This window comes from Martes martes (assembly GCF_963455335.1).
Source record: "Martes martes genome assembly, chromosome: 1".
Classification (NCBI taxonomy): Eukaryota; Metazoa; Chordata; class Mammalia; order Carnivora; family Mustelidae; genus Martes; species Martes martes.
This window is the reverse complement of record NC_137888.1, coordinates 138125626-138269804: the sequence shown is the minus strand read 5'-3', so window position 1 is coordinate 138269804 and position 144179 is coordinate 138125626. Positions and strand designations below refer to the sequence as shown.

The 144179-nt window shown below is 39.9% G+C and overlaps 3 protein-coding genes and 1 pseudogene across 7 annotated transcripts; 2 read left to right on the top strand and 2 right to left on the bottom strand.

The window, feature by feature from the left end:
* Nucleotides 1-23222: 23222 nt before the first annotated feature.
* RPL15 (ribosomal protein L15) lies at nt 23223-27362 on the bottom strand. Of its 2 annotated transcripts, none has more exons than XM_080828343.1 (4): nt 27294-27362; nt 26444-26632; nt 25982-26118; nt 23223-25205 (listed from the first exon to the last, which is right to left on the bottom strand). In XM_080828343.1, the coding sequence occupies exons 2-4, from the start codon at nt 26613-26615 to the stop codon at nt 24900-24902; spliced, it is 615 nt and encodes a 204-aa protein (XP_080684469.1). In that variant the 5' UTR covers nt 26616-26632; nt 27294-27362; the 3' UTR covers nt 23223-24899. The 2 variants fall into 2 exon arrangements, with proteins under 2 accessions (XP_080684469.1, XP_080684470.1); XM_080828344.1 differs by having other exon boundaries at nt 27188-27302.
* Nucleotides 27363-27487: 125 nt separating this feature from the next.
* On the top strand, nt 27488-65419 carry NKIRAS1 (NFKB inhibitor interacting Ras like 1). Of its 2 annotated transcripts, XM_080822961.1 has the most exons (6): nt 27488-27691; nt 34094-34206; nt 50577-50818; nt 56176-56268; nt 60640-60715; nt 64642-65419. In XM_080822961.1, exons 2-6 carry the CDS (start codon nt 34113-34115, stop codon nt 64659-64661), a joined length of 525 nt encoding a protein of 174 aa, XP_080679087.1. In that variant the 5' UTR covers nt 27488-27691; nt 34094-34112; the 3' UTR covers nt 64662-65419. The 2 variants fall into 2 exon arrangements, with proteins under 2 accessions (XP_080679087.1, XP_080679086.1); XM_080822960.1 differs by lacking the exon at nt 64642-65419 and having other exon boundaries at nt 56176-56283; nt 60640-61263.
* On the bottom strand, nt 58172-141466 carry LOC308355060 (ubiquitin-conjugating enzyme E2 E1). Of its 2 annotated transcripts, XM_080823002.1 has the most exons (6): nt 141288-141466; nt 139968-140152; nt 135847-135897; nt 61317-61449; nt 60048-60195; nt 58172-58957 (listed from the first exon to the last, which is right to left on the bottom strand). In XM_080823002.1, exons 2-6 carry the CDS (start codon nt 140117-140119, stop codon nt 58860-58862), a joined length of 582 nt encoding a protein of 193 aa, XP_080679128.1. In that variant the 5' UTR covers nt 140120-140152; nt 141288-141466; the 3' UTR covers nt 58172-58859. The 2 variants fall into 2 exon arrangements, with proteins under 2 accessions (XP_080679128.1, XP_080679129.1); XM_080823003.1 differs by lacking the exon at nt 135847-135897 and having other exon boundaries at nt 58173-58957; nt 141288-141415.
* On the top strand, nt 123712-125360 carry LOC308355047 (cell division cycle-associated protein 3-like; annotated as a pseudogene). The gene has a single exon. The product of its transcript is annotated as a cell division cycle-associated protein 3-like (transcript).
* Nucleotides 141467-144179: the final 2713 nt, after the last annotated feature.

Genomic DNA, 144179 nt, shown 5'->3' with positions numbered 1-144179 from the left:
TTTCTTTTCCAACATTCCTCTGGCTATTTGGGATCTTTTCTGGTTCCATAAAACTTTTAGGATTATTTGTTTCTTATTTGAAAAAAAAAAAAAAAGGATGGTATTTTGATAGGGATTGCATTAAACATGTAGATTGCATTAGGTAACAGACATTTTCACAGTATTTGATCTTCCAATCCAGGAGCATGGAACATTTTTCCATTTCTTTGTGTCTTCCTCAATTTCTTTCATGAGTACTTTATAGTTTTCTGAGTATAGATTCTTTGCCTCTTTGGTTAGGTTTTTCCTAGGTATCTTATAGTTTTGGGTAAAACTGTAAATGGGATTGACTCCTTTATTTCTCTTCTGTCCTCTTGTTGGTGTAAAGAAATGCAACTGATTGTTGTGCATTGATTTTATATCCTGACACTTTACTGAATTCCTGTACAAGTTCTAGCAGTTTTGTAGTGGAGTCCTTTGGGTTTTCCACATATATTATCATCTCACCTGCAAAGAGTGATAGTTTGACTTCTTCTTTGCTGATTTGGATGCCTTTAATTTCTTTGTGTTGTCTGATTGCTGAGGCTAGGACTTCTAGTACTATGTTGAATAGCAGTGGTGATAATAGACATCCCTGCTGTGTTCCTGACCTTAGGGGAAAAGCTCTCAGTTTTTCTCCATTGAGAATGATATTTGCAGTGGACTTTTCACAGATGGCTTTGATGATATCGAGGTATATACCCTCTATCCCTACACTTTGAAGAGTTTTGATCAGGAAAGGATACTGTACTTTGTCAAATGCTTTTTCAGTATCTATTGAGGGTATCATATGGTTCTTATTCTTTCTTTTATTAATGTATCGTATCACATTGATTGATTTGCAGATGTTGAACCAACCTTGCAGCCCTGGAATAAATCCCACTTGGTCATGGTGAATAATCCTTTTAATGTACTGTTGGATCCTATTGGCTAGTATTTTGGTGAGAATTTTCGCATCTGTGTTCATCAAGGATATTGGTCTGTAATTCTCTTTTTTTATGGGATCCTTGTCTGGTTTTGGGATCAAGGTGATGCTGGCCTTATAAAATGAGTTTGGAAGTTTTCCTTCCATTTCTATTTTTTGGAACAGTTTCAGAAGAATAGGAATTAATTCTTCTTTAAATGTTTGGTAGACTTCCCCTGGGAAGCCGCCTGGCCCTGGGCTCTTGTCTGTTGGGAGATTTTTTTTTTTTTTTTTTAAATTGGTGGTTCCCAGAGGAAGGTGGGAAGGGGGTGATTTTTTTTTTTTTTAAGATTTTATTTATTTATTTGACAGACAGAGATCACAGGAGGCAGAGAGGCAGGCAGAGAGAGGAGGAAGCCAACTCCCTGATGAGCAGAGAGCCGGATGCGGGGCTTGATCCCAGGACCCCAGGATCATGACCTGAGCCGAAGGCAGAGGCTTTTTAACCCACTGAGCCGCCCAGGCGCCCCTGGTGGGAGATTTTTGATGACTGCTTCAATCTCCTTACTGCTTATGGGTCTGTTCAGGTTTTCTATTTCTTCCTGGTTCAGTTGTGGTGGTTTATATATCTCTAGGAATGCATCCTTTTCTTCCAGATTGCCAAATTTGCTGGTGTATAGTTGCTCATAATATGTTCTTAAAATTGTTTGTATTTCTTTGGTGTTGGTTGTGATCTCTCCTCTTTCATTCATGATTTTATTTATTTGGGTCCTTTCTGTTTTCTTTTTGGTAAGTCTGGCCAGGGATTTATCAATCTTATTAATTCTTTCAAAAAACCTGCTTGTAGTTGATTTGTTCTGTTGGGGTTTTTTGTTTCTATTTCATTGATTTCTGCTCTGATCTTTATTATTTCTCTTCTTCTGCTGGGTTTAGGCTTTCTTTGCTATTCTTTCTCCAGCTCCTTTAGGTGTAGGGTTAGGTTCTGTACTTGAGACCTTTCTTGTTTTTTTAAAAAGGCTTGTATTGCTGTATACTTTCCTCTCAGGACCGCTTTTGCTGTGTCCCAAAGATTTTGAACAGTTGTGTTTTCATTTTCATTTGTTTCCATAAATTTTTTAAATTCTTTTTTAATTTCCTGGTTGACCCATTCATTGTTTAGTAGAATGCTCTTTAGCCTCCATGTATTTGAGTTCTTTCCAACTTTCCTGTTATGGTTGAGTTCTAGTTTCAAAGCATTGTGGTCTGAAGATATGCAGAGAATGATCCCAATCCTTTGGTACTGGTTGAGACCTGCTTTGTGACCCAGGATGTGATCTATTCTGGAGCATGTTCCATGTGCACTAGAGAAAAATGTGTATTCTGTTGCTTTGGGATGAAATGTTCTGAATATATCTATGATGACTTCTGGTCCAGTATGTCCTTTAAAGCCTTTGTTTCCTTGTTGATCTTTTGCTTAGATTATCTGTCCATTTCAGTGAGGAGGGGTGTTAAAGTCTTCTATTATTATTGTATTATTGTCCACGTGGTTTTTTTATTTATTAATTGGTTTATATAATTGGCTGCTCCCATGTTAGGGGCATAGATATTTAAAATTGTTAGATCTTCTTGTTGGACAGACCCTTTGAGTATGATATAGTGTCCTTCCTCATCTCTTGTTATAGTCTTGGCTTAAAATCTAATTGATCTGATATAAGGATTGCCACACCAGCTTTCTTTTGATGTCCATTAAAATGGCAAATTATTTTCCACCCCCTCACTTTAAATCTAGATGTATCTTTAGGTCTAAAATTAGTTTCTTGCAGACAGTATATATGGGTCTTGTTTTGTTTTGTTTTGTTTTTATCCATCCTAATACCTTGTGCCTTTTGATTGGGGCATTTAGCCCATTTACATTCAGCATAACGATTGAAAGATATGAATTTAGTGCCATTGTATTGCCTGTAAGGTGACTCTTACTGTATATTGTCTCTGTTCCTTTCTGGTCTACTACTTTTAGGGTCTCTCTTTGCTTAGAGGACCCCTTTCAATATTTCCTGTAGAGCTGGTTTGGTGTTTGCAAATTCTTTTACTTTTTGTTTGTCCTGGAAGATTTTATCTCTCCTTCTATTTTCAATGACAGCCTAGCTGGATATAGTATTCTTGGCTGCATATTTTTCTCGTTTAGTGCTCTGAATACATCATGCCAGTCCTTTATGGTCTGCCAGGTCTCTGTAGATAGGTCTGCTGCCAATCTAATATTTATACCATTGTATGTTACAGACCTCTTGCCCTGAGCTGCTTTCAGGATTTTCTCTTTGTCACTGAGACTTCTAAGTTTTACTATTAGATGACAGGGTATAGACCTATTTTTATTGATTTTGAGAAGGGTTCTCTGTGCTTCCTGGACTTTGATGCTTGTTCCCTTTGCCATATTGGGAAAATTCTCTGTTATAATTTGTTCCAATATACTTTCTGCCCCCCTCTCTCTTTCTTCTTCTTCTTCTGGGATCCCAATTATTTTAATATTGTGTCATCTTATGGTATTACTTACCTCTTGAATTCTCCCCTCGTGGTCCAGTAGTTGTTTATCTTTCTTTTTTTCAGCTTCTTTATGCTCCAATATTTGGTCTTCTATATCACTAATTCCCTCTTCTGCCTCATTTATCCTAGCAGTAAGAGTCTCCATTTTTTATTGCACCTCATTAATAGCTTTTTAAAATTTCAACTTGGTTAGATTTTAGTTTTTCTATTTCTCCAAAATGGGATTTTATTTCTCCAGAAAGGGATTCTCTAGTACCTTCCAGGCTTTTTTTGAGCCCAGCTAGCACCTTGATTATTGTCATTCTGAACTCTAGTCTGACATCTTACTAATGTCCATATTGATTAGGTCCCTAGCTGTCGGTACTCCCTCTTCTCCTTTTTTTTCGAGCTGAGTTTTTCTGCCTTGTCATTTTATCCAGATAAGAATAGATGAATGAGATAATAAAATACTAAAAGGGTAGCAACAACCCCAGAAAAAAATACACTAACCAAATCGGAAGAAACCCAAAACCAGGGGTAGAAGAAAGGTGGAAAAAATTATATATATATGTGTGTGTGTATATATACATACACACACACACATATACACACACACACACACACACACACATATATATATGTGTGTGTGTGTGTGTATATATATATATATATATAATATTAGACTGGTGAACAGAACAGAGCCACACACTTGATTTTGGGTGTATTTTGCTCTGTTAGTAGAAACTGCCTCCCAAAATTTTAAAGAAAGAAAAACTTGTGTACATATATATATATACATATATATATATACAAAAATAAGGATAAACGTGATGAAGGGATGGAATATGACTGTAAAGATGAAAATTTTAAAAGATTCTAAAAAAGGAATTGATAAGATAAGACGTTGGTTGAAAAAGGAGAAAAAAAGAAAAGAGTAAAGAATGTGATTGAGCTGGAGACCAGAACAAAGTCATGTCCTAGATTTAGGTTATAGTTTGATCTGTTAGAAGAAACAGTATCCCAAAATTTTAATGAAAGAAAAACCTATATGTATACAAAAAATAAAGTTAAAAACAATGAAAAGTTAGAATATGACTATAACGATGAAAATTTAAAAAGATTTTTTAAAAAGGTATCGATAGAATAGAATGGTTTAAACGGTTAAAATAAGAAGGAGGAAAAATTTATAAAATCGAATGAGAAAAAAATTTTTAAAAATTTAACTTTGAAAGACTAAAGAATCATGGGGAAAAAAACCCATGAATTCTGTGTGCTGCATTCCCCTAGCTCTGGAGTTCCGCAGTTCTCATTGATCAGTGTAATTGGTCTTGGCTGGTTTTCTTGCTAATCTTCTGGGAGAGGGGCCCGTTGCAGTAGTTCTCAAATGTCTTCACCTGAGGTGGAATCTCACCGCCCTTGCCAGGGGCCAGGCTAAGCAATCTGCTTATGTTTGCTGTTGGGAGCTTTTGTTCCCTGAATGCTTTCTGTACAGCTTTGGAGGACGGGAATGAAAATGGCGGCCTCCCGGGGCTGTTGGGCGCTTTGCTCTGAGAGCGCACTGAGGAGCGGAACCCCAAGCTCTCGGCTCCTCCGGGCCGAGAGATTGGGAGGCCGCCATCTTCATTCCCGTCCTCTGGAACTCTACGGAAAGCGCTCAGGGAACAAAAGCTCCTGAAAGCAAACCCGAGCGGATTACTTAGCCCGGCCCCTGGCAAGGCGGTGCAATTCCGCCTGCGGCAAAGACACTTGAGAATCACTACAACAGGCCCCTCCCCCAGAAGATCAACAAGAAACCCATCCAAAACCAACTTCAGTCACCAAAAACAGCAGCAGAATTCCAGAGGAGAAAGCAAAGCACAGAACTCATGGCTTTCTCCCCATGATTCTTTAGTCTTGCGGTTAATTTAATTTTTTTTATTTTTTTTCTTCTGCTAAATTTTAACTTTTACCCTTTTCTTTTTTAACGTTTTTTAATTAGTTTATCTAATATATATATTTTTTTCTTTTTTATATTTTTTCTTTGTTTACTTTTTAAATTTTTTTTTCTGAACTTCTTTTTATCCCCTTTCTCCCCCCCCCCACAATTTGGGGTCTCTTCTGATTTGGTTAAAGTGCATTTTCCTGGGGTCTTTGCCACCCTTTCAGTATTTTATTTGCTCCTTCATATACTCTTATCTGGACAAAATGACAAGGCGGAAAAAGTCACTTCAAAAAAAAGAACAAGAGGCTGTACCGAAGGCTGGAGACCTAATCAATACGGACATAGGTAACATGACAGATCTAGAGTTCAGAATGACAATTCTCAAGGTTCTAGCCGGGCTCGAAAAAGGCATAGAAGATATTAGAGAAACCCTCTCCGGAGAAATAAAAGCCCTTTCTGGAGAAATAAAAGAACTAAAATCTAACCAAGTTGAAATCAAAAAAGCTATTCATGAGGTGCAATCAAAAATGGAAGCTCTCACTGCCAGGATAAATGAGGCAGAAGAAAGGATTAGTGACATAGAAGACCAAATGACAGAGAATAAAGAAGCTGAGCAAAAGAGAGACAAACAAATACTGGACCACGAGGAGAGAATTCGAGAGATAAGCGACACCATAAGACGACACAACATTAGAATAATTGGGATTCCAGAAGAGGAAGAAAGAGAGAGGGGAGCAGAAGGTATATTGGAGAAAATTATTGGAGAGAATTTCCCTAATATGGCAAAGGGAACAAACATCAAAATCCAGGAAATGTTAAGAACGCCCCTCAAAATCAATAAAAATAGGTCCACACCTCGTCACCTGATAGTAAAATTTACAAGTCTTAGCGACAGAGAAAATCCTGAAAGCAGCCCGGGAAAAGAAGTCTGTAACATACAAGGGTAAAAACATTAGATTGGCAGCAGACCTATCCACAGAGACCTGGCAGGCCAGAAAGAACTGGCATGATATATTCAGAGCACTAAACGAGAAAAACATGCAGCCAAGAATACTATATCCGGCTAGGCTATCATTGAAAATAGAAGGAGAGATAAAGAGCTTCCAGGACAAACAAAAACTGAAAGAATTTGCAAACACCAAACCAGCTCTACAGGAAATATTGAAAGGGGTCCTCTAAGCAAAGAAAGACCCTAAAAGTAGTAGATCAGAAAGAAACAGAGACAATATACAGTAACAGTCACCTTACAGGCAATACAATGGCACTAAATTCATATCTCTCAATAGTTACCCTGAATGTTAATGGGCTCAATGCCCCAATCAAAAGACACAGGATATCAGAATGGATAAAAAAACAAAACCCATCAATATGCTGCCTACAAGAAACTCATTTTAGACCTGAAGACACCTCCAGATTTAAAGTGAGGGGGTGGAAAACAATGTACCATGCTAATGGACATCAGAAGAAAGCTGGGGTGGCAATCCTTATATCAGATCAATTAGATTTTAAGCCAAAGACTATAATAAGAGATGAGGAAGGACACTATATCATACTCAAAGGGTCTGTCCAACCAGAAGATCTAACAATCTTAAATATCTATGCCCCTAACATGGGAGCAGCCAACTATATAAACCAATTAATAACAAAATCAAAGAAATACATTGACAGTAATACAATAAGAGCAGGGGACTTTAACACTCCCCTCACTGAAATGGACAGATCATCTAAGCAAAAGATCAACAAGGAAATAAAGGCCTTAAATGACACACTGGACTAGATGGACATCACAGATATATTCAGAACATTCCATCCCAAAGCAACAGAATATACATTGTTCTCTAGTGCACATGGAACATTCTCCAGAATAGACCACATCCTGGGTCATAAATCAGGTCTCAATCGGTACCAAAAGATTGAGATCATTCCCTGCATATTTTCAGACCACAATGCTCTGAAGCTAGAACTCAATCACAAGAGGAAATTTGGAAAGAATGCAAATACATGGAGACTAAACAGCATCCTTCTAAAAAATGAATGGGTCAACCAGGAAATTAAAGAAGAATTGAAAAAATTCATGGAAACAAATGATAATGAAAACACAACAGTTCAAAATCTGTGGGACACAACAAAGGCAGTCCTGAGAGGAAAATATATAGCGGTGCAAGCCTTTCTCAAGAAACAAGAAAGGTCTCAAATACACAACCTAACCCTACACCTAAAGGAGCTGGAGAGAGAACAAAAACAAAAGCCTAAACCCAGCAGGAGAAGAGAAATCATAAAGATCAGAGCAGAAATCAATGAAATAGAAACCAAAAAAACAATAGAACAAATCAACAAAACCAGGAGCTGGTTCTTTGAAAGAATTAATAAGATTGATAAGCCCCTGGCCAGACTTTTCAAAAAGGAAAGAGAAAGGACACAAATAAATAAAATCATGAATGAAAGAGGAGAGATCACAACCAACACCAAAGAAATACAAACAATTATAAGAACATACTACGAACAACTCTATGGCAACAAATTTGACAATCTGGAAGAAATGGATACATTTCTAGAGACATATAAACTACCACAACTGAACCAGGAAGAAATAGATAACCTGAACAGACCCATAACCAGTAAGGAGATTGAAACAGTCATCAAAAATCTCCAAACAAACAAAAGTCCAGGACCAGACGGCTTCCCAGGGGAAGTCTACCAAACATTTAAAGAAGAATTAATTCCTATTCTCCTGAAACTGTTCCAAAAAATAGAAATGGAAGGAAAACTTCCAAACTCATTCTATGAGGCCAGCATCACCTTGATCCCAAAACCAGACAAGGATCCCACCAAAAAAGAGAATTACAGACCAATATCCTTGATGAACACAGATGCGAAAATTCTCACCAAAATACTGGCCAATAGGATCCAACAGTACATTAAAAGGATTATTCACCACGACCAAGTGGGATTTATTCCAGGGCTGCAAGGTTGGTTCAACATCCACAAATCCATCAATGTGATACAATACATTAATAAAAGAAAGAGTAAGAACCATATGATACTCTCAATAGATGCTGAAAAAGCGTTTGACAAAGTGCAGCATCCCTTCCTGATTAAAACTCTTCAAAGTGTAGGGATAGAAGGCACATACCTCAATATTATCAAAGCCATCTATGAAAAACCCACCGCAAATATCATTCTCAATGGAGAAAAACTGAAAGCTTTTCCGCTAAGGTCAGGAACACGGCAGGGATGTCCGTTGTCACCACTGCTGTTCAATATAGTACTAGAAGTCCTAGCCTCAGCAATCAGACAACAAAAAGAAATTAAAGGCATCCAAATTGGCAAAGAAGAAGTCAAACTATCACTCTTTGCAGATGATATGATACTATATGTGGAAAACCCAAAAGGCTCCACTCCAAAACTGCTAGAACTTATACAGGAATTCAGTAAAGTGTCAGGATATAAAGTCAATGCACAGAAATCAGTCGCATTTCTTTACACTAACAACAAGACAGAAGAAAGAGAAATTGAGGAGTCAGTCCCATTTACAATCGTACCCAAAACCATAAGATACCTAGGAATAAATCTAACCAAAGAGGCAAAGAATCTATACTCAGAAAACTATAAAGTACTCATGAAAGAAATTGAGGAAGACACAAAGAAATGGAAAAATATTCCATGCTCATGGATTGGAAGAACAAATATTGTGAAAATGTCTATTCTACCTAAAGCAATCTACACATTTAGTGCAATCCCTATCAAAATCCCATCCATTTTTTTTTAAAGAAATAGAACAAATAATCCTAAAATTTATATGGAACCAGAAAAGACCTCGAATAGCCAAAGGAATATTGAAAAAGAAAGCCAAAGTCGGTGGCATCACAATTCCAGACTTCAAGCTCTATTACAAAGCTGTCATCATCAAGACAGTATGGTACTGGCACAAAAACAGACATATAGACCAATGGAACAGAATAGAGAGCCCAGAAATAGACCCTCAACTCTATGGTCAACTAATCTTCGACAAAGCAGGAAAGAATATCCAATGGAAAAAAGACAGCCTCTTCAACAAATGGTGCTGGGAAAATTGGACAGCCACATGCAGAAAAATGAAATTGGACCATTTCCTTACACCACACACGAAAATAGACTCAAAATGGATGAAGGACCTCAATGTGAGAAAGGAATCTATCAAAATCCTTGAGGAGAATGCAGGCAGCAACTTCTTTGACCTCAACTGCAGCAACTTCTTCCTAGGAACATCGCCAAAGGCAACAGAAGCAAGGGCAAAAATGAACTATTGGGATTTCATCAAGATCAAAAGCTTTTGCACAGCAAAGGAAACAGTGAACAAAACCAAAAGACAACTGACAGAATGGGAGAAGATATTTGCAAACGACATATCAGATAAAGGGCTAGTATCCAAAATCTATAAAGAGCTTATCAAACTCAATACCCAAAGAACAAATAATCCAGTCAAGAAATGGGCAGAGGACATGAACAGACATTTCTGCAAAGAAGACATCCAGATGGCCAACAGACATGAAAAAATGCTCCACATCACTCGGCATCAGGGAAATACAAATCAAAACCACAATGAGATACCACCTCACACCAGTCAGAATGGCTAAATTAACAAGTCAAGAAATGACAGATGCTGGCGAGGATGCGGAGAGAGGGGAACCCTCCCACACTGCTGGTGGGAATGCAAGCTGGTGCAACCACTCTGGAAAACAGTGTGGAGGTTCCTCAAAAAACTGAAAATAGAGCTACCCTACGACCCAGCAATTGCACTACTGGGTATATATCCTAAAGATACAAACGTGGTGCTCCGAAGGGGCACGTGCACCCGAATGTTTATAGCAGCAATGTCCACAATAGCCAAACTGTGGAAAGAGCCTAGATGTCCATCAACAGATGAATGGATAAAGAAGAGGTGGTATATATACACAATGGAATACTATGCAGCCATCAAAAGACCTGAAATCTTGCCATTTGCGATGACGTGGATGGAACTAGAGGGTATCATGCTTAGCAAAATAAGTCAATCGGAGAAAGACAACTATCATATGATCTCTTTGATATGAGGAAGTGGAGATGCAAGGCGGGGGGGGCTGGGGGGAGGTAGGAAAAGAAATAATGAAAAGATGGGATTGGGAGGGAGACAAACCATAAAAGACTCAATCTCAAGAAACAGACTGAGGGTTGCGGGGGGGAGGGGGGACGGGAGAGGGTGGTGGGGAAATGGACATTGGGGAGGGTATGGGCTATGATGAGTGCTGTGAAATGTGTAAACCTGGTGATTCACAGACCTGTACCCCTGGGGATAAAAATACATTATATGTTTATTAAAATAAAAAAATTAAAAAAGAAAAAAAGAAAAAAAAAAAAAGAAAATGGCGGCCTCCCAATCTCTGGCCTGTAGGAGCTGAAATCTCAGGGCCTCATTCCTCAGTGTGCCCTGAGAGAAAAGCAGTTAATCCCTCCCATCTCCCTGGTCTCTGGCCACACTCTATGCTCACCCGGCCTGGGACCAAACGTTTCTATCTCTGGTGCATGGCCCCGTTTATAGTCTCCAAACCCAGCAGATTCCTGCAGCACACTCCCATGCCACTCCTCCTGGATGTGGAATGTGAGTCTCCCCAGATCTGCCACCCATGGGGTTCCTGCTTGAAAAGCAGTGGCCTGACTGTACCTCAGATCATGGTTTAAGGTTACCCTGAGCTGAGAGCACCTCGTTGCCTCCGTCTCTGCCACCGGCTTCCCTGCTCCAATACCTGAGAGCTCTGCCACCCCTGGTCAGATCCCCATGGTCTTTTTGTGACCCTGTGGGTCCTGAGACCACACTGTCCCTGTGAGGGCTGCACCCCCCACTTAGCCTCTGGAGCGATGTCCCTCAGTGGAGCAGACTTCTAGAAGTTCCAATTTTGTGCTCTGCTGCTCTGCCACTTGCCAGGAGCCGGCCCCTCCCCCCACCATCTATCTTCCCGTATATCACCTCAGATTCACTTCTCCACATGTCCTACCTTCCAGAAACTGGTTGCTTTTCTGTTTCTAGAATTGCTGCTATTCTTCTCTTTGATCTCCTGTTGAGTTTGTAGGTGTTAAGAATGGTTTGATAACTATCTAGCTGAACTTCTGGGACCTGATGATATTTAGGTCTCCACTCCCCCACCATCTTGCCCCAGAATCTCGAAAATTGGCTTTTAAGAGAAATCTCAGGCAGCTATCATGACCTAAGTAGATCCCTTTGTTCCACTACAGAAATAATTCTCTCTAAGAGATCTGACCAATGGGTGCCTGGGTGGCTCAGTCATTAAGGATCTGCCTTTGGCTCAGGTCATTATCCCAGGGTTCCTGGGATCAAGCCCTGCATTGGGCTCCCTGCTCAGCAGGAAGTCTGCTTTTCCCTCTCCCACTACCCCAGCTTGTGTTCCCTCTCTTGCTGTGTCTCTCTCTATCAAATAAATAAATTAAATCTTAAAAAAATTTTTTTAAAAATATATGACCTAGACATCCAGACTCTCAGAATACTCTTTCTTCCAGGTGAAATTGGAAAATTACTGACAAACCTCGATTTATTGTTTTATCCACTTTACCCAAGAACTTGAAGCCATGTGCCCAAGATGATTTCTGCCAGGAATTGGGAGTACAGGAGTTTGAATTCCAGTGATCTGACTCCAGCCTCCTTGTCTTTAACTATCACCCTACTAACACAGAGCACTCTCTCTCATGTTTATAATGGGAGATAGAAGCACAAGAGAGACTAAGAAGCTTGCCTGAGGCATCACAGTGAGTCCCAAATGGTAAAAGTAGATTATCTTTTTAAAAAATCACATATATTTTTAAGTTTATTTATTTATTTATTTACTTACTTGCTTATTTCTAGTAATCTTTATATCCAATATGGGGGTCGACCTCACAACCTTGAGATCAAGGGTCACATGTTCAGGGTGCCTGGGTGGCTGACTTGGTTAAGTATCTGCTTTTGGGTCACATCATGATCCCAGGATCTTGGGATTGAGTCGGGTTCCTGGCTCAGGGAGGAGTCTGCTTGTCCCCCTGCTCATGCTCTCTCTCTCAAATATATAAATAAAATCTTTTTTTTTTTTTTAAGGGGCACATGCTCTTTGAACTGAGCCAGCCAAGTTCCCCCAAACTAGATTACCTAGTTGGATATGTGTGTAGGTCTTTCCTTCCTATTAACCTCTTGATTCTTCTAAAATTCTCTTTGAATAGTTTCTCCTGTTCCCAGCTACACTACAGAGTAGTAAGGGGAGGTCAGCGTGGTGACAGAGGTGACCACAAAGAACCCTGGAAGGTAAAGGGGATCTTGAATAGTCTGGCCACCCAATACCACTTGGAGACCATTCTCAATCTACAAGCCCTTGAGACTAAAGTTTTATTTTATTTAAAAAAGGAAGTGATTTTATTTTGTTTCTTTTTTGTTTTGTTTTTTAGTACTAACAACTATACTGTATATGAATATGATTCTAGGCAATATATAGTATTATGCCCAGGATTGGAATTTCTGTATTATATGATAATTCTATTTTTAATTTTTTGAGGAAACTCCATACTGTTTTCCACAGTGGCTACACCAATTTCATTCCCACCACCAGTGCATGAAGACTCCTTTTTCTCCACACTCTCTTGAATGCATCTTATTTCCTGCATGTGTGTGTGTGTGTGTGTGTGTGTGTGCATGTGTGTATGTTTAGCTATTCTGATAGATATGAGGTGATATCTCATTGTGGTTTTGACTTGCATTTACTTGATGACGAGTGATGTTGAGCATCTTTTCACGTGTCCACTGGCCAACTGTGTGTCTTCTTTGGAGAAATGTTTGTTCATGTGTTCTGCCCATTTTTAATTGCATTATTTGGGGTTTTGGTGTTGAGTTGTATTTCTTTGTATATTTTGGAATTTAACCCTTTATCAAGTATGTCATTTACAAATATCTTCTCCCATTTCACAGATTGTCTTTTAGTTTTGTTGATTGTTTCCTTTGCTGTGCAGAAGCTTTTTATTTTGATATAGTTCCAATAATTTATCTTTGCTTTTATTTCCCTTGCCTGAGGAGACATATCTAGAGAAATGCTGCTATGGCTGACGTCAGAGAAATTACTGCTTGTGCTCTCTTCTAGGATTTTCATGGTTTCAGTTCTCAAATTTAGGTCCTTAATCCATTTCGAGTTCATTTCTGTGTACATTATAAGAATGTGGTCCACTTTCATTCTTTTGGGTATTGCTGTCCAGTTTTCCCAACACCATTTGATGAAGAGACTGTCTTTTTCCCATTGCATGATCTTGCCTTCTTTGTCATAGATTAACTGACCACATAATCATGAGTTTATTTCTGAGTTCTCTATTCTGTTCTATTAATCTATGTGTCTGTTTTTGTGTTGGTACCATGCTGTTTTGATTACTATAGCTTTGTAGTATATCTTGAAATCTGGGATTGTGATATGTCCAGTATTGTTCTTCTTTTTCAAGATTGCTTTGGCTATTCAGGATCTTTTGTTCCATACAAATTTTAGGATTATCTGCTCTAGTTCTGTGAAAAAATGCTATTGGTATTTTGAGAGGGACTGCATTAATTCTGTAGATTGCTTTGGGTAGTATGGACATTTTAACAATATTTGTTCTTCCAATCTATGATCATGGCATATCTTTCCATTTGTTTGTGTCATCTTTAATTTCTTTCATTACTGTCTTATAGTTCTCAGAATATGGGTCTTTTACCTCCTTAAGTTTATTCCTAGGTATTTTATTATTTTTGGTACAATTATAAATGGGATTATTTCCTTAAATTCTTTTCCTACTACTCCATTATTAGCATATAGACATGCAACAGATTTGTGTATATTAATTTTATATACTGCAACTTTATTTAATTCATGTATCAGTTCTAATGGTTTTTTGGTAGAATCTTTAGGATTTTCTGTATATAGTATCATGTCACCTATAAATAGTGAAACACTTACTTCTTCCTAACCAATTTGGATACCTTTTATTTCTTTTTCTTGTCTGATTGCTGTGGCTAGGACTTCCAGTACTATGTCGAATAAAGGTAGCGAGAATGGATATCCTTGTCTTATTCCTGATCTTAGGGGAAAAGCACTTATTTTTCACCATTGAATATAATGTTAGCAGTGGATTTTTCATTTATGCCTTTTATTATGTATGTTCCCTCTAAACCTACTTGGTTGAGGGTTTTTTTTTAAATCATGAATGGATGTTGTACTTTATCAAATGCTTTCTCTGCATCTATCAAAATGATCATATAATTTTCATCCTTTCTCTTGATGTGATGTATCACGTTGACTGATTTGCAAAATTTTTTGAATAAATTTTTTATTCTATTTTTAAAGTTTTTTTTTTTTTTTAAGATTTTATTCATTTATTTGACAGAGAGAGAGCACAAGAAGGAGGAGTGGCACGGAGAGGGAGAAGCAGTCGCCCTCTGAGCAGAGAGCCTGACAGGGGGCTCAATCCAAGGACTCCAGGATCATGACCTGAACCAAACACAGACACTTAACCAACTGAGCCACCCAGGTGCCCCTGACTTGCAAATATTGAACTACACTTGCACCCCAGGAATAAATCTCACTTGATAGTGGTGAATGTTTCTTAAAACGTATTTTTGGATTCTATTTGCTAATATTTTGTTGAGGATTTTTACATCTATATTCATGAGAGATATTGGCCTGTGGTTCTCTTTTCTTGTGGTGTCTTTATCTGGTTTTGGTGTCAGGGTAATGCTAGCATCACAGAATGAATTTGGAACCTTCTCTTCCCTTCTATTTTTTGGAACAGTTAGTGAAAAATAGGTGTTTGCTCTTCTTTAAATGTCTGGTAGAATTCACCTGTGAAACTATCTGGTCCTGGACTTTTGTTTGGTGGTAGTTTTTTGAACACTGATTCAATTTCATTGCTGGTAATTGGTCTATTCAACTTTTTGATTTCTTCCTGATTTAGTTTTGGGAGGTTATATGTTCCTAGGACTTTATCCACTTCTTCTAGGTTGTCCAATTTTTTGTCATATAATTGTTCATAATATTTTCTTATAATCCTTTGCATTTTTGTGGTATCAGTTGTTATTTCTCCTCTATCATTTCTGATTTTATTTGACTTCTCTCTCTCTCTCTCTCTCTCTCTCTCTCTTATGAATCTAGCTAAAGGTTTATCAATTTTGCTGCTCTTTTCAAAGAACCAGCCCCTGGTTTCATTGATCTGTTCTATTGCTTTTTAGTTTCTACTTTGTTTATTTATGCTCTAATCTTTATTACTTCCTTTCTTCTACTGGTTTTGGGCTTTCTTTGTTCTTTTTCTAGGTCCGTTAGGTGTAAGGTTAGGCTGTTTATTTGAGAGTTTTCTTTCTTGAGATAGAAATAAAGGCAGTAGCTTTTGAAATATAATGACATTTATGAAGAATAATAATAAGAGCACCATACTGAAACAGTGGTAATGCTATTGCTCAAAGCATTTTCAAAACTTCAAAAGTATTTTGCACATCACATAAAAACAATCAGTGATATTGTAGCCTTACACATATTAATTTCTACCATTACATTGTAGGATGCATTACAGTAGGGAAACTTTTCAGTTGGCGGCTAACATCTTCAGTGGTGACATTGATCTTTGAGTTTGGCACTTCTCGAACTTGTTCTTAGGTTTTGTTACTGATCCTATACTAGGGGCTCCAAGTCTCTCTTCACTGACTAATTATAAGAAAGGGAAGAGCCAGGGTACGGTGAGGACATAGAGGAGCAAATCTATGAGCAGTCATTATACCAACATATACCATACAAAAATTACCCAGAATGAACAAATTAGAGAACTAAACTGGGAAGGGGTGGAACATTTAGCTATTTTTTTATCCTAATCACAATACTAATGTGGGTGTGTTAGCAGCAATAGATTCTAAAAGAATCCAACTACAGGCCAACAGACAGAATTCTTTAACGTGAGTGATCATATTTGGGATTTTCCTTTCTGGTAAGTGAAACTTCCTAGCTTAGTTAATAATCAGCCTCTGGGAGTGGCTGGCTGGTTCAGTTGGAAGAGCATGCTACTCTTGATCTCAGGGTTGGGAGTTTGAGCCCTATGTTGGGTGTGGAGATTACAAAAAAAAAAAAAAAAAACCCAACAAAACAAAACTTAAAAAAAATCAACCGGGGCGCCTCGTTGGCTCAGTGGGTTAAAGCCTCTGCCTTCAGCTCAGGTCATGATCTCAGGGTCCTGGGATTGCGCCCCACGGCGGGCTCTCTGCTCAGCAGGGAGCCTGCTTCCTCCTCTCTCTCTGTGCCTGCCTCTCTGCCTACTTGTGATCTCTGTCAAATAAATAAATAAAATCTTAAAAAAAAAATCAACCTCTGGAACTTAAATGGTCTGTTTATAGTCTCAGAGGAAGAAGTTTAGTGATTAGATGGCTGATAATTACATTACCTATCAATTACTATTTCTAAATCAACTAGGATTGCCAAATAATCAACCTCTCTTTAAATGACAATGAGAATTGCAAGCGAAAGAGTTCAGATGTTCATGGCATAACAATTAAATTAAATGGTTCAATCAATTTAGAGGGCGAGCCTTCCTTCACTAAGATTTGAGAGTGAGCTGTGAAGTATGAGTTACAGATGCTTCATTAAATTTGAATGCTTTAATTATGAGTTTTGAAGGTACAAGCTAACCATGCCACCTTTGCAGAGATTTTTTTAAGGTAACCTGATCAGTATTTCTTAATAAAGGCCTCTGTTTTATTTTTCCTATACAAAAATAGATTTAAAACTATATGTATAATGATGATGTTCACTGCAGCATTGATAACAATAGCTAAAATCTATGAATGAGCTAAATGTCCAGGCAGCATTCCCAAGACTGAACTAGAAGGTATTGATGGGGCTGTGGGGAGAGGGTTGCTGGGCAAAAACTGCCAATTTGGGTGAGTCTCTGTGGGGTGGTCAAGATATAGTTTGTGGCTGCATATCACCTCACAACTGGTATCTCAGCCCAGCTTAACCCTTCTAGGACAAATCCAATGACTGTTTTTATTCCAAATGATGAATATTTATAAACTTATTTTGAGTATCCGGCGCTTGAGGTGGGGTGGGGGGAGGGCGGGAATTGCAGGCTACATTGAAGCCTGTGGAAAACTAAACCCAAATATTCATTCTTAGTAAAGTTGTAGCAGTTCCTTCTTTTTTTTTTTTTTTTTTTTTTAAAGATTTTATTTATTTATTTGTCGGAGAGAGAGAGAGAGCGCGCGCGAGCGAGCATAGGCAGACAGAGTGGCAGAGGGAGAAGCAGGCTCCCTGCGGGGCAAGGAGCCTGATGTGGGACTCGATCCCAGGACGCTGGGATCATGACCTGAGCCGAAGGCAGCTGCTTAACCAACTGAGCCACCCAGGTGTCCCGTAGCAGTTCCTTCTTGTGTAGTTAATGCTGATGGGATAAAACTCTTTTTTTTTTTCTGGCTTTGTTTTTGTTTTGTTTTTAAAGTAAGCTCTACACCCAATGTGGGGCCTGAACTCACCATCCCCAAATCAAGCGTTGCATGCTCTGCTAACTGAGCCAGCCCAAATCCCCATGGGATAAAACTCTTGTCTAGAATTTCTATACACCCAATATCAACCCAACAAAGGAAATGGAATCATACACACCTTAAAAATCTGTGGCAATAAATATTATTCTGATATGAAATCTATGCATCAAACAGATTTTGTATGGCAAAACCAGACTTTAGATACCTCATTTTTACCTACTGGGAATTACCACAAAAAAGAAAAGAACGTCAAGGGTCTAAAGCAGCAGACATGTACAACAGAACTTTCTTTGATGGTTGAAATATTTTCTGTGCTTTCCAAAGTGATAAACAGTGTAGCCGTTGAGCACCTGAAATGTGGCTAGTAGGACTGAAGAATTGACCTTTGTTTTTTTTTTTTTAAGGTAGGCTCCACGCCCAGCATGGAGCCCAATGTGGGGCTTGAACTTCTGACCCTGAGATCAAGACCTGAGTTGAGATCAAGAGTTGAATGCTTAGTCAACTGAGCCCTTAGGTGCCCCTGAAGAACTGACTTTTAAAATTATTAAAAAAATTTTTTAAAGATTGTATTTATTTTTTAGAGAGAGAGAGCACACACATGAGAGAGAATGAGAGCACAAGAGAGCAGGAGCAGGGGCAGGAGTCCGGGCAGGGGGAGAGGGAGAAGCAGGCTCCCGGCTAAGCAGGGAATCATATATGGGGCTAGATCCCAGGACGCTGGGATCATGACCTGAGCGGAAGGCAGATGCTTAACTGACTGAGCCACCCAGGCACCCCCTAAAATTGTATTTAATTTAAATATAGTCACAGCTGACTAGAGGCTACCATAATGGATGGCACAATTCTAAAGTATTTTTCAGTAAATATTTGTGTGGTTTCGAGAAAGAAGCCATGTCACATAATAAAGTGGCAGGCAGGGGCGCCTGGGTGGCTCAGTGGTTTAAGCCTCTGCCTTCTGCTCAGGTCATGATCTCAGGGTCCTGGGATCGAGCCCCATGTCCGGCTCTCTGCTCAGCAGGGAGCCTGCTTCCCCCTCTCTGCCTGCTTCTCTGCCTACTTGTGATCTCCCTCTCTGTGAAATAAATAAATAAAATCTTAAAAAAAAATAAAGTGGCAGGCAAATTGTTTGCTGAGTTGTATGTAGATAACCTTAATTTGTAAAAAAAAAAAAAAAAATCAACTCAGTAGGTGGTTGCATTCTATGTAGAGAGTTTAAAAGCAACAAAAGCTGGCTAAACGTCATCACTGTTTTTACTACCATTACATGCTGACAATTCTAAGCAGTGTCAGTTACAGAGTACTCCTCTTTGCCAGGGTGGATTGCAGTGGTTTCTGCTCTGCCCCCTTGGTATACCAGCTCTTCTCCACAATACCTCACACATATACACGGACAAAAGAAAATCAAATGGATTAGTGTATGTGATGGCTATTAGAGCTATTCACAAATAAATGGTTCTTCCTCTCCTACCAGACACATGGTAAGATTTCACTTCCTTACCCCTTGATCTCAGACTTGCTTCTGAAAATCTCAGCAGAAGCACTAAAAGCCAGGGCATGCTATACTGTGCTCTCTTTGCCCTTTGCCTTGGGCACATGGCAATGTTCCAGATAGCAGCTACTCCAATAGCTTGGTTTCTAGAGAGAGGACCGTGATGAACCTTCATGATGAACCTAGTATGTGCAAGAAATAAACCTTTTATTTTAAGCCACTGAGATTTGGGGGAATGCTTTCTACTATAGTTTAATCAAGTCTGCCTTACTGATACAATATACCTACCAATATCCCTTAGCAATTTCAGAATGTAGAGATGAAATCACAGCTCAGAATCAAAAGGATAAAATGAACAGCTGCATTTCCAGAACTTACTCTATAGAAAGTCACCTTCAAGAATATTTTTACTCCAATATAATTAACATATAGTGTTATATTAGTTTCAGGTATACAATATAGTGATTCAACAATCCTATACTCAATTCTCATTACAGTAAGTGTACTTTTAATCCCCTTCACCTATTTCACCCATCCCCCCATGGTTCTTCCCTCTGGTAACCACCAGTTTGTTCTCTGTATTTGAGTTTGATTTTTTTTCTTTTTCTCTTTGTTCATTTGTTTCTTAAATTCCATATATGAGTGAAATCATATGGTATTTGTCTTTCTTTGACTTATTCCACTTAGCATTATACCCTCTAGATCCATCCATGTTATTGCAAATGACAATATTTCATTCTTTTTTATGGCTGAATAATATTCCATTGTGTACGTGTATATACAACCTGTTCTTTATTAATTCATCTATCAATGGACACTTGGGTTCCTTCCATATCTTGGCTATGCTAAGTAATGCTACAATAAACATAGGGGTGTATATATCTTTTCAAATTAGTGTTTTCATTTTCTTTGTGTAAATACCCAGGAGTGGAATTTCTAGGTCATATGGTAATTCTATTTTTTAATTTTTTGAGGAAACTCCATACTGTTTTCCCTACAGTGGCTACACCAGTTTGCATTCCCACCAACAGTGCATGAGGATTCCTTTTTCTTTCTTTTTTTTTTTAAAGATTTTATTTATTTATTTGACAGAGAGAGACGCAGCGAGAGAGGGAACACAAGCAGGGGGAATCAGAGAGCGAGAAGCAGGCTTCCTGCCAAGCAGGGAGCCCACTGCAGGGCTTGATCCCGGGACCCTGGGATCATGACGTGAACCAAAAGCAGCAACTTAACAACTGAGCCACACAGGTGTCCCTGAGAATTCCTTTTTCTCCACACCCTCCCTAATGTTTCTTGTGTTCCTGTGTTATTTTAGCCATTCTGACAGGTGTGAGGTGAAACCTCACTGTGGTTTTGATTTGCATTTACTTGATGGTAAGTGATGCTGAGCATCTTTTCGTCTCTCCATTGGCCATTTTATGTGTCTTCTTTGGAGAAATGTTTGTTCATGTCTTCTGCCCATTTTTAATTGCATTATTTGGGGTTTTTTTCAGTGTTGAGTTGTACAACTTCTTTATATATTTCAGATATTAATCATCAGATAGAGCATTTGCAAATGGCTTCTTCCATTCTGTAAGTTGTCTTTTAGTTTTCTTGATTGTTTCCTTTGCTATGCAGAAGCTTTTTATTTTGATGTAGTCCCAATACTTTATTTTTGCTTTTGTTTCCCTTGCCTGAGGAGACATATCTAGAAGAATGTTGCTAAGGTCAATGTCAGAAATTACTGCCTATTCTCTCTTCTAGGATTTTCATGGTTGCAGGTCTCACATTTAGGTCTTTTATCAATTTTGAGTTTATTTTTGTGTATGGTGTGAGAAACTGGTCCAGCTATAAGTTGTTTTGCTTTTTTAAAAGATTTTATTTATTTGACAGAGAGACACAGCGAGAAGGGGAACACAAGCAGGGGGAGTGGGAGAGGGAGAAGCAGGCTTCCTACCAAAGAGGGAGCTCAACGTGGGGCTCCATCCTAGAACCCTGGGATCATGACCTGAGCCGAAGGCAGCCTCTTAACAACTGAGCGCCCCCCCAGCTATAGGCTCTTAAGAGCAGAGTAATGATGGTTAGCAATGAGCTAGCGACCTCCCTCCATTTAATACAGTATGGATTCTGATAGAAAAATGGACAAAAGATTATAAAGAAAGGTCATTGTAAAGCAAACATAAGGCTTTTTTTTTTTAAGGCCAACATTTTTCTTTTTTTAAAAGATTTTATTTATTCATTTGACAAGACAGAGGGGGAGAGAGAGAGAAAGAGAGACAGGCAGGCAGAGGGAGAAAGACTCCCTGCTGAGCAGGGAGCCAAATGCAGGACTCCATCCCAGGATCCGGGGATCATGAACCGAAGGCAGAGGCTCAACCAACTGAGCCATCCAGGCGCCCCCAAACATAAGACTCTTATAAATAATGCTCAACTTTACTTATTGAATGTTAGGGTCAAGCTAGGCTAGGTTGCCGTAGAATGAACATAACTAACACAGCGGCTTAACACAAAATATTCTCACTTGCCCAGTCTGATAGGGATTGAGCAGTTTTCTTCCATCTTGTAGCTATGCTATTTGGATTATTGGCCTCCACTGGTATACCAACCCTTGTTTTGGAAGAAGTAATAAATCATTTGTGTTCATTCCAGGAATGTCATGAAACTCCTACCTAAATGTATAAAGGACCAGGAAAACATAGTTTAGGTACGTGTCCAGAGGGGAAAAAAGGCTATGATGCGCACATGGCTTTGCCTCTGCCACACTCTGAAGTGCAAAAATGAAACTAGGTAAGAATACCATTTTCCTATCAGATTGGCAGAGCAGAATCTCTGCCAACAGTTTTTAACTGCCATTCTACTTCTAGGAATTTATCCTACAGAGAGACTGATATATGCAAAAAAATTTTGTAAAAGCAACAGACTGGAAGTAATTTTAAATGTTCTTCCTAAGTGGCCACATCAAATTATGATGCATCCGTTATGATGGAATACCATGCAGTCATAAAAAAGAATGAGGAAGTTCTTCACAAAGTGATATAGAATAAGCTCTCTGTAACTAAATGAAAAAAATCAGTATTAACATTTGGGTAAAAAAAGCAAGTATTTTTTGTTCATGTATGAATCTCCTGATGAAAATCCAAAAAACTGACCGGATTGTCTCCAGAGGGGACCTGAGACTTTTACTGCCAACCTTAGTTGTACCTTTTGAATTTTTAGACATGTCAATGTATTACCTAGTCAAAATTTTAACTTAATCTTATTGGGAGGATAGGAATTCAGCCAGCCACTTTGCGACCTTGAGCAAGTTGCTTCATCTTTAGGTCTGTGTGCTCATCAGTAGAAGAGAATTATTAGTACAACCTGCATTTGTGGGGTTGTGAGAAGCCAACTGCTCTATTTCTAAAGAAAATTTTAATTGATTTGGGAGTTTTTTAATCACACTGACTTAGAAACATTGATGTAAAGAGCTTGTTGGATTGTCAGGAAAGCCTCTAAAGTGACATTTAAGATCTGGGAGTTTTCTCATCATGAAGGCATTAGGAGAGTGGTTGGCCTGTCTGAGAACAGCAAAGACGCTGCATTATCAAGAGGAGAGCAGTAGGACATGAATTCAGTGGTGGGGAAGTGTATAAAGATCATGTAAGTCATCTAGGACTTCAGCTTCCAGCACTGGAATGACAACACTTAAATAGCTACAGTATGGACAGCAAACTATAGGGTACCAAGAATAGAAGCAAGCTCTTTTTGGAAATAAGGAACACTGACCTTTAGCCTGAATCCTCCCCATCATCTCTTTCCCAAATTAGCGTTGTTTGAAAAAACATTTAAATGGTTTTTTTCTCATTCACGCAAGGACCAAAGAACCAAGAGGAAAAAAATCTCAAGACTAAATACTATACATTTTATTTTCTCACAAAGTGACTGTTTCTGCCATTACAATTTTTTGTAGGTTAGGGGGTTTGGCTTGCTTATTAGCATTAGATGACAAAAGGTAACAGGTCCATTTTAGTTTAATAAACATTTATTCCTTTAGTTGAACAACCTCTACACACAAAATATATGGTTTAGGATCTCTTTTTGAGTGGAAAAGAATTTAGGTCTCAATAAGTTTTGAGACTTTTTCTGGAAATCATTTAACTGAGCCTAAGACCCCTAAAAAAAATATATAGAAACTGGTTCAAGGAAACCAGCAATTAGATTTTGAAATCAAACTATGGATTAAGTTAGCAACTTAAAATTGGGGCAATTCCTCGCCTGTAGTTCCTACACACCCAAATTCACCCTGGAAAACAAAACCTCATCTACTGGAAGACAAAATGGACACAGAATAGTGGTATACTTAACATCAAGGTGGGCACAATTGATGGACTGGCAGATTTTGAGGGGTTTAAGAATGAGAAAAATGACTGGGGTAACACATGTAAAGATTAGATTGGAAACTATAGACTTGTATTGACACCAACTACATGACTTTTCTCAATAGCCTATGGGAATGTTTAAGTGGGTTGACCCAAGATGACTTAGGGCTTGGAATGAGCAATGACATACTTTTAAAGCCAACCCCATTTTTTCTCCTGAGGTGGCTAGTGGATTCATAATGGTCACAAAGACCATGGGTAAAGTACTTAAGATTCTAATCAAAGCCAACTTGTATTTTTATCCTCACACTTGAAAGGTTATCTGAGAGCCACCAGTTTCCCAATTCTAGCACTAATTACTAGCTTACATATCTTAGTCTTCTCATTTACATAATGTTCAATTTCCATCAGTTTTCATAGAGACCATTAACTAACCACTTTGCAGGAAATTCAGGATTCTACAGATCCTATGGAGTTGTGGGATACAACCAGGAGCCTCCACATTTTATGTTAACTTCAACAGTCCTGTGGAGACCAAGGCAATTTTGCTTTGGTTAAGCAGGATGTATTTTCATTTTTAAGAGAACCCTCCTGTAACAGGTAGGTTTATTCAATTCTCTTTAAAAATTGGTGGGATTCTTTTTACGTATCCTTTCCAAAGCAAGTTACATAATTGGAATATTGGATTCAATATAAAAAATGTAGTTCCTAGTTAATGCTGTTTACATATGATCATGATTAAAGATTAGGATAGTCTTCACATTTCCAAGCAAGATCCAGTTTGAAAAGCTTCTTTCCAAACCCCTAATAACAGCCATTTGAGAGTAAACCAGAGCAATACATCACCCCAATGAAGCTGTAGGTTTCGTTACATGCACCAACAAATCTACATGGCTAGCTTATGCATTCCACTTTTACAGAATTTTATACCTATTATACCAAACAGTATTTTAAACACTGACATAAAACTCCCTAATAAGATAAAGCAAAGACAAAAGTGTTTATCTTATTAGAAACAAGATACACCATCACTTATAGTCTTCAAACATTATTGCACTTTAACTTTCGTAATTTGACAATGCATTCATGGAACAATCTGCAGACAACTAAATTTAACAGACAAATTAAAGAACACTTTTAAGCAGACATGACTGTCCTAAATTGTTTATTAGGTAAGAATTTTACAAACATTACTTTGATTAGCGGTAACGGTGGAGCTGGAGAGTATTGCGTCTTCTCCATGCTGCACGGCGAGAACCACCAATAGTGTGGTGGAACTTGTGACCCTTTCCTAGGCCACGGCTCTTTCGGCCTGCAGATGTCAGCCCTCGCATCTCCCTGTGCTTGTGGACTGGTTTGGTGATCCACTGGGTGTCAGGATTTCTTCTGATAGCTTTATGGAATGGATCAATGAGGATAACCTCAAAGAATTTGTATGTGGAATCTTCACCAACCCAGTAAGAATTCAAGACTCTTAGAGCCCCACAGTGACGTCCAGCTCGCTCCTGTAATAGGAAAAAAAGGCTCAAGGTCAGCCTGTTTCCCACAGTAGGGAATTAAGAAGAATCCCCTTTAATTTAGGGTACCAGACAAGAAACTGACTAGGGCTGTTCACTTAACTACCTGAATATTTACTAAGCATCTTCCCAGAGGCTAGGACCCCAAATATGAGTAAGACTTACTACAATAAACACACGAACCATTCTTATTTGAAACCAATGCCTATTATCACCCTCTCCTTGACCAAGGCACAAATGTTAGTAGTATCTAACAAAATTTAGGAACCTAGTCCTTTTCTAAGACAACTGAGGGATCAGCGAACTTTTCATACAAAACCTTAATAATGAGTGTATTATTTTAGGCTTTGCACGGTCACAATGGTCTCTTTAATATAAAATGTCTTTGTCTTTTCTTTTTAAAAATAAAAAACTTTCAGTTTACAGAAGGCAACAAACCCTTGTTTGTCAACCTCTGGGAGAGAGCACAGCTTCATTTACTAACCCAGAAAAACAACTTACAACTGAACATCAGAAATTAGCCATATGAATAAATGCACAGCTTCTGTACACCTGGGGAGATATGTTCTTCAAGACAAAGTTTACTTCCCTTCAAAAGCTTAGGTTCCAAGGCTCGCACTGACCTTAAAACACGTTCCATTACACACAAGCAAAGACACATTAATAACAAAGACTATGACTTTGACAGCAGCACTTTACAAAGGTGCTCAAATTCTTCTCCACCATCTCCAGATGACTGATACAACTGCTGAAAAATCACTTACCTCTGCAACAGACTGAAGGCTTCGCGCAAACTTTAGCTGATTAACGCCATGATGGACAGGCTTGCCGTAGGTAGCACCCTTAGGAACTGGGCGTTTGCGGCCACCACGACGCACACGAATCCGATATATGACATAACCTATACAAACACAATTACAGTGGTCTTATAAAAGCCAGACGGATGAAGACTCAGTAACTTGCTACTAAATGCTGCAATGTCGAATGTATTTTGGGCTGTAAGCCAAATACTATATATCTGAAGATAAAATAAATTACCACTTAAGACTTACTCTAAAAACAAACACATTCCAGTGTTTTTCGAAGTACTTTGTGACACAGGAAGAGTAACTTCTCATTCCCACCCTACACGGAGATATTGGGGCCATAGTACCCCTAAATACCAGTCTTCTAGCATTTCCCCAGGAACCCAATTTTATCCAAGGATCCACACAGAGACCACTCACCTTGCTTGGCCTTGTACCCAAGCCTGCGCGCTTTATCGGGCCGGGTTGGGCGGGGGGCCCTGTGGAGCGCAGAGAGCTGGCGGTACTGCCAGCAGCGCACCCTGAGAAGAAAGCGCATTACATCGGACTGCTTCTTCCTCCATAGCTCCTGGATGTACTTGTAAGCGCCCATCTTGGTCTACCTTTGAGCTAAAAAAACATCATGCATTTAAAATATGAGACGATCGCGTCCGTCCATCTTAGTTCCCCACCAGCCACAAGAAAACCACTGAGGCTGAAAAAGGTTCTCCATGAGCTGCAGGAATAGCTGCGCCCTAGGAAAACAGCTCTGTCACCTCTGCGACCCCAGCGCGGAGCAGCGCAACAAGGGTCTCGGTACATTTTTGTTTGATGAATGAATGGCGCCAGACCTGAGCACTGAGGAGGGCCGCTGAATGCGGCAGTCGGCGTCCCCTAGGGCCTGGCCTGCAAAGAAACCTCGCCAATACCATAGGGAAAGGTGCTGCGGCCGTTATCCCCAAAGGATAAGTCCCGAGGAAAATCCACTACTGCACTCAATCCACAGGCCTCGCTTTAGGACCCTCTAGGCCCGGCCTTCCTTTCCTCAGCCCCATGCTTCCTTTTCATTCACGTTACAGGGCCCGCTCGAATTCGCGCCGCCATCACATCACCACCCCAGCCCGCCCCGGGAGCCGCGTCTCCAAGCCCGCGCAGCCCCGCATCCTGATCGAACTCGCGCCGCACAGAAGACAGAAGGAGCTCCAAGGACGCAGGGTCCCCGAGTCTGGATGGCTGAAGCGAACGGAGATGAGCGGTGGATGCAACAGCGAATTCCACCAACACAGCCTACCTGATGGCTGCCGCCCGACGGAAAGGAAGGAGCCTTTCTCCCACAATCCTTTTTGGGCTCCTCCCCCTCAGCGGCGAGCCTCTTTCCGGTGGAAAGCTTCGGGTCCCACGGCCTCATGGGACACGTAGTTCCGGCAGGGAGCCTGGTGGGCGGAGTTCGGCCCGGATTGGACGCAGCCTCCCTTATTATCCCGCCCCTCTGGTCCTCAGGATTTGAGTTTAAGACGCAGGGGCGGCTCAAAGAGCGAGAGTCCTTGGTTAGGCCTGCGGCCGCCAGGCGTCCGGAGCGGTCTTGTAGCCCGGAGGAGGCAAGTTGGGGGCGGGGCTCACGTGGCCGAAACCGGTCGTGGAGCCACTTTGCCAGAGCACCGCGTCTTTGGAGCCTGTGGAGGTGTTCAGGTTTGTGTCGTGAGGTACAGGTAACAGCTTAACGCGCCGCAGACTCCTCACCTGGGGAGTCGCGGCGGGTACCCCAGTGCGGCGCTATCTATCCCCCTTATCCCACTAGCTGCACCCCGGTAAGCCGAATAGCACGCCCGTGCTCTCAGGGCTTCACGGGTGGGGGCGCGCGCCCCGCCTTCGGGCTTCAGCCTCTGCAGGCCCGGGCTCCGAGGGATTTTACCCTAGAGTAGGGTCGGAGGGTGGGGAACTGGGGGGTTAGAGAGGGGTGCGCGGGTGTCTCGGCGCCTTCCCATTTTCGTGCCTTTCCTGCTGACTTGGTCCCAGATTTGCTACGTCAGAACCTTTTTTTTTTTTTTTTTTTTTTTTTAAAGAAAGGCAAAATATTTTTATGCCAAGACCTGGTTTGCAGGTGCGAGTGTTTGGGGAAGAAATGCCGAGAAAATGCTGGCATTTTGGGTTGAGTTCTTTTACTGAGAAACAGTTAACCAGTTTTTTGCGTCTCTAGAATATTTTCATTTTTGATGCAGTCATGTAGTTTACCTTCTAACTTATTAGCGGGGTTTTCCCCTTTTTTTCCTATCCCCCCCCCCTTTTTTATTGTAGCTTTACCATTGCAGGAATCCTCACATGGTTCATTGATTTATTCAGCAAATATTTATGAAATGCCTAATACGTGCCAGGTAGTGTCCCAACTGCTGGGGATGCAGCAATAGTGAACGCAGAAATTCTAGTTTTCTTGGAAAAGGGCAATAAACATAAATAAGATATATATTATGTTCGGTAAAAAGTACTAAAGACAAACGTTAAGGGAAGAGAAAGGGTAGTTTTGGCGTGGGGGTGGGGTCAGAATTTTGGAAGAAATATTCAGGATTAGTCTTCTTGAGAAATAACATTTGAGGGAAAAAAACCCGGAAGGATGTGAACCTTGGAGATTTGGGCTGATTTCAGTCAAAAGGAAAATTGCCAAGGCTGGAGTATGCCTTGATTCATACAGAAACAGCAAGGAGGCAGTGTGGCAGGAATGAACCGTAAGGGAGACTAGCAGATGACATGAGAGCAATGGAGGTTCTTAGGTTTTCACACTGCCTGAGATCAGAAACTATTGGAAGATTTTAAGCAGAAGGGTGCCTTCTTGTGACTTACGTTTTTAAAGGATTATCGGGATTGCAGTTTTGAACCTAAAAGAAGGGGGAAAGTTGAAGCAGAGAGACTCGGAAGTTGTATTAGTTTCTTTTTGCTAATTACAGCAAACTTACTGGCTTAAAATATCACAAATATGTTGTCTTACACAGGTCAGTAATCTCTGTAGGCTAAAATCAGATTGCTGTGTTCCTTTTAGAGAAGCTAGGGGAGACTCCATTTGCTTGCTTTTTCCAACTTTTTTTTTTTTTTAAGATTTTACTTATTTATATGAGAGCAGGGGGGTAGGGACCAGTGCAGGGAGAGGAGCAGAGGGAGAGAGACAAGCCGATTCCACATTGGAGGGCAGAGCGGGTTGAGGGGCCAGTCCAACGATCCTGAGACCATGACCCTAGCCAAAACCAAGAGAGTGAGATGCTCAACCAACCGAACCACCTGGGTGCCCCTGCTGTTCCCAGCTTTTAGAGGCCACCAGCATTCTTTGGCTCCTGACCCCTTCGTTCATTTTCAAAGCCAGCAGTATAGCATCTTTGTATTCTCTGTTTTTCTTTCTGACACACTTCTCTCCTTATAAAGATACATGTGATTACACTGGGTCTACCCAAATAGTCCAGTATAGTCTCCCCATCTCAAGGGTCTTAATTTAATCACAGCTGCAAAGTTCCTGGTACTTTGTAAAATAAAATACTCACAGGTTTGGGGGATTATCACATAGACATCCTTGAGAGACCAGGTGAGAGAAGTTGGTGCCTCTGATCACTTCATTAGTGGACCTGGTAAGTAAGTGGTCCAGTCCTGGAAGTGTTCCAAAGGTGGTGACTTTACTGGTGGATCAGATGTGGGGTATAAAAAAAAGTCAATGATTGGCTATAAAAAATTAATTAAAAAAATAAAGGGATGCCTGGCTGGCTCAGTCGGTAGAGCATATGACTTTTTCTTTTTTTAAGGTTTTATTTATTTGACAGTGAGATCACAAGTAGGCAGAGAGGCATGCAGAGAGAGGAGGGAAGCAGGCTCCCTGCTGAACAGAGAGCCCAATTCGGGGCTCGATCCCAGGACCCTGGGATCATGACCTGAGCCGAAGGCAGAAGCTTAACCCACTGAGCCACCCAGGTGCCCCTAGAGCATGTGACTCTTGATCTCAGGGTCGAGTTTGAACCACATGTTGGGCATAGAGATTACTTTAAAAAAATGACTACAAAGTTAGATGAATCATTTGGAAAGGAGTTCTGGCAATGCAAATAATTGCTGCTAATTCCTTAATTAGTTTTTGCCATTTTGTTTCTTCATTTGCAATTTGCAGTTTCTTAGTAGTTTTGCAAGATTTTGATTGGTATTTTCTTTTTTTTTTTTTTTAAAGATTTTATTTATTTATTTGACAGAGATCACAAGTAGGCAGAGAGGCAGGCAGAGAGAGTGAGAGGGAAGCAGGCTCCTTGCCGAGCAGAGAGCCCGATGCGGGACTCGATCCGAAGACCCCGAGATCATGACCTGAGCCAAAGGCAGCGGCTTAAACCACTGAGCCACCCAGGCGCCCCTTGATTGGTATTTTCAATTGACTGAGATTCCTGAGGGCAGGTATTATTTCCGGTTTTGCCCCTCTAGTTTGTCCCTCGTGTGTGGCATTATGGTAAGACCTCAGTAAATGTTTAATGAATAAAAGAATGGTAAGCTAGAATCTGCTTATTATATTTTATTATGTGCAGTATTGTTTACAAAACCTTTTAAATGTATGTTTATGTAAAATTATTCATATATGGGTAAGTAAGTGTTGCGCACAGTACCTGATGTTTGCATAAATAAATACACAGTGTAAAAGTTTTCTCCATGCGAGGCTTCATAATATGATTATAACATCTCTCTGTGATGTTAAGTGTTTTAGTATTAATATTGTTTTAGTAGCATAAAAAAAAGTTGTGTTTAACTTTTATAAGTAGAATGATTTCTTTAGAAAAACAGAAGTACTGGCAGTTTCGAGCAGCTGTTTCTGATAGCTCTTTAAAGGAGTTATTGACCAAGCTCAGTGTTTTCCACAGGAATGGATCAAGTCACGTTTTTATTCTCTAGAAACATTATTGATTAGCCTGGAAAGCAAAGCAATATGCAGTTAAGACTGCATTGGATTTTGCCTGTTAAGCCTGTTCTCTCAAGTCATTTATATCAGATGAGGATTAATAGGTCACAGATTGAATTTTATTGTTCAGCAGTTACTTAGGGTAGGGACTGTACTAAGTAGTTCTAACTAGTGCTTTACAGTAAACACTAACTGGGGTGCCTGGGTGGCTCAGTCAGTTAAGTGTCTAACTCTTCAGCCCAGGTCTTGATCTCAGGGTTATGAGTTCAAGTCCTGCATTGGGCTCAATGCTGAGTGTGGAGGCTACTTAAAAACATTAGATACTATTAAAAAAAAATTAATACTTTCATTAGCAGGTTGTTAATCTTCAGCTTTAGGTAATATTGCTTCCCACTTGACAACGACTTAGAACCTAGAATGTTTCAGCTGTGCTTTGATTAATCATATTTATCCTTTCATCTTTGTTTTGTTTTTAGTGGTGTAAAATATTTAACATGGATTATTCTGTTTTATTTTGCTTCTTATGAAATACCTTAAAATCCTTACCAAGTGTTTGAGTACCCTCTGTTCAATTATTTTTACTGTTTGCCTTTGATGGAGATTGTCTGATAGACTAAAACAACTCCCCCAGTTTATTTATACACACACATACACTAAAAGTAGTGTGTATCTTTAACACACTTCATCTGCTAATCCTATTATCAGTGAGTGATCAAAGTGTAATTGTAGAATGCCACTTTTAGTTATTTATATAGTTTTTAAAGATTTTATTTATTTATTTGACAGAGAAAGACACAGCAAGAGAGGGAACATAAGCAGTGGGAGTGGGAGATGGAGAAGCAGGCTTCCCGCGGAGCAGGGAGTCCAATGCCGCCTCAGTCCCAGGACCCTAGGACCATGACCCAAGTTGAAGGCAGACGCTTAACGACTAAGCCACCTAGGCGCTGCAGTAGTATGCCACTTTTAAAGCAAGTATATTAAGACCACTTCCTAAGAGTGGAGTATGCGATTGGGATTTCTCAGGATTCTGTTGGTTTCAGCATTTTCCCGGTTTGCTGGAGTCCCCAGAACTCATATTTGCCTCTCTTTTATGGGGAGTCTATTGCTGTTAATAATTGGGGTGTTTTTTTCTTTAAACTATCTTATTCACTTAATTGCAACATGTACCTGCCCTTTTAAAGCACTTGTGTTTGTTTGAAGAACGATATGATTTGTGGTAAAGGGGCATTTTCTTATTGAACAGTAAAAGAAGAGAAGGTAAGGTATTTAGAAATTCTGCAGGGACTAAGACATTTTCAGAGGATGGGAAATAACAATAGAAAAATTAGAATTTAGATTCCAGTAGCAACCTTTTCTGACAACGGAATTGCTCTATGCTGCCATCATTTTTCTTATCTGACAGATTTCTTTTTCATTCTTTTGGTTGGTGGCATGTGGTTAAGTGGCAACTTCCTTTAAATTTTAACTATTATCATTAAAAACACTTTGAAAGAAAGATTCAATGATATCATAAACTTATAGGAGATCACAAAATGCAAAAAGAGTAGAATCCTACAGTCAATGAGATGACATTAGATTAATCATAAATTCAGGTGTAGAAAACCTTTTAAAATAGTCCATAGCTGCTGACATAGGAGATATCATACCATAGATGATCAGTGTGTCACAGAGCTCTCCTCTTACAAATAAAGGCTGAGAATTTTTCTATTGCAGTTATGTTGAAAATATATTTTGAAAAACGGTGCCTGGCTGGATCAGTTGGTAGAACATGCGACTCTTAATCTCGGGGTCATGAGTTTGAGTCCCACATTGGGCATAGAGATTACTTTAAAATTTTTAAAAATAAATATAATATATATGTATTTGTGTGTGTGTGTGTGTATATGTCTCTTAAGAGAAGTAGTTCTCATAGAAATAAGTGATAAATATTCTTGGGAAGATTTGGAAGGATCCCAAGCATGCCACCAGGAAATAATGGCTACATTGCATTAAGTGATGATTATTTCTCTACTGGCAAAATGTACTGTACTGCTCTGGAAATGAGTGTTGTGTTATTACTGTGCTGCAATAATGGTAGCAATAAAATTTTTCCTGTCAGCAGGTTGGTGTTGTGGCTAATTTGGGTTATAAAAATTACAGATTTTTGGGGGCACCTGGGTGGTTCAGTCAGTTAAGCATCTGCCTTTAGCTCAGGTCATGATCGTAGGGCCCAGGGATTCAGCCCCCCATCAGGCTCCCTGCTCAGCGGGGAATCTGCTTCTGCCTTTTCCTCTGCCTGCCGCTCCCCCTGGTTGTTCTCTCTCTTTCTGTCTGTCAAATAAATAAATAAAATCTTTAAAAAAAAGATTTTATTTACTTATTAAAATCTTATTTTAATAAGTAAATAAATAAGTAAATAAACTTATTAAAATAAAATCTTAAATAAAAAATATTTTATTTACTTATTTGACAGAGAGATCACAAGTAGGCAGAGAGGCAGGCAGAGAGAGAGGGGGAGGCAGGCCTCCTACCGAGCAGAGAGCCCGATGTGGGGCTCGATCGCAGGACTCTTGAGATCATGACCTGATCCGAAGGCAGAGGCTTAACCCACTGAGCCACCCAGGCACCCAATAAATAAAATCTTTAAAAAAAAAGCATGACTCAAAAAGAAGCATGAAAAAGAGAGCCCAGTTTTTCACTCTCCTGAGAAAAGATGGATGGCATTAATAGCATTAATGTTTCTCTAAAAAATCATGTTCATTCTCTATCCAAATTTTTGTCTTCATGCCTCCTTAAATTTTTGTTTGAATGTTGGGTTTTTTCCAGGTAAATACTGATGAGCAGGCAGTGTCTTTCAAGGATTGGTTTCATCTAGGATTTGATTTAGATTCCTGTAGACTGTGTTGAAATATTCTTTGAATAAAAAAATTTTTTTTAAATAAACATGTATTTGTATCTACATGTATTCCTCTGCTTATCTAGATTACCTCTGCAAAAATGTGTAAGAAACTGGTAACACTGATTGCTCTAAGGGAGCAAATGGGAGACTAGGAATGGGGTTTGAAAGGCTATGCCTTATTGTATATATCCTTTTTTATTTTTGGCATTTCCCCCTGCATATGTATGACTTATTTAAACATAGAAAAAAGGAAAAACGGTTGCTTCAAACAGTATACAGTTTCACAGATCTTTTATTCTTTTCACAGTGGCATATCCTGAGAGAAGATGGGAAAGGGCTGCAAGGTTGTGGTCTGTGGCTTGTTATCTGTGGGGAAAACAGCAATTTTGGAGCAGCTTCTTTATGGGAATCATACTATTGGTAAGATTATTTTTCTCTAGTTTCTCTGTAGGTTCCGGGAACTGTTCAGGGTCTTTTGTTGGCCATGCTAACCTAAAGATGGGTAATGGTACCAAAAGTGAGGTATAATCCATAAGGACTAAAGGGTTGAAATCAACAGAAACTGAAAAGCAGGGGAAGTAGGGGAGAGAAAAAAATAATATTTGTTATGGAAATTCAAGAGTATTTGCTGTAAGTTACAACAGGTGAGAAAACAAATGTGTGTGTGCATATGTGGTTTCCCGTGTATTTGCATAATAAATAGTGGTCTTGGAGTCATAGAATCACTGACCTAAGAATACACTGAACAATGATCTGTCATTCAGGTTTCAAACAGGACTTTCCAATTCTGCTATAAAAGTTTTAAAAATGGAAGAAACTCTTATTTGCTCTAATATGACCTAATTTTGTGAATTAGATTATCACATTCATTTTTCCATTCATTGAGTTAAATAATTAGTAAATACTTGCTGTATGATACAGGCTGTAATGAGACCTTTTGACAGTGCAGAATTGAAGAAGACCACATCTCTGTCTTTTTAAGGAGATCATCGTTTAGTAAGGAATATAGACATTACAGGTTAGAATGAAATGAGGTTTGTTAGATAAGTGGAACCAAGGATCTTCAAAGTATTTCTCTCTACCGAGTAGCTCAGAGCACATTTCTTTTATTGACCCATCTTGATTAGCTCTGCTTCTCTTCCAGCTTCCCAAAATAATAGTTAACAATTTTGGTTAAATCCATATTTGGTGTTTATTATGATGCCAGTGCCTGCAGTTCTCAAACTTTTTGAGAACTTTTGGTTTTAGAATCCCCCTGTCACAAATGCTGCACTATGGTTTCTCTCCCTTTTTTTTTTTTTTTCCTCTTTTAGAGATGGGGGAAGGGGCAAAGGGAGAGGGAGAGAGAAAATCTTAAGCAGGTTGCGGGTGGTGCTCCATCTCAGAACTCTAGGATCATGACCTGAGCCAAAATCAAGAGTCAGATGCTTAATTGACTGAGCCACCCAGGGCCCCTGCACTATTGATTCTTAATTTTTTTTACCTCCTAATTCTAATTTATGCCTGTGCAAAAATAAATTATGTCCAGGGGATAAAATCTCTTTACCCTCTTAAAACCCCAAACAGGTTTTATTTATGTAGGCTTTATCATTCAATATTTTAACTGTGTTAGAAATTAAAACTGAGGAATTTTTAAAAATACTCATTTATTGCTTAAAATAATAAACTTGGGGGCACCTGGGTGGCTCAGTGGGTTAAAGCCGCTGCCTTCGGCTCGGGTCATGATCCCAGGGTCCTGGGATCAAGCCCCGCATTGGGCTCTCTGCTCTGCAGGGAACCTGCTTCCTCCTCTCTCTCTTTGCCTGCCTGTCTGCCTACTTGTGATCTCTGTCTGTCAAATAAATAATAAATAAAATCTTAAAAAAAATAAAATAATAAACCTGTTATATGCTAAGATAACATTTTTATGGAAAGTAATTATATTTTCAAAAAAGTGACAGAATGAGCATTGATTTACATTTTTTGAAAATCTAATGTTCAGCTTACTATAAGGCAGCTGGATTATCATATCTACTTGCTTTTGTATTTAATCAGTTGTGGTATATTTTTTTTAGTTGAAATATATGAGGAAAACCTGCCTCACACAGATAAATCATTGGAAGAAGTAGGAGTATATTATAGCCTTTCCAGATAATTGTGGGTATTCTTTGCTATTTCACTAAAACTCAACAAGTGATGTTTACTTAAAGCTTATTGGAAACCACATTAGAAAACTTTTCCTACTCTATTAAAGTAAAACCTCATTGATCCATCTTGAACTATAAATGGGATATTTACCCAGTACTGGTTTTTAAACATCATAAATTGGTCGTTTGAAAAATACTGGCTCACTGAGATAAGCAGATCTTCCAAATAACATTTATTAATATCATCACCAGTCTTATCAGTATTAAGAAGCTATCGAGTTCGTGGTGATGGGTACAATTCTCATTTTCACCCAAAAGCTCAAATGTTATCATTGACAACAAATATTGCCAGTTATATTTCTCAAAAACGATAAGCTCCCCTTATTCATTTTTAGAAAACATCTATCAAATACCCCAAATAACATAGTTTTTCTGTCCTTCATTCTTTAAAAAAAAAAATTGGCTAGTTCAATCTGCAACTCAAACACAAGAGCTTTTCCTCCAATTACCACAATTCATCATGCAGAATACCTTATGCATTAATGACACAGAATATTTAAATATGTAAGTGTGTATACTCAAGATTTGAGATTTAATAAAATAAGTAAATTTTTACTGATTTGTCAAGGATTTTTTTTTTTAAGATTTTATTTATTTATTTGACAGAGAGAGAGATCACAAATAGGCTGAGAGGCAGGCAGAGGGAGAAGCAGGCTCCCCACTGAGCAGAGAGCCTGATGTAGGACTCGATCTCAGGACCCTGAGATCATGACCTGAGCCAAAGGGAGAGGCTTAACCCACTGAGCCACCCAGGTGCCCCTGTCAAGGACATTCTTTTTTTTTTTTTTTTTTTTTTTTTTTTTTTTTTTAAAGATTTTATTTATTTATTCGACAGACAGATCACAAGTAGGCAGAAAGGCAGACAGAGAGAGAGAAGGGAGGATGCAGGCTCCCTGCTGAGCAGAGAGCCCGACGCGGGGCTCGATCCCAGGACCCTGGGATCATGACCCGAGCCGAAGGCAGAGGCTTTAACCCACTGAGCCACCCAGGCGCCCCTGTCAAGGACATTCTTAATGTTGGCTTTTTTCCCCCTCTAAATGGCAAGTACAAGGTGGTGAAGAATGCTACTACTAATAAATACAGTTGGTGCTTTGCCTTCATTTGTCCTAATGCACCAGCAGATTTACCCACCATTGTTTTCACACCATCAGTGCAAATGTCAACACAGTGGAAAAGACAGATGTCTTTGATCATTATGAAAATAGTTTGGTGTATGTGGATTCCCTGAAAGGAGGCACTGAGGGATCTTTAGACCACAATTTAAGAACTGCTGGTGCATGTAAGTATTCTCAGCTGAGCAATAGTCTGTACTATGATTGTTTCTTTTCTTTCTTTTTATTTTTCTGGAGGCTGATATTTGCTTTGTCATTTCTTTAGTTTTATTCTTTTGCTAATTCTTCCACATGTACACATGGTTCTCAGTTTTTACAAAGTCAGCTACATCAAATACCCCCACCTTTGAAGATTATCCTTCCAGGAGTTAGTGATTCTCTTATCTTGGCTTATTACACACCTCTATCACTGTGGAACTTTTCTTTACCTTTCTTCCTGGGTTTGAGTTCCTGTTTGTTTGTTTGTTTGTTTTCTTTTTAAAAAATTTATTTATTTAGGGACGCCTGGGTAGCTCAGTCGGTTAAATATCTGCCTTTGGCTCATGTCATGATCCCAGGATCCTGGGATGAGTCCTGCATTGGGCTCCTTGCTCAGCAGGGAGCCTGCTTCTCCCTCTGCCTGCTGCTCCCCCAGGCTGGCATTCCCCTCTGTTTATATTCTTGTTCTCTCTCTCTCTCTCTCTCTTTCTTTTTCTTTTTCTCTGGCAAATAAATAAAATCCTTAAAAATATATATTTATTTATTTTTTAAAAAGATTTATTTATTTGAGGGGAAGGGGCAGAAGGAGAGGGAGAGAGAGAATCCCAAGCGGACTCCACACTGAGCGTGGAGTCTGCCGTGGGGCTGGATCCTGCAACCCTGAGATCATGAACTGAGCCCAAACCAAGAGTCAGCTGCTTAACCAGCTAAGCTGTCCAGGAACCCCTGAGTCCTATGTCTTAGATCTCTTATTTTCTTTGGGTTTACGCCCTCTTGGTGGAACATATCTTCCAGGACTTTTTGTCAGTTGAAGAGGTTGTACAGGAGTGGAGCATAAGGTGATGACAGTTGTTAAAGTGCCCTCTATGCCTGGTACTACTTGGGTACTATTTTGGTACTATTATGCCAGTAGTAATCCTGGAGCTTCTGAATAGTGGTATTTTCTATTTTCCCTGTGATTTCCTGTACCTCTGTGTTAGGGTATATTTTCTGGATCTGAGGTCTTCATCTCTCTATGAGTATGTGATAATTTTGATGGAGGGCTTACTCAAATAGTTACCTGAAGAAATGTACATGACACATTTTTTTGAGCCTTCATATGTTTGAAAATGTCTCTTACTCTCAAAATTAGAATTTTGAAGGGTATAGAATTCTAGATTGAGAATAATTTCCTTTCAGAATTTTGCAAGCGTTGCTCCATTATCATCTTTTCTTTTTTTATCATAAAATTCATCATACACATAGAAAAGTGCATAAAACATATTAATGGATTAATGAATAATTATAAAACAATCCTTTGTGCAATCTCCATGCAGGTCAAAAAGTAGAATAGAGAGCACTCCAGTAGCTGCCATATTTCTCTCTCCAATCACAACTCAGCCTTTCCCTTAACTTTTAGTTCATCATTTTCTTTTCTTTGTAGTTTTTCCATTTATATATGTATCACTAAATGATACAGTTTACTTTTGCCTGTTACTGATTTCATGTCAGTGGAATCATTCTGTATAAATTCTTTAGTTTCTGGCTTCTTTTGCTCAACATTATATTTGTAAGATACTGTCTTGTTAGTACTGATCTGTATTGTTGAAGGTACCTATAGTTTAATTTTCATAAGGGCTTGGGGCATCTGGGTGGCTCAGATGGTTGGACGTCTACCTTCAGCTCAGGTCATGATCTCCAGGTTTTGGGATCGAGCCCCACATCGGGCTTCCAGTTCAGTGGGGAGTCTGGTTCTGCTTCTCCCCCTGTTCCTGCTGTCTCTATTTCACTGTCTCTCTTTCAAATGAATAAATAAAATATTTAAAAATTTTCTTTCATAAAAGCTTATGGTATTCTATTATATGAGTATACCTCAATTTATCACTTCTCTTTTTTTAATGTATTTTTTTATTAAATTTTTAAAATTTTTTTATAAACATATAATGTATTTTTATCCCCAGGGGTACAGGTCTGTGAATCGCCAGGTTTACACACTTCACAGCGCTCACCATAGCACATACCCTCCCCAATATCCATAACCCCACCCCCCTCTCCCGACCCCCCTCCCCCCCAGCATCCCTCAGTTTGTTTTGTGAGATTAAGAGTCACTTATGGTTTGTCTCCATCCCGAGCCCATCTTGTTTCATTTATTCTTCTCCTACCCCCCTAATCCCCCATGTTGCATCTCCACTTCCTCATATCAGGGAGATCATATGATAGTTGTCTTTCTCTGATTGACTTATTTCGCTAAGCATGATACCCTCTAGTTCCATCCACGTCATGACAAATGGCAAGATTTCATTTCTTTTGGTTGCTGCATAGTATTCCAATGTATATATATACCACATCATCTTTATCCGTTCATCTGTTGATGGACATCTAGGTTCTTTCCATAGTTTGGCTATTGTATCACTTCTCTTTTGATGAACATTTTGATTAATTCCAGTTTGGGCTATTAGAAATAATGCTCTTATGAACAACTTTGTACATTTAGCCCAGCTATTATGTGGACAATTTCTTTTTTTTTCTTTTTAAGATTTTATTTCTTTATTTGAGAGAGAGGTGGAGAGTGCATGCACAGGTGTGTGAGGTGGGTGGGGAATGGGGCTCAAAGAGGAAGGGGAGAGGGACAAGCAGACTCTGTGCTGAGTGTGTGCAGAGCTGAACCATGGGTTTGATCTTTCAACCCTGAGATCCTGACCAGAGCTGAAATCAAAAGTCAGCTGCATAATGGCCTGAGCCACCCAGGCGCCCCATATGTGGACAATTTCTGGGTTATATATGTAGGAGTGAAATTGCTGGTTCAGAGAGGATGAGTTTTTTCAATTTTACCAGATTCTCTTCTTGCTTCCAGTGTTGCTTTTGAGAAGCCATTATGATTCTTGATGGTTTGGATGTGGAAGCTTTTGTAGGTTCTTTTCTTTGTCCTTAGTGTTCTGCAGTTTCACAGTGGTGTATCAAATTAGTTTTCATCTGTGATAGTGGGCACTCAGTGGGCTCTTTCAATATGCAAATGGATGTTCTTCAGTTCTGAATTATTTTCTTGAGGCTTTCCCTCATCTATGGTCCTGTTCTCTTTCTGGAACTTTCTTTTGAGAGGACTAGTCCTCTAATTTTTGAATTTCACTTCTGTTTTTCATCTCTCACTATTTTGTTTCACTTTCTGAGTTTTTCTCATCTTTATATTCTAGCCCTTCTCTTGAGTTTTCATTTCTTAGTACCCTGTTCTTATTTCATGGGTGCACTATCTTATCCCTTTTAGTAAATATTTTGTAGTGTTTTGTTTTCTTTGCCTAGTCTTTTCCCTCTAAGGTGCTCTTTTCTATTTTTTGGTCTCTTTTCCTCAACTATCTGGTAATCCCTGGTTATCTGTTCTTAATTAAGAATGGGAAACTGAAAAGCTAATTGAAAGCTCTAAGAGTGAGGATAGGATTTATGACTTGGAGTTTCACTGTAAGGTGATCTGGTAGAGCATTTGTTGAAGGAACCCTGGATATTGGTATATTTAGGAATTTTCCTTTTTCACTGGCCAGGTTCTTCTTCCTAAAGGGTAAAGAACTGGCTCCAAGTTTAAACCTTCAGGAAAGGATTCGGCATTCTAGATGCCATTAAGAGCATTCACGATTCATGGGAACAGGTCAAAATGTCAACATTAATAGGAGTTTGGAAGAAGTTGATTCCAGCCCTCATGGATGCTTTTGAGGGGCTCAAGACCAGTGGGGGAAGTAACTTCAGATGTGGTAGAAATAGCAAGAGAACTAGAATTAGAAGTGGAGTGAGCCTGAAGATGTAGCTGAATTGCTGCAATCTCATGATAAACCTTTAACAGATGAGAATTTGCTACTTATGAATGAGCAAAGAAAGTGGTTTCTTGAGATATAATCTATTTCTGTGATAATGTTGTGAAGACTGTTGAAATAAAAACAAAGAAAAAAAAAGAAATACCAAAGGATTTAGAGTATCACATAAACTGATCTAATAAAAGCAGCATCAAGGGGGTGTGTCTGGCTGGCTCAGTTGGAAGAGTGTGTGACTCTTGATCACTGAGTTGTGGGTTTGAGCCCCATGTTGGGTATAGAGAGTACTTTAATTTAAAAAAAGGCAGCAAGGTATGAGGGGATGACTCCAGTTTGTCTCTTCTTTTTATTTATTTTTTATTTATTTATTTATTTATTTTTAAAGATTTTATTTATTTATTTGACAGACAAGATCACAAGTAGGCAGAGAGGCAGGCAGAGAGAGAGGAGGAAGCAGGCTTCCCACTGAGCAGAGAGCCCGATGTGGGGCTTGATCCCAGGACCCTGGGATCATGACCCGAGCCGAAGGCAGAGGCTTTAACTCACTGAGCCACCCAGGCACCCCTGTCTCTTCTTTTTAAGTAAGCTCTATGCCCAATGTGGGAGCTTGAACTCATGGACCTGAGATCAAGAGTTGCATGCCCTACCAACTGAGCCAGCCAGGTGCCCCAGATTGACTCCCAGTTTTTGAAAGAAGTTCTGCTGTGGGTTAAAATGCTATGAAAGCATCACATGCTACAGAGAAATTCTTTGTGAAAGGAAGAGTCATTTGATGTGCTAGGCTTCACTGTTGTCGTATTTTAAGAAAGTGCCACAGCCACACCAGCCTTTAGCCACCACCCCAATCAGTCAGCAGGCGTCAACATTGACGCAAGACCCTCCAGCAACAAAAATATTGCAACTCCCTGAAAATTCAAGTGATGGTTAGCACTTTTTAGCAATGAAGTATTTTTAAATTAAGGTATGTACGTTTTTTTAGACACAATGCTGTTGCACACTTAATTGACCAGCATGAAAGGGAGGTACACGCAAAGTGATCTCCAAAGGCCAGAGGAGCCATAGGACTGAAGAAAATGGCCAAGTCAAGCTTGACAAAAAATGGTTTATTAAAGGGACTTGCAGACAGGGGTGTGTCTTGAGCAGCTACAAGTCGATCTCTGCAACCCTACCCCCCATATGACCTGCTTTTATAGCCCTAGAGCCTGAGGAGTAAAGGCTGGGAGACCACCTGGGAAGAAATGTTTGAGAATCATAGTCATATCTCCAGAGCTGATCAAGGACATTACACCCTAAGGATCTAGTGAAGGGTATGGTTAACCAGAAGGAATATGGTGGGGGGTACTGTGCTTAAGAAAGCTTCTGATCACAGAGCGGTCATCATGGCGGATTTGTCCAAGATGACGTTAGTTTGGTTCACACACTCCACCTCTCAAATCTGGCTCTCACAGTCTTCCATTCCCACCTTTTCTGCAGTATTCCCTCAGCCATCAGAGAGTGGCACTTGGCAGTAGCTTCCTTTGCCAGACGTGTGTTCAAGTTGAAGGCATAAACCACAGCAGTAATGTAGATAGCAACAGGAGAAGAGACCTATGAAAAGGGGAGCAAACCACATATCTAGCATGAATCTCATTGTAAACCATCCACATATGTCTATGTTCATTGCAGGAAAGGGTCTCCTTTATCAGAACATGAGAGGCAGTAGGCTGAGGATAAAAGAATAAATGTTTAGTAGGTACTTGTCTGGGGAGATTCTCTCCCTCTATTGAGATGTTGTTAGTGCCTTTGCCCTTTGTCAGGAGCACAGAGGTAGCCTGAGTAGGTGGGACATACCAGGCATGTTGCCCTGGGGCCAAAGAGTCAGCCTGTACATGTAAAATTAAAAGCGGTACAAACAACCATGAAAGGCAACTTAAAGCCTTTCAGTATAGGTGCTTGTCTGGAATATGTATGTGTTGTTTGTTTTGGCGCAACTCCAGCAGGAGCAATGGGGACCACCTTAGCTCTCTTGAGCATTTCTTACTGTGGCAAGAAGTGGTCACCACAGATGGTCTCAGTCGAATTTAATAAGTGTATGGTTTCTGGCAAGACTTGTCTATCCATGAAGCCATGGCATCTGTAAGAGAGCTCTGAGTTGAGCTTTAAGAATGCCATTCTTCTTTTCAGTTAGCCTGGTGGCCTGTGGACTATAGGGAAAATGAAACCACCAATGTACGTCCTCACATCATATCTAGTGAAATATGTTTCCATATCACAGTTTATCCTTTGAGGATATCTGTACATGGCACTAAGTTGTTCTAGGACATTGATGGTGGCATTTTGATTGGCCCTTTTACAGGGAAGGATTTAGATGAGCCCTGGCTATAGCCACACAAGTTAGGGTGTTCTTTTTCCCTTGACTTATTGTTAGAGGGCTTATATAATCAATTTGGCAATCTAAAACCAGTTTGATCGCATGACGTATGTGTCTTATGGTGTGTGGAACTTCCTAGGTCTCAAATGGGAGCAGATCAGTTACTGATACTGCTAGGAAGTCAGTATAGTAAAGGGGCATGCCAGCTCCCCTCATTATGTTTCAATCCCCCTTATATTGCAATGCCCACTGCTTATAAAAGCATGCAGCCAGTTCTGAACTTTGCATGGAGATAAGGGCCCTGCTTTTTGCTAAGGTGTCTGCCTCGGTATTCCCATTGTGTGAGACAGGCCTATGCACTGAGACATGGAAAACAGTATGGGAAGCACCAGGGTCCTATATTCCCATATATCCTTCCATAATTCTCCCCATAATTGTTTCTGTAAAACTTCCCAGTCAGCCTGAGCCCATTGGGCCCTTATAGAAAGCCTGACTATCCATGCAGAGGGTAAGGGGTCAGGGTTCATGTATACCTACCATCTCGGCAGCTCTCAGTTCAGCCCATTGGCTGCTTTTATTATCTGCAGTCTCAAACTGGACAGTATCAGTCTGGGGTGGGATTATTCCTGCAGTTTAGTGACTAGGATTCCTTCTGGGGGGGGCCACCCATATACCAAGCATTTTCAGGAATAGGATATGTGCCTTTTACTTGTGAGGGGTTTCTGTAGGAGGCTTTTAGGGGATGGCCATTAAAGGTTTCATATTCTTCTGGCTCCAAAATACCATGTAATTCAGCTCCCAGGGGACTGTTGGCAAGAACACTCTGTTGTAGGTAAGCATGCTATCTTTACAGTGTAGGGGCTTGTATTACGGCCAGTCTTGTGAATATACAATCTAGCCACCCTGTTATAGGCAACCCAGTCTAGATGGTTACTGGAAGAGTGGCAGTTAGGGGCTCCACTTGTTGAAGGGCCTTATAGCCCCCTATACTTGTTCAGTAGGAAACTATTGGATCTTTGTTCCCTTCCAGAGTTGTGATCAGAAGTTCAACAGGATTAACTTTCTGTGCTGTTCCTGCCAAAATGCCCAGCTTATCCCATTTGGTATTGTTGGTCACATCTAGGGTCATGGGGATACTAGGTAAAGGCATTCCTGGGCCTGTGCTTGAGTAACTAATAGCTTCATCAAAGCCTGCTTGATGTTCTGCCCGATGCCAGTCGGCTTCCTTTTTCACTAGATGGTAGAGAGGGTATAGGCATTGTGCTAAATTGGGCTAAAGGCCCTATAGTACCCCGGAGATCTAGGAACCCTTGCAGTTCCTTAACTGTCTGAGGGATGGGAAACTGTTGGATCTTGTCAAGTCACTGAGCCTTGTCAGTTAACCTGACCAGGTAACCCCCAAAAACTTGACTACTGGCCCAGGGCCTTATACTTTTCTGTGGCTTGATGGCACATCCTTGCTTGTTCAGATGAGAGCAGAGACTGTTCAAGTAAGGCAATAACAAGTCTTCAAAGGTTAGCATCACATCATTGACATAATGGTACCTTTTAACCATGAGTAGTGGTGGATATAAAGACAAGTCATGAGCAGGCCTACCATGACTGATAGTGGAGCTATGCAAATATCCTTGTGGCAATGCCTGTTGTCAACCATCTCATGTGACTCGGGATGCAAAGGATACTAAAGAAAGCATTGGGGGTGGGGCGGGGGAAGGCACCTGAGTGGCTCAGGCAGTTCAGCGCAGAGCTCAGTCCCACACCCCTGAGGTTGTGGAGGCAGACACTTAACTGACTGAGCCACCCAGGCAAAAAAAAAAAAAAAAAAAGTAAGCATTGGCTAAATCTGAAACCACATGGTAAGAGCCTACATATACCATGTACATTCTGTTCAGTGATTTGGGTAATATTAGTACAACTTTATTTAGTTCTCTATAATCTACAGTTCTTCTCCAGGTGCCATCTGGTTTCTTCACAGGCCATATAGCGCTATTATAGGGAATTTGTGCCGGCCTGATTATTTGTACTCTTGCTATAGTGGCAGGTATTTCCTCAGATCCTCCTAACAACCAGTATTGCTTTAATTTATAACCTGGGAAGGGGGTAATACAGGATCCCAACTTGCATTTCCCCTTAAGATAGTTTTAATTAGGGGCAACTGGGTGGCCCAAACTGCCTTTGCTTTGGGTCATGATCCTGCAGTCCTGGGATCGAATCCCGCATCAGGCTCCCATCTTCACGGGGAGTCTGCTTCTCTGACCTTCTCCCCTCTCATACTCTCTCTCTCACTCTCTCTCTCTCAAATAAATAAATAAAATCTTTTTTAAAAGATCCCTTTAGTTACTGTAAATCAAATGTGAAATTCTCCTACAGAGCTTTGTAGTAATTTTTCCCAGAAGAATATCTATGACTAATATATTCTTCAGTATTGGAGAAACGAAAACCTCATAAGGAGCAGTTGGGCTTTTATTCTCAAGCACACTGTTGTGCATTTCCCCCTTATGCTCTTCTTTTCTTAAGATTTTATTTATTTATTATTTTTAAAAATTTTATTTATTTACTTGTCAGAGAGAGCATATAAGCAGGCAGGAGGAGCGGCAGGCAGGAGAGAAGCAGGGAGCCTGATGTGGGACTTGATCCCAGGACCCTGAGATTATGACCTGAGCTGAAGGCAGACACTTAACTGACTGGGTGACCCAGGCATCCCAAGATTTTATTTATTTGTCAGAGAGAGCGAGCGAGCATTAAGCAGGGGGAGCACCAGGCAGAGGGAGAAGCAGATTCCCCGCTGAGCAAGGAGCCCAATTTGGGGCTCCATCCCAGGATCCTGGGATTGTAGACCCGAGCGAAAGGCAGATGCTTAACTGACTGAGCCACCCAGGCTTTTCCCTCCATAAGTGTTGGTGGCTGCCCAGGTCCCTGAATGCCATTCTGAATTGCCATGAATTAGGGTACATTCTGCTCTGGTATCCACTAAGGACATGGTTTTTTGCTTATTTTATGGTGTCCAGTAAATTGTGAACTGTATTTGGGACCTCCTGTTGCCCCCTATTACTCTTACATGGAAGCAACCTTGGTCCCATCCCTGGTCTCTCCGGCAAGGGGTACGGTACCCGGCCCTGGTAAGAAATCACTTGTGGCTTAGTTTTTTCCCCAGGGGTGGATAGAGGGCAGTGGCCTAAATTGCTGAGCAGAAGTAAACTCCTTCCTTGAAGCCACTAGAACAGCATTTGGTTGGCAGTCTGTCTTTTCTCTGTTTATGCCCACTGCCAGCAGTTTATGCCACATTTGCTTTTGGGCTACCCTAATGGTGCCTTTGTTTTAGAGTAACCTTCTTTCTTTTCTTTTCTTTTTTTTTTTTTTTTAAGATTTTATTTATTTATTTGACAGACAGAGATCACAAGTAGGCAGAGAGGCAGGCAGAGAGAGAGGAGGAAGCAGGCTCCCTGCTGAGCAGAGAGCCCGATGCGGGGCTTGATCCCAGGACCCTGGGATCATGACCTGAGCTGAAGGCAGTGGCTTTAACCCACTGAGCCACCCAGGCACCCCATAGTAACCTCATTTCTAACAGCTTTGATTACATATATTACTTAAAATTCTTAACCCTCAGAAACCTTAATTTCTAGTAAAAACTAAGCAATTGTGAACTGTTATACCAGCATTCTTCACTTAGCAAAACTTTAAGGTTCCAAGACACCAGGATGATTTGGGAAGCTAATTATAAAGTTTGCCTAAAACTTTTTATCTGTTCAGTCTATGTGTTACTAACAGTTATGTCTAGATGACCTGTGAAAATTTCATGAGACGTTAGACAAAATCAACCAACATTTTAAGTCATTTTTGCTGACAAATTGTAATAGATGAACATGAACTTAACTAGTAAATTTGGTTATTGGAATCATATTTGATGTTGATAACTCTGAAGACATATCTATTTTAGTTAAGCCAACAAACTTAAAACTTTAAGAAAAATTATCTTAGATCACATGAACTTAAAAAACATTTGGGTTAATTTTTATTATATTTGAGAATTTAAATTATATAATGCTTAATTTTCTTTAAGCCAATTAAATAGAGGTTTCTTTTATTACAAATTTTCGCAATACCATCCAGAGGTAGAAAATACTACGTAACACATACATATGGACACACATAAATACAGATACAGAAACTTTATAGCTTGTTTTAAAATTACTGCCATGAAGTAGGTACAAAACTCACTCATAAATGTTGCATCTAAATTTGTTTTTTTGGTAGATGGAATAAGGTAAGGTAAGGTAACCTGTATAGATGGCTTAAGCTTTTTCCACTTATGTTTGGAAAAGACACTTAAGATTTATATGTTCTTTTAACAGACAGAAAACCAAATTCTAATTTTTCATCAACTTACTTTTGATATTAAAACTCATTTTAATATAAATTCATTTTAATCTTAGCCAACTTGGCCACACATAAAATTCCCTTCCAAATATTCCTTTTCCACAGACCTTCTACAACTTTCTCCATTCTGATTTTGTCCTGTTTTTTTTTATTCCTCTTCAGACCACCAGATTCTCTTTAGGACAAAATTATTTTTTTATTCCTCAACAAAAAAGCATCTCTATTTTTCATACCTTCTTCTACTGACAACACATCCTACTTTCCTGGCATACAAAGACGTTTCCCATGAGTTCCATGGTTTAGCATCCCAGGCTGGCTTCAAATGATGGCTGTAATCCGAGGTTGCCACATTTTATGCCCTCCAGGGCACACAAAGCGACACACTCACTAAGGTCTCAATTTGTGCATCCTGGTTTTAGATAGTATCTACCAAATTAGGACCCAAAAGGGATGTAGATAGTCTCTTGTCCTTCTCCAGTTGTAATTCTTTCTCCAGCTCCTTTATTTCACTTCTGCCCCTAGCCAGGCATTGATGGTGTCCTGAAGGGCCCATAGGAGCAGCCAACCCACCATTGCTTGGTGGCCTTCCTTACCCTAGTGGATCATGCAACTTTGTAATAGCTCTAATCCATATGGCATTTCAGAGTGTCCCCATACTCATGCAGAAATCCATAGCCATCAAGCAGACAGACTGTGCCTTCCCACATTGCTGTGGTCAGTCACTCTAGGGTTTCCCCCAAAAGAAGCTTCATTCCCTTGCCCATTCTTCAGTCTCTGGGCTCCTCCTGGCTGGTTCACCAACTGTTCTGTGAAAGGGAGGTAATAGGCAAAATGATATTCAAAGGCCAGAGGAGCCATAAGACTGAAGAAAAAGGCCAACAAGTCCAACTTGACAAAAAATGGTTTAAAAGGGACTTCTGGACAGAAGTCCCTCTTGGACAGCTGCAAGCAAGTGTATCTGCAACTTTTGCAGAGATACACTTTTACCACCCAAAGGCCGAGGAGTACAGGCTGGGATACCACCTGGGAAGGAATGTTTGAGAATCATAGTCCAATCTCCAGAGCAGATCAAGGACATTATGTGCCAAGGGTGTGCTTAAGGGTGTGGCAAAACAGAATGGGGCAGGGAAGACTATGCTCTAGAAGGCTTCAGATCACAGAGTGGTCATGGCAGATTTGTCTAAGATGGCATTAGTCTGGTTCACACAGTAGTGTAAACTAACTTTTATATGCACTGGGAAACCAAAAAATTCAAGACTGATTTTATTGTGATGCTCACTTTATTGCAGAGGTCTGGAACAGAACCAGCAAATTTCTGGGATGTACCTGTATGTTTTATTGGCATAGGATATTATTCACATGATTTTATTTCTGGATATAGCTCATATTTAAGTAGGAAGATAGTTCTGGGGCTCTAGATACCTATCTTGTAAGCCTCTTCACTGTTCATTAAAATTCAGAGTGTTAATCTCCCCTTAATTCCCTTATCAACAAATGATTATTGGATACTTGCTATGTACACAGAATGGTTTGTTTCTCTCAAAGATGTGGGACTAGTTGAAGAGACAAAACTCATACAAATGCCACAAACAAAAATGCATTTTAAAAGGATCACTCAGGCCAGAAGGGAACAGAAACTAGGACGTCAGTTATGAGATGAGTTCATTCATTCATTGAGCAAACATTTACTAAGGCCTTTCTAGGTATGTATGTAAGTCAGTTTGCTAGTCCTCAGAGCTGTAAAGACAGATAAGCCAGTGTTGGCTCTCAGTGTTGACAGTCCAGTTTTTGAGGGGACAGATAAGGAAAGATTGAAGTGTAAAGTGGTATTACTGGTATAAGGGACAGGAGAGGATCTGTAGAGTTCACATTTCAGTGAAGTTTGGGAAGGAGGTCTTTTACCAGGTGTTTACTGAGCTATTGCAGTAGTTCAGGTAGATAGAACAAGCCAACAGGAATGAAGGAGGCAACAGATAAAACAGGTGTTCCAGCAGCAGAGCGGCTGATTTTTGATAACTTTCATCCACTCTTCTTGGTCAGGAAGAACTCTGAAGACTGCCAGGGAGAGATGGCGATCAAGGGAAGAAAGCAAGGAGGAGGAACAAGTGCAGGGAGGAGAGAGAGGTTTTGTTAGTTTGAAGTACTTATGTTACAGTGATATTCACATATAAATGCCCAGTAGGTTTAAAAAAAAAAAAAAATGCCCAGTAGGTACTTGAGAACTAAAGCCTGGTGCTCAGGCCCAGGCATGACATAGCAATTTTTGAGTCCCTTAAACAGACTCTGGAAACACTGGAAGTTGTATAGAATAAAGGCAGCAAAATTACCACAGGTCCTGTCCTTGGCTCTGATGGAGAAGAAAATGGAGCTACTTAGTTGTTGAAGCTGCTTTTAAAATCCTCCTTTAATTCTCCAATTTCAGTACTAAGTTCTTTGACTTTGTTAACAGTTACTTTTTAAAAATACCTACTACCACGTCTCATTGCCAAGTTTTTATTTCTACTTTTATTTCTAATCAGATGAAATATATTTTAATGCCACTTTGTTCACTTACTGTAACAACTACCTTTCACTTTAAAGAAATTTAGTAAATGGAAATACAATTCTTACATGTAGTAAATAGGGAAACCTCTAGAAAGCAAACTTCTAAAGGAGAGGAAAATACTAATTGGTACTGAGTTATCCAAAAAGAATAATATTTTTTCTTTATTGAGGTTTGAGTTAACACTTTATTAACTTCAGGTGTACAACATAATGGTTCAATATGAGAATAATTTCTTTTTGATCCCAGGAATGGAAGATTGTGAAACAATGGAAGATGTGTATATGGCTTCAGTGGAAACAGATCGGGGAGTAAAGGAACAGTTACATCTTTATGACACCAGAGGCTTACAGGAGGGTGTGGAGCTTCCAAAACATTATTTTTCATTTGCTGATGGCTTTGTTCTTGTGTACAGTGTGAATAACCTTGAATCCTTTCAAAGAGTAGAACTTCTGAAGAAAGAAATTGATAAGTTTAAAGACAAAAAGGAGGTAAGTGGGTTTGTTAAAAATGCTAACTATGAATTGTAATATTTAACGTAGCATGGACTTTTGGGCAGTAACAATATTTAAAAAGCATTAAATTGTATTCAGGTACCTATAATCTTCATAATATTTTTTCTTAGCCCAGGAAATATAGGATTGAATGAATTCAGTCAGGACTGGCGTTTGACTTTCTGCTTTTGCTTGTTACCATGTGCAAGTTGAATTTTAATGACACTATGTTTCAAATACTACATAGTTCACTTCATATTGTTTGGGATCAGTTTCCTAGGGCTCTCTTTGTCTCGTTGCCTAAACAGGATTGTTTTCAGCCTTAGCAGAAAATAATAAATATAAACATAAATACGTGTAAATAAAATGATTGGATTATACTCATTTACTACTTAGAAATAAGGCCCTTACCATGATCTGTAGCCTTAAATGATCCAGCCCGTACCTGTCCTTCTCGTCTTATTTTATAATTTTGTTCCTCTGTCACTGCACTCTGGGGACACTGGTCTACTTCTTGTTTTTGTTTTGTTTTGTTTTTTGTTGTTTTTTTTTTTTTAAAGATTTTATTTATTTGACAGAGATCACAAGTAGAGAGGCAGGTGGAGAGGCAGGCAGAGAGAGAGGGGGAAGCAGGCTCCCTGATGTGGAAGGGAAGCAGGCAGAGAGAGCCTGATGTGGGGCTCGATCCCAGGACCCTGAGATCATGACCTGAGCCGAAGGCAGAGGCTTTAACCCACTGAGCTACCCAGGCGCCGCTACTTCTTGTTTTATTCAATGTGATGACTTTGTTCCCCTCTTAAGTCTTTGTCAATTGCTGGTTCCCTTCCTGGAACTCTTAATGCAGCTCTTACCCCAGATCTTCACATGGCTGACTCCCTTTCATCTAGGGAACCACATAATGTATTGGTTAACAGCGTTGGCTAAGATGTTCTTAACCTAGATTTTTATATTTTATTTATTATGTTAAACTGTTTATTTTGAGATAATGGTAGATTCACATGCAATTTTAAAGAAATAATAGAGATCCCTTACCCAGTTCCACCAGTGCTAACATTGTACAAAAACTAGTATAATGTTACCACCAAGATATTTATGTTTATAGTCAAGATACAGAAAACGGTTCCATCATTGCAAGTATCCCTCCTGTTATCTTTTTTTGCTATAACCACTTTCCTCCCATCCTGTTCCCTTAATCCCTGACTAATCTGTTTTCCATTTCTGTAACCTTGTCATTTCAGAAGTGTTAACATAATGGAATCGTACAGTGTGTAACCTTTTGGTATCAGCATTTTTCAGTCAGCATAATTCTCTGGAGGGTCATCCAAGTTATTACATGTATCAGTAGTTCATTCCTTTTTATTGCTGAGTGATATTCCGTGGTATTTATGTACCAAAGTTTATTTAACCATTAACTTGTTGAAGGACATCTGAGTTGTTGGTATTTTATTGTTCTGAATACTTACTTGCTTTGTGAATAGATTACAGTCACAAGGTTCAGTTTTCAAAAGATATAGAGGCAGGTAGCGGGTGGATGCTCTCCTCCCACCCATTTCCCATTTTCCCCACCTAAACACATAAATGCTGTTGTTATTTTCTAGGGTATCCTCCATATTCTCCTCCCTGCCCCCCAAAAGTTGAAAGAATGATTCATTGACCACTCATATTTGGTACTTGAATCTTGGGTCTGCTTCTTAACTTTCTGCCTCAGTTTCCTTAATCGTAAAATGGAGTTAATAGTACCTTTCTCATATGGTTGTTACGGAGATTTTAAGAAGCACATTCATTCAACAAATGCATATTGAGCAACTACTATATGCTTGGCATTGTTTTAGGTGAGGTGCAGGGAATACAACAGACAACACACACATGTGTATCACAAAGAGTCAGATGCTATGTAGAAAAATTAAGAGTAGAGCGGGATGCAAGGGTACTATTTTTCTGTAGGGCCATCTGGGAAGGCCTCCCTGATAAGGTGACTTCTAGCAGAGATTTGAAAAAAGGGAGGGAGGGAGCCAGACCCATGTGGAGGCTCCAGGTAGGGGGACTAGCAGGCGCAAGGGTCTGGGAAAGTTTGCTTTGTCATGTTCTGGAACAACAGTGAGGCCAGACCGGGCTAGGAGGAGGATGGTAGGAGGTGAAGGCCACACTTTGGATCAGAAGCCATTGGTTTTGAGCAAAGAAAAGACATAATAGCTTAGGTTGCATTTATTTATTTTCATGTTTGATTTTAAAAAATTGAATAGGTAATGTTTGCACATGGTTCAGAGATAAAAATGACATATAAAAAGGACTATTGTGAGGTCTCGTTCCCACCCCTATCCTCAACCACTGAGTTCCTTTAACTCAAGCATACGATTCATTTATTTTTTTATTCATTTATCAATCGACTGATTGACTGTAAGCTCTGTGCCCAACATGGGACTTGAACTTATGACCCCGAGATCAAGAGTTGTATGCTACACCACCTGAGCCAGCCAGGTGCACCTCAAGCATGCTTTTTAAATATTTTATCACTTTACTTGTTCTGGAGCATCCTTCCAAAATTTCTTTCTATAAATACAAGCAAATAGGAATATACATATAGTTTTCCCCAACTCCTACTTTCTTACAGCAAAGGTAGGACAGTATTCTGCACCTTGTATTTTCCATGTAATGTATCTTGGGAGTCCTTTCCATAGCAGTATTCAGATTCCTTTTTTAAAAAAATGGATGCATATTCATTGTATGGATGTATCATACTTATTTAACGAGTTCCAAACTGATGGGACACTGGGGCTATTTATAGTCATTTGCTATTATGAACTATGCTACAATGAATAATCTTACACATTTATTATTTTGTATGTTTTAGGGTATAGTTGTAAGATCAGCCAAAATGGGGTTCTTGAATCAAAGGATATATTCTCAAATTACTAACCATAACAAGGGTATGAAAGTACCTGTTCTCCAGTCTTGACAACAGTGCGTGTTTGTGGATTTTGTGCATCTTCGGGGTGAAAATGGCACTTTAGTAGTTTCAGTTTCCTTAATACGAATAAGGCTAAACATCTTTTGACTTGTTTTAAAATGTTCATTTTGGCTGCTGTGTTGACAACAGACAACATAGTTGGGGGACAAGGTGAGAAGCAAGTTTTGTGAAATGCTATTACTCTGGAGCACTTAAAACAGTTACCAGTTGAGGAGAAACCACTTTAAAAAGCAGAGAGATCAAACTGCGTCATGGTGCAGATAGGTCGGGAAAGCTGAGGACAAGCTTTGTCCTTTAAAGGGAAACAGGAGCTGAAGAAGGATGTGTAAAAGAGAGGACTTTTTTTAGACAAGAGCTAGTGTTTGCATACTCATGGAATGATTCAAAAGAGAGGAGGAAATTGATGGGGAGGGGAATAATTGCTGGAGTGACAGTCTTATCTGGGGTAGAAGATGGGTTCCAGAAGATGGTACATTGTTAGATGTGGTGGTGGATGCAGGTGAAAGTTCTAATTGCTTCTGTTTTCTTACTGAAATAGTCCAGACATCAGCTGAGAGAGTAACGTGGGGAAAGAAGAGATGTTGGAGGTTGAAGAGGGCCAAGATAGGAGCTGTTAAAATATTTTCTGGGGAAACACCAGCTCACTTAAAGTCAGTCCAATTTAGAGTTAAATTTAAGGTTGGGGGCGGGGGGTTTGACCAGGTGAATATAATGGGATGATGATGGCAAGGTAATAAATTAAAAGAATCTAAACTGGGCTGAGAACTGAGGACAGGAGAGGGATTGAAGGACAGTGATAAAGGTGGGTGAGCCAGTGGGTTGTAGGTCCTTCTGGTGTTGAGGATTGTTGTAGTCAGGGTGTTAGGCATGGATTAGGAAGGCAGGGGTGGGAGTGGGATTCCTGGAACTGGGACCACGGAAGGGAGCAGTAATAATGGCAAGAGTAGGGTGTGTTCATGGGAGCAAATGGCCAAAGTCAGGAGGTTAAGGCTATTTGGGAAGGGTCATCCATGTGGTTAGTGAAGTCACTAGGACTTAACGATAAAAGTAGTGTGGGGGTGACCATGAGCCAGGTCTTTAATGAGTAGCAGCAGGTTGGGCGTGGGAGACAGGCAGTAGGCAGTATAGACTAATAGCACCGGCCTTCAGTTTTAGGGTTCTTAGAGAAGGACATTATTGGAGACGGCATTGAGGGACAAGGATACCCCTTCCATCCCATGCTCACTGTGGTGGTAAGTACTACAGAGCTGAGCCAGTTTCAGCTAAAAAGGTGAAGGGAATATTCAAAGCAGATATGGGGACAGAAGGGGATTTTGTTGAGTCTAGGGGCAACATGGAACGGTTTCTGCAGCTGGATAGGTCAGGGTGGGCGATGGGAGATCAGGAATAGGAGATAACATGTAAAGCTGAAAACATGAGTGATGAAGAATGACAGGAGGGCCTGAAGGGATAGGTCCTGTTGAGAAGTGAAGGTATACGAGACTTGCCAAGAAAACGAGAGCTCTGGGCCTGCTGTTCCATCCTACATGGGAGGCACGGTCCAACTGGAGCACAGAGAGCTGTTTTAAGGCAGGAACACAGCATGGCTTGTATGTCCTAGTTCAAAGCTGTTCCTCAGAGGTGCCTTCCGTAACAACTCTTACTGCCCCTCTTCCACTTTCCGTGATCTTGTTTTATTGTCTTCTTTATACAGTCAAGGGCCTGAAAATTGGATATTCTCTCTCCTCCAGACCTCCCCTCCTCCTGAGCTTTGACTGTCTTGTGACTGCCGTGTTCTGGTGGCCTGAAACTGCATGGTGTACAATAAGCATTCAAGCTTAAGGGAAGGACTGACTGCCTTACATTTAGTGTAAAATACTGCTGCTGTTGGTCCCTACATTCGACACATGTTTAGCACTTGCATCAGGCACTTATTTGTGATCAGGAATAATGTGAACGGAGTTAACAGTTCCTGTTCTCATAGAACTTAGGTTCTAGGGGTAAACTCTCAAAGCCCCAGTCTTTTTTGTTTTTTTTTAAGTAGGTATTGCGGATTTCCCAAACAGCAGGTATAGCCACTCTGAAATGTGGACACATTTCAGAAACTGCTGTCTGTTTCTTAGATATTAATTTCCCCAAGTCTAGCTTCTATTCATACCTGACTTAAGTAACTTCACTTACTGATGACTTAAAATGTTTCCTAGTTAAGAAGCTGTAGAGCATCTGTATTTTTAACAAAAATGCATTCAGGAAGAATGAGGTTAATGTCCTACTAAAGTTGACTCGGTCACATCTGAGAATCAGTTTTGAAGCAGCAATTCTATTCAACAGGACAGTTTTCTTGATTTTTCTATTTTGATTAGGAACTGATGTTGACGAAGTGTAATCTTTTTTCTTTTCCTTTCAGGTGGCAATTGTCGTATTAGGAAACAAAATTGACCTTTCTGAGCAGAGACAAGTGGATGCTGAGGTGGCACAGCAATGGGCAAGAAGTGAGAAAGTACGCCTGTGGGAGGTAACAGTTACAGATCGGAGAACACTGATTGAGCCATTCACTCTCTTAGCCAGCAAACTTACCCAGCCCCAGAGCAAATCAAGCTTTCCTTTGCCAGGGAGGAAAAACAAAGGGAACTCTAGCTCGGAGAACTAAAAATCGGTAATGCTACAACTGTTTGTTGAATAGTGATTGCCTTAGATGTCTGTGAACATATTTAAAACAGGCCATTTGCATCTACTTTGGTCCTTAGAAAACCGTTAAGGAAGTAATTTAAGTAATTTAATGCACTTTAGGTTATAATTAAATTATTTGGACTAAGTTTATTGCCTGATACGAAATAATATATTTGCATTGTCATTGTTTGAAACTTGTCCCTGAACTTAGCATTAGCACCTTTGCTGTTTAAAGTTTTGTTGCACTTGTCCAAACAGTAAAATAAAGTTTGGGTAGTATGCAGATATACCTGTGAGCAGTAGCTCCACAACCCCCAACTTGTTCCAGAAACCCATATTTCTGTATAACTTTATGCAAACTTATTAGCTTAAATATAATTTTGTTTTTAAGAAGTTCACTAATCATCTAATGTCATTTTTAGATCACAACCAGTAAACAGTTTAGGTGTTAAACTAAATTTTATCTCATGGAGACCCTGCTAAATAGAACAAAACCTATGATTTAACTTTGTTCAAATTATATGTTTAGCATGACTTGAGGTAGTAGGTGGTATAAATATGTTCAAAGCGTTTGCTCTTTCTTTAGAAAACCGCTAAGCACTTAGGGGCACTAAAGCTTCCATTTTCCACAAGTATTACTATGCCTTTTGCAATAGTTTTCTGGATACACAGTCATGTGGAATAAAACGTATTATAAAAATATTGGAATTAAGGTAGTCTTCAGGTTAGATACCGGAGTTTGTGCTGTGGTATTCTTTAAAGATTTTGGCAATATCCGAGCAGTGGGACTAACTATATTTTGCAAGTTGACACTGTTGTACTAATTTTAAATGTAGGAAGCAAGATACCACTATTTCAACTGGCAAAGCAGGCTTTTTTTTTTTTTTTTTTAAGAAGTGGGGGCAGGGAGGAGAGGGAGAGAGAAAGAGAATCTTAAGCAGGTTCCATGGCTCAGTCTCACAACCCTGAGATCAAGACCTGAGGCCACAGTCAAGAGTCAGATGCTTAACCAACTGAGCCACCCAGGCTCTGTCAAATAGCTCCCTTAGCTATTTGATTTATATGTAAAATATGAAATAAGCTGTTCAGCAAAAAGACATGTTAAAAAATCTAGTACACTGTAACTTTTTTTTTTTTTAAGTAAATTCTACCAATGAGGCTCAAAGTCAGGACCCCAAGATTAAGTCTCATCCCGTATTTAAGTGGAATACTTTTAAGGCTAGGTACAGTGGATTTAGTTGGTTCATTTCTGTGAGTTCAAACCAAGAATTGCATAATATAAAACTTGTAAATCAGCCAGTGTTGCTTCTGTTTAATTGGCTAAACCTCCTCATCACAATTTTGGGGGGAGGGAGCCAAAAAAACTATTCAGATAATGGTTATGTCATTACCTGAGGTTGATCTCGCTTTCTTTCCTATTATTTTTAAAGAGATGAATACTTTTATGGTGATTTAAAAAAGTTTCTCTGGAGTACACGCAAAGAAACAGAATTGCTGGATATATATACACACTTAGGGACTGCCACATCGCCCTCTCAGATGTATTAATTTAGCCATGAGAATCCATCTCTGACCTTTTCTAAAACACCTCAAAAACAGAGTAGCATACCAAACCTAACCTAGGTCCTTGCACATTATACTTGTAGGTTGTGTAACAGCAAAGCTTTATGAAGTTTAGAAGAATCTACAAACTACAAACACAGGCAAAATAAAGTGAATGAATACAGCAGTGTTAGGTGGTTGTTTTAATATTGTTTATTAGCACAGTAACAAATGCAGACTTAAGTAGTCCACAACATATAACCAATCCACTGAGCAACTCCTATTTCACACCTTACAGTTAACAGCTTAAGGTATTTTACTACAGGTTTTCACAAGTCGTGATTCAAACCTCTTGTCACAATAAAGTAGATTGGCATATAAAATAAAATACATAACTACTCATTTCCTATATGGTGTCTTATAGCCACGTATCCATTTTATATATATGAGATGACAGTCTCTAAAAACTGTTAAATATCAATGTTCCCTCCCAAGAAAGGAAAACAAGTTCCAATTTTTTCGAACAAAAAAAAGTGTAGTCTTGAAGGATTTTACATAAATGGCCATGTGTGTAACCTGTACAAAATTAAGCTATTTTAAATTTACAGACTATAAGCAACTGAACCCAATGTCTATTCTCTGTACTACATTTCAGCTAATATTGCAGAACTAATGACGGTTTTAAAAGTTGCTATTACCAATTCTGTCTACTGTAGCAAGATACCTTAAGTTACAACAAAATCTTAGGAAATAAGACTGAATAATATCTGTTATAGAAATACCCTACTCTTTACCAACTCCCACCCTCCCCCACCCCTTCAAAATCATAAGCAGCTCTCTCTGTGACAGACAAATAATGTAAGAATGTGAAAACCCAATTTATGTAGCGTATCTCTTGGTCCACTGTCTGGCCATTCTGTCATGTTCTGCTCTGTTGGTCATATACTGAGTGGCAATACTTCCCACCAAAGGGTCAGCTGGAAGAAAAGAATGTAGATTACTTTGGAGAAAGGAAAAGAATGTTTCAAATTTTAGCAAATAAATCAGTGACAGCTTGGGAAGAAGTATGCAAAGTGTTTGTGAAAAACCAGTTTTGAAACACCGTTCCATCATCCTGGGCACTATGTGCAAGGGGAAAACGTCTCAGCAAAACAGAATGCTCAGGCTTTAGTACTAGTGTGGCTTTATCTACTTAGTTCATTCTATTTTTCTCCCAGGAAACACCACCCAATTAGAGGTGTTTTTGCTCTTATTAGGTAAGTTCAATAAAAACTGGTATGTTCAAGGCTACGATGAACATGGAATCCAACTGTGTTCACCTGACTTTGTGGAATACTGTAGTCCTCTGGGCTACTGCAATGTAACACTATGTCTATGCTAGTTACTTAGAAAAAGCCAGGTTACCAGGTCAAAACCTGGACCTTAACAAGTAAGTATAGTGTTGCTCTGAAACCTAAATAGAATCTGTAATAATAAAAAGAATAAGCTTCCGCCCTCTACCCCCCACAATCAGTCTGATAATCACTATTAAGCAAAGAATTACCACTTTCGAAACTGAACACCAGCTTTAGGGCAAGTACTCAGTGAACCAGAAGGCACAGGAGAGGTTAGGCAATGACTCAACATTTAGTTAGAAGTATGTGATTTAAGAGAACTGTATGAAAAATGTAAAAAACCCTAAGGCAAATTTATGTCAGTCTTAGTTTTAAAACCTCTTGTTCTAGAGCACAGAAGTTGCTGCCTTTTTCAACTAGTAGATTGAACTTCTCTTGATTAAAACTTTCTTTGAAAAAAAGATTAGCTTTTTTTTTTTTAAGATTTATTTATTCATTTGAGAGAGAGCATGAGCAGAAGGGGCAGGAGAGAGAATCCTAAAAGAGACCCCACACTGAGCGCAGGGCCAAACAGGGCCTGATCCCACAACCTGAGCTGAAAACCAAGAGTCAGATGCCCAACTGACTACACCATCCAGGCGCCCCTACATTTTGTTCTTTTGAAGCTCCTTGTACTTTATCAAAACAAGTATTTTTCAGGTGAGAAAGAAGAAAAAAAAAATATTAACCTTACCAGGGTTACAGTCTGTAAGAAGGGAGCAGATAGAAAGGAGAACTTTAGAAATGGTTAGTGCTGGACTCCAATTATCTTTTAATATGTCCAAGCAAATAACTCCTTGACTGTTAATATTACAGTGATAGATTCTTGTCCGAAATGTAACCTAAAAAAATAAGACAGTATTAAAATTTAAACAGTAAACAATGAAATTTTTACAAAATTGCTTTTTCAGTTGAGTGGCTGTAATTTAAAATTATTTCTTTAAAAGATGAATATAGAGTTTAAAGCTGGTAAGATAGGTTAAACGACATTAATCTGAGATTAGAAAGTGTTCATTGATACACTCTGTCATTTCAAAAGTAATATCCATCAACAAAAAGCAAGGTAACTTCAGTTATTCTAACAGTTTCAATGTTTTAAATAGCTAATTGTTTGCTGACCTCTTGTGTTAGCTGGTGGTACTACATGGCCTTAAAATAAACTTCATAATGAATTCAAACAGATACAACATAGTGGGTACATAAACAAAAGCAAAATGCTTAGGTATAAAGGCTATTAAAAAAATGAAGATGAGATTTGTTTCTGCTTTTTCTGATTTTTACATTAGATCCCGCAGATATCCCGTCTACCTAGGTCACAGAATCACTGTAATGGAGTCTCCACAAATGAGGAGCCAGAAATGGGTAAGGATCATAGTAGTACACAAATTAACACAAGCCATATGAGCCTGGGTTACTTTATTTTGGTTTCCCAACTTTTTTTTTTGTGAGACACACAGAATCATTCCAAAGAAAGAATTTCCACTTAGTATAAATAAGAATCATAGATTGAATGTCATAGGAGATACTATCCTAGAGGAGAAAACTGAAGCCTGGAGGTTAAGAATTTGAACAAGACCAAAACATGACAAGGAGCAGAATCCAAGTCTTTGGTAGGAGATTCTGACTTTCTCATTTTTTTAGTGCACAGATATTTTGAAACCATTTTTAACTGTTCAGTAACTTTTTCTAAGTGGAACATACAGGATTGATTCTGGGTTGCTGTGTCACTAAAAATAGCAGAATTTTAAGCACCGTCAAAGCAAAGCACATACTTTTAGAACTATGGTCTCTGCAAGAGGCAAAGCCCCCCTCCCCAATGCAGTGTTTTGTGTCCATCCAAATGTACTTAGAGATTCGTTGATATAACAGAAATCTACCTTTTGTGATTAAAACTCAATTTTAAAACCTTCAATAGTCTCTCATAGCAATATGTAAATTTAACTATAAATTGGGACATTCTTACCTTTGGAGGCTTGAAGGGGTATTCTGGTGTAAAAGTGATATCAAGGAAGAATACACCACCCTCATACACGGATCCTGGAGGTCCCAGAATGGTTGATCTCCATTCATAGATGTTATCACCTTTGGGACCAGCACTGTGAAGTAATACATCAAAAGGTAAGCAGGTGGTGGCACTATCCAAGTTTTTATAGGGTATTCAAAAAAGGAAAAAAGATAACTTCTTCTCTTCCTTTTAATTTAATGTGGGGATCCTCTCCCTAAGACAGAAGTGTCTTTCTGATTCTGGACCTCAACAAACCCATCAGCCTTAGGTCAAGTAAACTGAATGATAAAGAATGTTTAAACTATTCTAAGCCTATTCAAGCTGTGAATAAGCAAGAAATTCTTCAATTCTCAAACCTCTCCTGGATACATCATGAGAAAACATAAGCAATATTCAGTGGTTTCTGATCACAGCTATTCGTTTCTGATGACCATTTTAAGCACAAAGTTTCACTTTTGACCCACTGACTGGGGTTCTTGTTCCTTGCTCTTCTACTCCCATAATCTTATCCTAAAAGGAGTCCAGTGGATTTTAGTACCTTTTACATTATAAACCATGTCGGGTGGGAGGAGCACAAGGATGACAGAGTATCCAATGACAAGTTATCCAATTTGCCTTTCAATGTATAAAATTCTATAATCAGGTTCTCTAAATATTAGAGTGGGTATGTTTCTTTATCCCTTTCCCTGTTAAATCACTGTTATTTATATTTAGTTATACCATAATACCCTTCCAAAGCACTGTGTTGGCTTGTAGAGTGCTCTGTATCCAAATACAATAATAAAAACCAGTGTGGGTAGGACTCTCGTATTGAGGAGAGAGGAAAAGACAAGTTTGGGAAATGGTTTTAGATACTAAATTTTAAAAAGACTTTCCACAGCATGGACATGACAGTACTAAAGTGGTTAACTTACACGTTTTAGTTCAGATTTCTCAAACCTAGCTACTAATAGTTGCTTCAAGAATAATGAGGTGTGTCAGCAGGAAGGTCTTTACTTGGATAGACTTGTATATCCCAGTCAATACACAGGACGATTTCTACAGAGCAGGCAAACTGCTTTTTTAAATGAATGGATGGTATGAACTGGATTCATTCACTCATTCTTATTGAGTGCACATGTACGCAAAGTTAAATGGTAGAGATTTCAATAACGAACAAGACAAAAACTCCTTGTCTTCAAGATGCCCTCTGCTAACTGATTAGAGATGAGGTTCAATTCCTTCATTTAAGAGAAAGGTCAGGGGCGCCTAGGTGGCTCAGTGGGTTAAAGCCTCTGCCTTCGGCTCAGGTCATGATTCCATGGTCCTGAGATTGAGCCCCGCATTGGGCTCTCTGCTCGGCAGGGAGCCTGCTTCCTCCTCTCTCTCTGCCTGCTTGTGATCTCTGTCAAATAAATAAATAAAATATTAAAAAAAAAAAAAAAAGAAAAGAGGTCAGAGGAAGGGAAGGGGGGTGGGGACCTGCCTGGGCCCTACACTTTCCACAAACCCAGTACAGATTTTTCTTTCAGAATGAGTTTACAAAAGAAAACCAGAAAGAAAAGCTGGAGAAGAAAACATAATGTGGCAAAAAAGGAGGGAGAAAATATAGATAAAAGAACATGGGCTAATGGGAAGAGTAGAGCCAAACTGGCCAAGAGGCAGAGAGCTTGGACAATGACTTGAGCACTTATTAGCTATGTGGCCTTGAGCAAGTCACTAAACCTAAATCACAAATTCTCAGTAATGTTTTGATAATTAAAATGGGGGGGTGGTATCTCTGTAGAAAAACAGACTCAGCAGTTTCTCATTAAATGGTAGTGATCGTAATTCGTAACAGTTATGAATTACTCTACTGACTCAAATAGTATGGTCCTTTAATATCCTTTGTGATTGGTATTCTTCAGAACTATTAAAAGACTTTAGACTGGACAAGGTAGGATGTAGGGAGAACTTTTAATCAGTTTTCTACTTCTAGGAACATGAGGTAACCTCTAGTGAAAGGATACTCTCCTGATAGAGCTTCACACCCTGAGGTTAGAACTGGTCCTTGGTTATCTGGTCTGCCTACGTGTTTGCATCCAGCGTATGGTTCTGGGCAAAAAGTCTATATACACTGGCCATTACGGCCGGCACACCTGTATACCAGACTAGAATTAACTGAAAAGTGGACTAATGAGGTAAAGATACCACTGATACAGAGGTTGCAGATAAGAGATGAACTATCCTATTTAATCTGGTTCATCTAGTTCATGGTATCTCTAAGGTTTAAAGGCTAAAAGGCAAAGACAATCATCGGCCGTAAACCTCTCTTTTTACAGATGAGGAACCAAGGCCTGAAGGAGAAGCTAGGCCATCTAAAACCCAGTAATGGCAGCATTGCATACAGTTTAACCTCACAGTCAGTTTAGTAATGCTAAGAAAGAGACCCAGAAAAAAAAATAACGTAAAGTCAGTCTAACCCTAGAGGTGACATGCTGACATGGGACCAATTCTGCTGGCCCCTCAGTACAGAAAAAAGAATAAACGTTTAACAATATAGCACTATATGCAGCTTTTATGGATTGTATGGAAAACTGTAATTTCCAAACTTCATTGTTCCTCAACATCACCTATAGAACTTCCAAGATTCCAGACCCCTCATCCTAGGCCTACTGAATTTAGAATATTCGGAAGGGACTTAAGAATCTATGGCGATCTTTAAACAGGTATTGGTTGCTTCTGGGAATCACTGGTACAAGTTACTGAAAGACAATCAGTTTAGAACATAAGCTTTAACATTACAGCTTATCACCTATGATACAAGTAGATATTCAAATCAAGGTGGCTACTTGTGTGTAATCAGCTTTCAGTCTGGGGTATAAACTTTTCTGAAAGTTCAGAAAAAAAGAGGGCATTAAGGAATCAAGTATACAATATAAACATGACTATAATAAAAGGTAACATGCTTCATTAAACTTTGAAAACTGATAATAAAAGTGGGCTATATTAAGAAAAATAATACTAAATGAAATAATATGAAATGTAGTTGAAATCCTGAAGCATGCAACAGGAGCCCCGGAGGAACTAAACAGCATGGATCCCTAATCTGCAGGCCCTCAGCCAGGGGACTTGGGAGTTACAGGGAAGGGTGAGAACCCATTGGAAAGACAAAGCATTGCTGCTTGATGAAAAATTTTACTCACCTTAAAGCTGTTACTGGAGAAATTCATGTAACTTTTTGTCATGTGCATTTTATTAATCATAGAATGAAACAAAAATTATGGCCCTGCAAATCTTCTGCCCCCTTTTTTTTTCCTTCCAGGTTCTCACTGTAAAAGTTAGGATCTACTGGTCTAGAAGGTGGGTAAAGAGACCTATGGGGGGAGTGGTGAGGGCACAAGTTTACAACTTTCAGAAGGCTACTGTGAAGGTGAACGAGGATTAAGAGAATCTTTACGTGGGACACTACAGGGAAAGGTCTGTTCCAGCACCCCACCCTCTTCTCTATAAAATGACTAACTAGGTTTACCCACAGGTCAGCATATTCCTTTACCAACCTTCTGTCCCCACCCTTTAAGATACCTTTTAGTTTCACAATAAGAAATACAACTTAAGTTTGAAACACTTATGGAAGTGTACTTTAGAATAGCATGTGATCTAAATTAGTAATTACTAAAGTGATTATAAAGTATGGGAGATGGGGGTGAATATGAGAACAAAAAAAAAAATACAACTCCCTGTTTGAAGATGTTGCAACATTAATTGTGATTAGAATCTTGGCATGAGGCTGAGATGGAGAAGGTGGAAGGAGACCATGCATTTGCCTTTCACATTTTGTTAGAGAATTAAAGTTTATTTGTAACAAAAACACCTTTCAAAATAAACATATAATACACAGAACTCTTACACAAGGCAAAAGAAAAAAAAATTCTGCCCTTGATTCAGTCTTTTTTCCTTCTAGTCAAAATAAATAGAGCTGTGGCAAACATTTTAAGAAAAATAATAGTCAAGGGCACCTGGCTGGCTCAGCTGGTAGAGCATGCGACTCTTGATCTTGGGGTTTTGAGTTCAAGCTCCACACTGGGTGTAGAGTTTACTTTAAAAAAAAAAAGAAAAGAAAAAAAAATCATTCCTATTTTTGACTCAGTATTTTCTTACTTCTGTAATGGTTTCTGACTTCAGAGAGATGCATTAACATTAGCAGCAGGAATTGTCATGAACCACAACCTTCTTCTGAAGGGACATCTGCCTGTTGACTGATCAGCAACAAACTCAATGACAAGGACTCTTACCTCCACCAGCCTTTCCCTTAATGCTTGAAACCCATGTTTCCTCAAGTAACCACGGGACAAGGTGGCTACATGCCATACTTCTTATGCCTTATTAATACTATATTAGTAATAGCATTTGAATAGTATAAAATGTTATCAACACAAGTCATTTAAGGTATAATCCTAAGAAATAAAACCAATTAGAAAAACTGTCATTAGAGCAGTCTTCCAGAATTTGATCTGCTCTCTGGATTGATCTGAAAATTTCTAAGATGATCATATAAGCTAATGTTTAAACTTTACTTTGTTTTAAAATCATGTTGTTGTTTTTTTAAGTCCTCCCCCATTCCCATCCTCAATACTAACTTACTATAGACTACTGTTCTTCCATTTCAACAGCAACCAAGGATGCATTTCAATTTTTAAAGAACATCCTGGAAGCAAGGTGAAATTATAATCAGTGTTTTTAAAGATTATATTTCTATCTGATCAATTTTTAAAAATTTTATTGGGAGAGATGACCCCTGCAAACAAACAAACCAACCCTAACTCAGATATTATTTTAGGCATAATTCTAAAAAGCTTAGTTATGTGGTCTCGTATCTTAGGAAAAAAAAAGTTGAGGGTAAAGGCTGGGAAGATGAAAAGAGAAGGAACATGCTAAAGACAAGCATTTGGATAGCAACAGCACAAAGTAAGTGAAAAATGGAGCAAGTTAGCAAATGTGCCAGCATATTTCAAGAAAGGGTAGATAGAGGCTCGTGATCAATTGAGTTAGACGTTCATTCTACCCACCTAAAAATCCCAAGTAACCTCTCAAACCAGTTGCTTATACAAAATGTATTCTGTCATAAAACCCTCCAAACTCCCACATTCTCACTGCCTCAAAGCAGTCGTTCTCAGTAGAGGATGGTTTTGGCCCCCAGGTGATATTTGGCAATGTCTGGAGATTATTTTGGGATGTCACAGCTAGGAGGGAGTGTGCTACTGTCACCTAAAGGGTAGAGGCCAGAGGTGCTGCTAAACATTCTCCAATGTACCAGGCACCAGATAGCCCCCTACAACAAAGAATTCTCTCAAGGGGAGCCTGGGTCAGGTCTGCCTTTGGCTCACATAGTGATCCCAGGGTCCTGGGATCAGGCCCCACATCAGGCTTCCTGCTCAGCGAGGAGCCTGCTTCTCCCCCTGCTTGTGTGTTCTCTGTCAAATAATAAATCTTTTAAAAAATTTCTCTCAACTCAAAATGTCAATAGTGCCAAGGCTGAGAATCCTGCTTAGAGAAATGTGCTCAAGGTAGCCCTAATAAGGTAGGAGCTTCACAGTTTGAATCCAGTGTCAGGCTCTAGTGCCCATCCTCTTATCTGTTTTACTGCTGTGTGTGGTACAGGGGGAAAAAAAAAATCAACACCCAGGGTTGTTTTTCAAAGTTAGATTTGCATATGCCCTAAACGTTCCATAGACCCTGATAACTCAAAATGTGGTCCCTGGACAATGCAACATCAGCATCCTCTGGAAGCTTGTCAGAAATGCAGATTTAGACTCCACTCCACACCTAATGCATCAGAAGTTGCGCATTAAAACTTGGAGATTCTAGCTGCAGAGGACATTAAGTGGCAAATGAATGCCAACTCTACCTTTTGATCTAAGTTTAAATTACCAATTATATTCTCTAGCTCTTGGGGTGCCTGGGTGGCTCAGTGGGTTAAAGCCTCTGCCTTCGGCTCAGGTCATGGTCCCAGGATCCAGCCCGGCGGGCTCTCCGAGGCTCAGCGGGGAGCCTGCTTCTCCCTCTTCCTGCCTCTCTGCCTACTTGTGATCTCTGTCAAATAAATAAATAAAATCTTTTAAAAAAATATTCTCTAGCTCTTTCCTTCACTACCTATAATTCTCTGCAGTAAGAAACAAGTATCAACCCTGGTAATGCTTACTAAGTGCCATATAGAGAACTTAGAATATGCTTATAGGAAGAGACCCACAATCAAATCTATATTCCTGACAATCCACTATTCAAAATCCATTCTTAATTTACTCTTCTTCTGCTAAGAAATTAAAAGAGAATATGACAGAATAGTATGAATTCAGCAATCTACCAGAGGGAATCCTCATCGCCCACAATTATGTCCCAGTAGACCTACTACTCTTCAGGGAATGAAAGCTGCCTTCTCCATGACATCTATATAGCACGTGCAGAGGAATTTTATAAAAAATTAAAAAGAGCTTCTTGTTCTCACCATCCCTCCATAAAACAGTTGCTATCTGTAACCTAGAAGTGAGTGGCAGAAAGAAGTCGAAAAATCAGAAAACCTCAGTAAGGTGACTACTAACACACTAGTGACATGGTTTTGGTGAGGTGACATTGCTATTACAAAGTGGGTCAGTCACTTACTGATAACTAAGAGAGGCCTCTTACAAAGTGGTACTGCAGGGTATGTACATCCAGGTTACCATTCCCTGGGAAGAATTTACAGTTTAAAGGCCAACCTAAAGGACTCCTATGTAAGAATTCACATCAGTAGTATCCAGTATATCTAAGCAGTTGCACTGGAATAAAGTAGGCCCAAATAGGGGGTTACAGTTTCCTACAAATAGGAGGAAAACAGACTCAAGACACTTAAGATCTAGAACAACATGATCCATGTCCACTAAGAATGGTGTTCCCATGGAGGCCCCCCAAATCGTGTCATAGCGACTTTGAGGAAATGGTGCCTTTCTCCCAGCAGAAAGGGGATAAACTTTGAAAGGAATTTGATACAACTTTTCAATGAAGCACAAGGCTGATTTTAGGCCTATAGAAGCTGTAGAGTTCATTTCTGAAGTCTGTTCCAAACCGGAAAGTGGACAAATTGGCAGGTTACATACATTGCTACAGCTACGTGGCTATACAACTCTCTCATAGATCAGATTTTAAATCTCTAGAGAATATCTCTAGAGAATAGTGATTTTCCACACATACTACAGGGCTTAGTATAATAGTAATTAGCAATATTTAATTAGCTGGCAAAATACATACCACTGTTCAGAATTACATGACAATATTTTCAAATTTGGTGAAAAAACACTACAAGAGCTCAATCTTGCTCAGCTAACCATTCAATTGTGTTTTTACCTTGTATGTTGCTGCTTTAGAAAACAATCCAGGCTTTCTGGAAATCTACACTCCAGACTTGAAGAAAATCAGATGCACGAGTAAGGACACAATTTTAAAAAGAAAACTCGTTTCGTGATAATCTGAGACCATAGTAGGGATAGTGAAACAAGCAGATCTATAACACTGTGGACATCAGTGGGTCCTTACTGTCAGAGAGGGATGGCTGAATAATGACAGTGTTTAGTAAACTGAACTAAAAATCACACCTTAGGGGAGCCTGGGTGGCTCAGTCGGTGAAGTGTCTGCCTTCAGCTCAGGTCATGATCCCAGGGTCCTGGGATTGAGTCCCACATGCGGCTCCCTGCTCAGTAGGGAGTTTGCTTCTCCCTCTCCCCCTGATCATGCTGCTCTCTCTCAAATAAAATCTTAAGAAAAATTAAAATGAAAATCACGCTTTAACTTTTGGACTGTTGATATACAAAGTAGGGGTTAAAGGTACCAAGCAAGTGAAATTCAAGCCAGTCAAATGTCAAGGGCCTAAAAGGAATTGGGGTGGGCAAGGGTAGAGAATGGCACATAGGAATGATCAGAGAGAATTAAATAAGAGATTGGCATTTCTTGTGTCTCAAAAACCATTTTTTTTTCTATACAAGGTTAAAATCGTAGGTGGTCAGGACAAAGGTGGATCAGACAATAGCTCTTTTCTGCAGAACTATACAAGCTTAAGAACAATTCTAATTTGCTCTTTCCCCAGAGAAGTTAGAAAAACAGGGCCAGAACAGAATCAAGTTCTAAGGCTATTCCTCCTCTACTGAAACTAAAATAATCCAGAGGAGAATATCTGCACCTTACAGTCAAGTGGTTTGAGTCCTGATTTTTTAGTTGCATTGCTTATATTAGCATATGTAACACTGCTATATAAGTGAGTAAGTAGAAATCAATTATTAATTTCTGGTTCTTACAGTAATCAGTTCACAAGGCCTATAAAAGCACAACCAGCTCTTCTATTGGGATGGTAACTGTACTGAGGCTAAGTGAGAGTATTGGAGGAAAGCAGAATTTCTTGTTTAGACTTTTGTAGGGGATATAGTAGAGCTATTAATACTTGTACGTTCCACACTTTTAATGCAGGTCCTCAAAAGCAACAGTGTTGCAAGGAAAGCTACTCAAAGGATACAAAAATTCTCAAAAAGGAACTTACCAGGTTTAACTCAAGTCTAAGATTCTACAGTGTATCTTTTGATTAGGAAATGACCACAATTCAGTTTCTCATTCACTCACACTCAACTGCACAGCCTCCACAATGCAACTGCTGCCAATCTCACACTGCAGGTGAGGCACTCGGGGGTGGCACGGTCAGAGGGAAATGTGCGAAGTAATAGTGTAAATGCACAAGGAGCAGGTTCAACATCTTGCCATTGAGCAGAGAAAACTGCCTGCGCCATCTTGCTGCAATGACGGGGGGTGGGGGGGGGTGTAATTTATCACATGATCTGAACTCTTTTGTTTGGTAAAGCTTTTTTTTTTTTTTTAAATAAAAATAATTTTAACTTTTTACTGCCCCTTTTTGCTCTTAAAAGTGAAACAAGGGCATCTCAGAACATCCTCCTACACCACCTAGTCAGCCTGGAACTGCCTTGCCAGTCTCTTAACTGTAGCAATTTTAAGGATTCTTCATCCTCAAGGGGCATCCTCCTTCCAGGGATTTGGGTAAACACCTGAGGCAGGTGTCTCTCATCCTAAATCCAGATCCCTACAACTTCCCTCAGTACAGAACTCATGTGGATTTGGAGGATAAAGATGTCTGGAGCTAAAACTGACATTCACATCTGGGAAAGGCTAGATCAGCACTTCTCCCACGACCCTTTCAGCAAGCCCCCAGGGTCAAAACTATTTTCACAATTCTAAACAATATTTGCCTTTTTAACTCTCCTTGTCTCATATTTGTACTGTGAAGTTTTCCTGAGACTACCTAAGGTGTGATATAACAGAATGAACGCAGAAGCAGATAAAAAATCCAGCTGTCTTCAGACATTAAAGCAATTTGCATATATGTTAAATAGTGCCACTCTTCTAAGTGTTTTAGCTTTGGAAAACATTATTTTCATTAGAAATGTTAACATGTTTTTGTTATTTTAAAATGAGTGACATTTTTAATGTTTCAGCTCTAATCTTGAATACAGTAAAATCCATAATAATTAACCATATAAACAAAAGCACTTTGGGGCCCCTAATTTTTAAAAGTGTATAATGGGATCCTAAAATAATAAAGGTTTGAGAATGGCTAGGCAGATTACTTTAATATCAGCATAACTAGGCAACAATTAAAGAAAACGAAAAGTTTTAAACAGGAACTAGAAGCTGTTGGTCTCTCTGCCCTACTCCCTCTCTCTACAACTTGGAAACCCTAAAGTCCATGTAAGAAGTGTGACTACCCCAAAGCCTACCTACTGGAGAGACCATGTGGAAAGACCAAATATGAGGGATGAATGAGAAGCCCCAGGTGTTCCAGCCCTTAGTCATTTGAGTCTTCTTGGCCCAAGTAGCAGACTTGTGAGTAAAGAAGCCTTCAGATAGTTCCAGTCGCCCCAGCCAGCCCCTAGATATACCAGAGGTTTATGATAAATGGTGGCTGCTGTCTTACACCACGTAGTTTTTAGGTTGTTCTGTGAACACTCCCCAGGAATAACCCTCAACCAATAGCTGATGGTGGAGTGGGACAATTCCGAGGCAAGTGCTTTACCCAATTCCCCAGTTGGCAACTTTCACTGTGGGAGTGCTTAATAAAAGGCATCCTTTACTGACAGTCTTTCCTACCCTGTCTTCCTTCCCACCTCTACCTTTGTTTCTTACACCACTAAAAAACTACCTGTATTAGAATTCTCATCTTAAGGGTCTCCTGGGGAAAGCAAAGCTGACAGACCACTGAAGTTGGACACACACTAAGGAAAAGATGAACAGATATGATTACATAAAAAGCGGAAAATCTGTAAGAGAAAGATTAGAAAAGGGTGAGGGAAGAGAACTGCAGTACATGATTAAGGGTTAATATCTTGACTATGAAAAAACCTGACGGGGCACCTGGGTGGCTCAGTGGGTTGAGCTTCTGCCTTCAGCTCAGGTCACGATCTCAGGGTCCTGGGATCAAGCCCCACATCGGGCTCTCTGCTCCACGGGGAGCCTCTCTCCCTCTCTTTGCCCGCCTCTCTGCCTACTTGCAATCTCTCTCTCTCTGTGTCAAATAAATAAATAAAATCTTAAAAAAAAAAACAAAAACAAAAACCTGAAACATACAAACTGCAATGGATAAAGGACTCAGGCATTTCTCAAAAGAACTCATATGGCCAATAAATTCTCAATCTTACTTAGACTCAAAGGAATGCAAATTAAACACGGAGGCACATTTGACTATCAGACTGGCAAACATTTAAAGATTGTATTTATTTATTTGACAGAGAGAGAGCAGGAGAGCACAAGCAGGGGGGAGCGGCAGGGAGAGGGAGAACCAGGCTCCTGCTGAGCAGGGAGCCTGATGTGAGGCTCAATCCCAGGACCCTGATATCATGTCCTGAGCTGAAGGCAGACGCTTTTAACTGAATGAGCCACCCAGATGCCCCAAGACTGGCAAATATTTTTTGTTTTGTTTGGCAAACATTTTAAAAGACCGAAAAATCTGTTAACTGGATGATGAAATAGGCATCCTTTCCCACTGCTGGTGGGAGAGTAAATTAGTAATCATAGATTGTGATTAAGTAAAATATATTCAAATATAAATCCAATATACCCTTTGACACAGAAATTCTGCTTCTCAGAGCTTACCCTCAGGAAATGAGTGGAACATGCACATGGCTACAGTACCAGGCTATTTATAAGAACCTTATGTATGACGAAACAAGTTTGGAATGAGCTAAACTATCAATAGGAGGCAGCCCAGACTGTGGTACAACCATACAGCAGTATACTATGCAGCACTTAAATGACACAAGGTACACATACTCAACAGGGTTTTTAAAAATCCACAATGGGGGCGCCTGGGTAGCTCAATCGTTAAGCGTCTGCCTTCAGCTCAGATCATTTCAGGGTCCTGGGATGGAGCCCTGCCTGCATCAGGCTCCCTGCTCAGCAGACAGCCTGCGTCTCCCTCTCCCACTCCCCCTGCTTGTATTCCCTCTCTAGGGAAATAAATAAATAAATAAAATCTTAAAAAAAAAAAAAAATCCACAATGTAATGTGAAGTGAGAAGGCAGACTTCCCGACAGTGTGCAAAACAACCTCATTTTCATTATAAGATATACCATATAACCAAACTCTTGATCAAGGTTCTACCTGCAGGATGAGATACAGGGGATTTATTTTACAATAACGTATTTCCATTCTTAAGAATGTAACAAAGGGTAGAAGAAATGAAATCAAATTCACCTAGCAATAGAGAAAGTCAACTAATAGAGAAAGAAGTAACTGTGGTTACCCTGGGTAAGGATGCTTTCTGCCTGGAAAACCAGGCCTTCAAATTTGCAGGGATGCAGGATACTCAATCTAGGCAATTTCAGCCCAGTTTCCGTAGACTGTAGTTTAGAACAGAGTTGCTAAGGGTCTCAGAGGGGTGACTTTTGACAAGTTCGCTCCTGCCCGTCATGGCCCAAATGCGTGTTCAATAGTGACCCAGTGATGTACTGCATCTTCGGGTGAAGATCTACAACAGTCATTCACAGAAAATGAGTAATACTGCTCCCATCTCCAATTTACAGCCCTATGAAAGCCGTCAGTAACTATTATGGGGATTAAGGTGTCCTGTCATCTCCCATTAAAGGTCAGATCTGGCCCTAGTACTATAAAAGCTTCTACCGGGGCGCCTGGGTGGCTTCTACCGACACTATGGCTCTATCCTGCCATCTCCTCCCTCCTCTCTTCAAATCAGGCCTTCCCCTAACCTCTTCTTTATACCACGCTCCAGATAGGGTGCTGAGAGAGAGACTGAACCCAGGGAGAGAATGTAAATCCTTCAACAGTATAAAGCAAAGGGGTTCAAGTTTATACAACAGCCCACAAATATTTTTCAAAACAAGGCAGAGGGCTCTGACAGCCAACTCAGCAGACACACCCACCAAATACCAACGGTTAGCAAAGATGATCTGTTCAATGTCTAAATAGTCAAGATATCTAACAGTCAATTTATCTACTAGTTATTAAGACACGAAATATCTGAAGTGGATGGCTTTAACTGCAAGTAAATTGTGCTTTAAAAAGTAGATAAAGGAGAAAAATACTCTAATATGTACAGAGAAATTGATCATTTTAAATCATTCTTCCCTCTAAGCAGACTCCCTCCTGAGCAGAGAGCCCAATGCAGCCAAAGGCAGACACTTGACTGACTGAGCCATCCAGGCGCCCCTCGTTATTCCCATTTTAAAGATGGGGAAGCATTCAGAAGGTTAAGTGAAGGTTAAGTGATGGGTCTGCACAAAATCCTAAAGCTAGGAAATCACACTTCTGGTCAATACAACCCAGGCTTTCTTTCCTACAGTGATTTTTTCCCCCAAATACATCCATGGAGTTTCCAGTAAAATCATCTGCTTTGGACTCCCCACCAATTTTGTTTAATCACATTTACTACTCTGCCTTTCCTACCTTATTATTTCATTTGTCTTTTATATTTGGATGGAAGCTAGAATTATGAACAAGAAAATCTTGTGACCTGCTAGAGGGTTATTAAAATTTCTTAAAAATTTATTGTTTTTTTTTTTTTTTAAGTACGTACCACATGGAGTACTACTTTGTGTGGAGGAGAGGAGATTTTAATAATAGTGTGACAACTATAAAAATTGAGAACTCCCAGCTTAATGAAAACCAAAGATGGTTTTGGGAAACAAGCATCAGTTCAACTGAGTAATAGTCCAGATGTTATGTTCTTAAATTGCAAAAAGAATAAGCAATACAATTTTCTTTTTTTTTTTTTCTTTAAGAACTTTAAGTGGGGGGAAATGCTAAAAAGGAGGTGTAGAACATAATACCTACTTCCCCAGCTCAGAAGTCTGTTTGGCCCACTCCACTCCATTCCCTTCTAGTCCACAGTGGCACTGGGAGGTCCAGCAAATCACTGGAATGAATGACCTCCACTGAAATGGAGGTCAACTCCTGCCTGAGGATGCAATATCACCCACTGCTCAATGCTCTGTGAAGCTGAGGCCTGTGCAACCTCTTTGTTCCCTCCCTCTCCATTGCAGGATCTACAGCTCAGAACCACCAGGAAATCACAGGGTCAGAAGGTGAGGAGAACTATTTACTGCACTTGGAGAGTCATTGGCTTCCTTCTAAGCCCCAGAAGGCCAGGAGAGAAAGGCAAAGGCTGTTTATATTTGCAGAGGGCTGAGAGTGTGAATGAGGGAGGCTATGCCCTATAGGTCAAATACAGGGCTGCGTTTGGAGGGGAGAGTCTGCTCTGGCCTCTTGTTCACTGCTAAATCTCATCACCAAATCTCTGCCCTGCTGTCTACGTATCTTCTTCTAGCTGAGAGGAGACAACAGCTTTAATAAAACTCGGTGCTGCAGCAGCTGCTAAAGCAGCCCAAGTTGGAGCACCCACATGGGACATTTCGCAGCCGACCAAGTCTAACAAATTTTCTCCTAGTGCTGGTAAGCAGACAAATGTGACCTTCACCAGTGGCCACTGACCAGCTACCATTCTGTCTTGTAAACTAACACACACAGTGCATATGCTACCACATGTTAAAACCAGGTGCTTCCTAAAAATGATTCTCATCATGTAATATTTAGTAACAAAGGAGTGCAAAGCATAACACCCAAACAGAAAAGGGTCCTAACAAAAATGTCAGCTAGTAGTTCCCAATTTTATATGAAAAACACTCGCAGAGAATTAACTGCTAAGGTTTATGTCTATTCAGGCTAAGTTTTATGGAAAACGTCAAAAGGCAAGAAAAGTTCTGACTGAAAGAGAGGAGGCAGTTGTTCCAAGCCAAAGGTGAGGAGCTTGGCTGAGAGGTATAAAATGTGGCTAACAGCCCACATACATGATTGGAAAATAAGGTTAAAGAAGAGAAGGACATGGGGCGCCTGGGTGGCTTAGTGGGTTAAAGCCACTGCCTTCGGCTCAGGTCATGATCCCAGAGTCCTGGGATCAAGCCCCGCATAGGGCTCTCTGCTTAGTGGGAGGTCTGTTTCCTCTTCTCTCTCTCTCTGCCTGCCTCTCTGCCTACTTGTGATCTCTGTCAAATAAATAAATAAAATCTTTAAAAAAAAAAAAAAAAGAGAAAGACATGAAAAATGAAATAAGAGGGGAAGTTTAAATTTCTTATTTTTTTCCCTCTTAAAAGGAAAAAAAATAACCCCAATTTAAGTACTGGCCCAGAGGGAGAAGACAACTATCTCAGAACACATACACAAAGATGATTGAACACATGATACCAACTTTCACTCCTTCCGCAAACTCCGACAATGTGACAGTAAAGATTTTTAAAGGCATAAACCTACAAAGATGGGAAGAAAAAGAAAGGGGATAATATTCACAGAAGTTTGGAAGTTAGGAGGCAAACTGGCAAGTGGTAAAGGATTCGCCATGATATATCCAAGAAGCTGAATCCTAAAGTGGCTGTGAAAAAAGCCAAAAATCAAGCCCAGGTAGACCACATAACCTTCCCCTAAAGACTCAGGAATCTGTGGTGCCCGAGGAGGTTGAGAATGAGGCAGGGGACGGTTTTAAAATAAGAACTGGTTAAAAGTGTGTATCAGTGGTCCAATTCCAAGACCCTGTGTGACAGGTGGAATTCTGAGATGGGCAGCATGATGTCCTCCCGCTGATACACTCTGACCTCCTCCATGTGAGCATGGACAGAAGCTGTGACTTGCTTCTCCCTAACAGAATAAGGCAAAGCTGATTGGACACCACTCTTGGGTCAGGTTATGTTTTCTGTAAATTGTTATTATATAAGACTCAGTCTTAACTGAGAAGAGAAAGACTGTCCTGCTGGCCCTGAAGGAGCAAGCTGCTATGATGTCAATTGCCCGAAGAGAGGGCTAGAGAACTGCTGTGGCCCCTGGGAGCAACTGACTTCAGTCCTATGGCTGCAAGGAAGTAAACTCTACGTCACAACTGCATAAGCTTGGAAGCAAACCCTGAGCAACAGATGAGCACACAGGCTAGCTGGCTGGATCCTTGACTGCAGCCTAAAAAACCCCAAATAGAGGTCTAAGCTGTGCCCCAACTCCTGACCCATGTGAACTGTACATACTAAAATGTATGTACTGTTTTGAACTGCTAAAGTTGTGGTAGTTTGTTACACAGTAATAGAAATCCTGCCTGACTGGGGTTTATTTTCTGGAGAGGTTTAAAACTGAGGGTCTCTGAACCAGGGGACATGAATATGGATGAGGGCAGAGGTGCTGTACTGACAATGAGCTTATGCATGGCCAACAATAAGATCCCCAGTTTTCTTTCTCAGCTCCCAGAACAAAGCTTGGCCTTTACCCTCTAGGCAGTTTCCTTTGGGGGATGTTAACAGCCTAGAGGAGAAGTCTCCCTAACTAAGTTAACAGATAACCAAGGAACATGGTTCTTCTCTAAAATGGCAAACAAAGATCAAAACAAACTAGAAGACAGTCAATTAGAGAAAACAGAATTTAGAAAGAAAATTTCAAAATAAATGAAATTACTAATATCCAGAGAGATAGAAGATACTGCACTGATGAAACAAGGATATGGGTAAAACAAAACAGTATTCAGAAAAGAAAAAGGAGGGTAGGGGTCAGGTGCTGATAATGGGCGAAGGCAGTCAAACGGTACAAACTTCCAGTTATAAGATACTAAGTTCTGAGAATATAATATATAGTATAGTTAACAATACTGTTTCATATACTTGAAAGGTGCTATCAGGTAGATCTTAAAAGTTCTCATCACAAGAAAAAAAAACTGAAATAATGGAGGTGATGGGTGTTAAATAAATTTACTGTGGTAAAGTCATTATGTAATATATACATATATCAAATCACTACGTTCTACACCCTAAACTAATAAATACAATGTTATAATTATATCTCAATAAAGTGGGGGCAGGGAGAAAAGAAAGAAGGGCTTGTAGAAACTAAAAATGAAAGCAAACAAACATACTTCAACATAATAAAGGCCACGTGTAACAAACCCACAGCTAACATTACTCAATGGTCAAAAACTGAAAGCTCTCCCTCTAAGATAGAACAAGACCAGGATGTCCGCTCTCACCATTTTTATTCAACATAGTACTAAAAGTCCCAGCCACAGAAATCAGACAAGAAAAAGAAACAAAAGGCATCCAATTGATAAGAAGTAGTAAAATTGTTGACTATCTGCAGATGACATGATCCTATATACAGAAAACCCTAAGGACTCCACCAAAAAACTATCAGGTAAATGAATCTAGTAAAGCTGCAGGATACAGACTATACTGAAATCTGCTGCATTTCTATACGCTAATAATGAAGTAGTAGAAAAAGATCTTACGAAAACAATCCCATTTAGAATTGCACCCAAAATCATAAACTATCTAGGAATAAATTTAACCAAGGAGATGAAAGACCTACACTCTGAAAGATACTGATGAAAGAACTTGAAGATGATATAAACAGAAAAACAAACCATGCCCCTAGATTGGAGTAATATTGTTAAAATGCCCATACTACCCAAAGCAATCTACAGATTCGATGCAATCCCCACCAAAATACCAAGAGTATTGGGGCACCTGGGTGGCTCAGTGGGTTAAAGCCTCTGCCTTCGGCTCAGGTCATGATCCCAGGGTCCTGGGACTGAGCCCCACATGGCAGGGGCGGTGGGGGGGGGGGGGTCTCTGCTCAGCAGGGAGCCTGCTTCCTCCTCTCTCTCTCTGCCCACCTCTCTGCTTACTTGTGATCACTGTCTGTCAAATAAATAAATAAAATCTTAAAAAAAATACCAAGAGTATTTTTCACAGAACTAGAACAATCCATCCTAAAATTCATATGGAACCACAAAGACCATGAACAGCCAAAGCAATTTTGAGAAAGAACAAAGCTGGAGGTTATTACTGTCCCAGATTTCAAATTATACTTCAAAGTTATAGTAATAAAAACAGTACGGTACAGGGACAAAAAGAGACATACAGATCAACAGAACAGAATAGAGAACCAGAATAAACCCACAATTATATGGTGAATTAATCTACAACAAAGGAAGCAAGAATATACACAATGGGGAAAGGACAGTCTCTGCAACAAATGGTGTTGGGGAAACTGGACAGTTATATGCAAAAGAATGAAACTAGACCACTTTCTACACCATGTACAAAAATAAACTCAAGATGGATTTAAGACTTAAATTTAAGATCAGAAACCATAAAACTCCTAAAAGAAAACACAGCCAGTAATCTCTTGGACGTGGGCCTTAGCAGCGTTTTTCTGGACAGGTCTCTTCTGCAAAGGAAACAAAAGCAAAAATAAACTAGAGACAAACCAAAATACAAAGTTTCTGCACAGGAAAGGAAGCTATCAAAAAATGAAAAGGCAACATGGGTGGACTTTGAGGGGATTACACTAAGTCAGTCAGACTGAGAAAGACAATGACACTATGATTTTACTTATATGTGAAATTTCTAAAAACAAAGCAAACGAGTGAACAAACAAAAACCAGAAACAGACTCCTAGATACAGGGGAAAAGGGGAAAGAAAAAAAAAAAAAACACCTTAACAACTGATAGTTGCCAGAAAGAATGGTAGTGGAGGACGGCAAAATAAGCAAAGGGGATTAAAAGGTACAAACTTCCAGTTATAAAACAAGTAAGTCACAGGGGTAAAAATGCAGCAAAAGGAATATATTCAGTAATATTTTATTATCTCTGTATGGTGACAAATGGTAACTACACCTACAATGGTGAGCACTGCATAATATATAGAATTGTGGAATCACCATGTTCTACACCTGCAGTTGACATAACATGGTGTCAATAATACCTCAATTAAACACATACACACAATGAACCAAAAATTTTCAAAAATATAATGGAAGCGTAAAGTTATAATCTCCCAAAAAAGGAAGAAAGAAGGTTAAAAAAAGAGAGAGAGAGAGAGAGAGAAAACATATAACTTTTCTGGGTACACATGTGTCTTCTGCAGGAATGTAGTTGGAAATGGAAAGACTAAATGAGAATAAATCAGAGGACCTTAAATGCCCACCAAACCATTTAGATTTTAACAGCTTTGCACCTACAAGAGTGAAGTGAAAAAAACAGTCACTGTTTTAAGAAGTAGAAAACTCCAAATACTGAAAACATCAACCTATTCAGAAATAGGAAGCTACAAATTCAATCTTCAATGAATGAAGCAGAGAGCCTAATTAGGAGACTACAGAAATCTAACAACCTGGATTAGAGCAGTGACAGTGAGAACAAAATTATCTGGGGGGAAATCCTAAGTACTTCACTGTGATAATCCCTAAGAGCTATCAATAAACCAAATCCTCTGATACATCAATACATACATGCCTACATCCAATTCCCACTGAACAGGAAGACATCCCAAGGGTCTCTGCAGGGCCTGCCCAGTCTCCTGGCAGCATTGCCAACCAGATATCCCAAACACTACCATGCAGCACTTAGTTAAGTCATCATTTGCTAAATAAGCAAAATTTGAGTTTATATGTATGATCTTGCATGTTCAATACAGTATTAACATTTCAGAAAACTCTCAAACCATGTATCCTGATTTTAGTTCAGAAAATATTTATCATTAGTTATATGCTTAACTGATACTTGCTTGCTGTTATATGTAGTTAAAAAATACAGCATACATGCTATTTTAGATACCGTCTAGGTTTCTTCCAAAAAGTTAAAAAATACCAGGTTTAATATTCTTTTAAAAACACCCTTTAAATGGCTTTATGGCTTTATTTAAATCGGATTTATGCCTTACAGCAAATAAAGATGGAAGTATTTTGGAAGGAAACACATCTCATCAGTTTATCTGGCAACTTGGTTTGGGTTGTATTTCTTTTAAAAAGAACCAGGGCTCACAGTTTATAAAGACTCACTAACAGGCACATTCAACACCACATAAGCAGGAGGTAAAAGGAATTCCAACATAAACTCAGGCTAGCCTCTAAAATCCAGCGGATTTTTAACCACTAATGATACCTCTAGCAGAATTTAGTTAACCAAAAGCATTGTCCATATTTAGCCATTTCAGTGTTTTATGAACGTGCGCTTACAGTAACAATGAGCGCCACAGAGAGCCACGGGGAGGCACACCAACTAAGACACTGCTGAAGCGATAAGACAAAATCCGAGCAGTCAAGAGTTGTTTCGCAAGACAGCAAAAGACAGCAAAGTTTGCGAGGTGCCCTCAACAGCCTGGGAGGAGGAGCAGCTGCGACAGCAGTCCCAATCCCACAGAAACCTGATCGCAGGACAGAACGTTCGTCTGTACCCAGCAGCGGTGAGAGCGCTCGGCAGCCAGGAGCAGACAGCTGCTGGAGCAGGCAGGCTGACAAAGGAATGAGACTCTGAGTTCCAGTCTAGTAGAGCAAAATGCCTTTGTCCTCCAGCAATAATCATGTTAATCAGAGCCATCCTTCACGTCCAGAGACCCTTACACATTCGCTTCGTGCAAAATGTACATACAGCACGGTTCTGGAGAAGAGCTGCCTCCTCAAAGGGAAGGAAAGGAACATTTCAGTGGCTCTGGCGGTTGGGGCTGCTAGACATGGAACGGAGATTGTAAGATAAATTTTAATGTGTTTTATAGTAATACAATAAACCAATTAAAAAGTATCCATTTAGACCGTATTTGTTCAGTATTATGCTATGGAGAAAATTCTTACAAGAGTCACAAAAATGTCTGCTGTCTATTCTCATAAAACTCCCAGCTAAGAGGAGGGTCAACAACAAATTATTAAAACACAAAGTAGACTATTAGAAGATGGATAAAAGGGAATGGAGTAAATGTGAACTCAAGTGCAGGTGGCTTAGAAATGGGCCAATATAAACACACAGGCAATTCTCTCTTTCCTTCCCTCTCACACATGCACGCAAACATGCTGGCTTTCCACCATAAGAGCTCCTGTTCTTTCACTTGTGAGGTGAAGTGGGAAAAAAGAGGACAAATATTCAGAACAAATTTCCCAAAATGAACATTCTTAGTGATGTAGGTCAGTGATTCTTACACACATTTCTAAGACAAACTTTTCAACAAAAGGTAAAGAATAAAGGGAAAAGGATAAAGTATCTGTTTTTCATAAATTTTATTTAAAATAAAGTTCTGTCCATTCTGATATCCAGTTCTTCCTATTTTGTGATAAAATTATCTTCAATTTTGTGAAATGCTGATGACAGTAGATGGTAATCTTGTTTTCAATGTCCTTACAAGACAAAATAGAATTAGCAACCATGTATCAGCCCCTTGTGAGTTGAAATTTCATATTTAGTACTATAGTAACAGCTTTTGCCTGTAACCCTGGTTGGTTGGTATCTGTCATAGCAATTTTTTTTTTTTAAAGATTTTATTTGAAAAAGAAAGTGCACAAATGGGGGAGTGGTAGACAGGGAGAGGGAGAAGCAGACTCCCCGACGAGCAGGGAACCCCATGTAGGGCTCGATCCCAGGATCCTGGGATCATGACCAGAGCCGAAGACGCCCAATCGACTGAGCCACCCAGGCGCCCCTGCCATTGCAATTTAAACAGCAAAAAGGACTGGTCCCAAGCCTGGGGCTCAACTAGCCCAGCACCTTTCAAGTGTCCTCAGGATCCCAGCTCTCCAGCGGGCCTAGGTTAAGGCCACCGCCTGCCACCCCCCCTGCAGCCCAGTGGCACCTCTATCACTCAGACTCCTCCCCGAGAACCGCACACACAATAGCAGCCACTTCCATGTGCACAGAAGGTTCACAAATAGCTCCCAAATCATAAGAAGTCCTGCCTGTCAGCAGGCTGACACACACTGATTAGAGTCCCTCAAGTGGCAGGTGAAGTGAGGCCTCTTTGTGCCAAAACTATTTCCTAAATAAATTTGCTGTTATTCTGTCTAGGCTGGTATACATCTCCAGTTTGACAGGCAACCAAAAAGATACAGGCTTTGGAAAGAATATCCAAAGCACTAAATGTGTTATTTTATAAGGACTTCTCACTTATCTTGGTATCCCTTGCTCCCTCAAACTTCGATTCTCCAACATGAAAATTCCTATCTTCAATTCCCTATTTCTTTTCCCTCTTCATTTCAGAAGTATATGTGCATCTTTCCAAGACAAACATGTGGTCTATCAAATTCCTCTTCCTTTATCACTGAATCCAACACTTCATTACAAAAAGTTCAAACTTTTCCATGCAAAAAGAGAAACACAACTAAATAAAGCCTACTCCTAAGTATACTCCTAAATACCCGCTACCCCCCACCCTCCCTGCAAGCTATGGGTCTAGCTTTCCCTGGCCCTTTAGTGGCAACTTCCTGCTTCCACCTATGCATACCTTTCCACCTAAGCTTCAATCCTGCTTTACCTCAATATTCCAGTCAACTGTTCTCTTAAATGTACCAATGACCTTCCAATTTCAAAATCAAACAGCATTTCTGACTTTCTTCATCAGCTTTTTGGTCAAGAACATATCAACCCTACCTTCTTGAAAACTTTCTTGCCAATCATGACATTAGTTTTCTGATTCTCAGCTTAATTCTCCTCTTACCTCTGATCTCCCCTCTCCCCTTTCTAAAGCCTTTCCCTATTAATCTGTCAAGGCACAGGGGCAAACCCCAAAGAGCTCCCCTTGCAATGGTATAAAGAGTGATGCATTTCATCCAGCATCCGTTCCTGATTAAAACGCTTCAAAGTATAGGGATAGAGGGAACATTCCTGAACTTCATCAAATCTATCTATGAAAAACCCACAGCAAATATCATCCTCAATGGGAAAAAGCTTGCAGCCTTCCCATTGAGATCAGGAACACGACAAGGATGCCCACTCTCACCACTCTTGTTCAACATAGTATTAGAAGTCCTAGCAACAGCAATCAGACAACAAAGAGAAATAAAAGGTATCCAGATTGGCAAGGAAGAAGTCAAACTCTCTCTCTTCGCAGATGACATGATTCTTTATATGGAAAACCCGAAAGACTCCACCTCCAAACTACTAGAACTCATACAGCAATTCAGTAATGTAGCAGGATACAAAGTCAATGTCCAGAAATCAGTGGCTTTCTTATACACTAACAATGAAAATACAGAAAGGCAAATTAGAGAATCGATTCCATTTACTATAGCACCAAAAACCATAAGATACCTCGGAATAAACCTAACCAAAGAGGTTAAAGATCTGTACTCGAGGAACTACAGAACACTCCTAAAAGAAATTGAAGAAGACACAAAAAGATGGAAGACCATTCCATGCTCTTGGATGGGAAGAATAAACATCGTTAAAATGTCTATACTGCCCAGAGCAATCTATACTTTTAATGCCATTCCAATCAAAATTCCACCAGTATTTTTCAAAGAGCTGGAGCAAATAATACTAAAATTTGTATGGAATCAGAAGAGACCCCGAATTGCTAAGGAAATGTTGAAAAACAAAAAAAAAAACTGGTGGCATCACGTTACCTGATTTCAAGCTTTACTACAAAGCTGTGATCACCAAGACAGCATGGTACTGGCATAAAAACAGACACATGGACCAGTGGAACAGAGTAGAGAGCCCAGATATGGACCCTCAACTCTATGGTCAAATAATCTTTGACAAAACAGGAAAAAATATCCAGTGGAAAAAAGACAGTCTCTTCAATAAATGGTGCTGGGAAAACTGGACAGCTATATGTAGAAGAATGAAACTTGACCATTCTCTTACACCGTACACAAAGATAAACTCGAAATGGATAAAAGACCTCAACGTGAGACAGGAATCCATCAGAATCCTCGAGGAGAACATAGGGAGTAACCTCTTTGATATCAGCCACAGCAACTTCTTTCAAGATATGTCTCCAAAGGCGAAGGAAACAAAGGCAAAGATGAACTTCTGGGACCTCATCAAGATAAAAAGCTTCTGCACAGCAAAAGAAACAGTCATCAAAACAAAGAGGCAACCCACGGAATGGGAGAAGATATTTGCAAATGACAGTACAGATAAAAGTTTGATATCCAGGATCTATAAAGAACTCCTCAAACTCAACACACACAAAACAGATAATCATATTAAAAAATGGGCAGAAGATATGAACAGACACTTCTCCAAGGAAGACATTCAAATGGCTACCAGACACATGAAAAAATGTTCATCATCACTAGCCATCAGGGAGATTCAAATCAAAACCACATTGAGATACCACCTTACACCAGTTAGAATGGCCAAAATTAGCAAGACAGGAAACAACGTGTGTTGGAGAGGATGTGGAGAAAGGGGAACCCTCTTACACTGTTGGTGGGAATGCAAACTGGTGCAGCCACTTTGGAGAACAGTGTGGAGATTCCTCAGGAAATTAAAAATAGATCTTCCCTATGACCCTGCAATTGCACTGCTGGGTATTTACCCCAAAGATACAGATGTAGTGAAAAGAAGGGCCATCTGTACCCCAATGTTTATAGCAGCAATGGCCACGGTCGCCAAACTGTGGAAAGAACCAAGATGCCCTTCAACGGATGAATGGATAAGGAAGATGTGGTCCATATACACTATGGAGTATTATGCCTCCATCAGAAAGGACGAATACCCAACTTTTGTAGCAACATGGACAGGACTGGAAGAGATTATGCTGAGTGAAATAAGTCAAACAGAGAAAGTCAAGTATCATATGGTTTCACTTATTGGTGGAGCATAACAAATAATATAGAGGACAAGGGTAGATGGAGAGGAGAAGGGAGTTGAGGGAAATTGGAAGGGGAGGTGAACCATGAGAGACTATGGACTCTGAAAAACAACCTGAGGGTTTTGAAGGGGCGGGGTGGGAGGGTGGGGGAACCAGGTGGTGGGTATTAGGGAGGGCACAGATTGCATGGAGCACTGGGTGTGGTGAAAAAACAATGAATACTGTTACGCTGAAAATAAATAAAAAATTAAAAAAAAAAAAAAAAAAGAGTGATGCATTTCACTGGAGGGTTTGGAGGTCCAGAGTGGACTTAATGGGCATTCATGGAAGGAGAAAGCGGAAGACAAAATCAGAATCTGATTCAAATTCAGTAACTCTTAGCATTGACTTAACAGATATTGGGCCTCAACAACACACTAGAAAAATAATGTCTACTACAAAGCAATGACTTTCAAACCATACTCCAGATGGGGGAAGAAAGTTTTGATGTTTTAAATGCTTAATTTCCCTGAAATCTGTTTTAAGAAAGGGTTACAGTGCTTTCAAAAACCTTTAAAAGTACACTTCATAGTAAGATACAACTAAACACACAAGAAACTTGAAAATAAGAACAGCATACAAATTCCAATTCAACCCTCAGTCTCTTATCTGGCAAGTGAGGCCAATGATATCCTACATACCACCTCACTGAACTAAACTGAGAAAAAGTAAAGGAAGTACTATAAAGTGGCTTTGAACCCTACAGCACTACTTAAACTTACACAATTATTTTAAAAGCAGTAAGTGCTAAAATTTCCATAGAAATAATGACTACTTGAGTATTAATAATGGCTATCACAAAAATCTAAAGCTACATTTTGGCGTTCCAATAATCACTTAATCTTTTCATTTTAAAGGTCAAAATTAATATGGTAAAATTCCACATAGCTAACAAAAGTATTATACTGAAATCAAACAATACAAACATTAACATCATATTATTAAGGTATGTACTGATTAGATAAAATTTAAAAACATACACTTGCAAGAATGGTGGAAATGCTTCCTAAAGACTGCAAATGTTGGGGCGCCTGGGTGGCTCAGTGGGTTAATAAGCCTCTGCCTTCGGCTCAGGTCATGATCTCAGGGTCCTGAGATCTAGCCCCACATGGGCTCTCTGTTTAGCAGGGGGCCTGCTTCCCCCTTCCCCTCTGCCTGCCTCTCTGCCTACTTGTGATCTGTCAAATAAATAAAATCTTTAAAAAAAAAAAAAAGAGAGAGAGAGAAACGTTTTAGAGACCTACCTTTTTAAACCCAAAGATTGCTTTAAGCATGTTTTAATTTCACCACTACACAGTGAACTATGTATTTCTACAATAGATACATACCTGAAATAATTATTCTGTGCATCTTTAAGTTGAAAAAATATTCCTCATTTTTAATTTCAAAACTATAATCTCACAAAGTAATTACTCTAAAGTAATAAAAAATTATACCTGAAATTATAAATAAAAATATATAAAAATTTATAGCTGAAAATTCTAAGATTTCAGAGAACCTGCTCTCATAATTAAATGTGAAGCCTCTATCGTACATTTAACTCTCCCATAAAATACTATCAAGAAGTTGGTCAAATGAGTAATTAATCCATATATTCATTAAAAGCAGACATTTCAAGATTAACTTCTCACTAATTCTCATTTAACCACAGGAATTCAGTATTCCACGAAAGCAGTAACACAATCCTAGGTATTTAACAGAACCTCCTAGCTTTTGTAAAGGCCAAAGGTGCAGCTTCCTCCCACAGCACACACATGAAAATTATTATTCCTTTACTATCTACTAAGGAAGCAGATCCTAATTTAAATTCCTACATATAGACCTTTTTTTGAAAAGATTAATAGCTAACTAGTTAGGACCTATTCAGTTACAAGCGAAGATACCTAACTTAAATGACCCTGAGCCAAAAGAAGAATTTATTGGCCCACATAATTTAAAACACCAAGGGACGGAGAGAGCATCTGTGTGGCTCAGTCAGTTGGGCATCTGCCCTTGGCTCAGGTCATGGTCCCCAAGTCCAGGATTGAGCCCTGCATCAGGCTTCCTGCTCAACAGAGAGTCTGCTTCTCCCTTTACTCCTCCCCTGACTCGTGCATGTGCACACACACGCTCTCTCTAATAAAAAAAATAAAACACCAATGGAGGGCCCAAAGGGATACAGTCATTAAAAGTTCATGACCTCAACTATGTTTTCAGACAGGTTCTCCACACGTGGCGGCTTGGAAAAGTAGACATCAGAAGTTTAAGACTCACACCTAACTCACAGCTACCTCAGGAAAAGGGATAACCTTTTTTAAAGAGCCCTCAATACTTTTGCCACAGCTCCTATCAGTTCAGATTAGGTCACATACCCCGCTCTGAAATAATCACTGTTCTTAGGAGAATGCAGAGCTCTGGTGGGCTGGCTTGAGTCATGTACCACTCCTGGGGGTCAGGGGAGACTCTTGATGAAATGAAAAGGGTTATTATAAAATGAGGGGTGGTGGTACCCTAAAGGAATGTTAGATGAACAAATAACATCTATGTCAGTCATGAGGGTATGCTCCCCCAAAAATACCACCAGGGTGTTTTGAGGAGGAGTGGCAGACTATCAAATGCAAAAATTGTACAAAGCAGGGCTTTTGGATTACATGTAGTTATTCTCACCAATTTACTCATTTTCAAAAAACAAGTAGTGACAAATGCCTCCTTTTTCCTGCCAACTTTCCTAAATGCATTTAATCTTAAAAGCTGAATTATGAAGACAAATGTATAACAAACTAAAACTTAATAGTTAAAACCGTAAGGGCACCTGGGTGGTTCAGTGGGTTAAAGCCTCTGCCTTCGGCTCAGGTCATGATCCCAGGGTCTTGGGATAGAGCCCTGCATTGGGCTCTCTGCTCAGTGGGGAGCCTGCTTCTCCCTCTCCGCCTACTTGTGATCTCTGTCTGTCAAGATTTTAAATAAAATCTTTAAATAAAATCTGAAGATTTTAAATAAAATCTTTTTTAAAAAAAGTTAAAACTGTAAAATTTCAAGAAGAAAGCATAGGAGAAAATCTTTATAATCCTGGGGTAGGCAAAGAATTCCTAGAACACAAAAAGTATGACTTATACAAGAAAAAAAACAAACAAACTGGACTTATAAAAACTTAAACGTTTGGCTCTTAAAAAGACACTAGTGAAAAACCCACACCTAACATCATACTTAATGGTGAAAGACTGAGTGCTTTTGCTCAAGATCAAGACAAACACATCCACTGTCACTATTCAATACTGTACTAGAAATTCTAGCCAGTGCAATTAGGTAAGAAAAAGAATTAAACTATCTCTATTTACAGATAACATGATCTTGTACAGAGAAAATCCTAAGGAATCCACTAAAAAGCTATGAGACTAATAGACAAGCTGAGTAAGGCTGTAGGGTACAAAAATCAACATACAAAAGTTGACTGTATTTCTATAAAGTTTATCAATGAATAATGGCAAAATAAAAAAATTTTTTAAAGATTTTATTAATTTATTCAACAGAGACACAGCAAGAGAGGGATCGCAAGCAGGGGGAGTGGGAGAGGGAGAAGCAGGCCTCCCCCTGAGTAGGAAGCTGATGTGGGGCTCAATCCCAGGACCCTAGGATCATGACCTGAGCCAAAGGCAGACATTTAACAACTGAGCCACCCAGGAGCCCCTAAAATAAAATATTTTAATTCCATTTATAATACCATCAAAAAGAATAAATTTAGGGGCACCTGGGTGGCTCAGTGGTTAAGCCTCTGCCTTGGGCTCAGGTCACAGTCTCAGTGTCCTGAGATGGAGCCCCCCATCTGACTCTCTGCTCAGCAGGGAGCCTGCTTCCCCCTCTCCCTCTGCCTGCCTCTCTGCCTACTTGTGATCCTCTCTCTATCAAATAAATAAAATCCTTAAAAAAAAGAATAAACTTAATAGAAGAAGTACAAAATATATATACTGGAAACTACAAAACATTATTGCAAGAAATTAAGTAAGACCTAAATAAACTGAAATGACATCTTATGTTGACAGATGGAAATTTAGCATTAAGACAGAAATAGTTCCCGAATTATTCTACAGATTCAATGCAATCCCTATAAAAATTCCAGCTAGATTTTTTTTTTTTTACAGAAATTGATGAACAGATGCTAAAATTCATATGAAAATGCAAGGGATCCAGAATTGCTAAAATAATCTCAAAAAAGAATAAGGTTAAAGACTCACATCTCTCAATTTCAAAACTTACTACAAAGCTATGGACATTATGGCAGTATGGTACTGGCCAAAGGCTAGACACAGAGGTCAGCAGGACAGAACTGGGAGTCTAGAAATAAACCCTCACATTCAGGGTAAACTGATTTTTGACAATGCTGCCCAGACAACTCAACGGGGAAAGAATAGTCTTTTTACCAAATGGTGCTGGGATAATGGGACAGCCACATGCTAAAGAATGAAGCTGGATCCCTTCCTCACACCATACATAAAAAATTAATTTGGTGCACTAACTTAAATGTAAGAACTAAACTATAAAACTCTTAGAAGAAAATGAAGAAACAAGTATTTGTTACCCTGGGTTAGGTAACAGTGTCTCAGCTACAACTCCAAAAGCACATACAAAAGAAAAAACAGATAAACTGGACTTCATTAAAAATCACAAACTTTGGACTGCAAACAACACCATCAAGAAAATGAAAAGACAGGGGTGCCTGGGTGGCTCAGTGGGTTAAGCCTCTGCCTTCGGCTCAGGTCATGATCTCAGGGTCCTGGGACCGAGCCCCGCATCGGGCTCTCTGCTCAGTGGGGAGCCTACTTCCCTCTCTCTCTCTGCCTGCCTCTCTGCCTACTTGTGATCTCTCTCTCTGTCAAATAAGTAAATAAAACCTTTAAAAAAAAATAAAAGATTACTCTTTCTTTAAAAAAAAAAAAAGAAAGAAAATGAAAAGACAACCCACAAAATGGAATAAAATATTTGCAAATCATGTATCTGATAAGGAACTTTTATACGGAATATAAAGAACTCTTAAATTTCAGTCATAAAACGACAAAGCAAATTTTCAAATGGGCAAAGGATATAGACTTTTCTCCCAAGAAGATATATAATGGCTCATAAGCACATTTTAAAAAAAGGTTTAACATCATTAGCTATTAGAAAAATGCAAATAAAAGCTACAATGAGATACCACTTTGCACCTACTAGCTGGCTATAATAAAACACAGATCATAAGTATTGGCTAGGTGGAAATCTAAAATAGTATACCCACTATGAAAAACAATTCTGCCATTTCCCAAAATGTTAATACAGTCCTCCCCTTCTGGCCTTCCATTTAAATCCTTCCCCCATCTCCTAATGTCTATAAAATTTTCCCTGACTACACTTTTATTTCTCCTATGTCTAACCTGCCAGGGCAGTTCATGATTATATCACATATTGATTTGGGCATTTATAATTACTTCTCCTGTTATTTTTCTTGAAGTTGTGTTGTGATTATCTTCCTCTGAGCTCCTTAAGATAAAGACATACTTGGGCAAGAGAACATAATGGGATCAAACATTTATTAAGTACCTGCTTAACTAAATACTTAATACGCATTACCTTAAAACAAGTTTTAAACCCAGAGCCTGAGTTTCTTCATGTATAAATCACGATACCCAAGGCCTGTTGTAAAAACACTGGGAAAAGTCCAAGATATCCTAAGTTAAAAAAGGAAGGTGTGGAAAAGTGTCTCTAACATATTACCATCTGTGTTTATAAAAAATGGAGGTAGGGGAGGGGAGTACGTGTTTGTGTTTCTTTTTTAAAAAGATTTTATTTTAAAGAGGGGGGCAGAGGAGTAGGAGACGGACAAGCAGACTCCATGCTGAGTGTGACTTAGGGCTCGATCCCACGACCATGAGATCACAACCTGAGCCAAAATCAAGAGTCCAATGCCCAACCAACTGAGCCACAGAGGCGCCCCATATGTGTTTCTATAGATAAAATATATCTAAAGTAACTTGCACAGGAAACTGGCAACAGCAACTGCCTTTCAGGGTGGAAATGGGAAAACTGTTTCTCTATACCCTTTTCTATTGTTTGAATTGTCTTATCATGTGCATTCATTACCTCCAAACTAAACTTTTTAAAAATTACAATGTATACAATACGCACAAACACGTATACAGATGTATGAAATATCTATTTTTTGAAATATATTTTTAAGATATTAAAACCACAAGGTATTTCTACCCTTTGAGGTAAAAATACACTTCATCTCAGTTGTAATTATCTTACTCATATTTATCACCACCCTTACTTTCTTTGAAAGTGCTTATTTTGACATCAAGTTCTACTGAGGCAGGACATTAATTTACCGGATGTCTTCCTTTCATCTAGGAAGTTAGAAGACTGACCCATGCTTTATTTTAATTAGTATTGTATGTGCCTGGTGAACCGAGTCATTACGCATATGCATCCTGATTTGCCCAGGATAATCCTGCTTTATGCCTACTGCCCTAATATAATTAACCAATGATAATTACATGATCACCCTACTAATGAACCAAAGGGAAAAGAAGTTTATTCTTCTTATAACATGTCAGGAGAACCATTCCACCAACTTAAGGAAAAAATTACCAAAAAAAATTTTTTTCTGAAGATCTCATTTATTTTTTTGACAGAAAGATCACAAGTAGGTAGAGAGGTAGGCAGAGAGAGGGGGAAGCAGGCTCCCCGCTGAGCAGAGAGCCCATGTGGGGCTAGACCCCAGGACCCTGGGATCATGACCTGAGCCAAAGGCAGAGGCTCACCCACTGAGGCACCCAGGAGCCCCAAAATTACGAAAAATTTTTATAGTAAATTCCTCTTTTGGAAGTATCAATAAGTGTATAACATGACTAATGTTTGTTTGTTTTAGAGAAAAGAAGCCGGCTCATGCATGAAGCAGGGGAGATACAGGAGGAGGAGGAAGAGAGAGAGAGAGAAAAATCTTAAGCAGGCTCCACGCTCAGCACAGAGCCAGGGTTTGCTCTCAAAATGCTGAGATCAGGACCCAAGCCAAAATCATGAGTCTGATCCTTAACTGACTGAGCCACCCAGGGACCCCTATCATGACTAACATTTTGACCTCACACAGCATACCTAGTCCCTGTCCTTAGAATATTTCAAGGTAGTAGATATTTGTTCATCCTGATAAATCATTTTAAAAGAAAAAAAAAAAAAACTACATACCATACTACTGTTATTTTAAATAGGGAAGAAAAAAAATAAAAGGCTGCTTCTATTTTTCATCTCTTAACAATTGCATCTTGAAGGTATACTTCAGGATGCAGTAAATATAATTAAACACTCCAGTTTCCCTTTTCACTATCCATTCTTGAACATGTTTAAGAAACAATTTAAAAAATCAAATGTTGCATTAGACTGTAAGAAATGTATGTAATCATTCCTTCTTGACTTCTAAGAACTACTTTCTCTCATAAGTACTGGAAGTTTATTATAAAACAAGAAATTTCCCAAAATAGCAGAGTTTAACAATTAATTTTATTAGATAATCCCAAGCACTGGTTTCCAAACTTCAGCTGACTAAGGAAGGACCCTGGTTTCCAAACTTCAGTTGACTAAGGACCCTTCTGGAGCAGGGTTGGCCAGCTATAACTCACATGGGCCAATCAGGCCCACTGCCTGCTTTGTTCAATAAGGTAAGAATGGCAAATTTTACATTTTTTAAGTAACTGAAAACAATTTAAAGAAAATAATACTTTGTGACACTAATATCTTATCAGTGCCTATAAATAAAGTTTTATTGGAACAGCACCATGTTCCTTCATTTATGTATGGTCTATGCTGCTTTTGTACTATGGGTAGAGTTGAATAGTTTAAATACAGACCACAGGGCCTGCAAAGCCTAACATATTTACTATTTGGACCTGTACTGAAAAAGTTTGCTAACCCCTGCTCTAGAGGCTTTCAGAAAAGGGTAGATCCATATACTGAAACAATGGGGGGGGGGGGCGGAGAGATGGAGAGAAGATGGATTTTTAACCACCGTTTTTAACCACCACCTGGTACAATTCTGTCATAGATAATAATTTAGAAAAAACTGATCTAGACTATTTCTCTTATAGACACTTGCGAAAAGGGGAAATTGTCAGTAGAGGCGTCTAATTTCATAGCTGAGTTAAGATGTGAGCAACCTCAGAGAACAGAGAGGCTTCCTTCCTTCTGCCAACACAGTACATACATGCACAACCAACTCAGCCTTCCCTCCTTAAAGGCATGCAGTGCACACTGCCATTTAGATCCTGAGGTAAAAAGAAGTCCATTAAGCAGAACATTTTAATTTCATGTGATAAATTAATTTCATTTTATCTTAAAATTTGCGCTTTTGAAGATAGGTTTACAAAGTCCTTCCCAGCCTACGGGTCACATTTTCTTTTTTACCACCAATCTCCCCCACCAAAAACCACTACTTTAACAGTTTACCTTTCACATGTAGACCTTTAATCTATCTAGAACTTTCCTCACATATGGTATTGGGGGAGGAGTTATTTGCCTCCATATGGCGAGTCAGTTTTCCATACACCCATTTATTAAATGCTCCATCCTTTCCCCCACTGTTTTTCTGATACCATGGTAATCATATATTAAAATCCAAAAACACACGTGTCTATCTCTCAGCACTCTTCATCATCTTCATTTGTCTATCTTAGTACCCTATAAAGCCAGGGCAAGAAAAACAGGATACTATTGAGGCACATCTTTATATATCTGGTAATGCAACAACCACTCCCTCCCAACTTATTCTTTTTCTAAGACTGACCTAGCTGTTTCCGAACACATTCTCCATACCTAAATTTAGATTAAGTTTATAGAGCTGCCTCAAAAAATAAAATCCAATTTAGACTGGAACTGAATTAAATTTATAATGAAGAATTAATACCTATACACCATAAAATTAACAGATAGTGGTCAGAGAGGGAGAAGACACATGCAAAACCTAGAAAAAAGGTTTAATATCTAACGTATCCAAACAGAACTTTGGTAGAAAGAGTAAGCAAATGATTATGATTAGGCAATATACAGAACAGGATACATAAAAATCTAACAAGTATAAGACAAGAGACTAACATAAAGTGGTATAATCCAAGAAAATGCAAATCACATTATAAAATGCCACTTTATATCTACAGAATGGTAAAAGCTGAAAATCCAACCATACCAGCGAGATCCAGGGAAATAAGAACTCTCATGCCCCACAACTAGTAGGCACGCAGAAAAACACAATCATTCTGGAGAAGCATGTGGCACAACTTAAGTAAAAGTGAACTTCAGCAAATCTGTGATTCTTCTGCAGTTTGGCTAAATTCTTACAGAGGTTCACAGAAGCATATGCTAGAATGCTCCCTGTTGCTCTGCCAGTGGTGGGGGAGATCTGGAAGCAACCTGGGCTTCTGCAAACAGAATGGAAATGTACCTGGTGGAATTTTAGGCAGCAGTTCAGAGCAACGAATTAGGCCTCTGCAGAGCAACAGGGAGAGATTAAGACATAGTGCTTAGTAAAAAAGCAGGAAACAAAATGAGATAACATCATTTATATAAGTTAAAAATACAAATACACTAAATGCACTGGCAAGAAGACATATTAATAATGTAGAGAAACACATTAGAAGGAGTGCACTGCAGGTTAATTGTACTAGAAAATGAGAATAAAATGGAATAAAATAAGCAAGAAGGAGAAGGAGAAAAAGGCACTTAGTTTATACAAATTCTTGGTTTTTATTTTGTGGTGGAGAAACTGCCAACAAACACCAAGCTAGCTACTGTAGCCTGCACCTGGGAGAGACCGCTCCCAACACAACACAACACACACACACAGCTCTACCACTAAAATTATTTTTACATACACCAGTTTGGCATGTAACGGTAAAAGAGCCCTAAGCATAAAAGAAAATTATAAATGGTAAAAGAAGTATCAAGAAGACATTTTGAACTGGTATAACCACAATGCAGGATAAAGATGGTATCATCTGTATTTTGAATAAAAAGTAGGATACCCATTAAAGAGATAAAGAAACACAAGAAAAGCATTTGGGTGAAGGAACTAGGTTTTAGACAGGTTTGTTTCCGGTGTCTGGTTGAAAACACTGACTCCAGAGGGCAGTTGAGGATGGCTATAGATAGATATGAGAGTCATCTGGATTGTCCATTGTTATAAATGCCACATATTTATTAAAAACGACTGTGGGTGGCATGGAAGATGTATGCAGTGCTAATCAAACGCTCTAGGGAAAGTGGAAAGATGCTGATTTAAGACAAAATAAACTAATAGGAAGCAGAGGCGAAAGTGACTGTGGAAGGTGAGAGTGGAGAAGGTAGAGAGTAAATCACCATAGCTCTCACTGATTGAAAGTAACCTGTGTGTAACAAGAACTAAATAAATACTTTTGAGTTTAAAATATCATTACAGGGGCGCCTGGGTGGCTCAGTGGGTTAAGCCTCTGCCTTTGGCTCAGGTCATGATCTCAGGGTCCTGGGATCGAGCCCCACATTGGGCTCTCTGCTCGACGGGGAGCCTGCCTCCCCCTCTCTCTCTGCCTGCCTCTCTGCCTACTTGTGATCTCTCTCTCTGTCAGATAAAAAAAAATAAAATCTTTTAAAAATAATAATAAATAAATAAATAAATAAATAAATAAAATACCATTACAGTCAGGATCCCTGGGTGGCTCAGTTAAATGTCTGCTTTTGGCTCAGGTCATGATCTTGGGATCCTGGGTAGAGCCCCAGGTCCGGTTCCCAACTGAGCAGGGAGCCTGCTTTCTCCCTTTCCCTCTGCCCCTCCCTGTGCTTGCATGAACTCTCTCCCAAATAAATAAATTCTTTAAAAAACAAAGCAAAACAGTATAATCTACCTAATAGCAGTAGGCACCAAAGATTTAAGATAAATTTCTACGAGCAAACAAGAACTCAGAAAATCTATAATGTTTTAAGAACAGTGCTCCACAGAGTTGTGCAGTGGCCCTCTCATTTAATAGCATGATGCTGGGCATAGTTCAGAATGTCATCAATAAATATTTTAACAGAATTTTCTATCCTGTAGTTAGCAAGACTGGTATCAAGCTTAAAATTACACAGACCAATGCAAGGTATTACGGTAACCTAACAGCCTCCCCTGTCTCCTTCTTTACCCTTAGGTGATGGATGGCCTTCCAAAAAAGTCAGTTTTAATCTTAGAAATCTGAAGGAAGTTGTCTATAAACTATGCTCTTCACATATAAGCAGCTTTATATCATACTACATACTACTATTATATATATATAATGCATTATATAGACTATATATAGTATATACATTGATATATTTTATCAGTAAATAATATATAGTATTGTATTTATGTATATTTTTATGTAAAAAGCATATAAACTATATAATAATAGCACATGGTAAACTTTATGGTACTTATACCATAACTATAGTATTATAGGGCTCTTATTTAAATAAAATAAGACATTGTTCCTCTTAGAGGTCAAAGTTAGATATCAAGTAAGGAAAAAGTGAACCTCTGAGTAGCTATTCCAGAAGAGTCTAAGTTTTCAATGTCTACTTCATTTAGTGTTCTAAAATGAGGAATTTTCATTCTCTTGAAAAGTATAAAATCGTATGTATAACTTAAAAGATCAAAATTTTTAAAATCTAAAAATACACTTGTAACTCATGGTAATGAGATTTCATATCACAAAAACTGCTATTAGGTTTTGATACAGAATTGTATATAAGAATAGACTCAGTTTTACTTCCTCAAGCTCTGAATTCAGTTTATATAACAAAAGGAGGCCTAAAGCACTGCTGACCTATCTTCAGAATAAGGTGAAAGAATTTATGGATATTTAAAGCAGACAGAAGATACTGAAATGAAAAGATCTATTCTAAGAACCACCCTAAGACCAAAGATCCCTTCAATGGGCCATGAAACAGTTCAAATCTGCCTTCTTACCTGATCCTAACAGAGAGCCTATTAAACCTGAGATTTACCACCCATTTAAATAAGTCAAACTAAAAGTTACACCATATTTACTTTCATCTAGTCGTAATAAATGTTTCAAGGTAAACAAGCAACCACTAGAATAATCACCAGTGTTAACAACCACTAGAATAATCAAAGTACTAAGTTCTGTGTCAGACTTTTTCTGGAGACTCCTTTTTTGCCGGAGCCTCCAACAGCAGTTACCCCTCACCACCCACCATCAACCCCTCTCCTACTAGAACTATAAACCACTACCACCCAAACACACTTCCACAAAACAAAAAGTTATCTAGGACAATGATATAAAACTGGGACTTGCAGCTGCATGCAGTATTTTCACTCACTAACCCATAGGATTTCAAATTTGTGTCAGAATAGTTCAGCATAACACTGTATTCAAAAGTAGTCATGTGTTGGGGTGCCTGGGTGGCTCGGTTCATTAAGTGTCTGCCTTCGGCTAGAGTCATGATCCCAGGGTCCTGGAATCGAGCCCCTCATCGGGCTCCCTGCTCCTTTCTCTCCCACTCCCCTTGCTTGTGTTCCTTTCTCACTGTGTCAAATAAATAAATAAAATCTTTAACCCCCCCCCCCCAAAGAAGTAGTCATGTGGCTTTTTTGGTTAATGGTGACTACAAATGTGGCTCCAGAATCCTAAAACTGGATGACACTGGTTTAGAAAAGGCAATTTTTGAAAATAAAAAAGTGTAAAAGATGATTTTATGATGTTTACATTTTCTCATTAGATTTAAAATATATTTACATATCCAACAGAAATTTGGAGTAGAAATGTAATCTGTAATAATGTAGCTATCTAAATTCTATTATAATCAACATCTACAATAAATTCTTCTAATGTGGCTTGACCTGTAATTATATTAGAATTAATATGCTCTCAACACACATCTAATCCTAAAAACCAGTATGAGTGGAGGGATTAAAAAATATCAGAAGTCTAAAACAATTAAAAATTCTAATCACAAAGTGCAGCTGATATGGCCAGAAACCGTATCAGTCTCCAAATATCAACATGAATTTCATTTATTTATTTAGATTTATCCATTTATTTGAGAGAGAGAGAGAGCATCCGCACGTGCACAAGCGGGGGCGAGGGGGGAGCAGGGGCAGAGGGAGAGGGAGAAGCAGATTCCCCACTGAGCAGGGAGCCTGACGCGGGGCCCAGTACCAGGTCCCCAGGATCACGACCTGAGCCAAAAGCAGATGCCCAATCAACCAAGCCAACCCAGGTGCCCCATCAACATGAATCAAATAAAATCTCTTACTCATTCTTACTCATTATAGCACATATAATTTTAAGCACAAGCCATTTAAGATGAGTTTAATTCTTCAAATAACTCCTTTCAATCTTTTCAAACAGTTCACCAACATTTCTGAAAGTAAATATGATCAGCATAAATGTATAAAAGCTAGAATAACAAACAAGTACTATTTTCTAATGACTGATTTTTATTTACAAAAAAAGTCATAGGTCTTTTAGTCACTTCAGCTTCTGGCAAGATGGAATAACAGGTACCAAATTTACCCTACCACCTTAAACAATAACAAAAGCCAAAATAGATGAAAAACAATAGTTTGGAGTCACTGGACATCAACGCAGTTCAGCTCAAGGCAATTATTCCTGAAAAAGAAAAACAAACATAGGAAGGCCTACAATTGCCCCTGCAAAGTAGGGATGAACAGATCGGTATTGCCTCAGTAGAAGTGAAAGGTTAGTTTTCATCACGGTTCTGATCACTCCTTTTTTTTATTTATTGACAGAGAGAGACACAGAGAGAGGGAACACAAGCAGGGGGAGTGGGAGAGGGAGAAGGCCTCCTGTCGAGCAGGGACTAATGCGGGCCTCGATCCCAGGACCCAGAGCCACCCAGGTGCCCCTGTTCTGATCACTCTTAACAAAGCTTAAAAGCAGGTCTCAAAAGGATCAATCTATTTCCAAGTAACCTAAATGCATCTGAACTTAATGGCAAACCTTAGGAATATATTTAAAAATACAAAAATACCCAGCACCCAAAAAGGTTATGATTCACAGTGTATGGTATTCAATAAAAAACTCCCAGATACGAAAAGGAGTTTAAAAATGTGAGGAGAGGGATGCCTGGGTGGCTCACTCAGTTACACCGCTGCCTTCGGCTCCGGTCATGATCCCAGAATCCTGGGATCGAGTCCCACATCACGCTCCTTGCTCGGCAGAGAGCCTGCTTCTCTCTCTGCCTGCTTGTGATCTCTCTGACACATAAATAAATAAAAAATAATTTTTAAAAAAAATGTGAGGAGAAAAACCAATCAACATTAAAAATTCCAGGAATGACAGAGAGAATAAAATAATTTTTTAAAACATTTTATTTATTTACTTGACAGAGATCACAAGTACGCAGAGAGGCAGGCAGAGGGAGAGAGAAGAGGAAACAGTCCTCCCGCTAAGCAGAGAGCCCGATGCAGGGCTTGATCCCAGGACCCTGGGACCATGACCTGAGCCGAAGGCAGAGGCTTTAACCCACTGAGCCACCCAGGCACCCCGGAGAGAATAAAATTAATGGACAAAGACAGTAAACTGCTGTTATAACTATTTAGCAAGTTCAAAATGATAGACAAATGCCTGAATGTGTTAGGTACAGGCATGGAAATTTTAAAAATACCCAAATCAAACCCTTAAATGAAAAATACAACATCTGAGATGAAAAACACACTGGATGGGATTAACAGTATGTTAGACACTGCAAAAGAAAAGATGAATAAACCTGAAAACACAGCAATAGAAATTACTCAAAACACACACACACACACACACACACACACACACACACACACACAGACATTGGAAATAAAGCATCAGGATCTGTGGAACAACTTCAAACAGCCTAATATACAAAAAGGGGAAGGACCTGAGAATACATGTTAAAACTGTCACCCAGCAAAAATGTTTCAAAAACAAAGGCAAAATAAAGATTTTTTTTCAGGTGTACAAAAACCAGAAGAATTCATCACCAGCAGAACTGATTGTAGGAAATGTTAAAGATAGTCTCTCAAGTGGAAGATAATGAGATGTATATCTGAAACTATACAAAAGAATAAAGAACACCCAAAATGGTAATACATTTGTGGAAAAGATAAATTTTAATTATTTCTTAAATCCCTCTAAAAAATAAATGTCTAAAGCAAAAACAGTAACAAAGTATTGTAAGGTTTATAACTGGAAGGAAGAAATGTTAAAGGACCCTATACTATAAGAAGGGGCATAATATCACTTGACAGTGTAATATGCTAAAGAGGTATTCTATAAACTCTATATCAACCACTAAAAAACAAAACAAAAAGGTATAGTTACTAACTCAACAAGGCATATGTTGATTAAAAAAAAAAAAAAACAAAACCCACCTCAACCCAAAATAAAGTGTGGAAAAATGGAAACGGAATAAACAACAGATGGAACAAACAGAAAACAAACATTAAGACAGGAGATTCAAATCCAATTACATCAACAGAAGCATTAAAGGTAAATGGCTCAAACATTCCAGTTTAATGGCAGACTGTCAGATTGGAAAAGAGCAAGTCCCAACTATACGCTGCTTAAAAGAAACTCTTATTAAATTTTTAAAAGTTATGTGCCAGCTATCACTTATTAAATCACTAATCAATATGAAAATCTTCTCCTGCTGGGACTTAAAACTATCAACTTGTAGAATAGAGCAACAATACCATGGAAAGAAAGGGACATTTTCAACAGAATGATAAAGATTCTCAATTCTCCAAATTATCAGACTCTGTCTTCTAGTGAAGGTACATACCATATATTACTTCTCTCTATGCCCAAAGTTCTTCAAAAGATTTGATAAAAAGGGTGCTTATCAAAATAAACCATTCTCACTCAAACAAGTAAGCTACTCCCCTAAGCAAAAGAACAAAAAGCCAAAGACTAAATCCAACCAAACACAAACTATGTTCAATGCCTTATAAAATGCAACAAGACAGTTGTGATTTTTAACGTAACATAAACCTCTGAATTGAAAGGTGGAATCAACCAACACTAAAAATAAAAATATACATCAAGCTGGACTTGGATGTAGTGGGCAACATTCCCAAAATTTAGTCCCTCCTCACTTCAGAAGAAAGCAAATACATCACTAAATATTTCAACAGTTAAACATATTACTATCTGTGTGACACTAACATCATCAGATGCTTAGAATTTTTAGAGCATTCCTAGTTGGGGTGCTAGGTTTGAAAGATAACTCTCTGACTCGGTCCCCTAAGTCTAAACAGCGCACCTGTTTAGATTCCTTGCTTTTAAATCCTGGCTGTCAAACTTTCTAGCTGTGTAATCATGGACAAGTCACTTTACTTCTTTATGCTTCAACTTCCTCATCTGTAAAATAGTAATATTTTTTTTTCCTGAAGAATGCTTTTTAAAGTAGTAACAGTCATTATGAATTGAGGCCTTACTACAATCAGGGCACTGTTCCAAGTAATTTATATACAATGTATTTTTAAATCCTCAAAACCTATGAGACAAGCATTGTTATCCCATTTCACAGATAAGAAAACTGAAGTGCAGATATTTGTGTTCCTCCCAAATTTACATGGCTCAATCTGATTCTAAGACCTGCCATCTTAATCAATATGCTAAATAAGTAACTCCTTTATAGATATTTCTCCCAAAAATTGCATATCTTTTGCTTCAGAATGCCAACTAATTAATATGAGCTCTATCTTCTTCATTTTGAGTAATCCCAGTAATCTAGCACAAAGAGAGCATAAAGCAAATCAGTGAAAGTGGGCTCAATGAATGGATTCTGTGCATGATCTTGTCATGTCACTTACTCATGCAGGGGCAGTAATCAGAAGACTGGTGCTCTATCCTCAACCATACCAGTCCTCAGCTGTGCCTTTTTAGGAAAGTCACATCACCTCCCTAGATCTGAGAGTTCTCATTTATAAAATGAAGACATGAACTAAACCTAAGTTCCCTTTCGGCTCTAAAATTTCCAAGAAAAGCCAATATTGCTCTTTTGGAGAAAGAAAAAAAGAAATGCCTCTCACCAGAACAGAAATAATTTGCTGTTTTCAGAGTAACATTTAAAGCCCCTTTATTTGTTTAAAATCTCTTGTTCTCCCAAACTAAGAACTCCAACAAGGCCTGGACCTCGTCTGTCTTGTTTATAGATATCCCCAGTACAGTTGTGGACACATGGAAGATACTGGATATTTAATGAGTGAAATGCATTACAGGTGAAAACTTGTGAGCAATAAATGAAAATGGGAACCTTTTTTTTTTTTTTTTTAAAGATTTTATTTATTTATTTGTCAGAGAGAGAGAGTAAGCAGGGGGAACAGCAGGCAGAGGGAGAAGCAGGCTCCTCCCCATGCTGGACTCAATCGGAGGACCCTGGGATCATGACCTGAGCTGAAGGCAGATGCTTAACTGACTGCGCTACCCAGGTGTCCCGAGAACCTATTTTTTCATGTAGTACCCTAACTCAGTTGTTCCCTAAATTCCATGAATGAATGGCTAATTTTATGACCTGAATACTCATTTTGGATATTGCTATTTACTTTAGTTACAAAAACTGTGAATTCACAAGACTTTAAAATGTTTTAGTTCTTGCTGTTTCCATGTATTTCACCTGTACCTTATACAGTTCTTGTTCCAGAAGGCCCATGTAACATAAAAAGTAATCTTAACATATGTAGTAAAAGCTCAAAAGTTTTTTCTGAGGTATCAATCTAGTAATTCCTACATAACTAAATCATAAAAGCAGCAGCTGAAAAGAGGTTATTAGGAAACAGCTTAAAACTCAGAGGAAACAGATGCTAAACCCTTCCCCCTCTTTCTTCCTAATGCCTGTAAGCATAAAGCAACTACATGTTGAAATGAACTTTCTGTTGAGGATTTCTGTAAATTATACACCGAACACACTGAAATTTAATGCAGTCTCAATTCACCAGGGTTCTTCACACAATAATTTATAAACTGAAAAAGCTAAACTTACTTTTACCCTGAGCTCTCCCTTTAAAAAAATCTGAAATATGAAAGTTTCTATAATTGAATGACTTTGTTTTAATAATGTATGATTATGGGGCGCCTGAGTGGCTCAGTGGGTTAAAGCCTCTGCCTTCAGCTCAGGTCATGATCCCAGGGTCCTGGGACTGAGCCCCGCATCCGGCTCTCTGCTCCGCTCTCTGCTCTGCAGGGAGCCTGCTTCCTCCTCTCTCTCTGCCTGCCTCTCTGCCTACTTGCGATCTCTGTCAAATAAATAAAATCTTAAAAATAATAATAATAATAACAATAATGTATGATTATGTCATAAAAACAGCAACAGACCAGAGATGCATCAGATGCAAAACATGCATTACTCCCCTGGTTATCTCTGGCTTCTGTATTTTGTTTTAAGGCAGAAGCCTGAGCCTGCCTGCAGAGAAGATTCAGTGGGGGGTGGGCTCTGGCATCTGTATTTTTCTAAACTACATGTAACTGAAACAGCAACCAGGGTTGAGAACCACTACACTAAACATAAAATATTTAATAGAAGACTGCTTTAAGTGATTACTTCAAGTAAGTAATTAACTCAATATGCAAAACCTAAAAAAGGTTAACACACTGTACAATTAGTCCAGCCTTTTTCAGTTCTTTTTCTAAATTTTATCAATTGGTGCAGTGATTCCTCACACTGATATGTAGACATTACAGGCAATACCACACGTCTTAAAATTCAATATAAATTCCTTTTAATTATAAAAAGAAATTTTTCAAAATTCCATTAACTTAATCAAAGGGAAAGGGAATTGTACATCCCCTTTTTAAAGCCTTTAAGAGATTGGGCAGAAATAAAAGTTGATTTAATAAAGGAAACCCAAAACCAACTAGTAACTGTATCTGGCTATTGTCCCCTCCCAAAACTGAGTTTATTATCATATTTAAAGAAATTTTCCCCAAACTGAAATTCCCATTATAGAGGTATTTTAATTTAAAAAAAAAAAAAAACATTTATAGGGGGCGCTGGGTGGCTCATTCAGATAAGGAAGGCATCTGACTCTTGACACTTTGACTCAGGTCATGATCTCAAGGTCATGAGATCAAGCCCTGCATCAGGCTCAGTGCAATCCTCTTTGGAATTCTCTCCCTCTCCCTTACCCACCTCCCTGCTTGCACACACGTGCATGTGCACTCTCTCTCTAAATAAAATCTAAAAATAAAAAATAATAACACCGCACTTCTTTTAATAGCAAAGATAACTGCACAACTACATAATAATGAGGCTCAAAAAGAAAATGTAAAGGCCTCGTCCCTATGACATTTCAAAAAACGTCTGCACTTCGAACAAGAGTTAACCTGTTAAGTCATCAAAAGGTGAAGCTTCACACTCATGCCTATAATTTTCTTTACAGACAACAAAATTTGCTGAAAATACAATTACCCTATCTCCAGCTTTGCTAACATTGCCACTGCTATTCAAGAGACTTCTCTAATGCATTAAATTAATATTTATGTAACTACTGCTTCAGGGTGGCTTTCAGACCTCATGTAGCTTTCTGAATCACTATTTGTATCTCTCAACCTAACTTTGTATTAATATTCTAAAAATGGGCGAAAACAATTTATTATCTAAAATAATAAACCAAATTAAATTCATTAATATAGCTGATCCCAAAGGTGTCTAGGAAACAAATCTTCCCCAATGGGATAGTCTATTAACTTCTAATTTTTTTTTTTTTTTAGATTTTATTTATTTATTTGTCAGAGAGAGAGAGAGGGCACACAAGCAGGTAGAGTGGCAGGGAGAGGCAGAGAGAGAAGTAGGCTCCCTGCTGAGCAGAGAGCCCGATGCGGGACTTGATCCCAAGACCCCGAGACCATGGCCAGAGCCGAAGGCAGCAGCCCAACCTGCTGAGCCACCCAGGCGCCACAACTTCTAATTTTTTTATATATGACTATCAAATGGTCCACATTCAAGGAAGACATATACCATATACCACTCATTTTTTTTAGGTTAGGACCAAGCAGCACAAAACCCGTATTTGAAAAAATACAAAATGATATCTTCATTTTATACTCTGCTGAAAGAGATAAAGTAGTCAGAATAAAAGGAAGTTCTGTGAGACAAACATAAAGAAACTGAGGAAAAAGGGGAGAAGGGGAAAAAAAATAAAAGGAGATATGGTACTATACAGTTAAAATTAGTATTTTATATTTTCCCTTCTAGGTTTCCACACCCCAGGAAAAATACAGTCCCTTCTCCCTTGCTAAAAATGCATGTTTTGGTCCAACAGAATATTTGTACCTATGCCATTCCCTGGACAACGATCAGAAAACTGAATTCTATTTTTGTAAGTGTTCCTTCTTCAGGGAAATTATTCATTTAGTCCTTCATTCATTCAGTAAACACTTGAGCAGCTGCCATTTTCCAAGCACTGTGCTAGGTGTCTGGCATGGTCCCTATCCTCAGAGAGCTTCGAGTACTGGAGAAAATCAAATGGCCAATTATTAAAAGCTAAGTGAATAGGTTTCTTCTATTAGAAGCCAATTTCTATTTTGTTAAATTAAATATCAACATTAATGTCATTTGGACCCTTCTACTTTATAGTTACCAAGCTAGCTGAAGTCAATCAAGCTGTACTAACTTTTGAACCAGCCCCTTACCCAGAAGTTTGGGAATGGTATTTAAAAAAAAAAAAAAAAAAAGTGGGGGGGGGCTCATTTCATTTCTCTCTGGGTATCTGAGGCCATGCTTCTCCAGTCAGGCTTTGGGACAGCCAGTAGCAGTTTGCACTGTGAAAAAAAATAAAGCATACTTGTAGAGAAAAGCAGAGATGAGAAAAAGAATCCCTGGCTTCTGCTGTTTCTAGTACCCAGAACATTTTAGTTCTTGAGTTATCAGTCACATACTTGGATATCCTTACAATGATCCTCATCTTTTTATTTCAATGAGTCAGAACAAGACTTTTGTTACCTGCACATAGAGAGTCTTAATAACAAAAGTGGTATCAGACTGACTCCCTAATTCTCTCCAGAGTGAAGTGGTTGAGAGCACAGGCGCTGGAGCCCAGACTGCCCCAGCTCCTCTCTGAGTTCCTCCACTTACTAGCTACCTATATAACCTACCCCTGGATTTCATCATCTGTAAAATGGCAAGAACAATACTCACTAATAGGAATGGTTTAAATTTGAAATCAGTTTTTACATTTAAAGCCCTTAGAATAAAGCACACAACACAATAACAGCCTAAAAAGAATTAGCTATTACTGTTTTTGTTGTTCAGTGACCAAGAGCTCTGTGAGGGATCTAACGCTGTGATTTAGGTGCTCCGACTGTGACCAGTCATTCGGCTCTACACACTCCCTTCCCCATGACACAGGGACAGAGAGTGCAATGGCAAGGCAACATCATTGGCAGGCAACGAGAGGCTCCACGTGGTGAATGGGGAAGCCGAATAAGGGAAGAGCACAAGGAAAAGCCGCCGCTAATCCACTGCTCCAAGCATCGCACTGTTCTCTCGTGAAGAGCTTCCATGCATCCAAAACCCCAAACCTGCCCCCACTCCAGTATTTACTCACACTACTCCTCATTCTGTTCTGTTGGGTTTCCAAACCTAAAGATTTTTTGTATGTTTTTATTTCAAAAGATCTGAGCTTGCCAAAAAAATTACTGATGGTTATAAACATTACAATTCTTTGTTATTTGTGATTTTTATTTTTGTGTGTAATGGGGACTGGGCAAAGAAGGCTGACTGACATTTGTGAACCCTAAATCTATTTATATGATATGCAATGATCAAGGCCCTCTATACCTGTCAATGGTCCTGTGAAGGGGTAAGACAACTTCAAATAAAGGATTTAGAATAAAATTTGAATATCATCCTGATTGAACTAGGACCAAGTATGGCCCAGAGATTAAGCACATGCATTTAGGAAATGGAGGGTTCTACACCTTGTGTACGGTTGGTGCATATCGGTGTAGCCGATATGGAGTAAAAACAGTATGGAGGTTCTTCAAAATATTAAAAATTAAACTACCATATGATCAAGCAATTCCACTTCTGGGTATGTAGTCAAAGAAAACAAAAACACCAATTTGAAGAGATATATGCACCCCCATGTTCACTGCATTATTTACAATGGCCAAGACACATGGAGTATTTACCCAAAGAAAATGAAAACATTAACTCAAAAGGTATCTGTGGGGCGCCTGGGTGGCTCAGTGGGTTAAAGCCGCTGCCTTCGGCTCAGGTCATGATCCCAGCGTCCTGGGATCAAGCCCCGCATCGGGCTCTCTGCTCAGCGGGGAGCCTGCTTCCTCCTCTCTCTCTGCCTGCTTGTGATCTCTGTCTGTCAAATAAATAAATAAAATCTTTAAAAAAAAAAAAAAAGGTATCTGTACCCTGTGTTCATTGTAGCGCTATTTATTAAGAGCGAAGATATAGAAACAACCTAAGTGTTCATCAAAGGACAAAAGGATAAAGAAAATGAAGGGTGTGTGTGTGTGTGTGTGTGTGTGTGTGTAAACACACAATGAAATATTATTCAACCATAAAAAAGAATGAGATCTGGCCATGGGCAACAACATGGGGTAGATCTTAAGGACATTATACTAAGTGAAATGTTAGAGAAAGACAAATATCATTTGATCTTACATGCAGAATCTTAAAAAAACAAAACATACAAACAAAAAGCACTCCCTAGTGGTTGCCAGAGGCTGGGACGGGGTTAAAAGGTACAAACTTCACTTATAAAATAAGTCAGTAATGTACAACGTGGTGACTCGGTTAATAATACTGTATTATGTAACTGGAAGTTGCTAAGAAAGTAGATCTTAAAAGTTCTAATCACACACAAAAATTTGTTAACTGTGTGGTGATGAATGTTAACTAGATTTATTGTGGTTATCATTCCACAAAATTCGCAAATACTGCATCATTATGTTATACACCTGAAACTAATGTTATATGTCAACTATATCTCATTTTTTAAAATGTCCGAAGCTTCAAGAGAGCAACCTTCTCATTTGTACAGCAGTTCCATCACCTACCTTGGGGCCAGGCACAGGGTAGATGTGAATACTGCTTGCTGTTTTTATAACTGAAAGTGTGACTTTTTTTTTTTAAAGATTTTATTTATGTATTTATTTATAGGGAGGGGGCAGAGGCAGATGGAGAAGCAGGCTCCCCATGGAGCAGGGAGCCTGATGTGGGACTTGATCCAGGACCCTGGGATCATGACCTGAGCCGAAGGCAGACACTTAACCATCTTGAGCCACCCAGGCGCCCAAGGTGTGGCATTTCTTATAGGTACTAATTTAATGATTTCCTGTTTTATAAGAAATTAAAAATATCATGTTGTATTTGGAGGGAATGGGCTAAGATGTCCTAAGAGAAACCTAAAAATTCAGTGGCTTAAAAAGGATCTATGTTTAGGGTGCCTGGGTGGCTCAGTTGGTTAAGCGTCTGCCTTCAGCTCAGGTCATGATTCTGGGGCCCCAGCATAGAGCTCCACATTGGGCTTCCTGCTCAGCAGGGAGTCTGCTGCTCCCTCTGATCCTCCCCTCCTCTCATGTTCTCTCTCTCTCTCAAATAAATAAATAAAATCTTTAAAAAAAAAAAAAAAGGATCGGGTCACCTGGGTAGCTCAGTGGGTTAAGCCCCTGCCTTCGGCCCAGGTCATGGTTTCAGGGTCCTGGGATCACGCCCCACATCAGACTCTGCTCAGCGGGGAGCCTGCTTCCCCCTCTCTCTGCCTGCTGCTCTGCCTACTTGTGATCTCTGTCTGTCAAATAAATAAAATTTAAGAATAAATAAATTCACTGAGTAAAATATTTTAAGAAAAAAGGATCTATGTTTATTTTCAGGAAGAGAGGTGGCTCAGTACAGGGCTGACATTCAGGGATTCTCTGCCAAGGTGGTCCTACAATTCTCATCGTATTGCCTCTACCTCTGGGTTTAAGGTGGCTGTCCACATTGTCACAACTTCTCAGCAAGTGGGAAAAGGAAAAGTCCAGTGTAGGGTGCTTCCTTTTTAAGGAAATGACCTGGAAGTTAAATGCATCACTTATTTTCACATCTTTTTAGCCCAAACTTAGTCATGTGGCAACATCCACTACACAGAGGACTGGGAAACATGTCCATCTCTAGGGTTTCTGTTCTTAAAGGGGTTAAAGCTGGGGATACCCAGAGACTACACACACACACACACACACACACACACACACACAGTTATTGTAAAAATAAAAACTTGAAAAAGTAGTTACTATATTATTCCTATATTATTCACAGTATACACTAAGTATACTAACACACACATACACAACTAAAATCTCCAGCATATGGAGATTGAATAATTTATCCATTCTCCTACAATCAGATGTTTCATTGTAATTTATGCTTTTTGAAAGCTCTCAGGTAATTTTTAAGCAGCCTAACTTACATCTTTTCACGAAACAGCAACTGAGATGAATTTAGAGGATAACTGAAAATAGAAAAGTGTAGGGGCACCTGGGTGGTTCAGCTGGTTGAGTATCTGACTCTGGTTTCAGCTCAGGTCATGATCTTGGGGTTGTGAGATCCAGACCCAAGGGTCTGGCTCTGTACTCAGTGGGGAGTTTAGTTGAGATTCTCTCTCTTTCCCTCCCTCTACCCCCCGCAAATAAACAAATAAATCTTAAAAAAAAAAAAATCACAGATACAGAGAACTGATTGGTGCTTGCCAGAGCAGGAGCAGGGAGGGAGAGCATGGTAGGAGAAATAGGTGAAGGGGGTCAAGAGGGACAAATTTCCACTTATAAAATAAGTCACGGAAATGTAATATAGAGCATGGCGACTATAGTTAATGATATCAGACTGCAATTCTAAAAGTTGTTAAGGGAGTAAATCTTCAAAGTTCTCATTGAAAGAAAAAAACTTCTGTAACTATTTATGGTGGGCAGATGGAAACTACCTACTGTGGTGATCATTTCACAAGGGTTGACTCTTGAACATGAGGGGGAGAGGTCCCTACGCCACTACACACACACACAACTGAAAATTCACATATAACTTTTTCACTCCCCTCAAAGCTTAACTACTTATAGCCTACTGCTGACAGGAAGACTGACCAGTAACAACCAGTTAGATAACACATTTGTACATTTCTATGTATACATGCTCATAAAGTAAGCTAGAGAAAAGAAAACATTATTAAGAAAATGATAAGGAAAATATAATTTTTTTAATTTTTAAAAATTTTAATTTTAACTGAAAATTAAAATTATAAAACTTTTTAATTTTTAAAAAATCCATTTTTGGGGTGCCTGGGTGGCTCAGTCGCTAAGGGTCTACCTTCGGCTCAGGTCATGGTCCCAGGGTCTTGGGATTGGGCCCCACATCAGGCATTCCGCTCGGTAGGAAGCCTGCTTCTCCCTCTCCCACTCCCCCTGCTTGTGTCCCTCTCTTGCTGTGTCTCTGTCAAATAAATAGATAAAAACTTAAAAAAAAAAAAATCAATCCATTTTTAAGTGGACCCACACAGTTCAAACCTGTGTTGTTCAATACTGAATCACTATGCTGTACACCTGAAACAAATATAACGTACCAATATACATTAAAAAATAAATAAACAAAAAAAAAATAAATAAATAAATAAATAAACAAACAGGGGGTCTAAAGGGCCATCAGAATAAAGGTTAGAATAAAGGCCATAAAGAATCATACAGACATGACTTTCTCGAGAGAGATTTTCTTGGCAAAAATATATCTTTTTTTTTTAAAGATTTTATTATTTATTTGACAGACAGAGATCACAAGTAGGAAGAGAGGCAGGCAGAGAGAGAGGAAGAAGCAGGCTCCCCGATGAGCAGAGAGCCCGATGCGGGGCTCGATCCCAGGACCCTGGGATCATGACCCGAGCCTTAGGCAGAGGCTTTAAACCACTGAGCCACCCAGGCGCCCCGGCAAAAATATATCTTAGGGGTGCCTGGGTGGCTCAGTTGGTTAAGCGTCTGCCTTTGGCTCAGGTTATGATCCCAGGGTCCTGGGACTGAGTCCTGCATCGGGCTTCCTGCTCAGCATGGAGCCTGCTTTCCCTCTCCCTCTACCCTCCCCCCGGCTTGTTCTCTCTCTCTCTCTCTCTCTGTCAAATGAATAAAAAAATAAAAAATTTTTAAAAATCTTTTAAATTATTCTGGAGCCAAAATTCCAGTATGTATCTAACCAATAAAAAGGAGACGAGAAAGAGGAAAAACATATAGTATATTCTAACGATGCTAGGGCTTCTCTACAGAAATTCTGAAATAATGGCAAACTCTAGGGCTCCTTGTCTTAGGGACCCAGAACCAGCAGAGCCCGTCAACCCATGCTAAGTCGCAAACTCTCTGGAGGAGACCTATCTCCTTTCCTTCTTTTGTTTCCCTTTCAGAGGTTTCTTATCTGTACAAGGTACCAAATGAAACCTGTAGGGAGAAACACAAAAGACCCCATTTCTAACCTCAAGAAGTATGTAATCTCTCTTCTAGACCCATTCCGTTTCTTCAACTCTTTTTCCCTCACCTCTCATTAGCTCAATTTAGAGCTTCAAAAGGCCTCTAACCTTCTGCTCCCTCAATCTGTAAAAACCCTCACATTTTACTTCTTCCCACATTTTACCTCAAGGAAGAATAGAGGGAGGGACTGCCCCTCAGGCTACTCCCAACCCCTTTCTAGAGTTCGTCAGAATTGATGGAGGGTTTTCATTCTCCCACCCCGCAACCTAACCTCCAGGCAAATTCACTAATCTCTCTTCCTCTCCAACCACTGAAAGACTGGGTTACAGATGTGCAGGGAGAGGGACAGGATTAGATAGTGCTGCAACCACATGACAAAAATTTTAGATGTAAGGGGATAATAAAAATAATAAACAATGTGTAATTAGGTCACTAATAAACAGTGTCTTGCTTATTATTTGTTTTGTCATTCCACGTGAAGAGCATGTATCACACTTTTGTATCTCCACACATTCTAATTCATTGCTGTGCACACGGACACATAAATGCTCAGCATACAACTGTAGTCAAAAATTTTCAAGTCCTTTTTTCTGATGGTGGCTATTACTCTAACATTTCATTGCACCTATCTCTAATGCAGCAACACCACTGCCTTTATTAGCAAATGCTTCAACTAACTTGGGCAAATATCCAAATAACGATCCCATCTTCTCAAATTGTAAAACTGATCTAAATTTTGTATCACTAGGTATACCATATTTTCTTAAAAATTAAACCTGTATTTAAAATCTTAAGGATGGGGCACCTGGGTGGCTCAGTTGTCTGCCTTCAGCTCAGGTCATGATCCTGGGGTTCTGGGATTGAGCCCCAAGTCAGGCTCCCTGCTCAGCTCCCTGCTTCTCTCTCCCTCTCCTTCTGCCCCTCCCTCCTTGTACTCTCTCTCATGCGCACAGTCTCTCAAATAAAAGTAAATAAATAAATAAAAATAAAATCTTAGGGATAAATATTACCCTTAACATAAAACAGAAATTGTTTTGGTTTTTTTCATCAACAAAAAACTAAAACAGACTTTGTGGTTTAGTCACCTTCAAGTTGACTATAATAATTTCTCAGTGACTGATGTTAATATCTAAAGAAATGCCCTAATAACATTTACACAACTACTGCACTACTAATCAAATACTGTAATTTGTTTCGGTACTCTTTCAAATTGTTTAAGTTATTTCCTTGTGTTAAGCACAAGAAATAAAAATAAAACAATCAGATTTTAAAGAACTTAGTCTACTGCAGTGACAGACACAAATGGCTATAAATGAATGTGATAAATGTTGTAAAGAATTATACGTCATGGGACACAGATGAGAGAGTTGTGTGGAATGAATCATTTTTATCTGAGTCTTGAAGAATAATAAGGACAGAAACTGAGAGATGAAATATTCCAGGGAGCAGACTGAATGTATTAAGTAATGGGTGGAGAAACAATAAGATGGGGATACAGTAGACTGAAATCAGGTGAAAAGAAGTTTATATCATATAAATTTCATATATATTATTTTGGGCACTTCATCTGAAGAGCAACTGAAGGCCTTAAATTTTCAAAAAGAGGAATGCCATGAAGATCAAACCTAAGGAGAACATTTAGAAGTAAATAGCCAGCCTGATGAAACAGTATCAGTAGGTAGGCTGTAAAATAAGCCTATCTTTCAAAATTTAAACAGTTTCGTTAAGTAAAATTTAACAAGCAACAACTTGAAGTAAAGCCTACAATTTCACAGAGCTACTACAAGAGGCAGTAGAGTTAGGGATAAAGGCTTTGAAGGCCAGGACCTAAATAGCTTCACGACTGGAGAACCAAGTGTCCTTCAGCAAGCTACTTAAACATTTGAGGACTGTCTTATCTGTAAAATGAGAATAACAATCATATTCACATCAGGTTAACGGCTATCATTATTATTTAAGTTTTATTCTATTTTTAAAATCTCCACAGCACAGAATGTGAAGCAAAAAGAAGCTAAGATTTGTATGGTAGTTCTAAAGAGTTGGCCGAAACACCACCAATCAAGCTTTCCACTGTTCAATACTTTGTATAAAGTGAATACCCAGAATACTAGACACACTGATGTCATTTTACAATATAATTACAAAAATTCGGGGCACCTGGGTGGCTTAGTAGGTTAAGTGTCTCCCTTTGGCTCAGATCATGATTCCAGAGTCCTAGGACTGAGCCCCGAAGCGGGCTCCCTGCTCAGCAGAGAGCCTGTTTCTCTCTCTCCCCCTCTGCTGTTCCCCCTACTTGTATTCTCTTTCTGTCAAATAAGTAAAATCTATAAATAAATAAATAAATAAATAAATAAAATAATTACTAAAATTCATTTCAAAGTCTAATACAAATTACTTGAAGTTTTTTAGAATGCTGATTATTTTATATTATTGGTCTCATTTCCCTTTAAGCAAATACCCATGTTATGTTTGCACTGAAATTTTGTTCCCTTAAAGAATTCCGAATGACCTGTGTAATTTTTCTATAATGGATTAAGTGGGGGAAAAAAATTTTTCCTAGGGGGCCTTTCTCTTAGCTGTTTATTATTAGTTCAAGGGGGGAAAAATCATTAAAAAACTGGTCTTTCAGTAAGAAAAACTGTCCTTCATTATGAAACAATTTAATTCCTTATCAATGCAACCCCGTATCTCCTGTAATATTAAGATATGCTAGAATTATATTTCATTTTATAGGATAAAAAAGCTAATCAAAAAGGTTTCAATAACTTAATTTTTTTAGTAACTGAAATTGCAAATACATGTCTAAGAATGTTTATATCATTACTCCAATCTGTTTTAGAGCCTTAACACCTGTGTTTGTCCTACATGTCCCCTTTAGTCCACACAGTTCAGTTATTATAACTAAGAATTACGGCAAAATTATTACTCCATAAAAGCATCTACCAAATCAAAGAAACTGGAAAGCATCCTACTATACAGTCATATCACACTGATAAGAGGCTTCCCATTGCATAGATAAATCTTTTCCGTAGCATGGGTGACCAACCCAAGGGGGGACTAGAGGAAATCTGGCAAGCTGCCTCCCAGACCACTGAGGATTCTTCATTGCTTCCTCAAGCTCTCATTTGCTGTTCCTGCTCTTAAAGAGGTACAAAGCCAAACTCTTGATGCTTCCACACTGGCAGACTCAAGCTATATTCACTTCAACTCCACAGTGAGGAAGCCAAGCGAGGAGATTACAAAAACAACTAACAAGCTGCTTTTGTTGGCTTTGAATGCTATACACCCATTACAAAGCATCCATACTTCCACCCAACCATTATGTCAAGATAAGATGAATACGGTTATACTTCCCTTCATAGGTTTAGACACAAATTTTGGGTAGCATGTCTCTAATTTTTATGAAATTTCTAGATATAATAGATATAGATATCTAGACATAATAGGTATGATAGATATGTCAATTACACGTAGACATAACAGAAATGCTATACAAGAAAATGTCAGTAAATCTGTTCACTAAAAAAAAAAAAAAAGATACAAAGAATATCTTCAAAAACTCTTTTTTTAGGAGTTGGAAATTTTATGAGAATTTTATTGTTCAAGTATAGGTCAAGTGTGGTGGTATATCATTCCTCTACTTAAAGCTCTCCAATGCTTTCTACTGAAATTGATAAAATCTGACTCCTGCCTGCTTCATCTCCTACCACTCTCATCCTCACTCACAATGGCCAGTCTTGCTGGCCTTCCCCATAGAACACCTGTTTGCTGTCTTTGTACCTAAAATGCCCTTCTCATACCCAGGTCCTTGTCATCATTCAGGGCCATCTCCCTAAAATGGCCTGTAACAATGACCCAATCTGCCCAGTCACTTGCTATGCCATTACCCTGTTTTAATTTAATATTTTTTTATTTTTTAAGTCAGAGAGAGAGAACACGTGTGCTCGCACAAGCAGGGGGAGCAACACGCAGAGGGAGAAGCAGGCTCCTCACTGAGCAAGTAGCCCCATGTGGGACTCAATCCCAGGACCCTGGGACCATGAACTGAGCTAAAGGCGGACACTTAACCGACTGAGCCACCCAGATGTCCCAATTCCTTAGTATTGTTACCTGAAAAAACTTCTGTGCATTTTTAAATTGTCCTCCCTCCATACAAGTGTAAGCTCCATAAGGGCAGGGACATGGTCTTTTTTACTGCTCTACAGGAAATGCCCAGCAATTGTTAGAATGAGCAAGTGAATACAGTGAGGAGCAGCTGGTTACAGCTGTTATCTTAGGTCAAAGGACCACACAACAGAAAAGACCAGGTCAGGCAGAGACCAAAGTATTGGCAGCATGCTCAGTGATGTGTACTGCTCAGCCTGGTTCACAGTAATAACAGGCAGAGAACACAAATGGACCAAGAAGGAGACTGTCCTGCCCACCTTAGCTGAGTCACTGATAACCTTGCCAGGCCCCAATACACTTGGCAAAACTAGTACTAAGATTTAACTGAAACAAAAAACTGTTATTAGTACAGACAATTCTCATGATGCAAATGATGTTCAGTAAGTTACATATTTTAAAAACTCATTCAAGGAACCTAATTACTACTCTAGAAAGCCTGGTAAATACCTGTTAGGGAATGAATCATACCTTCAAAGTTAGGCCAATAACAATTCATATATATAGTCTGGATGAACACAATTTGCATCTCTTCCCTCAAAAAGTCAAGTGTCTACAAACTGTTTTTTTTTTAACTTAAGTGAGCATGTCCAGAAAAAATTGCGAGAAAACTTCACCTAAGTGTCTCATCCTTTTTTTGTAGAAGGTACAATGGCGGGGAGGGGGCAACCAGGGTGTAAGAAAGCCAGAAATCCAAGAGTGAACTGTCAAAGATTTCAACCAGAAAGGAAAATGCAAATTAACCCTGCAATAATGTCATTAGGTATCCTGAGATTTGACTTAGCCCCTTAAAAAAAAACAAGATAGCATTTCTTTTATGCACCTCCAGGTTAAATGACAATGTGCAAATGTTATCGCCCTCAAACCCTGCACTACAGTAGATAGAGGCTTGCCAGAGATCAAGGAAGCTTCAGAACTGAAGGTGACTGACTGCATTGGAGGGGCTTACTAAAAGGGCTGGGGAGTGTGTATCTTTGGAAAGCAGTGAGAGCTGGACTGGAATAAAAAAAACATGTAGAAAAAAAAAAAACATGTAGAAAGGTTTCAGGAGTGGCTCTGGAAAAAGAATGCAGCAGTCATCTGGCAACAGAATGGAGAATGGATAAAATCTCATTTATCAATACACACCACATAATAATTAGGACACAAAGGAGCACAGAGAAGGGAGCAGCCAGTCCTTTTAGCTACAAAATTTCTACCACAAATATTAATTTGGGCTCCAAGATCTTTTTTTTTTTTTTTTTTTAAATTAAGTAGGCTCCATGCCCAACGTGGAACCCAACTCAGGGCTTGAACTCACAACCTTGAGATTAAGACCAGAGCTGAGGTCAAAAGTTGGATGATCAACCAACTGAGCCACTCAGGCACCTCTAGGCTCCAAGATCTTTTTTTTTTAATTAATTAATTTATTTTAATAAACCTATAATGTACTTTTATCCCCAGGGGTACAGGTCTGTGAATCGCCAGGTTTACACATTTCACAGCACTCATCATAGCACATACCCTCCCCAATGTCCATATCCCCACCACCCTCTCCCGTCCCCCCCTCCCCCCAGCAACCCTCAGTCTGTTTTTTGAGATTGAGTCTTTTATGGTTTGTCTCCCTCCCGATCCCATCTTCTTTCATTTTTTCTTTTCCTAACCTCCCAACCCCCCCACATTGTATCTCCACTTCCTCATATCAGGGAGATCATATGATAGTTGTCTTTCTCCGATTGACTTATTTCACTAAGCATGATACCCTCTAGTTCCATCCACGTCGTCGCAAATGGCAAGATTTGCAAGATTTTGATGGCTGCATAGTATTCCATTGTGTATATATACCACATCTTCTTTATCCATTCATCTGTTGATGGACATCTAGGTTCTTTCCATAGTTTGGCTATTGTGGACATTGCTGCTATAAACATTCGAGTGCACGTGCCCCTTCAGTAGGCTCCAAGATCTTAATAGCTTTTTACTTTTTTTCACAATCATGTGTTTTATTTTATTGGGGTGGGGGCAGAGAAGGAACCTTAAGCAGGCTCCACACCCAGGCAAAGCCCAATATGGGACTCAATTCCACAACCCTGAGATCATGAACCTGTTCAAGAGTTAAACATTTAACTGACTTAGCAACCCAAGTGCCCCTATAATCATGTGTTTTAATTTGCAGGTACTACAATACAAAATCCCCTCCCAATATATAGAGATGTATAATAGCTGTATTAAAAATAGTAGTAGAGGGCGCCTGGGTGGCTCAGTGGGTTAAAGCCTCTGCCTTCGGCTCAGGTCATGATCTCAGTGTCCTGGGATCGAGCCCCACAGCGGGCTCTCTGCTCAGCGGGGAGCCTGCTTCCTCCTCTTTCTCTCTGCCTGCCTCTCTGCCTACTTGTGATCTCTCAAATAAATAAATAAAATCTTAAAATAAAATAAAATAAAATACAAAATAAATAAAAATAGTAGAAAGCCCTGCATCTACACAGAATCTAGCAGTATGGCCAGACAGAACAGAAATCAATTTCAAATTTCAGCTTTAACAAGAATTGTGTCCTCAACATATGGTTTATTTTAGGGCTGGTCCATGTCACCTGACAATGTTTACTATGTAATAAACACTTCAGATGTGAAAACATCTCAAAATACTAACAACTTCTGGGGAGGCTACCGGTCTGCTGAAAACTGAAGCTTTGAGTTCGGAGGACTTTCACAGAAACAATTACTCAGAAAAAGGACCAAGGCCAAAGTAGTATCATATACTATTAGGTAATAGTTGATATTTTTGTCTCTACTGCTAGTCTCTGCTCACACATTACTATAATCACTTAACATATATTTGTTTTGAAATACTTAGGTTAGAGGAAAGTTATCTTTCACATTTATAAAATATCCTCCTGGGTGCTTGTTATAAAAACAAATGTTTTCTTCTATTGTCTTTGATGTATACCAATTCAACATCTCTTTTTTTTTTTAGGATAAATGTATTCTAGCAAAGTCTACTACGAAGTAAAATTTTATAAAGCCAATTCCAATAAATTACCTTGAAAAACTGAGATGTATTCCCATAGAGGAGGAAGGATTATGTGTAGCAGGAGAAATTTAAGGGGAGCAAATTTGGGGAGCAAAGTTTCTATGGAGCCAAATACTTGTGGCTCTACATGTTATCATTTGCCTTCCTCTGGCAATGCCTAATACTTTTGTCATTCCAACTAATACTCTGAACTTTAAGGGTGTCTCCCAATCTTGAAAATGTCTTAATTCTACCCTCAATGTTCCCAGAACTCTGTATCCCTTTGTAAGACAGTCAAAGTCACTGACCTACCCAAGCAGCACAATCCGGCTGCCTTCATCTCACCCAGTGATCTCCAGCACCAGGATCTGAGCCTAAAGCTTCATATTATACAAATAAAAACCATGTCTTATACAAATGGCCAAAAGACACATGAGAAAATGCTCCATATCTCTTGGCATCAGGGAAATACAAATTAAAAACACAATGAGATACCACCTCACACCTGTCAGAATGGCTGAAATTAACAAGTCAGGAAACAACAGATGGGGGTGAGGATACAGAGAAAGGGAAACACTCTTACACTGTTGGTGGGAATGCAAGCTGATGCAGCTACCCTGGAAAACCATATGGAGGTTCCTCAAAAAGTTGCAAATAAAGCTACCCAAGACCCAGCAACTGCACTACTGGGTGTTTATCCGAAAGATACAAATGTAGTGATCCGAACAGCCACCTGAACCTCAATGCTTATAGCAGCAATGTCCACAATAGCCAAACTATCTGTCCTTCGACAGACGAATGGGTAAAGAAGATGTGGAAAATGTGCACACGCGTGCACACGTGCGCACACACCCTGCCACAATGGAATAATACACAGCCATAAAAAATGAAATCTTCCAGGGGCGCCTGGGTGGCTCAGTGGGTTAAGCCGCTGCCTTCGGCTCAGGTCATGATCTCAGGGTCCTGGGATCGAGTCCCGCATCGGGCTCTCTGCTCAGCAGGGAGCCTGCTTCCCTCTCTCTCTCTCTGCCTGCCTCTCTGCCTACTTGTGACCTCTCTCTGTCAAATAAATAAATAAAATCTTTAAAAAAAAAAAAAAAAAAAAAAAAATTAAAAAAAAAAAAAAAAAAAAATGAAATCTTCCATTTGCAACAACATGGATGGAACTAGAGGGTATTATGCTAAGCAAAATAAGTCAATCAGAGATAGACAATTATATGGTCTCACTCATATGTGGAATTTAAGAAACAACAGAGGATTATAGGGGAAGAGAGAAAAAAATAATATAAGACGAAATCAGAGGGGGAGACAAACCATAAGAGACTCTTAATCATAGGAAACAAACTGGGAGTTGATGGGTGGGGGTGGGAGGATAGGGTAACTGGGTGATGGACATTAAGGAGGGCATGTGATACAATGAGCACTGATATATAATGACTGATGAATCTCTGACCTCTTCCTCTGAAACCAATACATGTTAATTAACTGAATAAAAAAATAAAACCGAACTCTGCAAATAAACTCTTCCTTTTATATATGCTATTAGCCAACTTTCACATCTAGTATTGCCTAGCAGTGAATAGCACTTGACCACACTCCACAGGACGTTCTGATGTACTAAGAGTTCCATAAAACATAATCAACCTTTATTAAATCAACTTGTTTATTCAAGAAAAAAAAAAAAACCCAAATAGAAACCATGTCTCTATGTCATCAATTTTAATTTAGAAATTTGTCGGTTATTTGAATAAGAGATACCATAAATAATTTCTCCTCTAAGTACTCATTTACTATAAAGGCATACTAGAAGAGAACCTCTAATAATGATTTGAAAATGTGAAAAACATCAATCATAAACCAAAGAACCTTTAAAACTTTTAAACAAAATTAGTGTCAATGAAAAAAAATTAATGTCAATGAACTACACCATGTTTCTGAGACTAAAAATGTTGTAAAGTACCCGAATGAGGGCACCTGGGTGGCTCAGTTGGTTGAGCATCTGTCTTTGGCTCAGGTCATCCTGCATCAGGCTCCCTGCTTCACAGGCAGTCTGCTTCTCCCTCTGCCCTTCTACGTGCTCATTCTCTCTCTCTCTCAATAAATAAAATCTTCTTAAAATGTACCTGATCGGGCGCCTGGGTGGCTCAGTGGGTTAAAGCCTCTGCCTTCGGCTCAGGTCATGATCTCAGGGTCCTGGGATCGAGTCCCGCATCGGGCTCTCTGCTCAGCGGGGAGCCTGCGTCCCTCTCTCTCTCTCTGCCTGCCTCTTTGTCTACTGTGATCTCTGTCAAATCAATAAACAAAATCTTTAAAAAAAAAAAAAAAAAAAAGGTACCTGATTGATCACTTTTGTGGTGATGTGGATAAAAAGACACCAGACCTAGACCACTTAGGATGTTTGCACATCACATTCCCCACGTCCCCCACACCCAAATTTGAATGGGAACCTGGCACCTGAATTTTTTATACACAAGCTATTATGTACACATACTGCTCTGCTAGGAAATATTAAGATAAACATTTGCATCCTGTGACATTTCTTATATGAAACTATTAACCCATATTCAACAATGACTCTAGTTGTCCTACTGTTCCCTGGCTTACTGTGTGTAATTTATAAACATGTGTCTTGAGAAGACCAATCTCAGAAAAAGTGACAATCTTAATTATCATGTTACACAGGACCAAGGATCAAGAGTACCTGGTTAAGGGGCGCCTAGGTGGGCTCAGTGGATTAAAGCCTCTGCCTTCAACTCAGATCATGATCCCAGGGTCCTGGGATCGAGCCCCACATAGGGCTCTCTGCCTGGCAGGGAGCCTCCTTCCTCCTCTCTCTCTGCCTGCCTATCTGCCTACTTGTGATCTCTATCAAATAAATAAATAAAATCTTTAAAAAAAAAAGAGTACCTGGTTAATATGAAACAATAAAATATGACTGATAGGACTCATGATTAGAAAGATGATGCTTATATGATGATGCTTTAAGAACTCCAGGTAAAAACAAAACAAAACAAAACAAAACTCCAGGTAAGTTCAATGTAAAGCTTAAACGTAATAGCCAATCTTAAAAGGATGAAAAAAATTGAATATGATAACCTATACTGTATTAAAAGTAAACACATAGGGGCGCCTGGGTGTCTCAGTGGGTTAAAGCCTCTACCTTCGGCTCAGGTCATGATCCCGGGGTCCTGGGATCGAGCCCCGTATCGGGCTCTCTCAGAGAGGAGCCTGCTTCCTCCTCTCTCTGCCTGCCTCTCTGCCTACTTGTGATCTCTGACAAATAAACAAAAATCTTTAAAAAAAAAAAAAAAAGTAAACACATATATCCACTCATTCTCATGCATCCACAAGTGTGAAAAGTAAAAAAGATCAATGCAAATCAAAGCATGTAAAAAAAATTTAAGGATGGCAGCAGCAATTTATCGATTTTCCAATTTATCCACTCTCCAGTATTTATAAAATATTCCTTGGTAAAGGGATTCATCAAGATGTGATATGTGAACCTGGCACTTACATATGATATCCATACTATAATGTTAACCATAAAGATCACAAAGCACTTGAATCTCGTAAAGCAGAAGTCAATTTTTTTCTAGTGGGGGTGGAGAGAATCTGAGAATCCACTAAAAAAGACACACACCCCCAAGAAAAATAATTATGCAATGTTTTAAGAAGTTCTGCCCTAAAGTGTAAAAATCTGAGAATACTAAATCACCTCCCCTGGAGAAACACATGAAATCTTCTAATTCGGTAGAGTAACACAAATATCTTTTCCTTCTTGAAATTATCCCCTCTTTTGCATCACCTCTTTTATATTAGATCTGTAAAATCCAGTGATTACTTGCTCATCTTTCCCGACCTCAAAGTGTTATTTTAGCACTCAGGATCACTCTACCTCAAAACACTTTCTACTTGCTGCTTTCTGACATCACTCTCTTGATTTTCCTTCTATCTCTCAGTCCCCTTTGCTTCTCCTTCAGACTATACAACCTCTAAACTAGAGGTTCAAGTCTGTATCCTGGACCCTCTTCTCATTACAACCTTTCTTCTCTTGATGAGCTTGAGGGATTCCTCAGACAAGGGCCTCTATATATTGACGTCTCCCAAATGTGTATATATCTCAAGCTTATGAATATAACTTGAGTCTAAAATACTCCTCTGAGCTCCATTCAACTATATCTAACTTCTACTTTCTATCTGCCACCTTCATTTGGATGCCTCCATCTAAAGCCTAACATGGGTGCCTGGGTGGCTCAGTCAGTTCATTGTCTGCCTCTGGTTCAGGTCATGATCCCAGGATCCTGGGATTGAGGCCCCGTGTGGGGCTCCTTGCTTAGCTGGGAGCCGGTTTCTTCTCCTTCTGCCTGCTGCCCTCCCCACTTGTGCTCTCTGTCAAATAAATTAATAAAATATTTTTTAAAAAATAAAAAAAATAGGGGCGCCTGAGTGGCTCAATGGGTTAAAGCCTCTGCCTTCAGCTCAGGTCATGACCTCAGTGTCCTGGGATCGAGCCCTGCATCCCTGCATCGGGCTCTCTGCTCAGCGGGGAGCCTGCTTCCCCCTCTCTCTCTGCCTGCCTCTCTGCCTACTTGTGATCTCTGGCAAATAAATAAAATCTTTTAAATAAATAAATAAATAAAGCCAAACATATCCACAAAGGACTCATTTTCTATGCTGCCTTCATCCAAAAACACACACACAGTGGTCCTATTCCAGTCTTGTTCCTATCAGTAAAACATGGCCATTGTCTACCTAATTGTTAGGACAACAGAAACTTGGAGCCATTCTTGGTCCTTTTTCTCACCTCCCACATCCAATCCATCAACAGATACAGGTGTTCTAACCCCATCTCCACTGCCACCATCTTAAACCTAACTGCCATCACCAGTTGCTTGGAATAGAGCAATACCCTCCTTTCTGATCTCTGTTCTTCCACTCGTGCCTTCCTCCCAGCCATCTGCCACACAGCAAGGAAGGCAGAAAAAGACTTTTTAATCACTATTGAAATAATGTCACCTCCTTGCTTCAAAACCTTGAATGGCTTTCCACTGTTCTTAGAATGAAATCCAAACTCTACCTTGGTTTACATGATTCCGCCTCGCATGGTACTCCCCACCTCATGGCCTCCAGGTCTGTGCTTCCCTCAGTCTGGAATGTTCTTCTTGTACTTTGCACAAGGTTTTTCTCCTTTCTTCTCATCTGTCAGGTCTTTGCCTAAATGTCTTTGTAAGCCTTCTCCAAGTAACTTCCCTACCCCAATTACTCTCAATCAATGCACTGTTAATTTCTCTCTTACTAGCTGACACAACTTGTAGATACCTAACCTTCCACCTGGTTACTGTCTGTATTGCCTACTAGAATTCAAGTTTCAGGGAGGTTTGAAACTCAACGTAGGGAGTTGAAGCTCGAGCTGCTGTGCACCCAAAAGAGGAACTAGGGCAGGCACCTTGTCCCTTCCCCGGGCTGTGCCCTTGCCCCACCTGACTCCTCCTGGTTGAGATGGGCTCAGCCAAAAGCAACCCAGTCACTCCAGCACAGCCTCCACCGCACAAGCTTCTGGCCCAAGTGGTGGAACTCCATTTACCTAACACGGTCATTCTGCACACTCCCATCCCTGTGGAGAGCACTCCACAGCCAAACCTACCAGCAGGGGAGCAGCTGGAAGGTCCTAATCACATCCCAAACTCAGACCCCCACTCTTCTACCCTTGGTATTGCATGGACACCTATGAAAACCAGCAGCAGAGAGCCTCCCAAGCCCACTGGTTAAACACCTGAATGAAGTATTTGAGACCAAAGGCCCCAAATCAAATCTTCCCGAGAGCCTGTTCTGCCCTTAGAGGCAGAGGCAATTTCCTCTTCTGCGTTGGACACGCCTCTGGGTACCTAGTTTTCCCTCCTCTCTAAGCAGGTGTTCTCCAAGAAGGAAGCAGGACAGCCCTCAGAAACCCCCATGAATAGCCACGGCTCGAACAAGCCCTTAAGGGAACATGAGACTCCCCCGATCTTCAGGTTCTAAGCACAACAGGCAGACGGTAAGTAAATGGCAAGGTACTAGGGAGCTCTCCCCCCCACCATCCTGACACCATAATAGGGTAAGCAGCCGCCTTCTCCCCTGAGTGAAAATGCTAGGGAGCTAAAGGAAGCAGACATTCTGGGAACTGGATGACTTCTGAAAACTGGAGGCTGAGCGTGGGAGCAGGACTAGGACCAGGTCAAGGAAAATTAGTACTTTCCAAGCTTGGTAGAGAACTAGGCCGTGAGTGGCCCCAGTGCTGAGTTCACGAGGGGCCTTGTGATACTGTGACCTCTCAACCCTGTCTTTCCCTGGGAGACTGGAAAGGCTCATTGTCATCAACTCTCCCTAAACTGCCAACTCAGGGACTGAGCACTTTCTTGGGCTTTGTGTCTCATGTATTTCTTGTATGTTAAAAAAGTGATTTAAAAATAAGTAAATAGCCTGGGTGGCTCAGTGGATTAAAGCCTCTGCCAACTCAGGGACTGAGCACTTTCTTGGGCTTTTTGTCTCATGTATTTCTTGTATGTTAAAAAAGTGATTTAAAAATAAGTAAATGAGCCTGAGTGGCTCAGTGGATTAAAGCCTCTGCCTTCAGCTCAGGTCATGATCTCAGGGTCCTGGGATCAAGCCCCACATCAGGCTCTTGGCTCAGCGGGGAGCCTGCTTCACCCTCTCTCTCTGCCTGCCTCTCTGCCTACTTGTGATTTATCTGTCAAATAAATAAAATCTTTAAGAAAAAAAAATAAGTAAATAAAATAAAATTCAAGTTCCCCAAGCCAGAGGCCAGATCTGTTTTAGTCACCTGAGTAGCACACAAAGGACTCTCATATTTTAAATGAATATAATCTAATTTACTTATGCTTTTGTCACTCTTGTACAACCTTTCTGAACTGTAGTCTAAAATCTTTCTTCTTTTTAAAAGATTTTAATTATTAGAGAGAGGGAGCGAGCATGGGTACGCGCATGTGTCTGTACATGGGGGGAGTGGGGGAGGAAGAAGGAGAAACAGACTCCCTGCTGAGCGCTGAGCCCATCAAGGGGCTCAATCCTAGGACTCTGAGATCACAACCAGAGCAGAAGTCAGATGCCTAACCAACTGAGCTACCCAGGTGCCCCTAAAACTTTTTTCTAAGTAAAATCCTTCCAAGCTGCTCTATCTATTGCTATTTGAAAATGTGCTTCTATGCCTCTTTTTAAAGAAATCAATTAGGATCCATCCCACATCAATTTTCCTCTATTTAAATAGATACAAACACCCAATGTCCTGGTATTACACATAATGATCATCATTTCAACGCTAGCAGACCCTACTGAGACTCTCCATTAATTATTTATATTCAAAATTTAATACTGACACAACTCAGTACTAGAATCAAGTCAGATGTGACATCCATGGTGAACGCAATGTTAAATGTTATTTAAGAGCTTGATAATACAGTCCCTTTATTTTGGCCTGGCCTTGCCCTTTGTCATATTCAGGTTCTGTAGAAGCAGACAGAATTCAGTTTTTAACTACTTTGTTAATTGACATATTAGTGAACAGTATGCTGTCCCAGGTAACAAAACCCAGTGACAACTTTCAATTACATTCTGCATAAGAAAACCATTGGCTTCCTAGGACTTTGTTGACTGGGCTGAAACACTACCTTGGCCTTCCACAGGTTTATCGCCTATGCGGTGCAGCACAGACTCTACAAAGCAATCCATAATCACTTGCGTAGAGGTTTCAAGAAAAAAGCCATGAGCATACAGCAATTCCTGGATTACTATGTTCCAGCAAAGAGCTCTGATGAGCTTCTTGGTCTACAGAGTAGGAAGTTTCCCAGAGGATTAGAGGCATATTCTGACACCAGTTACTAGGTCTTTTGTTTCACTTTACGGCATGGCTGCATAAGAGAGGCTGAATAAGAATGGGCTTATTATGAAACCCTGTTTCACTCCACTGATGACTGGGAATGTGTCAGATGTCTCAGGCGGGTGCCAGCATCTATAACATAACTGACTATCTGGAATAGCTTTAGGATTTGGGGGAACATCACTAGGAAGTCCAATTTACTTAGCGCCCCTAAACCCACGCTTACTTGTCAGCAAACAGTAATCTTATCAAGTCAAAACATGGTAACCGAAAGTACTGGTATTTTCTTTATACATCTTCTCAATCTAGCCCAAAGCACTGATCCCGTCTTTTGTATCACACTGCAGTCCACAGCTCCTCTGTGATTCCGAGAAGGTGAAAATTGCCAAAACTGCTTGGATGCCAAGTCAGAAAGACTGCCAACAACAGACAGCTGTAAAATGCGACAGCAATTTCCCCAGCTCTTTCCATTATTTTCCAAAGAGGGTAATGAAGACATTCCATTAAGTCATCAGATTCAAATTAGGTTTTTGCGTCTGTGTTTTAATTTAACAAATATGTGTTGTTTATCTTCTTTTTCTTGGACAAGGTAGGGATGGCAAAGACATCCCTGCTCTCAAGGAACTTAAAATCTACCCAGAAAGAAAAAACCAAATAGCACTGGGGACATATGCTGCTTCTTTTTGTTCTATACAAGTAACTGGAGTATTACTCAAGGACAAAAAAATACTTCCAATCCTTTAGAAACTGTCACTCCATCATAAAGTTCCAGGCTTCCAGCCTTTCTAAATATACGCTCTCCACTTATGACCTCAGTTCCATATTCTATCACCTTCTCTAAAATTGTGTTTTAAAAACATTACAGTAACTCCTTCCCTCGCATTTTCACTTTTTTTCCTACTCGCTTCTTCCTCTCAGCCCACAGAGCACTCTTAATTCTACACTTTAAAGGCCAACGAAAAAATTTCCTTGACCTCCCACTAAGACCTGCAGCTCTCCTCCTACTTTGCTTCTGTCCAGGTCGTTATCTCCCTATCCTTGTGCAGACACCCCTCAGAGCACAATTCTCAATTCACCTCTTCCCCTTGGCGATTAGGAGTACCTCAACCACCACCCAAACTTTTAAATCTAATGTGTACCTCTCCCACAAAGCCAGGTCCAGCCTCAGCATCCCTGCCAGCCCACCTCAGATTCAATGCATGTACCCTAAACACAAAGATGTGCCATGATGCCTGCAGCACACTGTCAAATGGTCCCACAAAATAAATATACAGAGATAAGAGAGAGTGGCTCAGTCAGTTAAGCATCTGCCTTGGGCTCAGGTCATTATCCCAGGGTCTTGGGAACATGCTCCACATTGGTCTCAGCAGGGAGCCTCCTTCTCCCTCTCCCTCTGCAGCTCCTCTCGCCTGTGCTGGCTTGCACACCGGCACACACACGCTCACTCTCTCTCTTTATCAAATAATAAATAAACAGAGTTTAAAGAAAAAAAAAGAAAAAAGCCATGGGCATACAGCAATTCCTTGAAGATATATATTGTATATGGTGGAGTTTTAATAGCTGATAGAGTGAAGGATGCACCTCATTTCAACTTTTCTGTAGCTTTGAAATTCTACAAAATAAGAAAGTTGAGGGGAAAAACACGTAGGATCAAAATCAAGGAGAAAAGCCATGGTCCCTGCCTTTTAAGGCGTTTATAATCCATGCGTCTAAACTAATCTAAAATTAGATTAGGTAGATGTCAGAGTTCAATGACTGATTAACAATAAACTTAAATGTAAAATCAAACTGCAAATATTGAGGCACTGGGTGGCTCAGTCAGTTAAGCTTCTGATTTCAGCTCAGGTCATGATCTCAGGGTCCTGGGATCCAGCCACTCCGGCTTCCTGCTCAGCAGGTTATCTGCTTCTCCTTTCCCTCTGAACCACCCCCCCACCCCCAAAACATGTGTGGTTGCTTGTTGTCTCCCTCAAAAAAAAAAAGAAAGGAACTACAAATATTACTGAGAGCCTACTACATGACAACAATACGTTAAGCACTCTATATGGTCAACAAACCATACAAATTAAACCTTGGAAAGAGGATTTATCTATAATCCCTCTGCTCCCTCAAACAGGTTCCTCTTCCTGCCTTACTGACTTCTTTTAATGGCACCACCATCTTCCCCAATACCCAAAGAACCCAAGTCCTTTCAAGTCCTACATCTCTAAATCAAGTTCTCTAGACTCCTGCTTTCCCATTCTCTCCTCTCCACTTTGATGGCTGTCACCTGCTCCCAGGCCCACCTGGCCTTCTGGCCTGGACTAATGCAGCTCTCTACAAGTCTCCTGCTTCCCACCAAACTCCACTCAACCCTTGCTTTGTCTCTATCCAGATACTCAGTTCTAACTGGATTAGACATTCAGCCCAAAAGGATTTCAATGATTCTCCAGTAACTATATAATGAAATTCAAAGCCTCAGCCTGACACTGAAGAACACAACCTTTATCTCTTACTGGTTATCCTCCCACTCTGGCCATAGGTTTATTCACTCTTACCTAATAGTGCCCTCAGCCTTTCCTCTACTACAGAGATGTCTCTTGCTCTTCCCACTCCACTTTTCATCTCCTCCAGGAAGTTTTCCCACATATCTAAGTGCTCCAGACACTATTCCTCACACCCGGGCCAAGCTCACTGCTCTCTCACTGCTCTAAACCTTCATAACATGTAAATAATACTCATGTTTCTAAGTACTATTCAAGACCTGTACATGCATTTCTTACCACCCTTACTAGGCAATGAACTCCTTCAAGGTCATCAGTTTTCATATGTAACAGCACTCAAGGTTTGTGACAAGAATATAATATTAGTATCCTGTGCAGTAATCCATAAAGATTGTGAAAAGCGGCCTTGTAAGCTATAAGCATCTTTCCTCAAAATACTGCTAACATTTAAACAATGTGGGGTGCCTGGGTGGCTCAGTCAGTTAAGCGTCTGTCTTTAGTTCAGGTCCAGGTATCCAGTTCCTGGGATCTAGTCCTGAATAGGCTCCCAGCGCATCTAGGAGCCTGCTTCTCCCTACCCCTCTGGCCTCCCCTCACTTGTGTGCTCAAGAGCTCTCTGAGATTTAAAAAAAAAAAAAAATCTTTAAAAAGCAACAACAACAATGGTATAGGGGTTTTCCTCTTTTTTTGTGGTAAAATTTGCCATTTTTACCATTTTTAAGTGTGAAATTTGATGACATTCAAATGTTGTATAACCATCACCACTATTTCCAAAATTTTAATCACCCCAAACAGAAACTGTACCCATTAAGAAATAACTCCCCCATTCTGCCCTCTCCCTAGCCCTGAAAACCTCTAATACTCTGCCTCTATGGATTTACCTATTCTAGGTATTTCATGCAACTAGAATCACAGTATTTGTCCTTCTATATCTGGCTTATTTTACTCAGGTTAACATTTTTGAAGATTCAGTCACATTGTAGCATATATCAGAACTTCATTCCCTTTCATGGCTAAATAATATTCCATTGTAAATCCCACATTTTGTTTATTCAATCATTTGTTGATGGATACTTGGGTTGTTTCCTCTTTGGGGCTATTATGAACACTGACAAGAATCTGTTCAACTCCCTGTTTTCAATCCTTTTGGGTATATACCTAGGAGTGTAACTGCTCAGTCATATGGTAATTCTGTTTAGCTTTCTGAGGAACAATAGTAGTATAGTTTTATAATCCAGACACATGGTCTTTTAGTAAACAAAACAGTCACAAGAGTTCCTACTTATTTAGTAAGCAATTCACTTCTGGATAGATTTCCTTCCTTCCTACCCACTCAGGCCCTAGATGATGATCTAATTTCCAGGAACTTGACGCTCGTCTGGGGGCTTTGATTGCGTTGACACTCCAGTCTCCTGGTTCTCGCTGTTTTTCAACACTGCCTCTGCGCACATAAAGGCAAACACACTGCACTGGTAACTCTCCAAATGAAACTTATTATGAAACTGAACACTGTTCAGATGTTGAAGTCACATTTTTATCTTTAATGCATTTAGTAACATCAAATGAATGAAAAACAAAAAGAGTTTTTTTCAGGTGAGATACAGGATTTTGTAAAGGACTTCTGTTGAACCCATTTCTTATACCCAAACAACCATTTAAAGCAAGCTAAATTTGGACAAGATGTATAGGCCTTTACTATTCCAAGGAAAAGGCCTCTTTTCCTTTCAAGTTTAGCAGCCTGGGATTTCTAAATTAAGATCTCATTATTATTACCACCAATTCCAGATTTTATAAAACCAGAAAAATACAACACAATGTACATTCACAGAAACTATCTGGAAGGATATACACAAAGTGCAATTAGCTCCAAATAAGGAACATCTCTGCAAAGGAGCAGGATCAGAAGAGATCATGAGGGGGGTTTTTCACTTTTTACAGTGCAACTTCTACATCTCAAGTTTTCAAAAACACTCACTCCAATTATTGCATAATGGCTTAAGACTATTTAAAATATAAGCGATAGGGGTGCCTGGGTGGCTCAGTGGGTTGAGCCTCTGCCTTTGGCTCAGGTCATGATCTCAGTGTCCTGGGATAGAGCCTGGCATCGGGCTCTCTGCTCAGCAGGGAGCCTGCATCACTACCCCCCCCACCTCTCTGCCTGCTCCTCTGCCTCCTTGTGATCTCTCTCCCTGTGTCAAATAAATAAATAAAATCTTTCAAAAATAAATAAATAAATAAAATACAAGCAGTAAAAGATGTTAATTTAAAAAATGAGTGATTAAAAGGAGCTAAATGAGCAACTCTAATAATGCCAACATCTAATACATACAGAAAACTCTAATCTCATTTGAATTTTTACAATACTATGAGAGAGGCAAGTCAGATAGTTGGCCCTTTTAGTAAATGAGAAAAAGGCTAAAAAAACTTTAACTTCTTCAACAAATCCATTACATTTTTAAAATGCTCTTCACTTTAGCCTTTAAATTATCTTTAAAAAGATAATTAAAAAGATTTAGCTGGGGCACCTGGGTGACTCAGTTGATTGAGCATCCAACTCTTGGTATTATTCTGGCTCAGGTCAAGATCTCGGGGTGATAGGATGAGCCCCATGTCCAGGTCTGCACTCAGAAAGGAGTCTGCTTGAGATTCTCTCCCTCGTTGCACCCCGCCCCCACTCATGTTTGTGCACACGCTCGCTTTCTCTCAAATAAATAAATGTTAAAAAAAAAAAAAGTAAGATTTATCTGTAAAACTTTAAAACTAACTATATCTGATTCCATAGTTCTCCCAGAAAAATAAAACGCATTTACTTAGTGGGGTTTACATATTTAAGAAACACAAAAACAATTATCAAATATAGTAAAGTCATATAAAACAAGAATTTATTTTTTATTATTCTCCACCTTGCTTGAAACATTTAATGACTTCTCAAAGACATTTTATCCTAAAAAAGTAGCTCTAAAAAAATTTGAATTTTTAGGTTTCAAGTTGCTATATAAATAGTTTACTCAAAATACTAGTATTTCCTTACGTAAATTCTGAATTTAAAGGACTTGGGAAAATATCCTTTATTACATACAGACATACATAGACACATGTCTACAGATTGGTTATATAGCTATAACTAGACAATTTAGCAAAGCTTGAGCCCTAGACTATAAATAACAGGTACAAAACTGGCTCTAGTGGCCCAGAGTTCATCAGCTACCTAAAAGGCATCATTTTATTTAAATAAAAACTTTTAAAAAGTAAAATAAAAGGCCTAATTTTACAATCCAGGATAGAGCATGCTTGAGGAAATCATTACAGTAGTTAAGACAGTATTTTTTCCCCCAAACAGCCAAAATGCAAGGAAAAAACTAACCAAATGCATAGTACATGAGTGGGGACACTATTACTTCATCTGCGTACATACACAGAACCAAACAGTTACATACCTAAGAATTTATGTGGTAATATAGAAAATTTTTAAAATATTCACTTAAAAAACTTCTGACTGGTCACTGACTATAACTGCACCCTGTTTTTTTGTTTTTTTTTTTTTTTTTTTTTTTGACAGAGAGAGGGGGATCACAAGTAGGCAGAGAGGCAGGCAGAGAGGGAGGGGGAAGCAGGCTCCCTGCCGAGCAGAGATTTTTTTTTTTTCTTCCTCATGTGGGGTTCAGGATCCCAGGACCCTGAGATCATGACCTGAGCTGAAGGCAGGGACTTAACCCACTGAGCCACCCAGGCGCCCCTGCACTCCATTCTTAAAAAAAAAATCTACTCAACACAATATTCAACACAGGATTTAACTTTATGCGCTCGCTCACACATTATAACATATTTAGCAACTGCATTTCACACAAGTTTAAGTTCAGTAACTTTGAAGTTTGCCAAGTAAAGTGCGAAAATTACTGGAATGCAAGCAATGCACCTTCAAGAGAAGCAATTCTTCCACTGATCTGCAATAATCAACTGTGTATTGAGAGGTTACTTTGTGCCAACTGCTGTATTTTAATAAAGTAACACGTTTAAATTTAAAACTACAGGCTGAATACTGATTGAAAAAAGGCGGTCCTACAAAAGATTAATACATAAGATAGGTTAATTTAAAGTCAATTGTTTAACTCATTCAAAACAGAATTCATAGTTGATGAAATTACAATTTCAGAAGGACCAAGCTATGGAGCTCTCATGCTGAGTAACATCAGAAAGATTTACTAAAAATAAACATGAATGCATTCAATACGTCATTTAATTCATACATTTTTAACTTCACAAGTATTCCCAAATTATCCTCTTCCATCTCAAATGTACATTAAAATGTTTAATAACTGAATCCCAAAAGGTACCAACACAAAAAACACAAAACCAAATTTAAGGTAGCTAAATATTGGGACTACTATATGACATTTAGTCAGTAACACTAGTAAGCCAACACAAAGTAGCAACTGTAATTCGTATCACCTAAGAAGCCATACTGAAAAAATGTTTTCAGAAAATAAAGCAGTCTTTATTCTTAAAACTCACCATAATATATTCTTTGCAAATTAAAGATACCTAGCGTCTTCTCCCAAATTCAAGATTTTTTTTTTTCAAAATGCTTAAGTATGTCGCAGTTTGTCTCCCCACACCAACCATCCAATACCCATCCAGTTTGGTGCTTCACCAGAGCACCCCTAACATTCACAGGTTTTATCTTGAAGGGGTAATTAAGAGGGTTTCCCATGAATAAAAGTTCTACATGTTCAGCAGCACAAATCTCTCACACATGAATTCAACTCAAATGCTGTGAAACTAAGTATACTTTTCCCATTTTTTAAAAATTATTAATCCCATGAAAACCTTCAAAGTGTTTACAATTTTAAAGCTGACTGCACATATTTGCAAGAAAACCATTAGGTTTTGATCAATATTCTTAGTTTTGAAAGATGCTTTAAAAACTTTATAATTTCATCAGCTTAAGTCTGAACTCACAAGAGGCACATTGAAAGAGACACGATACCAAACAGGAGCAATCACTACACAGCATGCATCTGCCATGGGGAATGCCCAAGGATTCAACACAGCCAAGGGAAGCTATAGGCTTCTATCTGAACAATGATTCCACTAAAATAAAAAAGTAAGATGTCACAGCCCTAACCCTTGCCTATTTCTCCACTTTCTCATTAGTATAAAAAGATTCTTAAAAGCCATGAGAGAAATCCTTAAGAAATAAAGTGGTTCAGTTACAAACCATAATTTAAGAGCATTTCAAATTCAAAACAACTTTCCTTACAAAACAGGACAAAATTTTACCAAAGAAAAGCCCACACCTGACCAACAGTAAGGACATATGTAACCCAAATGGCAGTATTAAAGTTTCCATTTAACCCATTAACCATACTTTAGAAAGTTCAGTGTTAATAAACAAAATATTTCTTTTAGTTTTTCAACTTGAATATCTCCACATGCTTGTTTTAAATTCTGCACACAGCCACTGAGTATTTTCTTCTACTGACTTCTTTTAAGTTGAGAACACTTCTGATATGTGGCATCCCATTTCAATACTAACCCTGAGAACTGAGAATTAGGTTAAATGTTACACCTAATTTTTAAATTAGGGGAGTAACAGATTTGAATTAATCTCCCTTAAATAAATGGCCTATTACAACACATAATTCCTTCCTCACTTCACTGTTGACTTAATAAAATCCAAGTCTTTTACCTCAACGGTGGCAAAACAATTATTCTAAATAAAATAAAGTGACTGGCAAATGCTCCACAAAGCTGGAATCAAATTGCTTTGAAACTGAAACACACATATGTATACAATCCAAAGCAATTTTGAGAAAAAAGAAAAAAATACCCCATGGAAGAGCTTAAATCTATAAAATTTAAGAAACCTTTTTATCAAAGCCACAAATTATGTCCTGAGTTGATCTGCCAAAGTCCAACACAGAATTTATATGTACAATGAAATAAGCTTGAGAATCTGTTGTGATTTAACTCTATGATCTATTAGCTTAACAGAGAGCTTGAATAACAGATTAAGATGGCAAAGCAATTTTCTAAACCAAAACGTACCTGAGTATCTAAAAAGGTTTTACATAATCCCTAATGACATATCCAAGGTCCACGATTACGCCAAGTGTACACCTTTAAATTCATTTCACAGTTATGTTTTATATATGTGAAAGGGTCCACGCCAGATAAATTCATTACTTCTCTTCAGCATTAACACTGAAACTATCAGACGCTCATCAAAACATTACTCCCAGGTTAATCAATTTCAGCTGTTACTTGATGTTAGCACCAAAATAATTCATGAAATAAAAGCAGAAGTTTTTAATAACAAAAAGAAAACCCCCAAGATAAAGATTAGAAGAATTTTAAAAAGAAAAAATTGTGAAAGGAAGCTCACCTGCAGTTAGGTGGAGGGTCTAAAGTGATGTCTGCCAGTTCCTTCTGAATCCTGGAGTCAGGGAAGTGAGAGAGAAACACAAGAAACATGAAGGCGTTGGTAGCCTCCCACCGGTAATGCATAGGTCTGGCAGATAACCCTAACTGCCTGCCATGATAACTGGGTTCTACTGAGGGAGAAGGAAACTACACATCAGAAGCTTCAGGCCCATAGTTTAGGAAAAAACTTCTTTTCCCACCGGCAGTGAGCTGGCGGTCCGGGGTCTCCTGCTGTTATCTAAAATGTTTCGGTTCCAGTCTTGCCTCGCACACTGAGGCAGTTGTATTTCTCGGGGTTTTCCATTTAGGAAATCATTGTAAAGCTTCGCTTGCGGACTCGTTTCCTAAGTTGCATTAGAATGTGCCAGGGCACATTCACTTCTGCGCTGCACGTCTTCCCTGGACCGAGAAACCCAAGCCGCCGCGTGGGTGGGAAGGGTGCGCCCCCAATCTCCGCCCGGGTCACCGCCCCCCTCCGGGCACCTCTGATGCCCTCCCCGCCGCCTCGGCAGGGCGCCCTCCCCAGGCCGTCCCGCGTCCTCAGTGACGAAGCCAACATGGCCGCTCCCCGCGAGGCCCCTCGGGTCCTGACTGACCTGCCCCGCGTCGCGGGGTGCTGGCGCAGCGCAGGCCGCAAGGCCGAGCCCCCGCTCGGCTGCCCGGGCTCCCCGCCCCCAGCCCGCGCGCGCCCGACAACTCGGGAGGCGTACGCCAAACCCGCGGGTGAAGTTGCGGGCCAGGGGTGGCGAGAGCCCGCGCCAGGACGCACAACGACTCCCCCACTCGCCTCCACCGCGCCCTGGGACTTCCAGCCCTCACGCCGCGCGCGGACCCCTGGGCGCCAACACTCCCGCCCGCCCCTCCAGTGAGACCGGACACAAGCAGCCGGCCCGCACAGGTGCACCCAGCCTCCGTCCCGCACAGCGCTCGCACTCTAGCCCCCCCTCCTTTCCGGACCTGCTTTTTCCTGGATATCCTCTAAATTCTCTTAGATCTGCTCCCTTCCTTCTCCATCTCAGCATGGGCACAGAACCCGGGACAATACCCCCCTCCCCGCGCGGCCCGCGGCCCATTTTCTATCTTCGCACCAACCCACGACTTCACAAAGAGCCCCATCCCCCACTCCTAGGCCGACGCCACCAAGCAGTTCACACCAAGCCCTGGCCTTTGTCTTCTGCTTACCTAGGCGCTTAGAGCATCAATTAATAAGACAAAGTTTGAGACCTTTAAGCCTGTAACATCTACTAAATGATGCCTTCTATTTTTATAACCTTTCTTGCTCCTATCACATAAAACCCCAAAGGGCTACGGTACAACTTAAAAAAAATCTCACGGAGGTAGCACGGTAGTAAAAAACTAAACACACACACACACACACACACAGTCTAAAGGCAATCAGAATCACAATGGTTGCTTTTCTCTTTCCAAAGGTTCTCTGAGGGTGGGAAGATAGGCTGGGTAGATGCAATGCGCAGTAGGTTTTAGAAGGCATTGTTTTCTCCATGTGTAAGGAAAGAGAAATTAAGGGTGGTTATTAGGTTAGTTCTTTAGACCTTCCCATTGGAGGACACTTCCTGCCCCCTACAAATCTGGTGAGCTTTAGAAAGCGGTTTGATCACAGCCTTTACCGACATCTACTTATCTGGGTCTTGCTAAATTCTTTTGCTACCAATAAGCATTTCAGTTTTGAGACATTCCCAAACACCCGGGCAGTTTGACTCATTACTGTATGTTGGACTAAAAGTTTGGAATCCTGGTTTCCTGATTCTTTATGTGCATGTTAGAATTACTATACCTTAAGACCTTTGTACATAGGCAAAAATATCCTCCACCTGAGCACAACTTGTATAAAAATACATATTGACTTCACTTCTTGCCGATTCAACCTCTACTATATTTACTGAAAAGGTGGTTACTTCTTTAATACCTAAAAAGTATACTACCAGTTTTAACCACTTCATCTCTACAACTAACATTTGCACGATTTCCGTAATACTGACAAAAGATTTGTACAAGTAACTCATACATACGTTTCACAGAATAATTCTTGTCCAGACCACTCTCAACGGGAGCTTTTCATCTACCCATGGACTACAAATGAAACCACTTTCCAATATGCAGTTAAGTAACTTTATGTCTACCAATTCAGGCTTTTTTATTCTGTCTCCCAGTATATGGGCCCTTTCCAAGTCTACAGCAACACTCAGCTTCCAAGTCAACGTATTTCACAGAGCAGCTTTAATAGGGTCCCACTAACATTAATTTCCCCCTTATTCTTTCCAGGATACGCTGCCCCTCTCCATTTTTTGCCTTCACTATTAACCTTAGCTCTGCTTTAACACTAACAGCCACTGTTTCCACAAAGTACTCAAGGAGCAAAAACTGATGTTAACTTTATACGTAAAATTACCCCTTGTAGCTTCCCACCTTTCATTTTTTGTACACCTACTAATCTCTTTGCCAGGAATTTTCAAATAAGTTTTTAAACTTCCTTAGCATAAATGGACAAATTGCGTGTAATGAAAAATCCCCCTCAGTAATCTGCTGACACAAAGGAAGATTATTTTATATTCGACACCTGTGCTTTTACCCCCAAATATATTCATGTGTGCCAGTGATATCCTGGAACACAAAAAATACTAATAATCTAAAGCAAATATTCTGCCTTACTCAGGTCAGTCCCAAAGCTGTTCCAGCATGGATCAGGGGGCACAGGGTAGTGCCCTGCACTGCACGTCGGGGTAGTGAGGGGTAGGGAGTTGGGGAGATTAAGGAAAGCCCTATCCAATGTGAGCAGGGGAGATGCCAGGTCCTGGACTAATCAATGAGGGCCAGTTTGGATTCCTGGGAAGCCGAGGTGCCATCAAACCACCTCTCCAAAATTAAGTAGAATCTTGCTAAGGTATCTTGCCATTTAACTCTAAACCTCTAAATTCTTTAAAACAAGCTAACATCTCTCCTTCATTGCCCCCATGGTTAAGTCACCAAAGCACTTTACCAAATTTTCAAATTTCTGGAAAAATGACAGAACAAACTTTGAGTTCCGGGCTCACTACTCAGTGAAAACTAAAGACTCACATTCCGTTTTATTTTACGTTCATTTAAAAAAGATACCCCTATCTAACCCACCATTTGTATTCCTTACTGTCTTCCTGGTTTGCCACCTTAAAGTTTAATGACCGTCCACCTGAGAGCAGCAGGATTTATGAAAGGGCACGGGGTTTCCCCGGAATCTGCTATAGATTATTTTAAGGGTCAGGGAGATCAGAGAATATTACTGAAGTATGCTTGAGGTAAAAAACTAGGTTCTTTCAGAGACTGAGAGGAAAATAGTAAAGAAAAAAGAGCCACTGCTTGAATTCAGCTTGGGAAAAGAAAAATTTTTACAGCATATGAGAAAATGTACCATGAAAAAAATGAGTCTCCCTTTAATTTGGCAAAATTGAAGTTTTTAAAGAGAAAAGAGAATCCCCCAAACAACCTACAATACCCATTTTACGGGATTTATCAATTCATTTGCCTCAACTCTTCAAATCAGAAGAATCTCTTTAAGTTCCATCTGAAAACACCTGTTTCCACCTATTAAATTTTTTACCCCACTAGCAGGAGTTATTCCTTATGTAGTTTGCAGAGAAAGCTCCACTCAAAAAAGATCACAGTGCAACAGGTGAAGAGGAAGCAAGACGGTAACAGAATTCATTCTGATAGAGTTGTCTGGGCAGGTATTAGTAATTAAGTGGGATGACAGCCTTGAGAAGGGTCACAAGCTAGTGATTAATAGGACAAGTAATTTGAAATCAGATTTGGGGGTCACTAATAAAAGTAATGAGGATTCTTACAAACTTTAGCAAGAAATGAGAGAGGCAAGCCACAACAGCTGCACGTGGGTAACTATTAAAAGGAAAAAACCAGAAGCAATAGAGTAAAATAATTAAAGCTTCCAAGGCCCTTTTTTCATTTTTAACAGCACGCAAACCATGAGGAGCATTCAAGCTACCCCTCATTGGGAGGCAGACCAAATGAAGCAGCAAGAGGCAGTTCGGAAAATAGGAAGCCTAGGAGGTTGGGGGTGGAGTACGGTACCTTTTGGCGCTGGTAGAGAGGAGTTTGGAGTTTTTGCTCATGCTGACTTTACTCTCCTTCTTCTTGGGGGTGTTTGCTTCTTTCTCGGTTTGCTGGTTGGAGGACGAAGATGAGGAGGAGCTCGTGCTGGCCCTCGAATCGTCATCCGACATAGCGAACCCCCCACCCCACCCCGCAAACAGCCCCTGCAGGGGGAGAGAAACAAAACAGAAACACACAGACCATGCAGTCAGTGTAAATAAGGAACTCGGGTGCTGTCAGAAGGGCTTTGGCCAGGGGTGCACCTGGCCGCCCACCGCCCTCCACTCGCTTTTCCAAGTCTTCAGGCCCATTAAGGCTTTAGCAAATCCGACGCGGCTTGTTTATTTTTGGCCCAAAGTGGGGGACGCGGTGGGAAAACCAAAACGAGCTCAGCGAGCGGCCCCTCCCGCGCCCCCCGGGGCTCCCCTCGGGGCAGGGAGGGGAGAAGCCAAGCAGGCTGAGGGCAGGGTGGGGGCGCCCAGCGCCTCGGCGGGGCATGGAGAGAAGGTCCCGGCGGTGTGCTGGCCTCGGGGCTGTTTCAGTGGGCTTTCCGGGGGTCGCGGGGGGCCACTGATCAGGGCGAGACAGCGGGGGCCAGGAGTGGAGTTTGGCGAGGTCGGGAAGAGAGAAGGGGCGGAGAGGAGTAAGAGAGGAAGCCGAAACGGGGGGACGGAGGCGGGGAGCGGGTGCCCGGGTGGGGGAAGGGAGAGGCCGGCGGGGGGGGGGGCAGGGGCGACGAGGCCCGAGGCCCCCCCAGCGCCGCGCCCCGACGCCTCTCCCCGCAGGCCTGTGGCTTGGCCGCCCGGCCAGGGCTGCGCGGCTGGGGCGAGGGTCCCGAGCACACGCCCGACAGTCACCCCTAGTGGGGGTGGGGCGAGGGTGAAGAGGGGGGGCTCGGCCTCCACAGCGGAGGAATAACAATGAGCCCTTCCGCCCCGGAGGGGTTAATCCCCGCGGGCCCCCGCCTCTGGGGGAAACGGGGCTCCCCCGCCTCCCCCTCCCCCGCTCCTGACCCCCTCGGCGGCCAGTGGGGGGCTCCCGGGGCAGCGCTGACAGTTCGAGCCACAATGCCCCCCCATCCCCGACGCGGGCGGCCCCCGCACCCCACGCGGCCCGGGGTCCCTACCCATCCCCCGCGGGCGGGCCCCGGACCCCTGGGGCTCCTCGGCCCCTCTCCGCCCCCCCTCAGCCCGGTGCCCGGCGGTCCGGGTGGCGCGGGTCGGGGGAGGCGGCGAGGGGTGTCCCCGAGGCCCGGCGACGCGGCCGGGGGGCGGCGGGCGGCGGGGGGGATCCCCGTACCTCTCTTTGTGTCTGGCTCCTCCGTGCCGCCGCGGCGGCTGCTGCTGCGGCTGCGGCTGGGCCTGGCCACTCGTGTCTCTCTCTCGCTGGGAGAGAAGCGGAAGTGCAGCAACAGCAACTATTAAACAGGCAATGGCTTCCCCCAGCCACACACGCTCGCACACACACTCCTCCTCCTCCTCTTCGCCCTCACCCCTCCCCCACCCGGCCCGGTCCCACCCACCCGCGCTCCCCTCCCCCTGCACACCTCCGGGGGGGCGCGAGGAGGACACAGGGGACCCGGGGAAACCCTCCCCCCTCCCCACCCGCTCCCCCACCCCAGCGCCGCCGCGGGACGCCAGAGAAGGGGCGAGGGGTGGGAATTTTCTCTCAAGTGGTTTGGGGACCTGGATCCTGGGCTGGAGAGGGCAAGCCGTTCCGAGAAGGGGGGCGCTGGGAGCGATAGGAACTGTATGGAATAGGGCGGTCACGAGAGGAAGTTCTTTCCAACAAGGGCTTTTGGAAAGGGGTGGGGGACAAATTGGTGGGGAAGGTAGTAATTTGGTGGGAAGGACTTTGGACCAGAGAATGCAGTAGAAACTCCCCCTAAAAAGTGATCAGTTTAAGGGGAAAAAAGAAATCCCACAACAGGGTTTCCCTTTGAGCTGACACTGGCTTCACCCTCTGGCAATTTACCTGCTAAGAGCAGAGGTCGGTTTAGGCACGCCTGGGAGAAAAATCTCAAAGTTGGAGTTTTCTGCTCAGGCACGTGCAATTTTACAATTTTAGATTCTTTTAGTCACTTTTCATAAAAAGTGGTGGTGTGTTTTAAAAGTGATACAAAGGATTCGTGACAGGTAAAACCAATGTGTATCAGCCTTACAAATGTGAGAAATCACTGGGAAAAGAACCCTTTGCTACTGAATTAGACTGGATTTAGAATTTTTGGTGTCAGTTTACTTTAAATAGAAAGTTGGATTTTGGAAATTAGATCAAAAGTTTTAGGACTCTGGAACCTGCTTCAACAATAATATAAATGCTATTCAAATAATATTTTTAGAGTAATCACTCAGTAATTCTTATGAATTGTTCCCTGTGTAGCACTTTTACCAAGGTTAAGATTAAGCCATCAAAAAAAAGATGAATGCATCAAATTATGATTTAGTTTCTCACTTATCATTTCAGTTGAAGGAAACTGAAGATGTATGTGCAATGCCACATATACAGGGTCTGGTACATTAAGGAGCCGGTGAGAGATTTCCATGGGCACTCTAAATTATCTCGTTCAAATTGCCATCCTTTTTCATGGCAACAGTGGCTTCAGTTACCATAGGGCAACACAACAGGTATAAAGCTTATGGCAAATCCACTAAGCAGGAAAACAAGCGTTCTTACTACCCACCTGAAACCTTCTAGCCCTCAACATTGAAACTCCAACTTTATCAGGACTGAGAAAGTAATTGTGCATGCTTCTTAATCCTTAGCAGGAAACCTGTATCTACTGGGAATTGCCAAGAATCAAGAAGTGGAAAAAAACTTTATAGGTCATCATATCAGCCTCCAGCCTCCTACCTTCAGACAGAGCTATCCCTCAGTCACTCAAATGCATAGAAATTTTGAAAGACCTGCACACAGAGCATTTGGTTTCAGGAGTCCTGATGGAGTATATATATATTTTTAAATGACATTCTCTGCTGTATGTTATTTGAAAACAACGACCAAAAAAATCTCTCTAAAACTAGGTTGTAAGGCGCCTGGGTGGCTCAGGTGGTTAAGTGTCTGCTTCTGGCTCAGGCCATGATGCCAGTGTCCTTGGACCAAGCCCATGGCTGGCTCCCTGCTGCTCGTCCCTCTCCCTATGCCTGCTGCTGTCCCTGCTTGTGCTCTCTCTCTGTGTCAAATAAATAAATAAAATCTTTTTAAAAAGTATATATTTTTGTGCTTCTAATGAAAAAGATATAAATTCAAAAGAAAACAATAAGCAAGTATGAAATAAACTGAGTTGGAATAAAGGAAATAAAGTTATTACAATTGAGACTTTCTCGTACAAAAATTTGAGTTTCTGATACTTTAAAATACATGTACACACTATGAGTACGACCAGTAAAAAATCATGTATGTATAAAGAAGAGAGCTGACAGAACACAGGAAAATAAAAGGTTTGATTTGTTGATATGACTAGGACGGTAGGTGAATTTTTTCTTCAGTTTTGGTTTGCATATGTCGCATACTTGGATACTAAATATAATAATATCTAAAGAAAAAAATCCTGAACATGGTAGTTTGTGTTTATTGTTAATGCTTGGGTTGGATCTGTCCCTCGGGAAATAAGTCATGTAATTGAAGGGCTCCTCCTCGATAAGAGAAGTGTTTTCCCAACCACCAGTCTAGAAGGATAGTAGCCCTCTTTTGTGTGCGGGCCCTTATCTCTAACCTTGGTTAGTGCTTTATGGTTTGAAATGACCTATTGAGGGGGAATAAAAACCTCAAAATGTTTAGAAAAGAATTCACTGCTCTCAAAAGACTAATCGTTACATCAGATTATTTTAAATATACAGTTGTCTCAGTCACGAAAAACTAAAAATTCATTTGCAACCTTCCAGTTTTACTTATTAGCTACAAGGCCTAAGGAGTTAAATTGACTTCCCTGAACCTCAGTTTCCCTGTCTCTAAAGGGCAAGACTACCTGTGCTGCACTGCTGGGCAGAGCTGTTAGAAGAGTCAAATGAGGCTCTATGGTAAAGATGGTTTGTTAACTGTTATGTAAAGTAAATTATTAATAATCCCACCCTGATACTAATTCTCAGGAATTCTGTTATGACATGGAGCCTTTATGACTTAGAATTGATGGCAAATATAAAAAGCCTCCTATGAGAGAGTCAAGGAACCATAGAATTTTATTTACTAGAAGGG

Bases quoted from the DNA above. Each gene is read 5' to 3' on its own strand.
- LOC308355060 (XM_080823002.1), bottom strand. From the start codon at position 140,119: ATGTCGGATGACGATTCGAGGGCCAGCACGAGCTCCTCCTCATCTTCG. The intron at 61,450-135,846 runs GTGAGCTTCCTT...ATTACTTCACAG, and splicing joins GACCCTCCACCTAACTGCAG to TGCTGGTCCCAAAGGTGATA. The intron at 60,196-61,316 runs GTAAGAATGTCC...TTATTTTTTTAG, and splicing joins ACCCCTTCAAGCCTCCAAAG to GTTACATTTCGGACAAGAAT.
- NKIRAS1 (XM_080822960.1), top strand. From the start codon at position 34,113: ATGGGAAAGGGCTGCAAGGTTGTGGTCTGTGGCTTGTTATCTGTGGGG. The intron at 34,207-50,576 runs GTAAGATTATTT...TTTTGATCCCAG, and splicing joins TTATGGGAATCATACTATTG to GAATGGAAGATTGTGAAACA. The intron at 50,819-56,175 runs GTAAGTGGGTTT...TTTTCCTTTCAG, and splicing joins AGTTTAAAGACAAAAAGGAG to GTGGCAATTGTCGTATTAGG.
- RPL15 (XM_080828343.1), bottom strand. From the start codon at position 26,615: ATGGGCGCTTACAAGTACATCCAGGAGCTATGGAGGAAGAAGCAGTCC. The intron at 26,119-26,443 runs GTGAGTGGTCTC...GTGTTTGTATAG, and splicing joins TGGGTACAAGGCCAAGCAAG to GTTATGTCATATATCGGATT. The intron at 25,206-25,981 runs GTAAGTGATTTT...TTCCTATTACAG, and splicing joins GCCTTCAGTCTGTTGCAGAG to GAGCGAGCTGGACGTCACTG.